This window comes from Monodelphis domestica, chromosome 3 (assembly GCF_027887165.1).
Source record: "Monodelphis domestica isolate mMonDom1 chromosome 3, mMonDom1.pri, whole genome shotgun sequence".
NCBI classification, from domain to species: Eukaryota; Metazoa; Chordata; class Mammalia; order Didelphimorphia; family Didelphidae; genus Monodelphis; species Monodelphis domestica.
In genome coordinates, this window is record NC_077229.1 from 300896678 (window position 1) to 301026372 (window position 129695).

The 129695-nt window shown below is 37.3% G+C and overlaps 1 protein-coding gene across 2 annotated transcripts; it reads left to right on the forward strand.

The window, feature by feature from the left end:
* The first annotated feature begins 11097 nt into the window (after positions 1-11097).
* Positions 11098-116737, forward strand: RGS20 (regulator of G protein signaling 20). 2 transcript variants are annotated; one of them, XM_056823920.1, is made up of 5 exons: positions 11098-12210; positions 75017-75165; positions 91858-91944; positions 105384-105618; positions 115652-116737. In XM_056823920.1, exons 1-5 carry the CDS (start codon positions 12205-12207, stop codon positions 115838-115840), a joined length of 666 nt encoding a protein of 221 aa, XP_056679898.1. In that variant the 5' UTR covers positions 11098-12204; the 3' UTR covers positions 115841-116737. The 2 variants fall into 2 exon arrangements, with proteins under 2 accessions (XP_056679898.1, XP_007487187.1); XM_007487125.3 differs by lacking the exon at positions 11098-12210 and adding an exon at positions 13581-14195.
* The last annotated feature ends 12958 nt before the right edge of the window (positions 116738-129695 follow it).

Sequence of the window (129695 nt, forward strand, 5' to 3'; positions counted from 1 at the left end):
AGAGAAATTTATTAATCTAGGAGGTAATGTTGAGAATGGCCAGGAGAATAGCAAGGTGGAACAGCAAGATGGGGAGCAGTTCCTTGTGAGGACAGCATGATGAGGACAGCATGGATGGAAAAGCTGTCCCCCAGATGACATCAGTTCTGGAGATTTTATACTCTTTACAACAGATGCTATATCATGGTGTGGACGTGACCTAGAGTGCTAGTCACTCGGGCATTTGGTGGGGTGAGGTGGTCATCTGACTGGGGTCAGCCTGGAGGCATAAAGATTCCTTAACAAACAGATATCTTAAGATGTAGCCTGAGAGGATGCAGGTGTAGCCTGGAGGTGCATCTCTCAGTCCATAATAGTTTGCCTGAGTTTCTGGGGGTACAATGCCCATGTCATTGGAGAAAAATCAATGCTAATTCAAATTTCAAAAATAGGGGGGAAATACAAAATCTCAATAGGCCTAGGAGCTTTAAATAGATCCCCAGAGATACTGCAGAATAGATTATTAAATACAAGCCTCGTGAGGGCTTAAAAAGGGAAGGAGTAATCACTACAGATCATAGCACAATAATTAACCTCATTTCCTTTTTTGATAGGCTTATGAAACTTACATTATTGTTCATCCATTTCAGTCACGTCCAACTATTTGTGACCCTATTTGGGTTTATTGGCAGAGATACTGGAATGGCTTGCCATTTCCTTCATCAGCTCATTTTATAGATGAGGAAACCATGGCAAGAATGGTTGAGACTTGCTTAGGGTTTTATAACTAGTAATTGTCTGAGGTCAAATTTGAACTCAGGTCTGACACCAAATCTGGTACTCTGTCTACTGTACCACCTAGCTGCCTAAGAAAAAATGCCATAGAACAGAATCTCTGGATTTCAACAAAGTATATATCCACTTACCATATCCTTGGGGATAAAATAGAGAGATGTGGATTGAGTTATTGTATGTTTAAGTGCATTTGGAACTTGCCCAAACACTAAATCATAAGAATGTTCATCAAGAGCAGTCAATAAGCATTTAAGTGACTACTGGCCATCAAGCATTGTATTAAGCACCAGGAATAAAAAAAGAAAGGCAAAAAACACTTCTTGTCCTTGAGTTTGCAATCTAATGGAACAAATGTTGGAGGGTCTCTAGTGGGGTAGAAGGAGTAGTATAGAATAGTGATTAAAAAATTGTGTTGTAAACCCCCAGGATAATTTAGAATACAACTCATAATATCCTTTAATTATGCATTGCTTAAGTATAAGTCAGTGAAGTTTTTTCCCTCCTGTATATAATTTTTTTGATTTTGTGATGTGATTATATGAACACACATGTTCATCAAATGATATATCATGGTTACTGTGTACAAAGTTCTTCTGGTTCTGCTCACTTTGCTTGCATCAGTTGACATAAGTCTTCCCAAGTTTTTCTAAATATATCCTACTCATCATTTCATATAGCACAATAGTATTCCATTCCAATCATATTGTAATGTTCAGTCTTTTCAGCCATTTCCCAATTAATGACATCTCTCAATTTCCAATTCTTTGCCACCATAAAAAGAGCTGCTATAAATATTTTTGTACAAATATATCCTTTCCCCTCTTTTTATCTCTTTTGGATAAAAACCTAGTGGTGGTATTACTCTATCAAAAGGTATATGGTTTTAAAATTCTTTGGACATAGTTTCAAATTACTCTCCAGAATAGTTGGATCAAATCACAATTCCACTAACAGTGAATTAGTGACTTAATTTTCTTTCACATCTCCATTTATCATTTTGCTTTTCTGTTTTATTGGACAATGAGAGGTATGAGGTGGCACCTCAAAGTTATTTTAATGTGCATTTCTTTAATCAAGAGTAATTTAGAATATGTTTTCACATGACTATAAATGATTTTGATTTCTTCACCTGAGAACTGCTTGTTCCTATCCCTTGATTATAAATTGGAGAATGACTTATTATTTACACTTGAGAAATGAGACTTTTATCAGAGATACTTGCTATAAAAATTTTTCCCTGCCTTTCTGCTTTCCTTCTAATCTTAGTTGCATTGGTGTGTTTGTACAAAACCTTTTATAATCAAAATTATACATTTTACATATTATAATGCACTCTCTCTTTTGGGGGCATAAATTCTTCCCTTATCCATAGATCTGACAAATAAACTATTCCATGGTCCCCTAATTCATTTATGGAATCACCTTTATGTCTAAATCATGTACCTATATGGACTTTGTCTTGATATATAGAGTGAGATTTTGGTCTGTATCTAGACTCTGCCATATCATTTTCCAGTTTTCCCAGCAGTTTTTGTCAGTGTTTCTTGTTCCAAAAACTTGGATCTTTTAATTTATCAAACACTAAATTACTAAGGTCATTTATTACTAGGTAATGTATACCTAGTCTATTACACTGATCCACCACTCTATTTCTTAGTGAGTACCAAATTGTTTTGATGACTTTATAATACAGTTTGAGATTTGCACAGCTAGGCCACCACCTTCCTCAGTGATGAATTTTTAACATGAACCTCTAAGAAGTTCCACGAAATGGGAACCACTGCCATAGAACTTTGTTCAATTTAACATTCTTAACAAGAAGTTAAATTGAAGCATAAATAGAATACTAATAGACTAAACCAGCAGTTCTCACACTTTGGAGTTTCAGGTCCCCTTTATACTCTTAAAAAGGACTCCAAAGAACTTTTAAGTTGGCTATATCTACCAATATTTGCCTTATTAAATAATATAAAAATAAAACATGCATTTTAAGACATATTTATTTAGTCATTTAATATGATAATAAACCCATTATACATTAATATAAATAACAGTCTTATGACAAAACTACATTTTCCAAAACAAAAAAAAGTCATTGAGGAGAATGGCATTGTTTTACATAGTTTTGCAAATCTTTTTAAGTCTGGGTGGATTCTCATATCTGCTTCTTCATTCAATCTGTTGGAATACATTGTTTTGATAGAAGTATATTAAGAAAATCTAGCCTAATGCAGGTAAGTCAGATTATTCTTGAAGTCATGAAACTGTAAAGGCAACAAATTGAAGTAAAATGAAGCATTTAGTTGATGATTTTCACTTTCTCAATGTTCACAAGGGGGTAATCACAGCTACTATGACAAAGGCACTCAAAAGAAAAGTTAGGGAAAGTGGCTACATTTAATTAAAATGTACAGAAGAAATTGCAATGTAGTGTCATTGGTAGTGACACAATTTTAAAGGGATTCTGGAGACAATTTATAAAATATATCAAAGATGGGAAGGATGAAAAAAAATGCTATGTGAAAGATCACAACACTTTCCTTTCAACCTTCTATGAAGATAATAGCAACTATTTACTTAATTCATGGTACTTGTCAACTGTATAAATCTTTATGTTCTCTTCTCTACATATTAAGAATATGAATAAATAATATTTGAGTGAAGGAATCTATATAGTACCACCTGTACACTTTCACAGTATATGGATAGACTGCCTAAAGGCACTACTATACAGTTGGTGGAGCAATGAATTGATCCAACCATTCTGAAAAGTAATTTGCAGAAAAGTGATTAAAATGTGCATACCCTTTGACCCAGAGATCCCACTACTAAGCATATACCCCACAGAGGTTAAAGATCCAAAGAAAATTTCCATATGTGCTAAAATATTCATAGCAGCACTTTTTTTTGGTAGGAAAGAATGGGAAATAAAGTGTCCATCAATTTGGGAATGGATATGCAAATTGTGATACATGATAATATTATTGCATTGTAAGAAAAAATGAATAGGAAGAATTCAGAGAATCTTGGGAAGATTCATATGAACTGATACAAAATAAAGTAAAGGGAACCAGGAAACCAATATGCACAATTATATAACAATATAAATAGAAAGAGTAACCAAAAAATCCTCTAAATTATGTGTAATTATATGACCAATCTCAGAGAGAAGTTGCTAAGATGTACGTCCTTTTCTGTAATGCAGAGATAAAGAGACCATAGCTGTTAAATATTACCTATCATATCAGACATGGCTGATAATGTTGATTAGTTTTTCTGAACTGATCTTTTTTTACCTCGTTACTTATAAAATCTTTGTCATAAGAGATGAATACTTTCTATATATTTCCAACACAGCTCAGCAGCAAGAACTAGAAAGAGAAATCCCATTCAAAATCACCTTAGACAAAATAAAATGCTTAGGAATCTATCTCCCGAGACAAACACAGGAACTATATGAACACAACTACAAAACACTCTCCACACAACTAAAACTAGACTTGAGCAATTGGAAAAACATTAACTGCTCATGGGTAGGATGAGCCAATATAATAAAAATGACCATCCTACCCAAACTTATTTATCTATTTAGTGCCATACCCATTGAAATTCCAAAAAATTTTTTTACTGATTTAGAAAAAAACATAACAAAGTTCACTTGGAAGAACAAAGGATCAAGGATATCCAGGGAAATAATTTTTAAAAAAATACAAAGGAAGGGGGCCTTGCAGTCCCAGATCTCAAATTATATTATAAAGCAACGGTCATCAAAACAATTTGGTACTGGCTAAGAGACAGAAAGGAGGATCAGTGGAGTAGACTTGGGGCAAGTGACCTCAGCAAGACAGTATATGATAAACCCAAAGATCCCAGCTTTTGGGACAAAAATCCACTATTTGATAAAAACTGCTGGGAAAATTGGAAGACGGTGTGGGAAAGATTAGGTTTGGATCAACACCTCACACCCTACATCAAGATAAATTCAAAATGGGTGAATGATTTGAACATAAAGAAGGAAACTATAAGTAAATTAGGCAAACACAGAATAGTATACATGTCAGACCTTTGGGAAGGGAAAGATTTTAAAACCAAGCAAGACTTAGAAAGAGTCACAAAATGTAAAATCAATAATTTTGACTACATCAAATTAAAAAGTTTTTGTACAAACAAAATCAATGTAACTAAAATCAGAAGGGAAGCAACAAATTGGGAAACAATCTTCATAAAAACCTCTGACAAAGGTTTAATTACTCAAATTTACAAAGAGCTAAATCAATTGTACAAAAAATCAAGCCATTCTCCAATTGATAAATGGGCAAGGGACATGAATAGGCAATTTTCAGATAAAAAAATCAAAACTATTAATAAGCACATGAAAAAGTGTTCTAAATCTCTTATAATAAGAGAGATGCAAATCAAAACAACTCTGAGGTATCACCTCACACCTAGCAGATTGGCTAACATGACAGCAAAGGAAAGTAATGAATGTTGGAGGGGATGTGGCAAAGTAGGGACACTAATTCATTGCTGGTGGAGTTGTGAATTGATCCAACCATTCTGGAGGGCAATTTGGAACTATGCCCAAAGGGTGATAAAAGACTGTCTGCCCTTTGATCCAGCCATAGCACTGCTGGGTTTGTACCCCAAAGAGATAATAGGGAAAAAGACTTGTATAAGAATATTCATAGCTGCGCTCTTTGTGGTGGCCAAAAATTGGAAAATGAGGGGATGTCCTTCAATTGGGGAATGGTTGAACAAATTATGATATATGTTGGTGATGGAATACTATTGTGCTCAAAGGAATAATAAAGTGGAGGAATTCCATGGAGACTGGAACAACCTCCAGGAAGTGATGCAGAGCGAAAGGAGCAGAACCAGGAAAACATTGTACACAGAGACTGATACACTGTGGTACAATCGAACGTAATGGTACAATCCATTAGTGTCAAAGCAATGTCCCTAAACAAACTGCAGGGATCTAGGAGAAAAAAAGACTATCCACAAGCAGAGGATAAACTGTGGGAGTAAAAACACCAAAGAAAAGCAACTGCTTGACTACAGGAGGAAATGACTGAGGAGAGATTCTAAATGAACCCTCTAATGCAAATACCAACAACATGGAAATGGATTCGAATCAAGAATACATGTGATATCCAGTGGAATCATGCCTCTGCTATGGGAGAGGTGGGGGGGGGGGGGGGGAGGAAATGAAAATGATCTTTGTCTCCAGTGAATAATGTTTGGAAATGACCAAATAAAATAATGTTTAAAAATGTTTTAAAAAAAGATGAATCCTTGATTAAAAGAAGAGGAAAGTATTTATTCTAAAGTTAAAAGTGGTGTAAAACAAAGGGCATAAATAAAAGTAAGTTTTTTTAAAAAGAAAAAAATTTTGCACATTTACTGAGATGATTGAGAAAATAAAATAACTTTAATGAACACATTTGATTAATTGTTTGGCATCAAAATAACACTGACCAGCCACTAATTTTAGAGTTGAAATTAGGTATGTGCTCTGTTTAGTTTATTTATTATCATTTTCTAGTCTATCTTAAGACAGCAAAGGTGAAGGTCTGATCAGAGACTATATCCTGAGCTATACAAAATCCCTCATTGAATTTAATCACCATTTCCCCCACCCCAAAGATATCAAGAAGTGATTCTCAGGCAGAAACCTGAGAAGAATAAGAAACACCATAACTAGATCTCACACAGCTCTTGTGACAACCTGGGTCTGAACATTGGCTCTGCTGTGACAAAGACCAGGGGTCACAAACCTGAATCTCTCAAAGGCCAGGCTGTCAAGCCTGAGTCTCTCAACTTTGGAGGGAGGGAGAGGGAGGGAGATTTTAGAAAGACAGGGACTTCCTTTCCCCTCTTCCCTCTAGATCCTAACCTTCAGACGTCTTCCTGTTTATCCCTGACCATTATTGTTAGAATAAAGCTTTTTCATTTATCCTAAATTGATTTCTTTGTGACAGAAGGGAATAGTTACAGTGGAAGAGGGAGAGAGCAAATTTCTCTTTCCCCAAGGGAAGAGGTTCCTCCGTTATACCAGTTATTAGAGGGAGTAAAGGCAGGGTTAGTGAGGAGACATATTTGAAGAAGACTGAAGGAGGGAATAATCCATCTCACCCTCCTTCTTCCTTCTGGCATATATCATCAACTCTTTCCTCTTAATACCCAAACCAACCCTCTAATACATGACATGATTTGTAACCAATATATATATAACAATTTACATTAAGAGGCTTCCCTTCAAAATGGCAGGCAATGATAAAAGACAGAAATGGTAAGTAATAAAAGGGTGGTAGAAAAATGGGCACATTATTGCAATATTAATAGTTCAGTGAATCGATGCAACCATTCTGGAAAAAATTAAATTAGAATTGTGACAGAAAAGTGACTTAATTATCCATACTCTGACCCAGTGGCCTCTATGTAGGGCATATACTTAAAATAAACAGGAAGGATGGTCCCAGACATACAGAAATATTCACAGCTACATTTTTTCTAGCAGGAAATAACTGGAAATAAAATGTGTGCCTATTGATTGGTGGGTGGCTGAAAAAAAAATATATATACATACATATATATAAATTCAATGGAATATTTATTATGCCACAAGAAATTATGAGTATGAAGAATTCAGAGAAAGATGAAAAGATATGTGTGAATGTATAAAGAATGAAGACAGTTGAAATGGGAGAATACACACAGTGATTGCAGTGATGTAAATGAAGAGTTATAATTAAGAATTCTGGCTCCCAGAAAAAACTTCATCAGACTCAGGAGTTCATGCAAACAGTATGATCTAGACTCTGAAGTCTCAATGTTTTACTATCAATTCTATTAGAAGTAGAAAGGGAACTTAGGAAATTATCCCTTAGGGAGAAGATAAAGCTGAGATACCTTGAGGCTATAATAAAGGGAAGCTACTTCTAGTGGAAGTGAATAGAGAATAGGGTACAGCCATGGTGGAATGGAGGTATAAATCACCTATATACATTGATGGGGAGAGCAGGTAAAAGCCCACCATCTGGTAATTTTCTATTTTAATTGCTAACTAGGTGCTAAGCTCAGTTATTTCTTGGCTGCTAAAAGACTATATTGTACCCTTTAAATTTAAATGATCTGGCAAAAAGTCCCCACATCCCAACCTAGTTACAGACCTGTGTAGTTGAAACAATAAAAGGCAGCTGGACTCCAATTAAAAGCAATGACCAATATTGGTTCCAGAGGAACAAACATAGCTAGGGAATGGGAGGAGACTATGAATACAATGTTACAGACTCATCAGACCTCAAGAGGCAATGACTAGTATTGGTTTGGCTTTGCTCAACTGTTTTTCTTTGTTACCAGGGAAAGTTCTGTGAGAGGAAAGTGTTTTAGAAAATATCAGTGACATAAGAAACAAAGGGTATCAATAAAGCTTAAAAATAAATAAAACAAAAGGAATAAAAATTATTTGCTTTACAAGGGGCCATTGTTATCTAGATTCTTCCATTTCAGAAAATAAATTCAGAATTATGGTTCAAAATACAAATGATGGGATGGAGAAATTTAAATGAATGAAATGGCTATAATGGTGAGGACTTAAAATGTCTCCTAATGTTTATTAAGTTTGTTGTTAAAGAAAATAAGAGGCTATTTTCTCAAATGAAAGTGAATTTTAAGTCCTTTTCTACCTTTAAGCATGTGTTAAAAATGACATTTCTAAAAGTACCCAGAAATATTTGGCAAATGGATACCTTGATTCAGCTATAATTCTTTATGTCTGAGTAATGTTTAATACCTAAATCTATTTTGATATTTGCTTTTTAGAAGGGGGTAATTTTGAAGCTACTGGCTTTTCAGCATTTGTATAAATAAGGGATGTTAAAAAAAAAAGGCTAGCTTACATAAAGGGATGGAGTGTGCCATTGTAAAAACCAATGTATTTCATTAGGGTAATGGCTATTTAGATAAGAGCAAAATGATTGACCCTTTTTCTAATTTCTTGAGGGGTTAGTGTCATCAGAAATCTGTTGTGGCTACATTATGTAGTTTATGTTATTGAAAGTCCCTTATCAAAACCAATATTCAAAAAACTGGGGCCCTGAAGTGGTCACAGCCAGACCCAGTTGAAAGTCTTTACCCAGATAGCTTTTTGCAGATCAGATATGGTGGCACTTGAAGATATTAAGTGAAGCTGCCTTTGCAAGAAAGAGGGAAGAAAATTCATCCATTTCAGAAGCTCCAACTTATCACACCACTAAAGCATGTAGCCAAGCCCAGACAAAACCAAGCATCTCTTGACTGTAGGCTAGAACAAAGCAGGTCACAGCCAGAAATAGGTACTGACTGATCTGAGAACAATTTTAACCTGAATTTGGGGTAGGGAAGTTCGCTTTGTATAAGAATATCAGAGAAGTGGCATCTGGGAGGGAAGGTGAAGGCAAGATCTTTTTCAAAATTCCCTTGGGATTGTTGTTGCAGTTATCACTTTTTAAAAATTCCTGAAAATATAGTTAAACTCTCCCTCTTAACTTTTTTCTATCACTTCTCCCACAAGAGACTGTTGGTGAGCATGAGACGGAAGCAAAAGGCTTAATGAGGCGTGAAGGTGGATGGAGAGAGAGCTGGAGAGGAAAAGGGGATGGAAGTGTGAGGGCAGGGCGGAGTTGGGGGAGGCGGGTTAGCTCGTCAGACTCACACTCACAAACCTGCTAATGTATTGGAAAGTGTATTGTAGTAGCTTTTCCAATATCGATAAAAATCTTTTTCTTCTGATTGACTTTTAGGGAGAGTCAGACGCATGTAAAAGTTTCTCGTGTTAAGGCCCATTAAGAAGGAAATAAACGAGTTGTTAAGCTTCTGCTTTTATCTAAACTGCTGAGGTTGCCTGGGGACTGTTCCAGTCTTTTTCTCTACTTCCTTTGCTTAAGAATACTCCAGACTCCTCACACACCCAGCTTGAAAAGAGCCCTTCACATCAAGGCTAAATCCGGTTTCGTCAATTCTGGTCTGATTAGAGTTTTCTCAGCCCTTTCCCATCGCCCAAACTGAGAGGGAAAAAGCTTTGCTGCTAAGCAACCGCACGACTCCTGGGAGCTCGAGGAATAGAGGCTTACCCTATGGCTCACAGATCTGACACTCAAACATTCAGATCTACTCTATAATTAGCCCTTGATAGGGCCAAGTCCACCTGCTCAGAGGTATCAGTAACTCGCTACTGTAAACGACTTCAGGAACACCTGATGTCTCCAAAACGCAATTCTTCTTCCTCTTCTTCAAAATAACTGCGGGGGGTGGGGGGGATATTTTATTTATTTATTTATTTATTTGGCTTTCCTATTTGGAGCCACTGCTACATGTATAGTCTAAAAAAAAGAAAAGGAAAAAAGGATACTATCAATTTCAGGTCTCCTCTAGTGGACTGCGAGCATCTAGCTAGTTTGGTATCATTAAACTCACACACACACACACACACACACACACACACACACACACACACACACACACACACACCCCACCTCAATTCCAAACAGAAAAACAAAACAGAGTATGGGAGGAAAGTGGTGAGAAAAGGGGGGGGGGGGCGGAGAATAGGAAGTAAGAAGACGAAAATATTAGAAAACACCAACTTTCCTCTAGGAAAAACTGAGAAAGAGAAGTTAAACAGTAGTGAACTTTCTCATTACTAAAACTGATCCTCTGCTGGTGGTTCACTTAGCGCTGCTTCGGCATACAAACTAAGTCAGACTAATTCACAAACAGTAAGTGCTCCGCGGGTTCCCAGAAAAGGGTCTCATGAATGAGAAGCGGTTGCTAGGTTTCCTTCCTCCCTTCAGCGTTTTCTGCTCCTCCCCACCTCCCCTAAAGATCAAAACCAAAACCAAAAGAAATAGTCCAAAGACCTCTAGTTTTGCCTTGTTTGCAGACAAGAATATACATACTCAGTCCTAGAGAGATCCCGAGCACTGTCGAAGGTTTCAGAACCGTGGAGAGCGTCAATGGCTCCTTAACGTTTAACCTATGTAGTTCCAGGGCGCTTGGCACACCGAGCTATCTTACAGTTAAAGGATTAGCCATGCGGCACAGGAACCATTCTTTCCTTTCTACTCCATATCCCCTCTATTTCATGTTTGTTTACCAATGCCTTGGACTCAGATGACCTTAGTTTAATTTGTGGTTCCTTCATTTCGTTTTTAAATGTAATCGGTGGTCCTTTTTAGCTCTCCTTTCACTCTTCTCCTTCCTTTTGTTTGACAGTCAGACTGAGCTGGATCTTTGGGCCAAGAAGCTACATTTTCATCAACAATTTCCACTACAGTTTGTTAGCCATAGGAAAACAGAATCGGGGTGGGGAGGTTCTGTTTATATGTGTGCATGGGTTGTTTTGAGTTTCTATAGAAATGGGTTGGAAGCCTTCCTCTCAGGAGTCTTCTAAATAAATATTTCCCCACATCAAGGTCCTACATCCCCTAAGCAAGCAGCTAACAGGCCAGAAAGGCCAATGATTCAAATATGTTCAGAGCAAGCCATGGTGAGGGGAGACCTATTTTATATGTGCAGGAGTTTTAGTGATAGACCCAGCTGTAAGAAGAGTTCAGACTGATCGGTTTTCTTTCTGTATACTATCACAAAAGCAGAGCCAGGAAATATTTTGGTTGCCAAGACTAGTCTGAGATTAGCCTCTATTAATCCTAACGAGGCTGTTATCATGGAAGTATTTCCTAGATATCTATTCCTATGGAGCCAACAGATCATTACCAAAGTACCCTAAAAGGTCCTACATTCAACTTAGGGGAGAGATTGAATAAAAAACTATATGTTCTCTGATCTTCAAGAACTGAGTTGTGAACATGCTTATGGAAACACCAGGAGACTAAAAGAGAATAGAAAGTATTTTTTTAAAAAATCACATTGTTGACTTTGCCCCTTTTCCCCTTCAGAAGGAAGAACTACAGTACTATAGGGAAAGGAAATCTCTGGCTGAAAGCTGACTTGTCTGTGGCTGAAACCCATAGTAATTGTGTTTGTTTTGTTGTTTTCTTCTCTCAATCCCACCCCTCTCCATATTGCCCCCGCCTTCGAAAGCCAACTCCAGACCCCTCTGCTGCCCCCAAAGCTGCCAGACTCCTCTTTAGCCTGCTCTCTGGCTTCCCTCGGTTCTTTCATCTTCAGCAACCCCCACTTCAGGCTCCGAGGCATCGTCCTGACTTTCCCCCTCTGCTTCCTGCTCTGCCAGCTGCTGCCCTCACTCGCTGCTGCCCAGTTTCTGCAGGGCTTCTTCTCCCCTGGGGGGAGGCCACAGCGCCAGGTCGTTTCAGAGTCTTACTCTGGACAGCCCTGGCTCTGCCCATCCGCAAATCTTGGGAGAATCCACCAAACCCTACATGGAAAGACGCCAGGCTTCTGGAAGAGGATGGGACTACTTGGCAAACTATGCCCGTGAGTACTGCTTTCCTCAACCACGTTCCTTTAATATTTCCAGGTGATTTTAGCCTAATCTCATTCCCAGAAGTCACTGACTCTAATCACAATTGTTCAATTCAACCTCAATTTTCCAAAAACTTTAGTACCTCCCACTTCCATCCTAAGAAGAGGTGATCAATAGAAGAATCAGTGAGCATATTTGAGGAAATTGGGACTAACCCTGACCCCTTCCTTAATAATAGTCATTGGTAGATGCCTCCAACATCTCTATTCTTCCAGGATCAGATTCGAGGCTATTTTTCCTGGTGTATTTCTTATCTTTATTTCCGATCAAAAGCTGCCAGTCACCATTGCTATTCCCATGACATAGTTTTAAAGTTTCACCTCTACTTTTTCCTCCTCCTCCTCCTACTTCCTCATCTTTTCTGTTCCTTTCTCTCTCCCTCTTCCCCCTACTCCTACTTTCCCTATCTGTCTTTCTATTAAAGAGCTCTAGAGAAATAGGAGAAAATGATGTGGTGTTATTCATATGTCAGGTCAGTTTACAGCTCTGAAAAAATATTACTTAGCTTTCATAGGTTAAGCACCACGCCCCCAATTGTAAGCAGCTACTGATTTTCAAGGGTAAAATTTCGTCAATTGGAAGATACCTAATTTCCTTTCCAGTTCCTTTACTTTTTCCAATCCACTCCAGGACCAGTACTGGTTCTGCAGGTGCAGATTGGGGAAAGAATTTCCTATACAACATCAGGACAACAAGGTTTCTCCCAAACGGAACTCTGGCTCTTCTCTAATGTGTCTCATCAGGAGATGAGAGAAGCCTTTTCTCAATGGGGTCTTCCAGGGATTTGGTTTCTAGGGCAGGTAAGTGTTAGCCTTTCTTCCTGACCCTGGGTTGAGTTCAGAAGAAGAACCGGCTCCGCTTGATTCTATGAAAAAAGATGGTAGTGGGAGGAGTGGGGGTGGCAAGACCCAGGATCACGTACCTGAACTGAGGGTTAGGGTTGGGATGTAGTCCTTCAGTCATAAGTACGTCCTGGAAAACTTAAAAGTGGATAGATAGATAGATAGATAGATAGATAGATAGATAGATAGATAGTTCTAAACACGCAGAACCTTCTCCTCAACTCCCCTCCTACCTACTCTCCACACCTCAGCAGTTCAATCATCACATTTACAATACATAAGCACCCATGCTGTCCTACAAACTCTTGCATATGCGCACACACACACATAAACTGCTTTGTCCACCAATCCATCCCATTCCTCCCTCACAGATGTGTCTCTAGAACTCCAGTTGCACATCGCCTATCATTCGTGTAAACACTTCCAGTATTTCATATTCCAAAGAGCTTTGGATGAAGTAAGAGCGGGGGAGGAGAGAAAGAACAACATAAGACAACGCTAAGCACCTCCGCTCCTTTTCCTTTGGCTTGTCAAATTACAGCTGTGCTCAGCTTCCGCGGGGGAAATGGTACTGCTGTCCAGGGACTGGGTGAGGAAGAGAGCTGTTGTTACCCGCTACCTTTTCTGAAGGGATACTTTTATTCAGTCTCCCCGGTGTTCACGGTTCACTTCTTATTTACTCCTCCCTGTTTTATGCAGCCGCGGGTTGCCGCTGCCTCTGTGTTTGCCTCTGGCTCCCCACCCCAGCGGCAGCAACCCCAGCAGCAGCAGCAGCAGCAGCTGGAAACAGATCCTGGAAAGCCCAGATAACTGGCCAGGAGTAGGATTAACTGCAGCGAGGACCTTGATTTATTTTATCGGAAAGGGAGGAAGTGGAGAGTAGGAGTAAGGAGATGGAGCGGGAGGAGGCAATGAAGTGAGTGGGATAGCCACTGTAGTAAAAAATAATTACCAATATAATAAAAAATAATAGAAAAGCTGGGGGACGCATGCGCATGGCTGGCGAGCCGCCGTCCCTGGGTGAGGAGCCCGCAGCTAACCGTTGTGATCCAGGCAAAGATTTCCATCTGTCTTCCGGTACTGATGGTGAAATTGTAAGTACCGATCGCCTCTCACCTCCCCCCCCCCCCCCCCCCACTCCTTTGCTCAGTCACCACAGAGCCCCCTACCTTCCTTCGCCTCCCCTCTCTAAAGTTGCTGAACAAAGTAGACTACCTCCTGGGTGGGGAAGTTCCCAGAGCTAAGACTGGGCGGAAGCGGGGGTCTTCGTTGGGGACAAGAGTCGAGAATCTTCTTGCTGCTTTCTTTGTAAGATGTATCCCCTTTTTCCACCGTGAAGACATTTTCTCCCTCCAAAAGAAGCTTGCAGCGTCTAGGGGGTCATTTTTTGCGCCCTTTACCCTCCTCCATTCATTTTCAAGTCCTCGGGTTTGAGTTTGTTTTTTGTTTTTTAATGAGTTGAGTGTCTGTGGGACCAGGGGGGGAAGGGGGTAATTAGATCGACTATCTGTGTGGGTCTAATTGGAGATTGCAGAATTAAACTGAGTAGCCTAAGTGGATGGATAAGAAGGAGGTGGGATGGTGAGAGAAGTCAAATAGCTTTACATTTAAACTGCAAAATGCGTTTTAACAAACGAAAGGACATTCCAGGAGCCCAGTAGGGGAGGAAACGATTCTTGAACATGGCAGTAAATGGGGATGAGAGAGTCTGGATGTACCTGTTAGTAAGGAACAGAAACAACAACCAGAGGAATAAATTGAGTGTCTTCTGGAGAAGACACTGCCCTAGAGTGTGGAGGTGGGAGAGGGAGTGGGAGAAAGCAGGTTGGAAAAGTGGTGAAATTAGTTAGATGTCTCTGATTTCAGGTATTCTGAGGAGGGCAGAATTCAGATGTTGCATTTTCATGGAACTGTACTTCAGGTCTCGAAGGAGTAACAATCTAAAACATTTAATAAGCTGAACCCTCCCAGACATGTGGGATTGGGGAGTTCCGGTAACCCCTCCTTGAACAAACGAGGATTAAAAAACGTGGATTTTTATCCTTCCACGCCCCTCAGCCGGAAGATCCGGCAGCAGAGCTAGAGCTCTGAGCCGAACTGGGGGGAAATTTGTAACTGTAAAGTGAAGAAGCTGCGGAGAGATTGCAGCTACTGGCAGGAGGGATACGTAAACAGGGCTCCCACCTCCAAGATTAGCTAGGGGCAGAGATAGATGGAGGCCTGTTGCCCCCTTCTCCCCTGGGTAAAACAGTGACCCCCACAAGAACTGTGTGAAACCGACAAGGAAGTCCTAAAGATACCAACCCCCAGGCTCTAGGGTTGAGGTTGGGAGGAGGGGGTGACTGACAGTGGGTGGGTTTCTAGAATTCAGAAGAAAAAGGAAACTGACTCATTAAAGAGGCCGAGTCCAGTAGGAAAGAATCCTCCACGAGGAAACCAGAGACAAAGGTGAAAGAGAGGGGGCGGGCAGATTTCTAAAGTGAACCCTTTAGCTGAAAGATAGCAGCGGGGAAGATTATGGGAGGGGGTGGCGGGGGACGGTTGTTGAAGAGAAAGATCTCTGAGCAAGAGAGATTTAGCTAGATGTGAGGCAACTAGTGGTGCCATGGGAGTGGAAGAGATGGAGAAGTTGTTACAGGAATAGCTTTCCCTCCGGAAGAGTCAATGGGAAAACCCTTCCTCATTGCCTTCCCTACTCTGCAAAGGGCAGAGTCCAATATTCATTCTCCCTGCGGCTTCCCCTCTAGAGGTCACTGCGTGGTACTTACTAATTGCAATTGCCTTCCCTGCCTGCTTTCAGGCAGCCTCAATTATTGTGCATCATGAGGATTTCTTCGGAGCTCATCTACGTATACTCATTCTCACCAGTCACAGATCAATGGTCAAAAATGATTTATATTAACAGTTATAGAGGCTCTTTTAAAAATTACTTTAGCATCCTTAGTACTTGAAATATCAAAGGTAGAGAGTTTCTTCCAGGGTTCATAACAGTACTTCAAGGGGCTTTGTGTTCTATTTCCATGCTGTTAACAGTTAGCTATTTGAGTTAAAGACTGAAGATTTCATTGGATCATAGACTTTCGAACTGGAAGGGAGGGCCTGGAGCAGCTTTGGCAAACCTTTTAGAAATCTTGTACCCAAATTGCACTTTTAAGATGCTTATGAGGCCCACCCCCATTACCCCAGATAGTTGAGGGTCAGGGCATGCAGAAAATGTCCTGAGGCTTAGTGGATACAGAGAGCGGGGAGTGGAGCAGCCCCCTCCAACATGCCAGGGCTGAGGTACCACATCTTCCCCAACATGTGCATGGAGTCCAGAAGACCAAGTTAAAAATGGGCCTCAGATGCTAGCTGTGTGACCCTGGGCAAGTTACATACCTATGTTCACCTCAGTTTTCTCATCTGTAAAATGAGTTGGAGAAGGAAATGGCAAACCATTCCAGTATCTTTGCTAAGAAAATCCCAAATAGAGTGGCAAAGAATCTTACATGACTGAAAGGACTGAACAACATCCTTGCATTATAGATGAAGCCCAGAGAGGTTAAGTGACTTGACCAAGGATACACAACTATCAATTATCTGAGACATTATTCAAACCCAGATCTCTCTTACACCAAAACCAGAACTTTACTCATTATACCATGCATTTCCTGTCTGCTATCCTTTTAAAACTTAGCAGTGCTGGTTATGATGACATATCTAATGGTTGTGACTATCAACTGAAAAGTACCAGAGTGATGAGTGGTGACATATTTTTTATTAAAGTTTTAGTTTTTGCTCACATCCTAATTAAATCGCTAAATTTCTGCTAATTTGCTGGCTAGCACAGTCAGTTTGAAATCATGCTCCTGAAACAAACCAATATCATGAAAATGCTTTTCTCTGAAATAGAAAAAGAAGAGTTCTGCAATTTCTTCCATGTAGGTGCATTCAAATGGTCACACAGAAAGTATGCAGAACAACCTGAAGCCAGGTGTTCCTGATTCCAGCCCCAATTCCAATGCTTCTTTATCCAATGCCTACAGTGAGAGAGGAAGGGAGGGAGTAAATGAAGCAGACAGATACAGTCAACATACTCCTGGAATGTATTTTTTAATGTTTCTTAACTTATAGGCATTGTACTCTTACATAGTATTTAATCTTTTTTCTCCAAATTTACTCCTTATTTTGTAATTCAAGTAAAATAACTTGAATGGAGGTGAAGCTCATATCTTTTTAAAAGATTTATCTGTACATTTTTATGTCTTCTTCCCACTGCCTCATTGAACAATTTTTTAAATGACAAATAAAACCCTCAGAGTAAATTGAATAGTCCAGGAAGACAAATTCCATGTCCAAAAATGTATTTCTAATGTTCATTTGAAGTCTATAACCTCTCTGGTAGGAGATTGGCACCTATTTCTCTGGACTCATGGTTTATCATTATATTGGTTAGAGTTCTAAAGCCTTTCAAAGCTGTTTTTCTCTATAATTTTATCATCATTGTATAAAAATTGTTCTAATTCTGCTCACTTCACTCTGCATTAATTCATAGTGCTCTTCCCAGTTTCCTCTGAAATTGTCCATTCCTCAATTTTTTTATGTTTATATACCATAATTTGTATATCCATTTCCCAATAAGAGTGCACTCCCTTCATTTCCAGTTTGCAGCTACTACAAAAAGTTGTTATAAACATATTGTTACATAAAGGCCATCCCCCCCCTTTTTTTTTGAGACATGGTCTTATTAGTGGTATAGACAGTCAACTAGTAAATTTATTGACACCTGTTAGTATTTACCAGGCACTGTGTTATGTCATGGTGATACTAAAAGGAAAACCTCTCAAGAAGTTCATAAAAAGGGGGAAGACTGCATGCAAACAACTACGACAGATAGATAGATAGATAGATAGATAGATAGATAGATAGATAGATAGATAGATGATAAATTTAAGATAGTCTCAGAGAAAAGGCATTAATCTTAAGGAAGACTGGAAAAGGCTTTTTGCAGAAAGTGGTACTTTAGCTGAAGTTTGAAGGGAATGTAAAAGTAGAAAACGAGGAATGAGAATATTTTAAACACTAGAGACAACCAGAGAAAATTCTTAGAGCTGGTAAATGCAATGTCATGTTTGAGGAATGGTGAAGAAAGGCAGTGTTATTGCATTGCAGACTACATGGGGTGTAAGGTGTATGAAGACTGGAAAGGGAGGAAGAGGCCAGATAATGAAGGACTTTGAGGATTTTGTATTTGATCCTAAAGGCAATAGGAGGCCTTGGGTGGGGTGTGATAAGAGTCAAACATGTGTTTTAGAAAGATCAATTTGAAAGCTTAGTAGAGGATGAATTAGAAGGAGAAGAGACTGGAGGGTGGCTATTATAATAGCCTGGTGTGAAATGATGAGGACCTGCAAAAAGGTGGTGCTCCTCCTAATCAAAGGAGACTAATGGACATATAGATGAAAGCTGTTTCAAAGATATGAATGACAGACCTTGACAACAGATTGGATATGGGGGGAGGACTGATAATGAGAAATTGAGGATGGTATGTAGGCTGTGAGCCTGATGCCTGGAAAATTGTGGTTTCTTCAATAGAAGAAGGGAAGTTAGGAAGGAAGTTGGGGTGTGGGGAAGATAATTCCATTTTTGACACTAAGTTTAAGATATCTAAAGGACATACAGTACAAAACATCTAATGAGTAGTTGGAGATGTGAGACTGGAAATCTAGAGCTGGGCCAAAGGGTTTACATAATTTAGAAGCTTTTGGGGGCAAGGTTCCAAATAGCTTTCCAGAATGGTTACATCAGTTTACAGCTCCACCAAATAGTGCACTAGTGTGCCTGTTTTCCCACAGCCCTTCCAACATTTGTCATTTGCCTCCTTTGTCATCTTTGCCATTCTGATGGAACTAAGGTACTTTATTTACATTTCTCTATTAGTAATATAGAGCATTTTTATGTGGCTAATAGCTTGGATTTCTTCCTTTGAAAACTGCCTGTTCATATCCTTTGACAATTTATCTGTTGTAGAATAGCTCTTAGTATTACAGATTTGAATCAGTTCTATTTAGAAAATGATTACATATTAAATCAAACATAGTATACATTTTTATATGTTTTTTTTCCAAAAGTAATCAACTTTTAATGAATATTTACACACATACACACAAGCTCTTTCTCCAGTAAGTCTCATCTTTCACTTGGGAACCTATGTAGTTCTTCAAACTTACAGTTTACACCCTGATTATTACACCCAATCATTGAATGGAAAGCACTTATTCAATAGAAAAGACCTTTTTCTCTCTGGTGAGCTCTTCTTTCCCTCAGATACTTTGCCAATCCTCAAAATCTAAAGTATTTCCCAAAGGTTTTATGTTCCCCACAAAGAGAATTTTGCATTTGCAATTACTAGAAAGTCAGTCCCATTTCCTATTAGACTTGTTTAGTCTGTACACATCAAATTGGACTAACTTTACTCCTTTTCCTTCTGGCTTCCTTTTTTTCTTCTCCAATTTGGGAGCCATAAGCTTACTTCCAAATAATACCCCCATGCTGACTAATTTCATCCCTCTTTACTCTCCTCTTCCCCCATTAGAATATAAGTGAGAAACTTTTGTCACTCCACCCCAGGCTGCTGTTGCTTAGAATGTTTGCTTCCCTCTTTTCAGGGGACATTTAATACTCCTCATCTTCTGTGGGGCTAAGTCCCTGCCATGTTTCTTTCTTCCTACAAAGGACTCAACCCTGCTCAGTGCACATCTTAGCTCATCTCATCTCTGACTTGGTTACTTAGTCTGTTTCTTCATCAAAACTGGTTGTTCCCTTTATAGGCCTGAGACCAAGGATGAAGATCAGATCTTCCATATCCTTGACTCGAATGTACTTATATGTGGTATTAATGGGCATGTGCACATATTCCACAGAGAGATTTCTTAAATGCAGAACAAAACACTCATCCTTTAACCCTGTCAAGTTGACCCATCAATGAAATGGAGTCTCCATCTCTCATACAAGTTGGTTTTTAGGCTAATGCTGCATTATCTGATTCTTTTAAAGAAACTTTAAAAGCTGTAAGCTAAAACATCTTAGTATCTCCAGAGCCTATCACAGTCCTAGAACATGGTGGTAGGTACTTAATGTTTTCTGATTGACTAATTAGTTGGTTAAATGGTTAATATCATTTTGGTCACAAATTAACAAAAATGCCCTTAGTGTCAAAATCACATCTTAGATCTAGAAAGTGATTCAGAAAGCTTCTATTCAAACTCACTTAACTAACACATTAGGAAACTGAGGTCAAGATAGGATAAATTACTACATGATATCAAATAGCATTAGAAGCAAAACCAAGTTTATAACTTTTGTCTCTTGTCACCCAAAACCAGAGATTTTCCTACTACATCACATTAAATATTTCTTATTTACAAGTCCTATAGCCTTTGAAGTAACTGGGAGAGCTAATGGTATTATGTAAAACAAAACACAATCACTTGGTTATTTTTAAAAAATAAAAAGGGAAACAGATGCTTTATTCTACCATAAAAAAACAACCATGCCTTCAATCAATTTGGCTTTCTGTGTCTCTTGGACTTAATAGCATACTAGTTAAAAGACAAGATTCATAAAGACTTGTCTATGGTTATAGAGCAAACTAGAGATGAAACAGAATTAGAATTTGAGGTTCATTCCCTACTGGTGACTATCCAATTTGTTGCTTATTTCATAGAATGATGGTGGTCATTAATTAATCCTTTGCAGCCTCAATATGATCTATTGACTTCAAATTGGATTACGTTTTGAAATACGGTTTTGTAGAAAGAAGGTTTGCAGCCACTTGGAGGGGAATGCCATTATCTTGAAGCTTTGTGGGCCAGAGGACATGACAGAGGAACAGAGTCCTATTAGAAACCAATAGTCTATTGATCTTACTCCCTGATATTTAATAAAATGAATGAAAAAGATAGTCTTATGCTGTGTTTACATAGGGAATACCAACCTCTATGGCAAGCTGGTCTAAAATGGACTTCAAGAAGCATCTCTTAATGTGATATTTTAGGAATAACATTGCAGAGATTTTCAAATGAGTGGTATTACAAAATTACTTATGGAAATGATGCCTTTCAGGGAAAATATTTTCAAAGAATTATGGCTGAGCCCTTCAGGAAGAAAAGCCAAGGTTATTTTCCCAATGGATGAAATGGTATTACCCTTAAGTTTGAATTTCAAGGACAGATACAACATTTCCTCAGTCAAATGAATGGACTACTATTAAAGAGCATGACTTTCTATTATAATTCTCAAATGCATTCCAATATATGAGGTTCTGAAGGCATTATGAAGAAAATCAGATCCCAGTATGATCAGTGTGAATCACTGTCCGAAGGAAAATGTTGTGAATTAGTACCCAGTGCACCACCAGGTGAGTCATGATGTGAGCTAGTATTCAAACAAGTGCAATGTTAGTCAGCTCCTAATACAGTTTCATATGAGTCAGAGCTTAGCATTCAGCACAATATGTGTGTGAGTCACTGACTAATCTGGCACCATGCAAGTCTGTACCCAGTATGCTACATTGTGCTATTAGAGAGTATAGACAACACTGTATATTGTGAGTCAGTTCATAGTACAATTGAATGGAATTTGGGGGGCCATTTACAATAAAGTGGGATGTTACTGAATACTAAATAAGATATAAATATGATTAGGAATGTGTAGAATAAATTAATTTACCTCTAATATACCTGGTCATTCTCTTAGCAGATTAACTTTAATTTAATTCATTGAATTAACAGAGATTAAATTCATAAATAGAATTAATGTGATCATTTATCCAAAAATACTTTTCCTGAACGTCCTCAATGATCACTAAAGACAATTGAACATCTTTCTGATCTGAGGGGCTTACTTTTTAAATTAATAATAATTTCACTTAGGATTGAAAATATGTTTTTAATATGTGTGGTAATCATATAGACCATGATATTTCTTTTTATTTTAATTTAATTTAATATACTTTTTTAGATTTTTCCATTATTATATGATTCATGTTCTTTCCCTCCCCCTTCCCAGAGCTGATAAGCAATTCCACTGGTTTATACATATCTTATTTCATAATTTCACAAAACCTATTTCCATATTATTCATATTTGTAATAGGGTAATCTTTTAAAAACCACAACCCAAATCACATACCCATATAACCATGTGATCAATCATATGTTTTTCTTCTGTGTCTCTACCCCCAGAGTTCTTTCTCTAGATGTGGATAGCATTCTTTTTCATAAGTTCCATGGGATTGTTCTTGGTCGTTGCACTATTAATAGCAGAGTCTATTACATTTGATCATCCCAAAATGTTAAATTAATGTTTACAGTGTTCTCCTGGTTCTGCTCATATTACTCTGCATCAGTTCATGGAAGTCTTTCCCGTTCATATAGAAAGCAAGCAGTTCATCATTCCTTATAGCAGAATAGTATTCTATCACCATCATATACCACAATTTATTCAGCCATTCCCCAATCAAGGGACACACCCTCATTTTCCAATTGTTTTGCCACCACAAAAAGTGCAGCTATAAATATTTAGACCATGATATTTCTTAATCTCTCTGTGTGATAGAGAGAGAAGGAGGGAGAGGAAAAGAGTCATAGAGACACAGACAGACAGACAGATGAACTACTTTAGCAATCTGTTAAAGCCTAGGGACCCCCAACTTAGAACAATAGTTTTAAATAATTGGAGGAAATGCTAAATTTCAGTTGGATGTTAGTGAAAATAAAGATGTATTTTTTTTCAATAATCATAGGGCTAGACAGAAGAAACTTGTGCAGAATTATAATGGGCTTGAGGAAAATCTAACTTAAGCATTATCTCAACTGTGAAGAAAAGAAGTGCCTCTTCTCACTGCTCCTCTTTTTGTTATTGACTATTTTATCTGGGATTGTGACTGAGTGAAATGAAAAACTGCTCTAACAACTCCTTGAAATTGCATTTTGACTTTTAAACAACCAGCAGTGTGTTTTATTTTCCTATTTTGAAGTTAGCGAAATCAAACATTTCTAAGCTAAAGCAGCATTGTTTACAAGAAGGTTCTGCCTTCATTACTTTTCTCACCCACTCATTCAAAGTGGTGTCAAACTTTAATAGACCCATATAGAACCAACCTATCCATTCATAGAACAGGAGGAGTAAGAGCTCATCTCCTTATTTATGAAAATCTATCTTGGAATACATTCAAGAAAATTCTTCCATAGCTTACCATTGCTGATATATCATTAGGGTGAGTAAAATTAGTAAATCAATAGTTTAGAAGCTTAAAGAATCAACAGGTTTCTTAGTAGATTGAAAGATACACAAGGTAACCCATAGAGTAAAGAAGTTATTACTCTGAGCACCTTACCTGGATTACTCTTAAGATACCTTTATATTATTCTCTTCTTTGTTCACTGAATATCAAGTCACAGAACTGTGGACACACATTTCATCACTAAAAGCAACTTTTTAAAAACCTAAGTCTCTTTATTCCATTATATGTGAAGAGACGAATGCTTCTTCATATTGAATGGATATTATTTTACACAAGAAATTATATTATCCTAAGATATAATGTAATTCTTAATTTAAAATTAGAAAAAATTTAAATTTAAAATGGAGATAATTTATATCATAGTGGATAGAGTTAATCTTGAAATCTAGAAGATCTAGGTTCAGGTGTTGCCTCTAACACAAAATGGCTGCATTACCATGGACAAATCACTGAACTTCATTCTGGTCTAGGGGCAATCTTATGAGACTTCAAGTTGCAGAGAAATTGTTAATATGAATCTATGGAGGGAGTTTCCTAAAATGGGAGTTCCCTGTTCTAATGAAACTACAGGTCCAGGTCCTGTTCTCATTCCCTTTAGAAATAGCATTTGTTCTTTTAGGTCTCTAGAGTTTTTAAAATTGTGGATTATAGAAGACTTAGATCAGAGGATTTTAGGTATAGTGCTGGAATTGCCTTCATCATCTAGTCCAATCTCCTCAAGTTAACTAAGATCCTGAGGAATTAAGTCAGTGAGTCAGGAAATAAACCCTTATTAAGCATCTACTATGTGCCAGGCTTTATGCTAAGTACTGGGGATTCAAAGAAAGTCAAAAGACAATCCCTGCTCTCAAGGAACTCAGTCTGATAGGGATGTTGTCATACATATAGCTACGTACAAACAGGATATATACATGGTAAATTGTAGATAATCAATGGGAGTAAAATAAAATTAAGGAAGATTGAAAAAGTCTTCCTGTAAGAGGTAGGATTTTAGATGGAATTTGAAAGAATCCAGGAAGTATAAATGAAGAGAAAGAGAGAACATTAGAGGCCAATAGAAATGCCAGAGACAGAATATGGTGTCTTGTAGAAGGAACAGCATGGAGGCCAAAATCACTGGACTACAGAGTACATAGATAGATCAGGGATATGGGGATATGAGGGAAGAGAAGATATAAAAAGATTGGACAGGTAGGGAACAGGCAAATTATGAAGAGGCTTGAACAAACATATTTTATATTTGATCCTAGAGGTGATAGGAAACCACTGGCATTTATTGAGTAGACCTGCATTTCAGGAAGATCACTTCCACAACCCAATATAAGATGGGAGTATTGGTTTAAATATATACAGATAAATATATAGATAAAATATATACATATAAAAATATATAGGTTTTTTTTTTAAGTTGCTTGTAGTGATAGAAAAATATGTGTCTTCCCTTCTAAGATGTGATGTCCAGTGGGCAAGGAAAAAAACAATATGTAGGTATGTTAAAAGTAGTCCATGTAGGATGCCCAGAGAAATAACTTTTTTACTGCATGCATTACTGTATATATTTATGTACCAACTGGGAGTCCCTCCAGTAGGGAGAGACTTTGTGACAGAAAGACCAATCAACAGATTATTGTGAAAGCCCAGGCATAAGATGATAAGATCCTGTACCCGGCTAATGGACATGTCAGGAGAAAGAAAGAAATGTTATGAAGGTAAAATAGGCAGGCCTTGTCAACAGATTAGATATAAGGGGTGAGAGTGAGTAGAGGAAGACATCTATAAAGTGAACCCAGATAACTGAGAAGATAGGGGTACCTTCAATAGTAATAGAGAAATTAGGAAGTCTCCCCATCCTCAGGCCCCAGGCAGTGCTAGGCAAATTGAAAAGCTGTAATTGATTCCTGAGATGTGTCAAGGAGAACTGATGGGTGGGGAAAACTGTATATAAGGGGGAACTTGAGAAAGATTCAGGCCTTCTTGGATTCATTCTTGGAAGCCTTTAGCCTAGGGAGCTTGAGCTCTGGTGGAATTTCTTTTGTGGTCTTTTGCCTCATGGGCATGAGCACTGGTGAGATTCTTTGCAGTCTTTTGGCTCCTGGATCAAGCTCTTGGATGGCTCAGAGTCTTGTGGCAGCTCAGCTTGATTAGGCATTCAATTCTGCCTTAGTGGATTGAGGAGTTCCACTTTGATAACTCTCTTGGGTTTAAGAGACTTTCACAGACTTCCACTTGGAGATTGGAACCTGGAGGCTGAAACTGTCCCACTCTTCTGGCTGGAGATCGGAACTTTGTTGGAGGAACAAGCTAGATTTCTTCAGAGCAGACTTAGAGTGGTGGGCTAGAAAATTCCTTATCTTCTTCCTACATTTCCCTCTCTTACTATCATTGTTTTGCTGTAATAAAGCTACTAACAGTCTCATTACTTAATATTTAATTATTATAAAGTGACCACAATTGTTAAAAAATTCTTATATTTGTCAAACCCATTTTAATTATTAAATTGGGAAAATAATAAGTTCCATTTTGGACATGTTGCATTTATGTTTCTCTGTTATATCCAGTTTGAATTATCCAAAAGACACCTGTAAATTTGAGATTAGGGGTCAGGAGAAAGGTTAGGACTAAATAAATAAATTTAAGGATCATCAGCATAAAGATGATAGTTGAACCCATGGGAGCTGTTGAATTTACCAAATGAAATAGTATAGAAAGACAAAAGATGAGGGCCCAAGAAAAATTCCTATGGGAGAGTCACAATTAGAAGGTGTGAACTGGATGGAAATCCAGCAAAGGAGATGGAGAAGAAACAGCCAGATAGGTAGGAGGAGAACCAGAAAAGAAAGGGGTCCTAAAAACCCAGAGAGAAGAAGAGTGCCAAGGGTGAGAAGATGATCAATGGTGACAAATCCTGCAGAGAGATCAAGAAAGATAAGGATTAAGAAAAGACATTACAGAGTGGGTGGAGCCAAGATGGTGGCTTAGTAGCAGTGAAAAGCTAAAACCTCTCTGACAATCCTTCCATACCAATCTTTAAAGAGCACCTCAAAATGATAGGAATCAAAAACCAACAGCAACACAGAGTAAGAGGGCTCTCCTGTTGAACACAACTTGAAAGATGGGGAGAGAAAGTAGATTTTCACAGGATAAAGGGTAACCAGAAGCAAAATTGCAAACAGAAGAATGCTGGCCAACCAACACCATCCCTCCTACTTGTTCCAGGTCTAAGCCTGGACATAGGCCAAATTTGGGATCCCAGGATTGTGATCTTTAAATTACTCCACCCTACGTAGATTAAGTTGTAATATACTGATTGAACAATGAAGGTACTTAGTTCTCACCTTATAGTGAAGCTAGAACTTTAAGCTAAGTCTATTTTAAGATCTTAATACAAAAAGGTGTTAAGTAACTATAGAGGTTACATTAATCACAAAAAGGTCAAGTAACTAACAAAAGGTGAACTTTACAAAGAAGTGTTAAGTAACTCAAAAGGTATAATCTAATCAAAGAAGATGAGAACTAAAAGTATGGGCAGTCCTGGAGAAAGCCTTTGATGTGATAGGTAGATGTGAAAATTTAGAGGAGGAGACACAAGGGTGAAAGGTCTATATATTTGGGATTTTTCATCTCTCAGCCAAAATTCTTTCCCTGATTGATGGTGGAGAGTTAGCTGAGAGCAGCATGCTGAGCTTTCGGCATCTTAGTGTGGCTACAAGCTATTGTCCATTTCAGTGGTGAGTTTCTGGCCAAGTTTCCTCTTTTACTTTCCAACTTTATCCTCTTAGAAGCCTTTAATCTTCTTCAGAGACCTAGAGGTGGGCATTTTAAACTCCCTCTGGCATAGGCCATGCAGGAGAAATCCTATATCCTCTTCCCTCCTTCCCCTTAATTTCTTCCCTCTATATTAATTAAATTACCATAAAATTCCAGACTGACTTGGGTATTTTATTTGGGATTTCCCCCGGTGACCAAATTTAAGTCACAACTCTAAAATCATCTTTACAGTCCCCTGACTACCCTACCACCAACAAAGCACCCCAGACCCCAGACCCACCCCTTGAAATTTCAGGCCATGGCATTAGCCCACAGTGAGGCCTGGAAGTCCATAACACTTACCACCCTTTCAAACCTGCTCTGTAGTGAAGTTTTTAGTCCCAGGGCAAAATAGCTCTGAGTGCTGTGGCCTGCAAGTCATCAGAGGATACAGAATCATAAGATTTCAAAATTCCCAGTACAAAGGCAAAAAAAAAACAACTGGGAAAATGAGCAAACAGCAAAATAAATACCTAACCCTAGGAAATTTCTATCAAGGCAAAGAACAAAGAACAGACACAATTGGGGAAGGTGAGACCCAAGGATTCATATGCAAAACTTCAAAGAAAAACTGGAGTTGGTCTCAGGCCCTGAAAGAAATAAAAAAGGAATTAAAAATCAAATAAAACAGGTCAAAGAAAAATGGGAAAAAGAAATGAAAGTAATATTTTAAAAAATAGCTTAAAAAACAAAATTGGTCAACTGAAAAAAGAAGCATAAAAATCCAATGAAGAAAAGAATTCCATGAAAAGTAGAATGAATCAGATGTAAAAGGAAAAGAAAAAGATTCAAGAAAGATATTAAAACTTCCCGGCCCGTGAGAAGTTTTAAGGTAGGAAAATAGAAACAGGATAGAAGTTTTGAATCCCGCGAAGGGCGTGAAAGAGCCAACCTTAGAGATATGAATAAATGAGTCAGTAATCAATTATTAATATTCAGGAGCCACAGCCCTGCTCCGACCACTGGACGTTACTATTAAGGCTATTCCCATCCAATGATCCCAATTTAACACTGCACTGGTCAGAGGATAATACTAGCTCAGTAGGAAAGGAGATTAGAAACTAAAGGAGTTAGATAATGCTAGGTATTAGCATTGGAAAAGAGAGAGAGACAGGAAGGCCTGACCGAAGGGCCAGGCCTCAGGGAAAAAGATAGAGAGGAGAGAGAAAGGGGAGAAGTTGCTCCTTGGCAAACCTGTCGATGTCCTCGAAGTGGGCGGAGCTGGCTGCGTCCCTTTCTTTTATTCTCTTTGATACACAAATGAGCTCAATACATATTGATAAGTTACATGATGCCTCAATACATATAGATGAGTTACATAGTGTATTGCCATTGGATAATTGCAAATTATGACAAGGTGAAGGTGGGGTTATTATCTTCAGGTGAGTGAGACAGGAGGAAGCAAGGTTTCACACCCTAACTTCAGCCACGCTGGGAATAGAGTTCATTGCCATGCACAGAATGGCCATGTGCTCACTCACAATCCTTGTCTCTCCATAATACCTATGGGCTGGACTGCTACAGATATTCATTCATTAAAAATTAGAATTGGGCAAATAGAACCTAATGATTTCATAAAATATCAAGAAATAAGAAAACAAAATCAGAAAAATGAAAAAATAGAAGAAAATATAAAATATCTCATTGAAAAAACAACTGACTGGGAAATAGATCCAGGAGAGACAAATTAAGAATTATTGGACTACCTGAAAATCATGATATTTTTTAAAAGCCTAGACATCATATTACAAGAATTAGCAGAGAAAACTGTCCTGATATTCTTTTTTTTGTTGTTGTTGTTTTATTTAGTCAATTTAGAACATTATTCCTTGGTTACAAGAATCATATTCTTTCCCTCCCTCCCCTTCCCTTATTTTTAGGTCCTTTTCCTATTGACAAATGATCAAAACCATAGTCATTAAAAAAACAAATATCCATGAGTGGGATAGTATATTTGGTTAGTGAATATCATTGCTGTTCTGAGAACCCCAGATTATTTGGTTCTTAGAGGGAGAAAATAATCCCACCAAATCCAAACAAAATGAATTTAAGAGGTATCTTGATGCATTATACCAAATTCCATTAAAATTGAACTCTAATATCCAAGGAGGCATTGTGGTGCAATGGAAAGATACTGGCATTGTAGCCAGAAAATCCAGGTCCAGATCCTTTCTGTCTCTTACAACGTATTTAACCTTTTCAATTAAATATATGTGTCCCAGTTTCTTCAGCTGTAAAAGAAGGGGACTGGATAAGACATTTAGAATCCCTCTAAATGTATGTTCCTATTCCTCAGCTTGGTGAGTTTTCCCACCATTTCTTTGGCTAACATGTCCATTTTCCACCACAGAATGACACCTTACTGAGTACCTAAAATTTTATACACAGTTCAAAATAAGGATCTCTACTTTTAGGTTCTCTGGTTCTCCATTTTTAGAACTGTGTGTTTGTTACATATAATTGTTTAATTACTACAGAAAAGGGGAATTTTAAAAAAAACATCCAAAAGGCCAGTGTTCAATCAAGTATCTTAACCATACTGGAGAAGACCAAAATCATGAAAGCCAAAGAGTCACAAAAACAATACAAACAAACAGCAAAAAAAAAAAAAAAAAAAAAAAAAAAAGGAACTGGCAGAAGAAAATATGAAATTAGGCAGACCTGTGAAGATCTACCCTGGGAACACTAATGGCACCTCAAGACATGATAGCACTCCGGGGTTTCCCATTAGCCTATTTTAATCAACAGCAGGCCTACTGGAAAAAGGACTCCAGAGACACTTGCTAATGAGAACAAGCAAATACCAGTATTTCCCTTATTGTGGTCAATACACATGTTAGCATGAAGATTGGAAAGACTGTACATAATTTGGTAATTGTCTATACTAAAAGTTGATTATTGTCTCTCAATGAGTAATTGCTGGGGAGAAGAGTTCTTAAGTATTATGTATCTGAAGAAGAAATGCATCCAAAAGCAGTGGAGAGAACGGAATCAGAAAAACCTGGGTTCAAATCTCACCTCTGAGACTTACTGGCTCAATAACCTCTGAGCCTATAGAAACTCTGACTTGCCAACTGATACTTATGACCTGTATCACCTAGGGCAAGTATTTTAGTATCTAAGGGCTTTAGTTCCTTGGCTAAATGAGGGGATCAGACTATTTTTTCCTATAGTTTCTTCTGGTTCTAAATTAATGAACTTAAGAATAAGGTAGATGGGCTATGTGGAAGAAAAGTTCCCACATCGATGAAGTCAGAGATCTTTGATTTCCTGTGGTGGTAACTTAACTGTCGATCTCCATCTACCTAAGTACTAAATTTCATTGGAAATCATTAAAGGCATCACAAAATACACGTCCATTTGAACTTTTTTTATCAGCAATGATTTTGTTTTAAGATGGCAGACTGAATTATACATTGAATTTAAGAGGTATCTTGATACCCTTTTGCATTGTACCATATTTCATTAAAATCAGTCAATTTCCCCTAAATATTACATAGAATACAAACAAGTGAATACAAAATGGTAAGCCAATTGAATTAAAACAGAAACTGTCTCAATGAAACAGAGAACAACTCCAAAGCTTTGCATAATTTAAGCGCATGTATGATAGTATGGTTCAGATTTTATGTCTATTTACTGAGAAAATTTGAAGTAAGAGATCAAAATTGGGGGGAAAGTATATTTTTTTTTGGTTCAAGTTTAGAAAAAGTTTCAGTAGGGGCATTGAGTCTTTTTTTGTGCCTTAAAGTACAAGATTTAGATCAACAGAGGAAAGGGAAGAGATTATTCTAGACCATCACTGGCAAAGGTTTTCAAGTTCTCATGCCCAAACTGCAACTTCAAGCTGTCTATGAGCCCCTCCCCCCATCATTATGCCAGAGAGTAGAGGGAGGAAGTGCTCACTTTGGGTGGCTGGGCAGAAGTGCAGGGCATGAAAAAAATGTTCTCGGGTGCTGGGAAGAGGGGGAATAGAGCAACTATCACACACACACACACTCACACACACACACACACACACACACACACACCCCTTGCTGTCTTGGCAGGCAAGCCAATACTTTGCCAATGGTGTTCTGCACTGAAGTAGTAGGAAGTGGTGAGAAAATTTAGAAGTAAAAAGCCCTAAATTCAAGGTTAGGTTTAACTTACATACATAAATAATCTTAGGAAAGTCATTTATAGCTTAATTTTGCTACCTAAAAAGTGAAAGATGGGGGGAGAAAAGGAGGGAATCCAAATTTATTAAGCATCAGCTATATGTCAGGCACTGCATTAAGTACTTTACAAATAAATGTCTCATTTGATCCTAATAATGTCCTATAAAATTCCTTCTATTCCTGTGATTCCATTTGTATGTGCTCAGAATGTTGGAGGGGTGAAAGGCATTAAATGCCAGGTTAAGTAATTTGAACTTTTTATGGTAGACAAGTAGAAGCTGCTATAAGAAAAGTTGTAAAATCAGTGGAATAATTGAGGTAATGGAGACAATAGAATAACAATAAGAATAAAGGGGAATGACAATAGAAGTAAAAAAGAAAAGAGAGATGGGAGAGATATGGCAGAACCAAACTCAACAGGACTTGATAACCTTAAAAGTAAAGAGGTCATGAGGAAAACTAGGTGACTAGATGAGTGGAGAACCAGCCATAGAGACAGAAGGTCCTGGGTTCAAATATGGATTCAGGCACTTGCTAGCTGTGTGATTTTGGGCAAATTGCTTAACCCCAATAGTCTAGCCCTTACTACTCTTCTGCCTTAGAACTTAGTATCAATTCTTAGCATTGATTTTAGGATAGAAGGTATGAAATTTAAAAGGAAAAGAGAAGAAAGTAAGAGTTTGTGGAGAGAGAAGTCATAGATAAAACATAGGTTTCAAACATGAGCGACTGAGAAACATGATATGATTGATACAAGTTGAAAGAAGGTTTGGAGTCAAAAGACCCAAGTTTGAAGCCAAAATATATTACTTACTCCCTAAATATAGGATTGTACAGTTTCCTTCTCTGGACCTGTCACTCTGTTTATCAGGAAGATGATTCCTTCTTTGGCCCTTCCTAGTTCTGAGATTTATAATCCTAATTTCCATATAGTGAAGTGAACAGAAATGGGAAATAATATTACCAATGACTACAAAGATATAAGTGAAAAAGAATAATAACAATAACAAGACAGAACACTGGGCAATTACAATAGCCATGCTTATGCTTATTCCTGTAAAAGAGTGGAGATAATGAATCTCCTCTTCTTTTTTGAAGAAAGGGACCATGAGTTTGAAATATAGAAATATTTTCAGAAATGAAGATAGAGTAAAAAACAAAACTAAATATTTTTACGTTCATAAAACTTATGATCCTAACTGGATTCTAATTAGGGAAGTCAGAAAGATGAGTAAATTTTGGGATTAGCTAATGATGTTAAGGGTGGTGATTGTATAAACTGAAAAACAAAAAAGCATGTGATCATAGGAGCTAATTCTGGAGAAACTTTGGGGAGGGAGGTGAGTAATTAAGTGTCAAATGCAGCAGAGAGAGAATGGAGGGTGATGACTGGGAAAATCCCATTGGATCTGGATGGAAGGATGTTGGAGATTTAAGAATAAGGAGTTGCAATAGAATAGTAGAGAACCAAAGCTAGGTTTTCATTGGTTTAGGAAGGTATTCATGGTAAGGAAAAAGAGACAACAGATTTTAAGGGATTATCTAGAATAAATGTAAAGGTCATATGAATTTTTTTTTTTTAAGATGAGAAATATTGGAAGAATAGCGAAAGGTAGAAAGTAAGGAGCTGATGAAGAGACTCAAGAGGGAGATGGTGATGGAAATACACCATCTCTGTAGGTAAGACAGGACAGGATCAAAAGCATAATAGATGTTATGCATTCCTATAGAGAAATAAAGTATGTGCTAATGATGCTACTGGTTGGATCTTGATCAGAAAACTTAAATAAGAAAAGGGATAAATAGTCATCAACCATAGCTGAGATGTTTGGGAGTCACCATGATTATGCTCACCAGGAAGCCAGGCTGAATAACAGGGTTTAGGAAAGAACTAAAGCATCAGAATCAGGAGAAGAGTCCCTGGCAGAGGAAAGCAAATGAGCCCTGAGTCAAGTAAGACAGACAAAAAAGGTAAGTCAGATCGGAATGACCCTGAATCAAATGAAAAGATGCTACATAGTAGACTATTCAGTCAGGTCCCTGTGAGAACAAGCTAACAAGCAACAAAGTAGTGCTGTTCCCACATTCCTTTTGAGAGGCATCTAGATGTTGTAGTGACTAGAGTTTGGTTATGGAGTTAGGAAGACCTAAATTCAAATCTGGATTCAGACTCTTACTAGCTACATGTGTGACCCTGAGTCTCTTCACTTCTGTTTGCCTCAGTTTCCTCAGTTATAAAATGGAAACAACAATTGTACTTGCCACCCAGGGTTTGTTTTGAGAACCAGATGATAAAAGTAAAGTATTTAGCTTGAAACCCGGCTGGCATGCAATAGGGGTCTAAAGATTCTTGTTTCCTTCCTTTTGTGTATATTCTTCTTTGTGTATATACTTCACTATTGTCTGAGGTGGGTTCCTCCTGTCTCACAGGCTTGTTGCAGGAAAAGCATGTTATAAACCATAAGATTCTACATAAATTATTACTTTATACTAAATCTGTGGATCATACTTTCATTCATTAATAGCTGAAAGAATTGCAAAGCATCATATAATTAATACATTTAATAGTTTCATAATAAAAATAATTTAATAAAAGATCGGTTATAAGTGTTCTATAGTAGCGAGGGAAAGGCATAGAAGACAAAAATTGCCCAGGAATGTGGTACTCATCTTCCAGTCATTGGGCTTCAATCATAGCAATTTTCCTTTTCCCCATATTTGTTTCCTGCAATGAGATTGGGATAAGAGAACAAGTAGAAAATGTTTGTATAAAGAATAATCATGACGACATCACAACATAATGAATAGAAGAATCTGGCTTTGTGGTAAGGAAGACCTCTGTTCAAATCCCATATTGATACCTAATAGTTGTGCAACTATAGACAAGTCACTTAACCTCTCATTGCCCAAGGCAAATCTTTAAGTCACAGAAAGGGTGCTAATTTTATTGGTGAAGGGATTTCACTGGAAGTTCCCAATACATGTGAAGTCATAAGTTTGGATTTTTTTAGAGAAGGTGGTTAGATGTTTGATGTATGTAAGAGTATATATTCAATGATAGTCCTACCAAAACATTAACAGAAACATTTTACTTAGATACTTTTACATTGTAGTTTACTAAAATTATTGAAAAGTTCATAATAAAATTATAATTATATAACAAATAATAAAATTACAATTATAAAATTATAGAAAATTCCTTAGAATAATCAACAAAATAAATCTTCACTAAAGCTGATATATCTCAGTTAACTGTAAATATTTTTATGGGGAGAAGTCAGAGATTTATCAATTATATATACAATGTAAATAAAAAAGAAGGATTTATTAGGTCTTGGTAAGAAGGTTTATGGGAAATAAATAGTTACTATATGAAGTTTAACTGATAATAATCTTTACAAAAGAAGTCCTTGCTGGGATGGTTGGAGCATACTAGTATAATCAAAAAGGAATAAATACAAAAACATGGTTAAAGACACTATGAGAAAATTTTCTTGAAGGAAAATCAAATAACCTCATTTAAAACTCTTTTTACATTCCCAACTTCTACTGTTATCAAAGGGATGAGGAATTATTTCAATTGGAGCCTGTGAACTCGGATCAGCAAGAACTAATGAATAGAAAGGATCATGAAAGAACTTTTATTTGCACAAAAGTCTAAACTGCAGTAAAAATTAGAGGCTAGATCAGTTCAGACACTCCATATGACAAGAATATAAAATAGGATGAGGAAAAAAATCCCTTTGTCTTTACGTCCTATAACAAGGTCATTACCAACAGATTTCACCACAAAGTGGGAGATTCTCAATAAGAAAGAAATGACAGGGTGTGGGAAATGTATATTATTACCCAACAATAGGATAAGAATTTTTAGTGGGAAAAAATAAAGATGGATTTACTCTCATTATAGACATAATTAAAAGAAAGGCAGTTAATTTTTTGCACATTTATGCATACAAAGTGTTACTATCTAACAATTGAGAGAAATATAGTCAGTGGAGGCTTGAGGTGATGAGACACTTCCAGATTCCTCAGGATACATTAAAACCCTAAGGTGAAAAACCTCTGACAAAGGTTTAATTACTCAAATTTACAAAGAGCTAAATCAATTGTACAAAAAATCAAGCCATTCTCAAATTGATAAATAGGCAAGGGACATGAACAGGCAGTTCTCAGCCAAAGAAATCAAAACTATTAATAAGCACATGAAAGAGTGCTCTACATCTCTTATAATCAGAGAGATGCAAATCAAAACAACTCTGAGGTATCACCTCACACCTAGCAGATTGGCTAACATGACAGCTATGGAAAGTAATGAATGCTGGAGGGGATGTGGCAAAGTAGGGACACTAATTCATTGCTGGTGGGGTTGTGAATTGATCCAACCATTCTGGAGGGCAATTTGGAACTATGGGCAAAGGGCGATAAAAGAGTCTGCCCTTTGATCCAGCCATAGCACTGCTGGGTTTGTACCCCAAAGAGATAATAAGGAAAAAAACTTGTACAAGAATATTCATAGCTGCGCTCTTTGTGGTGGCCAAAAACTGGAAAATGGAGGGATGCCCTTCAATTGGGGGATGGCTGAACAAATTGTGGTATGTGTTGATGATGGAATACTATTGTGCTCAAAGGAATAATAAAGTGGAGGAATTCCATGGAGATTGGAACAACCTCCAGGAAGTGATGCAGAGCGAAAGGAGAAGAACCAGGAAATCATTATACACAGAGACTGATGCATTGTGGTACAATGGAAGGTGATGGACTTCTCCATTAGGGACAATGCAATGTCCCTGAACAATCTGCAGGGATCTAAAAAACACTATCCACAAGCAGAGGATAAACTGGGGGAGTAAAAACACCAAAGAAAAGCAACTGCTTGACTACAGGGGTGGAGGGGATATGACTGAGGAGAGACTCTAAATGAATACTCTAATGCAAATACCAACAACGCGGAAATGGGTTCGAGTAAAGAACACATGTGACACCCAGTGGGAGAGGTGGTGGGAGGGGGAGGAGGGAGGAAAAGAAAATGATCTTTGTTTCCAATGAATAATGTTTGGAAATGACCCAATAAAATAATGTTAAAAAAAAAACCTAAGGTGAGGTTGTAGGCTGCCTGGACCTGGCATAACATATGTAAATAAATTAACAAAGAGATTATACTTTATCCATATAACTCTAAGCTGAGACCATGTCTGCTGAAAAGAGCAATGAATCAGGCATTTTTCATATGATATGAAACATTTTTCATATGATAAATGAAATTAGAATGAGTTGACTTGTGGTGCAGTGGAGAGAACAGTAAATTCAGTCAGAGAACTCAGGTTCAAATTCATCCCATTTCTGCCATTTACTATTTGTATGACACTATGTGAGACCAGTTTCTCTCTTTTTTTCCCAGTTTTCTTAAGTACAGCGTGAGGAATAGATAGTCTCTAGGGATCTTTGAGGTCTAAATCTTTGATCCTATAAGTAAAGTGGGTTAAAAATAAAAGGGGGGGGGGGAGAAGAGAGGAAGGAAAGGAGGGAGGGTGAGAGAAAGAGAGGGAGAGAATTTAGGTTGGGAAAGAAAAGAAATGTATATGGGCTTTTTGTGGCAAGTGATTTACACTGGCTAAACTTCTGTACAAAATTATAATTGATGTCAATGTCATTTATATTGTCCATTCCCCATTTTTCATTACCAATTCCTTGCTTAAATAATTAAAGGTCAGATTTTAAAACTTATGTCATATTTTTCTCATTATTATTCCTTTAGCTTTTTATGAATTGTGATTCTCTGCTCTGATAAGTCAGTAGTCTGACCACATGGAAAGGTAATCAATGCATCATTCTCATATCAATAAAAATCTTTTCCTGTAAGTTAAAATATAATCAATTTTGTTTTCTGTGACATTATTTGGTGTTCTCCAGATAACATCTGCCAGTTCTTTTCTCATGATAGAAAGGAATGAGATTTCTGTCTATTCTACATGTTTTTTAGTATCTCTCACCCTTTCTTCTTGAACTATGCTTTCCTCCCACACAGCATTTTCTTCCTTTTTAATAAGCTCCCAGAGTACTTACTCCCCCTAGCCCTAGCATCACCAGCTCCCATTCACGCTTACTCTGAAATGGATCTGGAATATATGACCTACTACTGCTACTTACTGCCAGCTGTGGGGTTGACTTCCTTAGATCAAAGTAACATAGTCTGCCATGGCAGCAACTTGGGACTATGCCAAAACCTCCAGGAGATAGACATGGAGGAGACCTGGAATCTTTTATTCACCTACCTTTATCAGCAGGCCTCTCCACATCCATGAATACTTTATTTGGACTAATTTCCCAAAGGTTCACATACTCCCACCTCACCATACTTTCTCCATCCCAGTGATGCTGCAATTCTTCCCCAATCTCAGTTGTCCAACCCCTAATTCCCATTTATTTCAACCCTATCTGCCCACCTACAATATTCCTCTCCAGATCTATCTTACCCTTCCATTGTGCCTTCTGAAACTACCACTCAAAAACTAACAAATTTCCTTTCATTTTAGACTCTTACTTTCCTTCTCCTTCCATCTCCGGGCACTCAGTAAGGCCTGATACCTATAGCATGACACTGAATCCTAAGCCATTCTTTCTAGCACTTGTACTTTTTCTTTTAGCTCCTAATCACTGGTCTCTTCAATTCACTGGTCTTTGTGTAGAAGTCAGGATATTCTTTACTCCCATTGCTACTCTCTTTACTTATATTTCTTAGAAACTTGTCCTTTGAGATTCACACTAACCAATTTATCACCCAATCAAGATTGTGATCTACTAGTTCCCCAAATACATATTCCTTCCTTTCTCAGTAAGTTCAGTACCTGGTTCAATTTCCCTCTCAAACCCAACTTCTGCCTTCATGCAAAGGACTTCAATGAATATGTTCATATTTCTTCCAATGTCATAACTTCTTGATTTCTCAATGTAATCAATTCATATGACCTATTCCTTTATTCCACCTCAGCTATCCATATAGTCATGCTCTTGATATTAACATTACCAATAAGGGTTCATTCTCCTTCAATATTCAGGAACTCTTATATTCCTTTACCCAGTCATAATCTTATATCACAGCAACTCTACCTGTTCCTTCCTCCTCTTAATCCTATACTTCTTCCTCATTCTTCTATCCTTTAACATTTTCTCAAGCCATTATTTCTGCTCTGAGTACATCCCCTTCCTTCTCAATTGCATCTCCAGCTCAGCTCTACACTATACTCTTCTCCTGAATCCCTTTCTCCCCAGTCCTATCTCTAATCATATCTTGACAAACTCCCTAGATAACTCCCAACATCTGCCTCTTTAACTTCTACTCATATCCTGCTGAATGAACCCAGAGAAAGTAATTAAACTGTGCTGACTAGTTCCAGTACAAATTTGTTATCTAAAATCCACTAAATTCTCATTGCACAATGGTGATTATTCTCCTTCTCCCTGACTCTCTGGCCCATTTCCCATAATGGCTAATCCAAACATTTTCTTCTCTTCTCAAGATTGCTGGAACAACTTTTCCCCCTTCTTTTTTATCTGAATACTAGGAACATCTCTCTTGCCCCTCCAGCCCAAATCTCCCATTGCTAAGTTCCTACCAAGCTCTTCATTTTGGAAAGGAGCAAAGTTCACCCATCGTTCATTTTCCTCTTTACTCTGGTTCTGATTCTCCAGACTTTATCAACATATTCCTTTTCTCTACCCCCACTTTTCATCTCTCTTTTATATATTGTACTTCACTATTAGATTGTACACTCTTTATGGGCAGGTATTATCTCTATTTTTGCTTCTATTTATATATCTAGTGTTTAGCTCAGTGCTTACCACATAGTAAGTGCTTAATAAATGTTTATTGACTGCCTGCTTATTTTCCTGAACATCTTGTCTCATACTTCTCTCAAAAAATTGAAACCATTCACTGAGTTCCCTCTTTCCCCCTTATCTTATTTCTCCATCTCTCCCACATCGTCCCTCATTATCTTCTCCTTCAGAAGAAAAAGATCACTCTGTTATCAGATGAAGAGTAACCCTATCTGTCTCAAAGCCAGTCTATCTACTTTTACCCTTTCTTCATAGAAGATTTTTCCCATGACTATCCACCCCTTCCCTGTCTTATAGCTTTTATGCTTGCTGGCTCCTCCACTGCTTCCTTTAAACAGCCATATATCTCTCATCCTTAAAAAAAGGGGGGGGGGGTGACTATGTCCATCCATCCTTGCTCTCATACTTTATCTTGACTCCCTTTTCAGTTAAATTCTTTGAAAAAGTCATTCATATGTACTGCTTCTACTTCCTCTCCTCTCATCCTCTTACAATCTATAATCCTCTACAATCTAGTTTCCAATCTCATTATTGAAACTGAAATGATCTCCCCTCAAGTTGTTAATGTTCTCTATTTAAAAATCCTTACCTTCTTCTTAGAATCAATACTATGTATTGGATGCAATGCAGAAGAGTGGTAAGAACTAGGCAAATGGGATTAAGAGACTTGCTCAGGATCACAAAACTAGGAAGTGTTTAAGACTAGATATGAACCCTGGACCTCCCAAATCTGGGCCTGGCTCTGAGTCCACTGACCACCTAGCTGCCCTAATGTTCTCTTAATTACCAAACCTCATGGCTTTTTCTCAGTCCTTATATTTCTATACCTCTGTAGCATTTGACACCATTGATCACCTTCTCATTCTGGAAACTTTTTTCTGTGCTTTTGTGACCCTATTTTCTATTCATTCTCCCCCTACCTATCTGATTCTCAGTCTCACAGACAGGATCTTCATCTAGGTCATGCCATTAACTGTAGTTTTACCTCAAGGTATTTTTCAAGATCTACTCTTTCCTCTCTACACTCTGCCACCATGAGCTCAATGATCTCTTTGCAGAAGATAACTAAATCTATCCAGCTTTAGTCTTTCTCTTTAGCTCCAGTAGCATATCTCCAACTGCTTATTGTTCATTTCAAATTCAATAAACATTTATTAAGCACTTCCTATGCTTCAAGGCACTGTGCATTGAAAACTGAATGGTCCATTGATATCTCAAACTCAATAGAATGTCCCATTTTCTTTGCCATCCCCAAACCTGCCTATCTTCCAAGCTTCCTTATTACTCCCAATACCACCATCCTAGTTGAAGATCTTGGTGTCATCCTCAGATCTTGACTCTTACTCTACATATTCAACGAGTTGTCAAATCTTATATTTTCTTTCTTTATAGCATCTCTCAGATATGCCCCCTTCTGAAGTATCTGAGGACAGATTTGAATCCAGGACCTCCTATCTCTAGGTTTGACTCTCAATCTACTGGGCCACCTAGCTGCCCCAAAATGTGTCTTTTTTTTTTTTAAATAAACCCTTACCTTCCTTCTTGGAGTCAATACTGTGTATTGGCTCCAAGGCAGAAGAGTGGTAAGGGCTAGGCAATGGGGGTTAAGTGACTTGCCCAGGGTCACACAGCTGGGAAGTGTCTGAGGCCAGATTTGAACCCAGGACCTCCCATCTCTAGGCCTGGCTCTCAATCCACTGAGCTACCCAGCTGCCCCCAAAATGTGTCCTTTTTAAAAGTCTTCTTCACTCTAGATTTCACAGATGTATTTTTTTTCCTGATAAGCATTTCTCTAAGAAGTCATATGACAAAAATCTCAGAATATTGTAGAGATTGGTTGGAACTACAAAGAAGCAAAAGGAATATAAAAAAAAAATTCTTCTAACATGTCCCACAGTGTCTTAGTAATACTATCTCAGATTATGCGAACTAGGTAAAGAAGAATAGAAAAACAAAGTAGGCTTAAATCATCTCGCCAGGTTATCACTGAAAATTGCATGTTAATTTCAGTCTTCAATTTTATAATGGTATATTTCTATACCCCTGGGAATATTCAAGCTGAAATTTTTTTAAAATATCTATATAAGTAAATGTGACACATGTTGAGGTCTATATTATTATTCTTATGGACAGTAAAGAGAAGGTAGTTATAAATATCAGAATCTGCTAAGGGTTGCTTTATACTTAATATATTATGCGGTTGAAGAAGGGACAACTCTAGGCAAGATAACTGTCTCTTTTGCTACCAGATCTTGGCTTTATTCTTTGCCCATCATTATTCAAGAATCTCCAGAGAATACTCTAATTTTCTCTGATTAATGACATCATTGGGAGGCTATACAGTCATTCTAAAGATTCTATCATTATTAAAAGCAAAAACTCTGTCCAAGATTACTGAAGAACTGCTTATTTTTATAGATAGCTTCTGAGAAATTTATTAATGATTTGGTCTTATTTCTTCCCACATCTTGTATGATCAAGATACATACTTACGACCATGTCCATGGGCCCTGGCTACCTCTGATTTTTCTCTCTTCTTTAAAAAAAAATCATTTATTTGTTATACTTAAATGCCCATATAACTCCTTTTCTTTCTCCCTTCCCCCATTAGAGAAGGCATCATTTGACAAAAAGATATCTATACATATAAAACTGTCTTATCTATTTCTATTTATCACTTCTTTCTCTGGAGGTAGACAATAAAAAGTCATTCTTCATACATTATTTCTGTTGCGATTTATAATATTCTCTTGTTTCTTCTCATTTCACTCAATTCCATTTAGATCTTTCCATGTTTTCCCAAAATTAACCTATTCAATATTTCTACCAAAAATTATTTTTCTCTTCTTTTGCAGTGTGCTTTCATCCCATCCTATCCACCACAAATCATATGGGGAAAGTGAACATTATTCACTAAACTTTATTACCCTGTGAGGTCATTCCATGGAAACAAACTAATATGGGAGAGGTGAATCAGTACTGCATTCTTCTTATAGTGTTCAGCTTGATTTAAGATATTAAATAAGGCTCTCCAAGTGCTCCCAGCAGTCTCTCCTCTTTTAATTCTCTGGTCCTGACCTAAGAAAATGAGGTCCCTCTGGATGATCCTCTCATTTGGATATCCATCCTCTCGTCTAAGAACAAGCTACTTAATTCTGCCCCTTAAGTCTCCGAAGGCATGAAGTACTTTCTTGTTTGGTTTTCCTGGAACACACCTTTGGGGTTTCAAGCCTAACCCACTGTCCCAAAAGGAACCATCCTCACCAACTGCGCTGCTTTCTTTCTGTCTCTTTGGTTTCTGTTGCCAGCTCCTCTATTGCTCTCTCTACCCCCTACCTTTTGTTATGCGTCATGGTTTATTGATTTGGCCACTTTCTTCAGCAAATATTTATTCAGTGCCCTGCCTACTATGTATGGAGCACTGTGCAAAACACATGCAGGATAAACAAAGATAAATAAACCAAGCTCTCTTCCATCATTCCACGACAACACTGCTCTAAGGCTTAGAGCTCTAATCAAGGGGCAGCTAGGTGGCTCAGTGGGTGAGGGTGCCAGAGACCTGAGTTCAAATCTAAACTCAGATATTTCCTACCTGTGTGACATGGGCAAGTCACTTGACCACCAATTGCCTAGCCCTTACCACTTTCTTTCTTGGAACTGATACTTGGTTTCAATTCTAAGACAGTAGGTAAGAGTTAAAACAAACAAAAAAAAAACCTCTAAATACACCAAAATTCTGGTATCTTTCTCCCTCACTACTAGTCTGATTATGGCATGAACAAATGTATTTGTTTGTGGCCAGCTCTTTGCTGTCCCCTTGTGGCTGCTATAGTAGTGCCCTTGACTATGTCACAGAGACAGAAATTGGGGGGTGGGGGGTGAGGAGGAGATAGCAGAGAGAAAGAGACAGACAGACAGACAGACAGACAGACAGACAGACAGACAGACAGAGACAGAGAAAGAGGGAGGGAGGGAGGGAGAGAGAGAGAGAGAGAGAGAGAGAGAGAGAGAGAGAGAGAGAGAGAGAGAGAGAGAGAGAGAGAGAGAGAGAGAGAGAGAGCACAGTTTGATAGCACAGTGGATAGAGTGCCTGGCCTGGAGTCAGGAAGACTAATCTTTCTGAGTTGAAATCTGGCCTTAGACATTCATTCACTAGTTGTGTGAAAGTCACTTCACCTTGTTTGTCTCAGTTTCTTTGTCTGAAAAATAATCTGGAAAAGGAAATTGCAAACCACTCCAGTATCTTTGCCAAGAAAACCCCAACTGGGGTTATGAAGAGTCACACACAATTAAAAACAACAACTACTTAACAAAAATAGACATTTTTAAGTAAAAACTTTGAAGAGTGGAACAGATGCTTAATAAATCCATGCTGAATAAATGAACATATGCTTGGAGAGAAAAATCAATTATTTTTAAAAAGAAAGATTTAAAGAAATAAAGCAACTCTAAAATTAATGCCTTCTTTAATAAACCTTTACCATTATCAAACACATATTTGATTTCTCTATATTCAAGAGCTCATCCTTTCAGCAAATATTGATTTTAAGCCTTATAAATTAAAGCTATGATTTCTGACTGGGCCCACAGAATCAGTACTGTATTCTGCAATAATATTTATAATATTTAAGGACCCATATTACTCTCACAAGAGACATAAAACAGAGACATATTTTTGACAAAGGTATTTGTCACCATCATGGAATATTCCTGTGCAAAATTCAAATGAAAGAGGTATTTCCTATAGATATGCTCCTTTTTAGGGGTGACAATGTGCTGATTGCATGAAGACCCAGAATACTAGGTAGCCTCCTTAATGAGATCATTTCCACTACTCAGAAGAGATTACTATAACAATCCACATAGTTTTAAAAAAAACAGAAGGATAAAGTATGAATATTGCCCAGATTATGAACAGACAATTGAACATGTATGTGTGTGTATATATATATACATATATATATATATATATATATATATATATATATATATATATATGAGAAATAGAGTTGGACAATGAACTATGCCCCAAACTGAATAGGAAAAAGAAGGATAAATTAAATTAATGAAATCATACATTACACATTAATGAAAATGTACAACCCTAAGGTGTTTCCTAACACAAAAACTCATATTTAAAAATATATATTCTTCAGATGATGCTACATTGTTATGATTCATGGAATACCATGATTTCTGAAGAATCATAATTATGGATAACTAAAAAATAATGGAGAAAAACATAGTGGGTAAAGATGAGCATAATGTATACCCAGAGTGAGTCACATTTCAGACATGGCATACAAGATATTATAAAGGAAATATTTGGATGAAAAAGGAAGTGGGACAGTCACATACCCAGAGTCTAAAATAATAGTTCGGTATCCAAAGTGCTACCCTGGTATTCATGAAGTGTTCAAAGGCCTAGAGGAAGGTATTCAGAAGGCGTAATAAATTTTCTAGGAGGAAATGGACAGGAGTCACATAGGATGAAAAGATATGGATGCATTACACTATGCAGTGTTGGAGGGAGTATCTATGAAATCATAGATCCATCAAAGTAGCAGAGATTCCACATTTAGATTTTGATGTCAGTTCAAATTACCATCATTTTTTTGTTTGTCAAAGTATACTGTTTGCCTATAAAGTATTGTTGTGAGCATTTGCACAAAAAATGCTATCATGTATGCATCCAAGTGAGTTCTATTTCCATAAAAATAGTAGTCATCATGGGAGACTGTCATTTTTTCTTGTGAGAGTACCATTGCTCAAAATATTTTTGGAATCTTTTTCAAGATCTGGAGAAACTTTTTTGAATATCCTCAAAGGTGAACTTCATTTTTGGAAATAACAAAAAATAATTTAGAACCAAGAATGATGTCAAAGTCAGTAGGAGCAGAGCAACATGGCTTTAAAAAGGGGGGAATATTTTACTAAAAGACTCAAAACTGACTCTCAAAGCAATTGCAAAAGAGAATTCCAGGGGCAGCTGGGTGGCTCAGTAGATAGCCTAGAGACAGGAGGTCCTATGTTCAAATCTGACCTCAGACACTTCCTAGCTGTATGACCCTGGACAAGTCACTTAACCCCCATTGCCTAGCCCTTATTGCTCTTCTGCCTTGAAATTGATACATGGTATTGATTCTAAGATGGAAAGCGAGGGTTTATGAGAGAAAGAGAGAGAGAGGTAAAATTTCAGAAATGTTTTAAAAAGTGATCAGATCATTGGAATGAGTGAATATCTTCCCAACACTTACTAGGATAGAGTTGAGTTCACATGTTTGCTTATAACTCAGTCGCACTGCTGTATGATAATACCTTATACAGTGCCAAAGTTCATCTAAATGAAGGGACAGTGAAGGCTCAGAGAGTATTAAATTACTATCAGACACATTTGCTATCATTTCCCTAGTATTATTTTTAACTTTGGGAATGATTTCTCTTGAATCCAGTGGTATAATATTTGACAAAGATATGACATTAAAAACATTGTATTGGAACAAATGTAATAATGAAATATTCATTCACTTATTTTGACTGTATTTGTTAAGGCTAAAGAAAGTATATGCATGATTAAAGTCTTTCAGTGATTGTCATTTCCCTAAAAATCCCAGCACTTTATCTTTGATTGATCAATAGGGTATTACGTGTTTGTTTTTTGAAAGGACTCTTCCTACTATCCAATAATTCAATTTCTTAGGAATTACTATCATAGCATAATATAACCTTTCCAAGAAACATCTGCAAAAATCTGATGTCTCCATACAGGAAATAATAAGGTAAAAAAAAAGATTTCACAGGGAGGGCAACTTGGAAGGCAACAATTCTAAGAAGATAAAATCATAAAACAAATTGCACTACATTTTCAAGGCTATTCTGGGCTATATACTCACAGAAACATACCACTGGGAAGCAAAGAAATGAGTGCCTCCTGAGGCTACTGTAGCAAAAACATTCCTAGAATATTACCTTCCTTTTTCATGTAATGAAATATAGTACCAGAAAGTGCAGTCAAGTCAGTGGGAGCTCAGAGAATGAAAAAGGAAGAAACTAGGAAATTGTTTCATGAGAAAAGAAAGTAAAGAAGGATATAAAAGTAGGTAAGATTCCTGGTTTGTATCTGAATATTTTTAAAGGGCTAAAAGTAACTGGAAAAATTATATATGTATATGTACAGAATACATACACATATATAAACAGAACTAGACAAAATAAAATAATTATAGTGGCTAGGTATACTATCAGAAAAAATTAATTAAGGGGAGATTTTCTTCTCTTCTTTTAAAAAAGTCTTACTTTCTGTCTTAAAATCAATACTAAATATCAATTTCAAGGCAGAAGAGTGGTAAGGATTACGCAATTGGAGTTAAATGATTTGCCCAGGATCCCACAGCTACAAAGTGTCTGAGTTCCGGTTTGGACCCAGGACCTCCTGTCTCCAAGCCTGACTTGCTATCTACTGAGCCAACCTAGATGCCCCCTTTCCTTCTTTTCTAAACTTTCAGAAATATAGTTTTATCTAATCATTCAACTGAAATTGCTGTCTTGAAAATTACCAATGATTTCTTAATTGACAAACCTTTTCTCAGTCCTCCTTTTTGACTTCTCTGTAGCCTTTGACACTCTTGAGCACCATTTCCTCTTGGATATTTCCTGCTCTATAGTTTTGGGGTTTTTTGTTTGTTTTGTTTCTACTTTTTCCTCTTAATTCCCCTCCTACTTATCTGTCTACTCCTCAGTTTCTTTTGCTTATTTTTCATCTATGTCAAACCAAGAACTGTGGGTAGTCACCCAAAGCTCTGTCTTGGGTCCTCTTCCCTTTTCCCTCTACAGTCTCTTAGCAGTCTTATCAGCTTTCATATGTTCTTTTAGGTACGTGACTGCCAGGTTTATATATGCAGCCTCAGTGTTTCCTGAGCCCTTGCCTGTCAGAATCTTCTTGAAACCCAACTCCATCATGCTAACTTCAAGCCTATTCTCATAGAAATAGGAACTTGCCCTTCATGGCCTTTGCTAGACTCTAGAGATACTCCTGGAGCCCATGAGCTCATACTTCACCCTCTTAACATGTCTCATATAAAACAACAAAACATGCCATTAAATTTGCTCATGACCTAAATTTCTGATTTAACTATTAACTCTCCTTAGTCAATCTTCAGACTCTAAAGCATGTCACATAAGTATTATGAACAGGGACATATTCACTAAAAGTTTTTCATTCAATTCTTCATGTATTAGAGTGACTTGCTTCAATGCAATAAACCAGTAGGCAACTTGCCTGGGGCTAGAAGAAGCCCTAACACAGCATCTCTTGGTCTCTTTAGACAACTTCTCTTTCCTTCTCAATAAAATTTTTGTGTCTTCAGAATTTCATTCTTGAGAGTTTACCATTCTTTCCGAAGAATTCTATTTCATAGAATGCTGGCTGTTTGTTCCTTTTTGAAACTGCCCTTTCCCCTTTTGTTCCCTGTTGCCTTTGAAATCTCTTCTCTCAAAATCTATGGTGAATGTCAGACAATCAATCACTTAATCGACAAGACCTGCTATATGCTATCTACTAATTAAACTCACAAAAGCTGATGAGATCACCAAGTGAGAAAATAGAAGAACAGAAGAAAAGATGGTTCAAGATAGAGCTTTCGAGCATGGAATATTTAGGGTATGAAATGGATCATGGTCCAGGAGAGGAGACTAATAATCTAGGCTACCTGTAATCACTACTTCTTGCCACCATCATTTTAGCTACATCTCTATTAGGAAATAAGTATATCTACATGTATAAGAGGAAATTTTAATCAACAAATATTTATAGAGCAACTACTCTGTGCATAGCATTAAACAAGTCACTTCGAGGAATCCAAAGAAATACAGCACATGGTTCCCTTCTTTCCAGCAATTTACAATCTAGTTGGGGAGATAAAGCATACGCAAAAGGCCAGATTTCTTCATCCTTTCTGGAGACACCCAGCTCACCTCTGCTAGGCTGCCATTCCTCCACATCCTCTCCCTCCTAAGGAGACCAGTTGTTACTGCTACTGGTAGAGGAGGAGGAGCAGACCAGTCTGCTCCTTGTTCTTTCTGGCCACTGCCAGAATGAAAATACTTTATCTGTCACCTCTAGGGAAGATGCCAATGGCAATAACAAAAGCTTCCTTTTGAAGTGTCGCTATTGTTTCAAGCTCCATGCTGACAACAGAAAACAGAAAATGTTCTGCTAGAGATGGGCAGGTGGAGAGGGGTGGGGTGAACCCAGGTAAAATCCCATTACAGAATTCTTTTATAACAAAACATTTTGAATAATGAAGCAATTTCCAATATCTTAATCACTTTGTTGATTAGGATATAAATAATACCCCGTAACCAAAATATTCTGCAGAAAATGCTTTCTGTGATTCTTGTCCTATGACAGCTACTCTCTATAAGAAGAGAATCTAATGATTGCTGTTTGTACTGTAAGAGGGAAAGAAGACAGATTGGATCCTTTGCAGAAGTCTGATGCATGGCTTTGCAGAAGAAGGGCTGGCTCATGCATGGAACCAAACAGGAGAGATTCTACAGAGTGTGGGGGACATATAAAAGGAAACTCACAGAGGCAGTTGAGGGAAGGTGTTCCTGTCTCTCCAAGAGACTGGAGAGATCACTTCCTGCCACTAGAGACCTGACTTACTGTGGGAAGCCATTTGCCCTGTCATGTGAATCATTCACCCAACCATCATGTCTTTGAGAGAGAGATCATGTCTGCTCTGATTTCAACTGCTCCCATCAACTGAGTTCCTGTGTTCTGGTATCAAAAATAGATTGAAGATAAGATGAAGCCAACAAGAGCCTATTGATCTGTCTGTCTGGAAGTGAGGCCATAGCCGTATTGGACTCAGGTCCATTAGGGTGACTGTCATTTACCTCACCCTGTCAATTCCTAATGAACTATAAACTCAACCACCATCAAAGTTTTGCTTTGTTTTGTTTTGTTTTGTTTTTAATTTTGTATTTAATTTTATTTTTTTGGTTACAATATTTACTTTATTTCCCTCCCTCCCCTCTACCCACCCTTCCCGCAGCCAATGCGCAATTTCATTGGGTATTACTTGTGTCCTTGATCAGAACCCATTGTTGTTTGCACTAGGATGTTCATTTAGAGTCTACATCCCCAGCCATATCCCTTTGACCCATGTATTCAAGCAGTTGTTTTTCTTCCCACCATCAGTTTAGAGGGCCAGTAGGTCAGGAAGCTAGATAGGGGTTTGGGGTTTAAGACAGAGAGTGTAGGAAAGGGAGCAGGAAGATAAGAAGAGGATTTCATGAGAAATCCGTAGACTGGAGGTAGGATAATTGGAGAAATAGATTAGGGAAACCATTCCCTGGCCCTCCTTCCCTTCCCTGTGTTGAAAGTAGTTAATAAACCAATCTACTATTTACAAGATCAAGAAGCAGTCAGATTGTGTTAAACCCTTCAATATCTGCAGGTGTGGTCTACCACACCAGCCTACAGTCTGCTATCATCTAGACAGAGTACTGTACTGGACAAACATCTATCATCAGTACAGGTTCAAATATTTCCCTTATTTCAGATGGCGAGCCAGCTAGGAGTTTACTATCCTGTAGACAAACTTTTGCATTTGGGGAAGCTAGACGTACTTCATCCATGAAATGCACAAGCTTGTTCTCCTTAAATATTATTGTTTTAAAGTCTTAAAAAAAAAAAGAAGGGAGAATTACAGAAACAAGTTCCCCATCATTAAAAGTATTAAAGTAGATGTTCAGAGACCCCATGTCTAGGACACTATAGGAACAGATCAGGCTTCAGGTGGAGGTAAGACTAGACTAGAGCAGGGAGTTCTTGACCTTAATTATGTCATGGTCCCCTCTGGCAGTCTAGTGAAATTGATGGATTCCTTCTCAGATTAAGGTTTTTAAATACAGAAAATTAAATACACACACACAAAGCTAGAGGTAATGAATAATATTGAAATGCAGTTATCAAAATGTAAAAACAAGTTCACAGACCCCTGCAATATCTCCATTGACCCTCTGGGGATCTATATAACCCAGGTTAAGGATCCCTGGACTAGTAAACCCTCTCTCAGGCACACATCTTCTAGCTCTGTGATTCTGTGGGGGAAAAAAAAGAGATGAGCTTTTCAAAATACTTTGGTTTTATCAAGTAATAAATATATGCAAAAAATAGAGACAGGATTCTCTGCCTTCAAGACATATCTTTTCATTTACTGGAAAATTTAGGCCTAAGGCTGAGAACATGATCTCTAAGAAGATTAAAATGAACTTCAAAACAAAAATTTTTGCTGTCCCATTCATTTTAAAGAGATTTAAAATATAACCCTTCTAGGAAGACATAATCTTCAAATACACAAATAATTTATGGTCCATATGCGAAAACTAATTTTTTGCAAATAGACCAGCTCATCTCTAATCTAGTAGATAGGATTTTCCCAAGAAAAAAGAAAAGTAAGATTCTGGACTGCTAAAAATATTTAAGAATAACAATAGGGCTCGCTTTCTGAAATAAAGTTGCAAAATTCTTTGCAGAATACCTTGTTCTCAATACCAGGATGGGAAAGAGAGTTCAAGTATGATTATCTCGATTTTCAGGGTGAAAAGTCAAGTTGGGAGAGCTGGAATAACTTGCCAGGATATTTGATCTTTTTGCAGTGAAATTGTCACATCAAGTTGACAAGCATCTATGTGTCACAATTATGTCATAATAACATCCCTATAAATAAGATTCCCATACTTACACCTAAACTTTATAATAAAATAAGCAATGGGGGGGGGGGACATGCCCTACATATAGAGAATCATGCATCTATTTCTTTATATCCCCATCTCTTTCCTTCTCACAGAGCTGTTAAGCATAGGTGCAGACCTCAAGCTAAGATCTCATCTGATGCACAAATGTCCTTTCTATTACAGCACACTGTTATGCTAAAGAAATATATATATATATATATATATATATATATATATATAATTTAAAAAAAAACTAGGCTTCAAAGAAATATTGAGTTCCTGATATAGAACTACTAGAATTAATTTTAAAACTTCCCTGGATTCAAAAAATTCAATGAGAACTTCTTTTTATTCATTATCTTAAACTCAATAAAACTTTATAAAAGATTTTTAACCTTTTACCCTTGAATCCATCGTAAAACTTTTCTCTACTTTTATGCTAATCCTATCCATTCATTTAACAATGAGGCACACAGGATCCCACTAAGAAGACCCCATACTGAAGGGATATGCCCTCTTGACACCACCAGTCTGTCTAACCTTTTCATATCTTTTTCCTTGATTTGATCAAACACCAGAAATGACAGTCTCTCTTACAGCAAACTGTTAGATGTTCACTGATCTTTTCAAAAACATTTCACTGGAAAATACAAAAAAGTAAAAGGAGGAAGTGAGGTAGCTGGGTAGCCTGAAGTCAGGAAGACTCATCTTCCTGAGTTCAAATCTGGCCTTAGACACTCGCTCCATGACCTTGGACGAGTTACTTGATCCCATTTGCCTCAGTTCATCATCTGTAAAATGAGCTAGAGAAGAAAAAGGCAAACCACTCTAATATTTTTGCCTAGAAAACCCCAAAGGGAGTAAAAAGAGTCAAGTATATCTGAACAGCAACCAAAAGGGAAGGAAGAAAGAGTTTAAAACTAACTATTCTTAACTTTATCATTATGAATTCTCTTTAGAAAGAAAAAGCAGGTTAATCCATGGCAAAGCTATATTAGAAGCCTTGTTTTACTTCCAAATAGGCTGTTATCTAATTAGTCACTGACAGAAAAAACTTTTTTATGATCTTTTACTCTGATTTCTAGAACCTCTAAAATCTTTTTCTCTATTATCCTATCCTCATCTAAGAATAATGTTTAAAAAGAAAACAAAATATAAAGCATTGCTGAAAAAAGCAATTATATTGAAATAAATATTTAATTTTCCCCTTCCAGAAAATAAATAAAAATAAATATGGGGCACATAAGAAACCTAATATATTCCTGAAAAGGTGCAGTTTATATATGCATATTTAGAGCATTGAAAGGCACCTTGGGTAGTGGGTAGAGGAACATAATAGATAGGGTGCTGGATTTGAAGAAGTCATAAAGACCTGGGTTCAAGTCCTGCCTCTGACCCTTACTAGTTGGGTGAATCTGGGCAAATCGCTTAACCTCTTATTTGCTCCAGTTTCCTCAACTTTAAAAGGAAAGGATTGGGCATGATGACCATTAAAGTATGTTGTAATGATCCAATGAATGAATATGAATAAACAATTCAGCAAGACTTGTTCCAGCCTAACCTATAGCAAACACTGGCTGTTTTGACCCCGGGTGAGTCATTTAATCTCTCAGAGCGTCCCAGGAAATTCTCTAAGTCCCTAAAGTGACAAATAGGTTTAGATCTAGAATGAAGAAGGGAACTTCTCACCAGAAACTCCCCTAAGCCAGTGAAATCACAGGCTCAGTTAAAAAAAAGGGGGGGGGGGAGGCAGGTAGGGGAGGGTCTGTTAATATGCATGAATGTTGTACTGGTCTCCCAAAGGATCAGAGGGGAGAATATATCGATTTAGAATTTTGAACCCTAGAGACTACATTTCCCACAATCCCCTTTTCCTGTTTGTGTGGCTCCTTATGTGGATGGAGTTTTGAGTTTCCATTTCTGCCCATGTGCTCTCTGGCTCATATGAGCGAAAGACGGGAGTCTTTTGGGTGCTTGCTAGAGTTTTTTTTTTTTAATTCCTCTTTGCTCTAAGTCGATTTTAATAAATAGTATTAAAATAATACTTGGAGTATTGAATATTAATTTTAATCTTTACATTTTATAAAATAAGGCAATGTGGTAGAATGAAAAAAGCAGTTGACTAAATTAAGTAACCTAAATTAGAGTCCCAGATTTGTCCCTATGTGACCTTGGGCATATTGGGGGACACTGGGTAGAAGTTACAAAGAAGCAAATTAATCTTTCGATATTCATTGTAAGACAGAAAGAGGCAAGATCTAGGCAATTGGGGATAAGTGACTTGCCCAGAGTCATACATCTAGGAAGTAGCTGAGGTCATATTTGAACCTAGATCCTCTTGATTCTATCTATTGTGCCACCTAGCTGCTCTCCAACTTAGTCTTGGTATAAGAAAAAACTTCATAACCTATAGAACCATTCAAAAATGAAAGGGATCCATAAGGTAAAGAATTCCTCCTAAATAGAGGGCTTCAGTCAAAGGTTGGAGGTCATTTATCAGGTGCTCTAATGAGAATTCTTTTTTAGGTAGGAGTTAGACTAGCTGGTCACTGGCATCCCTTCCAACTTTGAAATTCTGTGATGTGTGATTTTAATTTCTATGGTTCTAAGTTGCTCATCTGTAAACTGAAAAGATTGGAACAAATGATCAAGAAGGTCTCTTCCAGCTCTAAAATTGTGTGGTTTTGTGTATACATTTAAATGGGAATAGTCATCCTTTAGAAACTGTGCATATTTTAGTGAATTCTTATGTTTACGTGCATGCCAGCTGTGGAAACCAAAGCTGAAATTCTGTGTTTCAAAGACAAGTTAAGAGATTTATCCCAGGAATAGAATAGATTGAAAAAAACTCTCTACCAAACTGAAAAGACAGGAATGATCGGTGAGTCATACTGGAGACTCAGCCTTGCTAACAAGGGAAGGGAGAAGAGGTTTCTGAAATATGAAGTAATAAAAAGGAAGAAATTGTCATGCTCTCAGAAGGAGAAGGAGTGGTAACTAAGATCCATCCTACTCACTAGCATCCCGCAATTGACTGATTGATGATTGAATAACTGCAGACTATATGTGACCACTCCCCTTTCCTAAGAATTCCTCTCCTTTTTTTAAACCCTTACCTTCCACCTTAGAACCAATTAGATGTATAAAACAGAAGACCTGAGCAATGGAGGTTTAAGTGACTTACCCAAAGTGTCCCACCCCCATTTCTGTGCTTCTTTTACATCATGCCACAACATTACTAGATCCTCCTCCTAGAAAGGAGTGAGACAACACTCTAACCCTGTTTTAGAGTGTCTCTGCTTCCACCCATGCAGACAGCTGAGAAGAGAGAGGGACGGGTCCCAAAATGACTTCCAGTATAAAATGGCAACCTTGGTCTTTCTATTCACAATTCACACACATCTGAAGAGCTCATGAAGATGCTAAGAGCTTTGAAAATATGTGAAAGACCTAACCCTGGAGGAAAAGATGGAGGAAAGCAGAGCTCCAAAACCATTGAGCTTCAGGATTGTTATGTAGTAAATCCCATCATCCTCACCCAGAATCAGGCCAGGTCAGGGCACAACATAAACAGGATACCAATTTCTGGCAGCTTTAGAACTAAGGCAAGGAACATACGGGATGTGAACACTCTTCAGTAGGGCATATTGAAGAGCCACAAATTAAACCAAAATGGACAATACTTGTCATATGTTCATGTTTTAAATTACTCCAAAGAATTTTAGAGCTGGAAGAGACCTAGAGAATTTATCTAGTCTAATATTTTCATTGTTTCTTCCTGACTTATTAGACATTCTTGTTGTTGGCTTACATTCAGGTCAAGAAAGTCTTTTCTATTCGAATGACAAGAATATATTCCCCAGTAAAAATTTAGAGAATTTCATGCTCAGGAACATAAATTACAGTGTATTAAATATTACTGAACTGGTGATTGTTGTCCTTCATACTCTAACAGCCCCCAATTACATCATTGGTACATAAATTGAATTTAAATGAGGCAGAGTTGCACAAAGTCATTGGCTTCACTCCTGCCAGTCATCAAAGTCCACTGGCAAGATAAAAATCAGGATGGCTGGGATGCAGTGGATGCCCTTGGCTTCTTCAGTGTCTGAGCCCTCCACAGTGCCTGTTTCAGTGTCTTTCATAGCCATTGGAACAAATTGTTCTCATGTGCCCATTCTGTCGGGGGAAGTCTTCCCATGCCTGGGGTGGACAGCCCCATAACTTACCAATGGGTTTGAGACCCGTCAGTTATCAACCTGGTTTGGCCCATCTGCTGAGATGGTTTACTGGCATTCAGCCAGGGCACATGCTACAGCTTGGAGCCACAGGTGAGAGCTGGGTGGAAGGTAGAGCCCAAAGGTGGGCAAGCAGTCCTAAAATGGGTTCAGCAAGCCCTCACAGCAGAGGTATTAACCTCTCCTGAACACCTAGATCTACAAGCTAGCAACTAGGTGGTGCATTGGATAGGGCACCAAACCTGGAGTAAGGTAGACTCATCTTCCTGAGTTCAAATCTGGCCTCAAACATTTACTAGCTATGTGACTCTGGGCAAGTCATTTAACCCCATTAGCCTCAGTTTCCCCAACTGTAAAATGAGTTGCAGAAGGGAATGGCAAACCACTTGAGTGCCTTTGCCAAGAAAACCTCAAATGGGCTCATGAAGAATTGGACACAACTGAACAACAACAAGCTCAATTACAAAACCATTATGGCATCATTAAAGTCATGATTATAAGAAACAACATTCCAGGAAGGCTACTAAACAATTCAACATTATCAACTCACATGGAGAGTTTAATTCTACTTATAAAAGGAATGGTGGGGGGAAATTCAAGCTATAACTTGATCCTAAAATCTTAGGGTGTTAGAGTTAAGAAATACTTGGGAGATAATGCAAATATTAATAATATGGAAATAGATCTTGATCAATGACACATGTAACACCTAGTGGAATTGCATGTTGGCTATGGGAGGGAAGTGGAAGGGGGGAGAGAAAGAACATGAATCATGTAACCATGAAAAACTATCATTAATTAATTAATTAAATTTTTAAAAATTTAAGTTAAAAAAAAAAAGAAATACATAGGAGGGAGCAGATGGGTGGCTCAGTGGAATGAAAGTCAGGCCTAGAGATGGGAGGTACTGGCTTCGAATCTGGCCTTAGATACTTCCCAGCTGTGTGACCCTGGGCAAGTCACTTAACCCCTAGCCCTTACCACTCTTCTGCCTTGGAACCAATACATAATATTGATTATAAGGTCAGGGTTTAAAAAAAAAAAAAAGGAAATACCTAGGAGATCCTCTAGCCCAATCCCCATGTTATACAGATAAGGAAACCAAGTCCTAGAAAGGTTCAATAAAAACAAATGATACTCGTCATGATTTAAAGCTTATAAAGTGCATTATTCATAGATCACTTCATTTATATTAAAGGAAGCTGAGACTCAGAGAGGTTCAGTGACTTGTCCATGATTATTCAGATGGTAAGCATATGGGGCAGAATCCAAACCCAGGTCTTCCTTGTTCTGACCTTTGGCAGAGCACCTCCAAGCTTGTTATGACTAAACTTCAGGTGCTTCAACGGAACCCAGTGCAAAAATTGAGTGTCTGTGATATTAGGGGCAAGGAACCCTGTTCAGCCCTTTCCATTTTCAAATTTACTTATTTATGCATGAATGGACAATAAAAAAATATAAAGCACTAACATTTGTTATTCTGAAGCAGCTCTTTGATATTCATTTGCAGGCAGAGGGGAATATGAACAGTTGAAAATATAATAAAGAGGAATCTTTTTTCTTTCTTTTTTTAAAAAACCCTTACCTTCTGTTTTAGAATCATTACCATGTATTGGTTCCAAGGCAGAAGGGCAATAAGTGCTTGGCATTGGGGGTCAAGTGACTTGCCCAGGGTCACACAGCCAGGAAGTGTCTGAGGTCATATTTGAACCCAGGACCTCCCATCTCTGGGCCTGACTCTCCATCCACTGAGCCACCCAGCTGTCCCCAAAATGAATCTCTCAATAAATATTTTTGACATGGGTCAGTATAGCTAGTTAACATTTTAAATGAGAAAGACAAAGAAGCAGCTTAATTGGATAGACGCTGAATGTCTTGTCTGCTCCTATGAGGGAGGCCATCCGCTAAAGTTCTCAATGGAAAAGGAATTCCTTTGGTGTGGGGGCAGCAATTTCCTCCTGCCATCCTGGGCATACTGCAGAGCCTGCTTTATAAGATTCCTCAGTCACTCAAACGTTTAGATTCACAATGCACAGAGCAGGGAGAAGCGCACAAAGCCTGCCTTTTGTCCAGATGAAGACACGGCACTGGACAGGCCATTCATTGAGTCAGTCTAGCCATACGTCTATTTGGGCAGACAAATGGACAATGACAGGACCCAGAACCGATGGAGAGGAAGAAAGCCAGCTGGATTCTCTCAGAGAAACTGAATGACAGACAACAATTCTCAACCGTTCCCTGAAGTGCAAACCGATCATTAGAACACCAGCAGGCTTGCAGGAATGCTAGGCTCTATCTAAACACTAAAGAATAAAAATTCATCACCCAAAGGCAGTGGAGAGAGAGAGATGGTGGGTGTACATTTGCAATAGCAATTGGACCATGTGTTAAGAGCAAGAATTGACACAAAAGATATGAAGAGGGGCAGCTGGGTGGCTCCTTGGATTGAGAGTCAAGCCCAGAGATGGAAGATCTTGGGTTCAAATTTGGCCTCACACACTTCCTAGCTGTGTGACCCTGGGCAAGTCACTTAACCCCCATTGCCTAGCCCTTACCATTCTTCTGCCTTGGAGCCAATACATAGTATTGATTCTAAGATGGAAGGTAAAAAAAAAAGATACAAAGACAGCATGTTTTAGAGGAAATAGTCAAGAACACCTAGATTCATCTGACTTGAAAACCAACACTCTTTCTACAACTCCCCTTAATTATTTTAATCTCTTAATCATTTTTAAACTATTTTATTTCTTTCCTCTTTGTGAAGAAATAAATTTTAACTTTTTTTTAAGTTTGAGTCAAATTTTTATCCTTTCTCCCTTATCCCTCCCTTCCCTGAGATGGTTAGCAATCTGATATAGATTTTACATGTAGTAAAACATCTTTCCATATTAGTCATTTTGTGGAAGAGAAATCAAGGATACAAAAGAAAAGTTAAAAAATAAAGTGAAATATAGTATGTCTCAGTCTGTGTTCAGATTCCATCAGTTCTTTCTACAGAGAGAGATAATGTTTTTCATTGTGAGTTCTTGAGGATTTTCTTGGATCACTATATTGCTTTGAAGAGCTGTCTATTCTATCATATCTATCTATCATATCTGACATTTATCATATAATATTGCTGTTATAATGTTCTCCTGGTTCTGCTGACTTCACTTTGCATCAGTTTATGAAGGTCTTTCCAGGATTTTCTGAAAGTTATCCTTCTCATCATTTCTTATAGAACAATTTTATCTACATCAATTATAATCATAGACCACAACCTGATCAGCCATTCCCCAATTAATGGGCATCCCCCTCAGTTTCCAATTCTTTGCCACCACAAAAAGAGCTGCTATAAATATTTTTGTACAAACAAGTCCTTTTTATCTTTTTTAAAAATTTCTCTGGGCGAACTTCCGGTTAAGATGGTGGCTTAGAGAAAGCTAAAGCTCAGATCTCCTGAAAACCCTTCCCGACCGATCTCAAACGATAAGCTCCTAAGGCGCCGAAATTCAAAACGATCAACAGCACAGACCCTGGGAACCCTCCTCCTGGACCTGGACCCGGATCAAAAGGTACGGCTCCCCTTAAAAGCCAGAACCCAAGATCCCTCGGACCTCAGGGGTAGGAGCGCAGAGTCCAAGGCTCCCGGAAGCCGCAGCCCTGCCGGGCTCAGAGAGCAGAACCCTCAGGGCCTTCTACAGTCCCAGTGAAAGTTACTGCCTGGGGCTTCCGCTGCAGAGAGCTGGTCGAAACAACAGCAACCCTCAGGGCGGGCAAGACAGCCTCACGGGCTGGATCCTGCTATCCAAGTCTCAGTGAAAGTCCTCGCCCTCGGAGCTTGGGCTAGCTGCAGCCCATCCCCCCGCAGGCCGAGGAAACAGCCTCACGGCCAGCGATTCTGAAGGCAACTTCCGGAAAGCGAGCCGGGGGAGAGTGTGGCCTCGTGGTCCGACCCTTCCATTCCAGTTCCAGTGAGGCATATTCAGTTTAACCCAGGGAAAGCTCATAGAACCATCTGCCCAGGACTAAAGCCTCTGAACACCAGACAGAGACAAGAAAAACTAATCCTCCACATTCAGAAATGGCAAACTCCACAGAACCACAGAAGCCCCAAAATACCAAGAAAAATAAGAAGAAAGGGGCGACTTTGGACACATTCTATGGAGCCAAAATACAAAATACAGAGCAGACAGAAGATAATATAAAAGAAAATGCTCCAAAACCTTCCAAAGGAAATGGAAACTCTCCACAAACCTATGAAGAATTTGAATCAGAAATGACCAAAAAGATGGAAGCCTTCTGGGAGGAAAAGTTGGAAATAATGCAAAAGAAATTCACGCATCTACAAAACCAGTTTGACCAAACTGTAAAAGAAAACCAGGCTTTAAAGGCCAGAATCAGGCAGCTGGAAGACAACGATCGTGTAAAAGAGCAAGAATTAATAAAGCAAAGCCAAAATACCAAGAAATTAGAAGAGAACATAAAATATCTCACCGACAAGGTGATAGATCTGGAAAATAGGGGGAGAAGGGATAATTTAAGAATAATTGGACTCCCAGAAAAGCCAGAAATGAACACCAAACTGGACATGGTGATACAAGATATAATCAAAGAAAATTGCCCAGAGATTCTAGAACAAGGGGGCAATACAGCCACTGACAGAGCTCACAGAACACCTTCTACACTAAACCCCCAAAAGACAACTCCCAGGAATGTAATTGCCAAATTCCAAAGCTATCAAACAAAAGAAAAAATCCTACAGGAAGCCAGAAAAAGACAATTTAGATATAAAGGAATGCCAATCAGGGTCACCCAAGACCTTGCAAGTTCTACTCTGAATGATCGTAAGGCATGGAACATGATCTTCAGAAAGGCAAGAGAGCTGGGTCTCCAACCAAGAATCAGCTACCCAGCAAAACTGACTATATACTTCCAAGGGAAAGTATGGGCATTCAACAAAATAGAAGACTTCCAACTTTTTGCAAAGAAAAGACCAGAGCTCTGTGGAAAGTTTGATACCGAAAATCAAAGAGCAAGGAATACCTGAAAAGGTAAATATTAAGGAAAGGGGAAAATGTTATCTTCTTCTTTTACTCAAACTCTCTTCTATAAGGACTACATTTATATCAACCTATGTATACTAACATGTGGGGAAAATGTAATGTATAAATAGGGGGTAAAGAAAGACCAAATAGAATAATCATTCTCACACAAAGATTCACATGGGAAGGGGAGGGGAAGAAAACTCCTATAAGAAGGAGAGGAAGAGAGGGGGGGGGGGGTTACTTAAACCTCAATCTCAGGGAAATCAGCTCTGAGAGGGAAAAACATCCAGATCCATTGGGATCTTGAATTCTATCTTACCCAACAAGGGTAAGGAGAAGGGAAAACCAAGGGGGGGAGGGGGACAGGGAGAACAAAAAGGGAGGGAAAGAGAGGGGGGAGGGGGAGGGAACAAAAAGGGAGGGACTAAAAAGGGAAACATCAAGGGAGGGGACAAGGGGGACTGTTTCAAAGTAAATCACTGGACTAAAAGGTAGAGCCGAAGAAGAATAGGTTAGAATTAGGGAAGGCAATCAAAATGCCAGGGAGTCCACAAATGACAATCATAACTTTGAACGTGAATGGGATGAACTCACCCATAAAACGTAGATGAATAGCAGAATGGATTAGAATCCAAAACCCTACCATATGTTGTCTTCAAGAAACACACATGAGGCGGGTTGACACCCACAAGGTCAGAATTAAAGGATGGAGTAAGACCTTCTGGGCTTCAACTGATAGAAAGAAGGCAGGAGTGGTAATCATGATATCTGATAAAGCCAATGCAAAAATAGACCTGATCAAAAGGGATAGGGAAGGTAATTATATTTTGTTAAAAGGGACTATAGACAATGAGGAAATATCATTAATCAATATGTATGCACCAAATAATATAGCACCCAAATTTCTAATGGAGAAACTAGGAGAATTGAAGGAAGAAATAGACAATAAAACCATACTAGTGGGAGACTTAAACCAACCATTATCAAATTTAGATAAATCAAATCAAAAAATAAATAAGAAAGAGGTAAAAGAAGTGAATGAAATCTTAGAAAAATTAGAATTAATAGACATGTGGAGAAAAATAAATAGGGATAAAAAGGAATACACCTTCTTCTCAGCACCACATGGCACATTCACAAAAATTGACCATACATTAGGTCACAGAAACATAGCACACAAATGCAGAAAAGCAGAAATAATGAATGCAGCCTTCTCAGATCACAAGGCAATAAAAATAATGATTAGTAATGGTACATGGAAAACCAAATCTAAAACCAATTGGAAATTAAACAATATGATACTCCAAAACCATTTAGTTAAAGAAGAAATCATAGAAACAATTAATAATTTCATCGAGGAAAATGACAATGGCGAAACATCCTTTCAAACCTTTTGGGATGCAGCCAAAGCGGTAATCAGAGGTAAATTCATATCCCTGAATGCTTATATTAACAAACAAGGGAGAGCAGAGATCAATCAATTGGAAATGCAAATGAAAAAACTGGAAAGCGATCAAATTAAAAACCCCCAGCAGAAAACCAAATTAGAAATCCTAAAAATTAAGGGAGAAATTAATAAAATCGAAAGTGATAGAACTATTGATTTAATAAATAAGACAAGAAGCTGGTACTTTGAAAAAACAAACAAAATAGACAAGGTACTGGTCAATCTAGTTAAAAAAAGGAAGGAAGAAAAGCAAATTCACAGCATTAAAGATGAAAAGGGGGACAGCACCTCCAATGAGGAGGAAATTAAGGCAATCATTAGAAATTACTTTGCCCAATTATATGGCAATAAATACACCAATTTAGGAGAAATGGATGAATATATACAAAAATACAAACTGCCTAGACTAACAGAAGAGGAAATAGAATTCCTAAATAATCCCATATCAGAAATTGAAATCCAACAAGCCATCAAAGAACTTCCTAAGAAAAAGTCCCCAGGGCCTGATGGATTCACCTGTGAATTCTATCAAACATTCAGAGAACAGTTAATCCCAATACTATACAAACTATTTGACATAATAAGCAAAGAGGGAGTTCTACCAAACTCCTTTTACGACACAAACATGGTACTGATTCCAAAACCAGGCAGGTCAAAAACAGAGAAAGAAAACTATAGGCCAATCTCCCTAATGAATATAGATGCAAAAATCTTAAATAGGATACTAGCAAAAAGACTCCAGCAAGTGATCAGAAGGATCATTCACCATGATCAAGTAGGATTCATACCAGGGATGCAGGGCTGGTTCAACATTAGGAAAACCATCCACATAATTGACCACATCAACAAGCAAACTAGCAAGAATCACATGATTATTTCAATAGATGCAGAAAAAGCCTTTGATAAAATACAACACCCATTCCTATTAAAAACACTAGAAAGCATAGGAATAGAAGGGTCATTCCTAAAAATAATAAACAGTATATATCTAAAACCAACAGCTAATATCATCTGCAATGGGGATAAACTAGATGCATTCCCAATAAGATCAGGAGTGAAACAAGGATGCCCATTATCACCTCTACTATTTGACATTGTACTAGAAACACTAGCAGTAGCAATTAGAGAAGATAAAGGAATTGAAGGCATCAAAATAGGCAAGGAGGAGACCAAGTTATCACTCTTTGCGGATGACATGATGGTCTACTTAAAGAATCCTAGAGATTCAACCAAAAAGCTAATTGAAATAATCAACAACTTTAGCAAAGTTGCAGGATACAAAATAAACCCACATAAATCATCAGCTTTTCTATATATCTCCAACACAGCTCAGCAGCAAGAACTAGAAAGAGAAATCCCATTCAAAATCACCTTAGACAAAATAAAATACCTAGGAATCTACCTCCCAAGACAAACACAGGAACTATATGAACACAACTACAAAACACTCGCCACACAACTAAAACTAGACTTGAACAAATGGAAAAACATTAACTGCTCATGGATAGGACGAGCCAATATAATAAAAATGACCATCCTACCCAAACTTATTTATCTATTTAGTGCCATACCCATTGAACTACCAAAATACTTCTTCACTGATTTAGAAAAAACCATAACAAAGTTCATTTGGAAGAACAAAAGATCAAGGATATCCAGGGAAATAATGAAAAAAAACACATACGATGGGGGCCTTGCAGTCCCTGACCTAAAACTATATTACAAAGCAGCAGTCATCAAAACAATTTGGTACTGGCTAAGAAACAGAAAGGAAGATCAGTGGAATAGACTGGGGGAAAGCGACCTCAGCAAGACAGTATACGATAAACCCAAAGATCCCAGCTTTTGGGACAAAAATCCACTATTCGATAAAAACTGCTGGGAAAATTGGAAGACAGTGTGGGAGAGACTAGGAATAGATCAACACCTCACACCCTACACCAAGATAAATTCAAAATGGGTGAGTGACTTAAACATAAAGAAGGAAACCATAAGTAAATTGGGTAAACACAGAATAGTATACATGTCAGACCTTTGGGAGGGGAAAGGCTTTAAAACCAAGCAAGATATAGAAAGAATCACAAAATGTAAAATAAATAATTTTGACTACATCAAACTAAAAAGCTTTTGTACAAACAAAACCAATATAACTAAAATCAGAAGGGAAACAACAAATTGGGGAAAAATCTTCATAGAAACCTCTGACAAAGGTTTAATTACTCATATTTATAATGAGCTAAATCAATTGTACAAAAAATCAAGCCATTCTCCAATTGATAAATGGGCAAGGGAAATGGATAGGCAGTTCTCAGATAAAGAAATCAAAACTATTAACAAGCACATGAAGAAGTGTTCTACATCTCTTATAATCAGAGAGATGCAAATCAAAACAACTCTGAGGTATCACCTCACACCTAGCAGATTGGCTAACATAACAGCAAAGGAAAGTAATGAATGCTGGAGGGGATGTGGCAAAATAGGGACATTAATTCATTGCTGGTGGAGCTGTGAACTGATCCAACCATTCTGGAGGGCAATTTGGAACTATGCCCAAAGGGCGACAAAAGAATATCTACCCTTTGACCCAGCCATAGCACTGCTGGGTCTGTACCCCAAAGAGATAATGGACACAAAGACTTGTACAAAAATATTCATAGCTGCGCTCTTTGTGGTGGCCCAAAACTGGAAAATGAGGGGATGCCCATCAATTGGGGAATGGCTGAACAAACTGTGGTATATGTTGGTGATGGAGTACTATTGTGCTCAAAGGAATAATAAAGTGGAGAAGTTCCATGGAGACTGGAACAACCTCCAGGAAGTGATGCAGAGCGAGAGGAGCAGAACCAGGAGAACATTGTACACAGAGACTAATACACTGTGGTATAATCGAACGTAATAGACTTCTCCATTAGTGGCGGTGTAATGTCCCTGAACAACTTACAGGGATCCAGGAGAAAAAAACACCATTCATAAGCAAAGGATAAACTATGGGAGTGGAAACACCGAGAAAAAGCAACTGCCTGAATACAGAGGTTGAGGGGACATGACAGAGGATAGACTCTAAATGAACACTCTAATGCAAATACTATCAACAAAGCAATGGGTTCAAATCAAGAAAACATCTAATGCCCAGTGGACTTACGCGTCGGCTATGGGGGGTGGGGGGGAGGAAAAGAAAATGATCTATGTCTTTAACGAATAATGCTTGGAAATGATCAAATAAAATATATTAAATTTAAAAAAAAAAATTTCTCTGGACCACAGACCTAGTAGGGGTATTACTGGCTCAAAGGAAATGCATAGCTTTGTGGCGCTTTGTGCATAGTTCCAAATTGCTCTCCAGAATGGAGAGATCAGTTCACAATAGTAATGAACAAAAGTGCATTAATGTCCCAATTATCCCACATCTCCTTTAGCATTTATTATTTTCCTTTTCTGTCATATTAGCCAATCTTTTAGGTGTGAGGTGGTACCTCAGAGTTGTTTTGATTTGCATTTCTCTAATCAAGAGCAATTTAGAGCATTTTCCCATGTGATTATATATAGCCTTAACTTCTCCATCTGGAAACTACCTATTCATATCCTTTGAACATTTATCAATGGGTAAATTAGTTGTATTCTCATAAATTTGACTCAATTCTCTATATATCTGAAAAAAAGTCTTTATCACATGCTATGAAAAAAAATTTTCCCCAGCTTTCTCCTTTTCTTCTAAGCTTGGTTGCATTGGTTTTTTGTGGGTACAGACCCTTTTTAGTTTAATATAATCCAAGTTATACATTTGTATCCTATAATATTTATTATCTCTTATTTGGTTATACATTTTTCCTTTATCCACAAACAGCTAAACTACTCTATGCTTCTCTAATTTGCTAATGGCCATACCCTTTATGTCTAAATCATGTATCCATTTTGACTCTATTTTGGCATAGGGTGTGACATGTTGGTCTTTGCTACACCTTTTTCCAGCTTTTCCAACAGTTTTTGTCAAATTTTAATTTGTGCCATTTTAATTATTGATAACTTGAAAAAGAAAATAGTTTCATTTGAAGCTGAGGTCAGAAGCCAAATTGCAAAAGATTTGGAAGAAAATGAAAGGAGAGGAAGTGAAGGCACTGAGTACAGGAGTCTGTTTCAGAGTTTAGCTTAGAATGGAAAGAAAGACAGAGGACAATAATTGGCAAACCCAGTAGGATTAGTGAGGGAATTTTAAGGGTGGAGGAGATGGGTATGTTTGCAGGCAACAGGGAAGGAACCAGTAGTTAGGGAGATATTGAAGGGTAGAACTATTGAGAGGTTGATAGTGGGGCTGATCTGGTCAAAAAGAAGAGGCTGGAATTAAGGGTAAATGTCTTGATAAAAAGAGAGGCTTCAGTTTCCTTTTCCCTGAAATCATCCTCTGTAATCATGCATCCTTATGGTCCTAGGTTCAGGGCTCTGAGAGAGAAGTGCAACTGAACTTTATTATACACTAGTCCTTACTATTTAGATGTCAATAATCATAGTGTTCTTCTAAAGTGCATCATGTTTTGTTACATTCTTTCTTATTTTTTATTTATTTTTTTAACTCTGCCATCTTAGAATCTGTATTGTGTATTGGTTCTAAGGCAGAAGAGTGTGGTAAGGGCTAGGCAATGGAGGTTAAGATTTTGTTACTCTCAACTCTGAAACTTCTACATTTTAGGTAATACATGAGATTCCACATTTATATTTGAAGTCAGACAATTAATTCTAAGTGCCTCTTGGATCCAAACTTACAATCTGCTTTCTGGAGAGATAGCGTATTTGAAAAATAATGGGTATTTTGGGAGAAATGGTGGCAATTCGAACAAGCAATATTTCTGTGGATCTATCATTTATGTTAGTGTTTTGTAGAAATTAAAAAATTGTTTCTTTAAGCTACTTGAATTTAGATAAATAAATACATTGAGAAGCAGCCTGACATAGCAGGTATCAAATAGCCTTAGTGCAGACCAAAGGATGAGAAGACTGTTCCCAAAGAGTGACACCTCTACCCAAGGATGGCAGCCAGAGAAGGGAGATGGATACCAACAAGGAATAGCATAAGTGCCTCCCCCTTCATTGTTCCCAACCTCACAGGCAATCTAGTGGCTTGGACACGCAACAAGATGCACATTCTAATCTTGAACCTCGAAGCTACTCGGGACTCAAACTTAAAGAAAGTTTTAGATAAGGCTGACATGGCACTGCCAAGGCAATATGATAGTCTGGTCCAGTGAAACCAGAGAATTTTCTGAGCTTTCTTATAAGGAAGGAGGAATGAAGGACAATATAGCAAGCAAGTGGCTGGGGATTGGGGTCAATGCCTGGTTTGGAGAGTCGAATTTCAGTATGGCTGCATCAAAGGGTTGGGATCATACCAGTCAAATTAACTTTCATCAGCTAGTACGTAGGGTCAGGAAGACTTAGCTTCTGGCCCTACCCCTGACATAAATTAGATATGTGACCATAAGCAAGTCATTTAACCTCTCAATATAAATTGCATATGGGTTGGTCATCTGCATTAGTACAGGAAGTTTTCATGCCAGGAGTAGCCTAACCTAATGAAATTGCAAGGCTGGATGCCACTCCCCCACTAAAGGGTACATTATGAACTAATTCTATTTGTTTCTATATTTGATGATCCTGAATCACATTAAAATATTCTGTAAAATTAGTCATTTAAAAGTAAGGTTCCTAGGAACTCCAGAAGTGGAAGAAAATTCAGTGTTTTACTGGAATTCTCTCTTGGTAAAGAGTTGGTTTATGTTAATGAATCATGCCACTTCTCAGTTCCTCAGTCCACTTTGAAATGCCATAAATTATAGAACAAAGTACCTAAGATCATTGACATTGACTTTATATTCATTTATCTCTACCACTTCAGAATATTCACAAGTCTGGACAGTCTGTTACAAGGGGAATTACAATCATATACTTATTAAGCCTTCTATCATGCAGTGAAATAATTCATGGCACTCTGCCAGAGAATTACACATTTCACACACACACACACACACACACACACACACACACACACACTCACACACACACACACATGCACACACGAATAGTACTGTTAAAAATGCCAGTTTGGGGTTTTGAACTTGTTTCCCCCGACACTTGGGAAAACACAAACAAAAAGAAAACTATCCAGATTTTTCCTCTGGACACAAATGAACCCGAAAAATAGAAATTTATATTGATTGTATGTCAATAACTAAATAGAATAAAAATATTAGTATGTTTTACTCTCTTGCAAGAAGATTTTCTAAATGAAACCTGGACATACTAGCTTCCATAAATCACATTCCTTTGATTTATATAATTAGATTTTGCAGTTTGCTGTAACACATTAATGTTTCTCTACAAAATGAGTCTGTTAAATGTAGTTTTATGCCTAATTACCATACAAACATGCAGTAGTCTGTCATTACAGTGAATATTAGGACATGACCCTAAAATTACTACTGAAATTTCTGTCAATTATGATACATAAAAATAATGGAAAATTACTAAGCCATAAAAATGTGATAAATATGATGAGCAGAAATAAAATAGAAGAGTATATGTAATTATATATTAAAATATATAAAATGTTTTTAAAATAAATAAAAATATGATGACTATAGAGAAGCAAAGAAAAACATGAATTGATAAAATGAACTAAGCTGGACTAAAAAAAATACACACTGATTATAGCAATGTAAATGGGAAGACCAACAACCACAAAATTTAAAAAAAAATGAATGTTGCAAAATGAGAAAGACCAAGTTGTTTATCCTTTGTTTTTAAAGAGGTCCAATGACATCACAGGGTGATATCCTGACTTGCCCATGAATTGGATTCAATGAGGCCACATTGCTCACTCTTTCCAGAATCATCAAAGTCCATAATCATGTTCCCTTCTACATAAATCTATAAATCCACAAGAAAGCCTGTTAGATGTCACAAAGCACATACACTTTCCTTTGTAGGAAAGGTATAGAGCCATCCTTTGGCTCTCACCCAGAAAATTATGTATAAAATAAGTAAGAAAATTATTTATTTTACTCTTAAATCTAATTCTCTGATGGTGCTGGAGAGACACTACTACAGACTCTAAATAGAACTTGAGTGCTAGTCATGCCATTTTGTAGTATTTCATTTCCATTTTAAATTCAAATTCTCCAAACAATTAAATACTTACCAAATGTAAACATACCAGATTAGAGATAACAGAAACAAAGATAAGAAAGTTTCATCTTTTCATCTTTATCTGTCTTTATCTGCCAGAATTTGCAATCTATTAGAAAAGATGACACACTAGATCGTATAACAAGGAAGAAAGTAATAAGAGGAAGGAAATAAGCTTTTTTATTTTTTTAAAGAATCTACAATGTGTCAGGCACTCTGCTAAATGGTTTATAAATTTTTATCTCATTTAATCCCCACAACAACCCTAGAAAGTGGATGCTATTATTATTCCTATTCTTCAGTTGTGGAAACTGAGTTAGAAAGAAGTTAAGTGGCTTCCCTAGAGACACACGGCTAGTGCATAAGACCAGATTTGAACTTCGTCTTCCAAACTCCAGGTGCAAAATTCTAACCACCTAGCTGATGGGCACAAAAATAGAGTGGGCTAGGAAGAAGACAGGAGCAAGAGAAGACTTTCAATTGGGAGATCAGGGAAGGCTTTACTGAGAAAGTGACCCCTGAACTGAGCTACCAGCAAGTACACATCACATAATGACCTAGAGGTTGGCTAACAAGACACAAAGAACAGAACCTTTCAGTCACACGGTTGCAATAAGGGAAAAAATCAATGTAAAAAACTCTTGTAATAGATCCTGGGGCAAATAAGGAAGTGTCCAGAGGGTCACAGAAGGACAACCTTCCTGGAGGATCATGAGGGAACAGAAGTGACTTGGAGTTGGACAATAGGAATTCAAATGAAGGAAGTGGTTTGGATGCCTTAAAGCAGAGTCATCCAACAGCCTGCCTAAAGGCTACATGCTGCTCTCAACACTTCCATTACAGGTGGAACTAGATTAAAATGTAAATGGGAAATAGATAACAAAACAAACACAAATATAATAAAACAGATAACATTACATTTTAAAGTTAAGTCAATATGAAGAGCAGGGATCCTCCTCTACAGATTCTTGCACCACCCCTTTCTGTTTGAGTTTGACACTACTGCCTTAAAGTACCATAAAAGCAATGCCTAGAATATCCAAAAAGAAATTATTTAGCACCTCCTGTGTGTCAAGCACGCAGTCCAGCATTAGGAAAACAAAGTTTTGCTTAAGAATTGACCCCAAGGATCTTAGAGAGTCATAATCTGACACGATGGAGAAAATCCTGGACTTGGAGTGAATTCCCGGGTTCTAATTGTGCTTCGGAAACTTATTAGCTGTGTGAAAAATAAACCAGTCATTTAAAACTTCCAAGTGTCAGTATCTTTATCTTTAAAATGAGGCAATAACATATAGTACTTATCACAAAGGTTTTTATGGGGAGAAAGTGAGAATCTCAAAGCATTCATAAAAATCTGTATTATTTCAGTCTATTGGGGAAATTATAGCATAAATTTAATAAATGATATTGCATGCTTGATTACAGTGCTGCTAATAAAGTGTCATATCAGGCTTAAGGGGAAGTTAATTACCTACTACAGTGAAAATTAAGGAAGACTTTCTAAAGGTAGTGAGGTATAAGTTGGGCTTTTACAGATGAGACCAAGATATCCAATAAGAAACTACAGTAAAATATAATGTAAGTGGAAAAAGAAACTACCAGTATAGTTGATGCCAGTGAATCCTAGCTTCCAATGGAACTGAGATGGGACAGAGAAGTTTGTAGCCTTCAAGGTTTTCTGTCCAGAGGCATTAAATGTGGAGGACTGTGCCCCCTCCCCCCCAAAAAAGCCCGAGGATGGCCAGAAACTTTGGAAGTTCCAGGAAACAGCAGTATGGCAGGCAAAGACCTGTTATCAGGGCTCAGATCAATATACCCCAGACCCAGGGGCTCTCTGTTTCCTTACATTTTGTTCTGAGAAGCCAATGTTGGCCATGAAAATCTAGCACTCAGCCCCAAAGATCTGGAATGGAGTGGCAACCTCCAGGAGATGAAAGTCACTATCTGGCGCTCCATTCCAAAATGCAGCATAGGATAGACCCTACCAAGAGCCCCATTTGGGGAGTTATAGTATGAGAAATGAATGGATAAAAGAAAACACCAAAAAGTATCAAAAATTAGTATAAATCTAGAAATCCTTCCCCCCAAAAGAAGCAAGAAACTACTATAAGCAAAGACTTGAAACAGGAAAGAGATTCTCTACAAAAACTACATGAATACCTAGAAGAAATGTAGCAAAATATTTGTAGGAAAGAATTAGAAGGAGAATAAGTAGCTTGCAGCAGAAAGTTTTAAACTTTGCTGAAAAGATGGATTCTTGAAAACTAGAATATTACACAGAAACCAATGACTTCATGAAAGAGAGAAAAAATATTAAGAAAACTTTAAAATCCAAAAAAAAAGAAAGAAAAGAAAATGTAAGACATTAAAAACAACTGATCTATAAAACAGGAAAAGGAAAGAATTTAAAGATCATTGTATTCCCTGAAACCTATGATCAAAAAAAGTCCAAACACTACATTTTAGGAAATCAGAAATAAATGCTCAGATCTGCTAGAACTACAGGCCAGAAGAAAAGGCTCCCAAAAGGAAAATTCTCAGGAATATCAGAACCAAAATCTAGAGATCACATGGTAAAGGAAAACTTTCAGAGGTATCCAAGAAGAAGCTGATGCCAAAGCTTCCCCACCCACCCATAATTTTAGATATTTTTAATAAAGTTTTGGTAATGATTTTCCTGTATCATATGCATCAAGTCTGAGATTATTATCATCTCAACAACAAATTTCTGTTAAACTGAATTCAAGTGTTTCAGTTGAATATTCTAGGAACATCTCCTTATTGTCTCCTCTCATTGTTCATCCCATATCCACCTTTGAGCCTTGATTTCAACAATTTATTTCAACAAACATCCTGTGTCAAACAGGGCTACAAACAAAATATGGGGCCTTGTCTATAGTAAACATTCGATAAATATGTTGGTTGATCCCTCCCTTCAACCACAACCACCATTTCCATATGTCTGCTGAGCCACCTTTCTTCATTGTTTAAATAGCTCTTGAAATTTTATCCCTTTATGAAACCTGGACTTGTCATGAAGGACTATTCCTCCCACACCCACCTTCTCCAAAGTAGGGCCATTCAATCTTTTCTACAGTGAGGTGATATAAAATTATGGTGCCTTGCCCATAGTAAACTCAATAAATGTGTTATACGTGCCTGCTAAGACATCTCTCTTCTACTGTGTAAATCGTTTATGAATTTCTACCTGTTTTATAGAATCTTCCTGTTTTGGATACTGAAGAGTTGATTCTTTTCCTTTCATCTTTCTCAGTTTTGATACAGAATTCTCATGAATTAATCAACAATGAATTAGCAAGCAATTATGTAACAACTCCTATGTGTCAGACACTGTACCTGGGGACACAAATTCAAAAACAGAAACAATCTGTCCTCACAAGAAACTTACATTCTTATGGGAGACAGTACGAATAGCACTCTTTGCAGAACTCAGTTTTTAAATACAGATAAATATAAACTAGTTAAATAAAAGGTAGTTTGGGAGGGAGGGACTTAGCAGGTGAGGGAAGAGGAAATTTTGATGTAGAAGTTAATGCTAAAGCTGTGTCTTGAAGAGAAAAGGGTTTTTAGGAGGTGGAAGGAAGGAGAGAATGCTTTGCTGATTTAGAGTGTAGGAAAGCTGGAACACCAAGTGTGAAGAACAGAGAGAAAATCAATCTGTCTGTATCACAGAGTGGAGACAGAGAAGTGATACACAACCTGATTTAAAAGATAGTTTGGGGAGGGACGATTAGGTAACTGTGAATAGAGAAGTCAGGAGGTCCTGGGTATAAATATGGACTCAGACTCTAGGCAGGTCACTTAACCCCAACTGCCTAGCCTTGATGCTCGTTTCTCTTAGAACTGATTCTTGGTTATTGATTCTAAGACAGATGTTAAGGGTGTTAATAACAATAATTTTAAAAGGTAGTTTGGTGGCAGGCTATGGAGGACTTTAAATGCTAAGCAGAGGGAAAAAAAAAATATATATATATATATAGAGAGAGAGAGAGCAACAGAGAGAGACAGAGAGACAGAGGGACTTTTTTTTTTGGTACTAGAAGTAATAAGGAGCCAGTGGAAGTATCTAAGCAAAGGGGAAGTTGCCATGGTCAGGTCTGGGCTTAAGGAAAATCACTGGTGTAGCAGTATGGAGAATGAATTAAAATGGAGGGAGGCTTGATTTAGGGAGACCTATTTAAGAGATCACTGAAATAGTCCAGGTGAAAAATGATGAGGGTCTCAACAAAGATGATAGCAGTGTGAGTAGAGAAATGGGGATGGATAAGAAAGGTAACAACAGCAAGATTTACCAACTGATTGTATATATGGGGAATGAGAGGGAGGAGCTGAATATAATGTCAGGTTTATAAACTTGAGAAGAATGGTGGTTCCTTTGAGGGAAAAGAGGAAATTTGGAAAGGGAGCTGATTTGGGGGAAGAGATAATGAGTTCTGTTTTGGATGTGTTAAGTGTGAGATGTCTACAGGGCACCCAATTTGAAATGTCCAATAATGGAACATTTGAAGTTCCAGGGAGAGACTTGGCCAGATCTGTGAGTTACAAACATAGATGAGATAATTAAATCAAGGAGAGCTAAGGAAGTCACCAAGGGAGAGTGTAAAGACAGAAAAGGATCTAGGACTGAATTTTGGGGCATGTACCTTTTGGGGCTGTGATATGGATTACAAACCAGCAAAGATGACTGAGAAGGAGCAGTTTGACAGATGAACCAGGAGAAAGTACTGTTATGAAAACTCAGAGAAGAGGATCTAGGAACAGAGAGATACTTAATACTAGTGTCCCAGGTGGCAGATGGGTCAGATGAGAAATGCAAAAAGGCCATCAAATTTGACGACTAACAGATTGTTGGTCACTTTAGTGTCCCACAAACTCATAATCACCTTTTTGAGAAGACTGTATATTGGGGGGGGGGGGATGGAGATAGTCTGTGAAGAACTGGTTGTAATTCAAACAAGTGGTTTGAATTACATTTGTGTTAAATATTTATGTTAAATCATTTATGTTAAAGTATGAATCTTTCTTTAAACTAATTGCATCTAGGCTTATGGATACATTGAGAAACAGCATGACATAGGTGCTAGCAAGTTCGTCTCAGAGGTTCCTGGAAGACCTGGGTTCTAGCCCAACTTCTGAAACGTATTAACTGTGTGATCATAGGCAAGACACTTAATCTCATAGACAAATATTAATTACCAATGGGTTGTCAATCTGCATTTGTAACAAGGAATTTATGTTCCTTGTTATGTTCCAGAAGTTCCCCCCCACTAAGGAAATTTCCAAACTAGTAACCTCTCCTCCATTATTAACTAATTTCTATTTGTTAATATATTCGGCAAACCCAACATTATATGCAATATGAAGAGTTAAGCATTTATTTTCATTCACTGTAGTTCCTTCATTTTCTCTGTAGTCCCAAGATTCTTGTGGTGGTAAGAGGACCAGTCTGGGAGTTAGGAGACTTGGATTCTAGACTTGATAGGGCAGCTAACAGGCTATATGGCCTCAAGGAAGTTATTTAATCATTGAGTCTCAGTTTCTTTACTGTAACCTGGTTTTAGATTTTAGAATTTCTAAGCTCCCAGGGGGCTATTGGACATTTCAAACTGGGTGTCCTGTAGACATCTCATACTTAACACATCCAAAACAGAACTCATTATCTCTTCCCCCAAATTAACTCCTTTTCCAGATTTCCCCTTTTCCATTAAAGGCACCACCATTCTTCTCAGGTTTACAAAGTTTATATGGCTCAAGAAAGACCAACTTACATTTGGGACATAATATGTGAATTCTTCTGACACAAAGACAACTACAGAACAATTCCTGTAGGTCAGTTTCTATACTTGCTGGTATAGAAAGAGTTGGTGTTATAAGCTGTAATGGCTATCCTTGAAGATGCTTATTACCTATGGTACTATTCTCCCTTCCTCATTTTAGGATTTCAAGTGACCTCTAATTCTGAGAAAATAAAAATCCTGTCAATCTACTCTCTCCTCTTCCAACATCACTAAGTGGTCCACCAGTTAGCATAAGTCATCTCAAAATTGCTTAGGCTCTCTCAAGTCGTTGTATGATTTAACATAAATTAGCTTTGCAATGAGCAAAATTGGCTCATCCCTAGACTCCTGCTCCATATTAAACTTCCCATTTTCATTATCACTTTCACAGCCCATGGGATCAGAGCGGATGGAGATGCGTAAACGGCAGATGTCAGTGCCCCAGGAGACAACAGACTGTACTCCAGGCCAACACGAAGTGGGGAATAGAGGCTCTAATGCTTGTTGCTTCTGTTGGTGCTGTTGTTGTAGCTGCTCATGGTATGTTTTTCAGCTTCTAACCTCACACCACTACACTTGGAGCACCCCAGAATAGAACTAATTCGTAGGACTCAATTTAATTGAATAAGTCTTTATTAAACACTTACCTGGTAAATTCTTAACTGGGGCAAGGTAGGATGGGGTAGACAAAAGAAATAGATTGCAAGATTCTTATTATTAAGGGACTTCCATTCTATACTGACATATGTGAGGAGATAACAGTTGCATGTGTAAAACAACTGAAGAGCAATGTGAGATCGCAGACGCTCAAATGCAAAATATTGTTACAAACATGTTGTGCTAGGCAGGTGAGCAGAGGGAAGTGGAAAAACAGAGCAGTGTGACCTGGAATTGGCAAAGAAGGTTTCCTAGAGGAAAGAGAACTCCAAAGGCTATAGGTTTTTTTTTTTCCCCCTCTCATTAAAATGAATTCAGAAACAGTCTATTTGAAATGGGGAGAGAAAGAACACAAGATTTGTAATAGAGAGTCTTATGGGGGGCAGCTAAATGGCTCAATGGATTGAGAGCCAGGCCAAGAGATGGGAAGTCTTGGGTTCAAATATGGCCTCAGACACTTCTTAGATGTATGATCCCAGACAAGTCACTTAACTCCCATTGCCCAGCCCCTTACTGCTCTTCTGTCTTGGAACCAACACAGTATTGATTCCAAGATGTAAAGTAAGGATTTAAAAAGGAAAAATGATGGAGACTTAAGTTTTGGTTAGAATGTTGAGTAGTTGTGTAAAATCTTGTTGTTACTATTACAGGTCTGGAGGAATTATGGACCATATAACAAAATTCATTTGAATTGTGAAATCCTGACAATAAAAATTTTGCACGATTTTAGATATTAATTAAATGCAAAAGCCATATATAATTACTGACTGTTTCTTACCTTATTCAATTTAGTCAGGTCTAATTTATAGCACTATCCCATAGGATCTTAGAGATCACCTAGACTAACCCTCTCATTTTATAAATGAGGAAATTTAGACTGAAAACGATAATGACTTTTCTAAGGCTACACAGGTTTCAAGAATGGGGGACACTGTCAATATGTTCCCCCTGGGATTTGTTGTGATTGTTTTTATATAACAGTAGTGGCAAATTCAATCAATTTAATGCAAGTTTTGTATATTCAGCCAAAAAGTCAAATATACTGTTTGAAGTAAAATATATGTGTAGATGTATGAGTATATAGATAAAGGTGCATAGACACATATGCACACATGTAGACACACACACGCTTGTGTACATACTTGTACATGTATATATTGCATTATTATATATACATGTTTGTGTGTTTTGTCTGTGTATATGTGTGAAACCTCATCAAAATTATTCATAAATGTTCTGGTGGTGTATAACCTGAGACTGATTTTAAATAAGAATTAATCCAAAATTTAAAACTAGCAAGAGGATGTGATCCTCTTCAGTTAGTTCAGATACTTAACATCATAGCTGTAACTATATGATTTCCTCAAATATCACGTTTTTTAATATTGCATTCTCAGATCCCTTATAGTAACTCCAAAACTTCAGAGTACAGTTGAATGAATGTCAAACCAAAAGATAGACTGAGTAGAAGTAGAGAAATGAATTCATTTATAAATGAAATAAGCCTGACAGAGTGTTCTTCCAGAATAATAAGAATCTAAGAAATGTTATTCTATTGTGCTTTTCCTATGCACTACTTCATAACAAAATATTAATATTTATGATATGTCTAATGGAGAAAAGCTATTTTTCTTTAAAATGTCAGTAGCATATCAACATAATAGAAGATACTTCACTGTCTGGTTTCTTTCTTATAAAATGTTAGCACATATTTGAAAAGCAAACCAGGACAACTAGAAAGTGTTTTTTGACCAAAATATTGAGACTGAAAATTTTAGTAACTGAGTTAAAAGAATTAGTTAAGCTTCCTCTTTTGAAATAAAGTATTATTTAGTTCAGGATTAAAGTTGAGTGGATCCATATTAATTATTTTTGGTAGATCTAGAAAGAAATAAGTTGGAAGGGGTTTTATAATGGTGTAAAAGGATGCATTATTTTAAAATATGCTCTTGAACTCTTTAAACATACTCTTGGTTTTGTAAAAATTAAAATTAGATCTCAAATAATAAAATATTATATTTTAGGAGGTTTATTAATGATCATTAGAAATCAAGGAATAAAGAGGATACAAAATAAAGACCACATGCCCATTGCTGATTAGCCATTTCAAAATCCCCACTCACCACTGCCATGCTCCCTGACAGGGCCAAAAAGAGGGTGGGACCCTCCACATCCCTACCTAATATCCCCTGTGTACAGGAAGTACATAATGAAAGGAAGTCAGTGGGCTCCCAGGAAATGTAGTTCTTTTTTTAGGGGAACAGATTATCAATTATACATTCCCCCCCCCCGAGATCCAGTGGAAGACTGGTCTCTCCAATGGATCTTGTAAACACAACCAACTTTTAAATTACAATAATTTGGGGATTAAAGGGAAAAGAACCGGGGGCAGCTGGGTAGCTCAGTGGATTGAGAACCAGGCCTAGAGACGGGAGGTCCTAGGTTCAAATATGGCCTCAGCCACTTCCTAGCTGTGTGACCCTGGGCAAGTCACTTGACCCCCATTGCCTAGCCCTTACCACTCTTCTGCCTTGGAGGCAATACACAGTATTGACTCCAAGACGGAAGGTAAGGGTTTAAAAAAAAAAGGGAAAAGAGCAAAACCAATGATTTCTAGGCACATTGACAAAAAGCCAATTAGGGGGCAGTCCCCTTCAGCATGAGAGTATACACACAAAAACAAATGCATTCAACCCCATATAGTTCAAATCACCATATCCCAAAGTTCACTCTGGATCTTCTGGTGTGGTCTGTGGTCTGTGGAGGCATCTTCATGATGCCTTCTCCAAACAGTTCACTTTATGGATTCGGAGAGGTAGCATGTTTCTTAACTTAAAATTACTCTAAAAAAGAATGTAAACTTTGCATTTTAGAATAATAATACATTCCCCCCTGAAAAGGGTGTTGAAGAACACAGGGATCACTTAGGGATGAACGGCTGAGTTATGAGGTATATGAATCAATTGACAAGAGAAATTAAAAACATCAAAAAAAAATCCAAATAAAAGAGAAAAGATAACCTCTAGATGAAATATAGACTATCAAAGTCTTGTGCATAAAAATTCTAGGTAAAGGAAAATAAACCTATAACAGATCCTTGAATCAGGGCCAATTAAAGTGATTTCTGTCCCACAAGTCTGTAGGACAAAATGCAGTAATATTTCACTTACCCATTTGCAGCCAAGACTATAGGAAAGTGCCATACTATAAGAGAGAAAAAAGGACTAGATTTTTGTGTGATAGGGAAGTGTCATTCCCTGGTCTGATTTTACCTTCACTCTCAGGGATAGGGGGAACCAGTATGATACCCAAACTTTGGTACTTGTCTGTGAATATTTCACAAAGAGTGTAGTACAAGGTGTCCTACATCTTAACATATGTCAAGTGTTGCAATCTCGAGTCTCACACTAGGTTCAAGTCCTTTCATATTGGATTAGAAGTTCATCAATCCTACCTGGATTGGTTTGGTCCTTTTTGACCTTGTGCTCAATTGGCACTATGCAAATAGCTTTGTCTTTCTTTGGCACTGTGCAACAGCTCTTTTTGTATTCCCTTCTCCTGGAATCAGACAAAATTGTTAAGCAAAGTCCCATAATTTTTTAAAAATAATCAATGGCATCATTTTTATAGTCTAAAGCTTTTGGGGTATGCATTGACATTAGGGCAAATGTATTTTAAACTTATATTACTGCAAAATCAAAAAAATTAAAGAAAAATCTTCTCAATACTGTTGACATATGCTTCAAATACAAAAAGGAGAGAAAAAATACAACTCAGATGATATATAGCATATGAAAGGAAAAGCAATAATAAAAAGTTTTAAAAATAAAAAATATATAGCTTATTATCCGTGACATACTGTGTCAGTCAAGGAAAGGTAGAATACAAAGGTTTCTCACCAAAAATGAGATCCATTTCCTTTTCAAACTTGGCCATGATCCACTAACAGTTTTTTATAAAGAACAGTAGTACAGTATGTAATGCACATTTATGAAGTACCAAAATCCCCAAAGTTATAATAACCCATTTAATGACAATAGCAAACAAACCCATTATCATCAGGATTCACATGAATCTGCTATATGACATTTAAAGTTAATGGATACTTGTCACAAGTTTTTCAGATATAGCAATCTTACAACTTTTGCTGAGATATTTTTAAAAGTCTGTCACTGCCATCATTACAAAAATGTGGCAGAGGAATTTAGAAAAAACCAAACCGCTGTACTGTTGATATTGAGTCTAAAAGTGTCACCAAGAATCTAGATCATTCTGGTGGAAGGGTATAGTAAGCTGAAGAGTTATAAATGAGAGATGCTCCCTTTTGGGAGCCATTCAGGGGTACCATGCCCTGGGATCAACTTCCAAGCTCCTTTGGTATCAGACTGTTATTCCATTCACATTTTTACAAATTTGGGAGGTGGGTATTCTAATTGTACTCCACTTCAGCTACTAAAATTTAGGACCATTTACCTCTTGTTACAAATAACTCAGAGGTAGGCAAAATGATCAGAGATGTTGAAAAAAATCTAAAATTCATGTTTGAAGACCCCTTCAAATCAATTTGAGATATTTAGCTCATTAAATTTTTCAAAGGTTGTTAGCCAGGTTGAGTACATTCATCATCTATGTGACAATTAATAAATGCAAAATGGAAAGAAAAAGCTGTTTATGGGCTTTTACAATATATATATTGTTCAGTATAATTATAGGGGGAAAGTAACAGATTATATGTACTAGTTAAAACACAGTCAGTGTAACAGAAAAGCATTGAATACATTTACATATGAACTTGAAACAACAGAATTAAATCTTAAAGCAGACAATCAGCAAAATACAATAAAATACAGAGACTTTCATAAAACAATGGAGTCTGAAGAGGCTTAAAATTTTCACCTCCAGTCTCTTTAAAGTTCCTTTCTCTATCCGTTCAGATTCTTTTTATCAGAACTGTGGAATTTCCCATAGCGAGGGAGAACATGGGTTTTATGAATCTCAAACTGGATGAATCTTAGAGACTGGGCAGGCCCAAGTGGCAAGTAGGGAGATGAATTTCTCCCCTGAATCTCAGGTAAGATAAGTAAAAAGATCAATGCACTCATGAATGGTAGAAGCTGTTTAAAATAGGCAAGTTACTGCTCTTTCAAAGAGTACACCATGCTTGTAATTTACTTCCTGTTTGGAAGAGTAACTTCTTTCTTCCCTTTCCCCCTGAGGTAAAACACTAGTTTCCCCAGCCACGTGGAGAGGGAGTTAGGAGGTTAATCATTGCCTAAAGAAAATACATCCCAGTTTTTACCAGTTGCCTGCAGATCTGCTCTAAGTTTGTGAGTTCCAAAGACACATTGGCAGCTGCCAGCAGCCCAGCAGGACCAACAACAGCAGTCAGGGTTGGGGCTGGAGATCAGGAGGAGGATTCAGGAGTAGGAGTAGGAGCAGGAGCAGGAGCAGGCAGTATCAGCAGCACTAACACCAGAAGCAGCAACGAGGAACTGAGGAACATGGGCTCAAACAGGTGGGTGAGAAGCAGCTTATCTCCTCTTCACCAAGAGTCCCTGGCTAAAAATAGCCTGGCCAGTAGGGAGAGCAACTTGGAAAAAAGTTGGAAAATAAAAAGGCAGCAGCTCCAAATAAAGTTTGGAGTTCTCTCAGAGTTTGTGAAGGTGGGTGGGTGGGTGGGGTTGGGCAAAAAGCCTTGGCAAGAGAAATGTGGCTTAAAAATTTATCTAGGCTACCTTTTAAAAAAATTGAGAAGTTCTTCTCCAACTAATGGTTGCCATCAATGCAAAAGTTGAAATTAAATCTCAATAATAAAAATATTATAATTTAGGGATTTATTAATGATCATTAGAAATAAAGGAATAGAAGGGATACAAAATAAAGACCACATGCCCATGGCTGATTAGCCATTTCAAAATCCCCACTCATCACCACCATACTCCTTGAAAGGGCCAAAAAGAGGGCGGGACCCTCCACATCCCCTATCTACAGAAAATACATAACAACAGAAGTCAGTAGACTCCCAGAAAAATGTAGTTCTTTTTTTAGGGTAACAGATTTTCAATTATACAGTTTAAGGTGCCATGGTTCACACTGGACTGCATAATATGATGTGTTTATATTTTCAGACTATGGCAAAATGAATGGAGGGTCAGCCTCAGTAAGGACCACATAGGTTCACATCCCACCTGTGACTGGGCAAGTCACGTGTGTACTTTCAGACCTCTAGAAAATTCTCTAAGACTATAAGTTACAAATCCATTATTAATCTATGTTGATATAAAAGTGTTTCCTTAACTAGAAAATCCCTGCACTGATGAAATCACAAGTCCAAACAAACAAAAAATTCAAGTCTATTGCTATATTATTAGAATTATAAGCACAGATTCAGATTTTAAAGGGACCTTAGATATCATTGAGTCAGGCCTTAATAATTTGGTAATATGACATAAAATTTACATTTAATAGACTATTCTGGAACAGCTAAGTGATGTAGTAAATGGAGCACTGGGTATGGAGTCAGGAAGATTCATCTTCTTCTTGAGTTTAAATCCAGCTTCAGACACTTATTAGATGTGTGGCCTTGGGAAAGTCACTTAACTTGGTTTGCCCCAGTTGCTTCATCTTAAAAAAATGAACTGGAGAAGTAAATGACAAACCTATTTTTTATTTTTTTCAAGAAAACTTCAATTGAGGTCACAAGAGTTGGAAATAACTAAAAAAGACCTCAGCAACAGAACATTTTACTCAATCCTTCATGAAGACTAAACAACTAGCTTTTTAAAAATCTGTTTTTATTATATTAATCCTTCTTATTTTAAAACAAAATTTAAGTGACTCCAAGTGTCAAACATAATTAAGGATTCTTATTGCAGATTTACTGATCCAATAGTACTATATTTGGAAAATGGACTGAATACCTGTGGAGGCACACACTATGATATGACTCATTATTACAGATTCGGAATTTGGGGAGCAAATTCCCGTCTCCACTCTATCTAGCAAAACTTGATCTGACAGCTAGAAAATAGATACTAATTTGTTTCTCCACATTGCCATCCTTGTGAGATTCTAATGTATACAAGTGGGCTGAATACTCATAAAGCATTGATTCTCATATCATCTTTATGTAATCAACAGATATAGTAATTTAATCAACTACTGGATAGTTATTCACAATTATTTATTGATATTTATTAGATTACAAACATTTATAATATACTCTATTGGAAAACTGTAGATTATAAGCAGTATAACTTCATAAAACACAAAGCAATAGAATGAAAAAAAAACCTTAGAAAGTTTGACATGAGAGAAACAGAAAGATAGAGAGAACAGAGAGAGATGAAAAGACAAAGACAGAAAGTCCTGAGAAATGTACGAATGGAAAAGGCAGGCCAGCATGTGGTGAGTAGAAATGACAATAGCTGGAATGGCCCAAGTGCTACATTGGTACTTACAAAACTAAAAAAGATTTTGAGGAATACCTCCAAGGCATTCTTCTTCTCTGCTATGGAAAAGTCTAGACAATAACCACACCAATTGAGAAAGCAAAACTAGTTTTCAGTGGGCTCTGATGGAAGGCAATGTTGTGCTGATGAGGTCACAGATCCATTGATGTTTCAGGGCATGCTGAGTGGACTACCATCCTTACAAAGGGAGAATGAAGTGAATTTTTAATGACCACTACAGCCATGCAAACCAAAAGATGTTAGAGATTCAGTAAAAAGCTATTTAGGAGTATAAAATATTTAATTTTGGTATTTTATTCTTTGTAACACTCATAATGTGGAAGACCTTTTGGAGACCTTGTCTTATATATCTTCACATACTCTCAACCCAAGCCCCTGCCCCACTGCCTAGTACAATGCTCTGTATAGAAGCCATGAATAAATATTTGTTGAATTGAATAATTGAGTAATTTCCTCTTCCCTCTATCTCAAATGTAGCCTTCTTCTTTGTACATATACTCACTGTCTTTTAATGAGACTCAAGCCATCATTGTTCTCCTTTTGCCGCCTACATATATGTCACCCAGTTCTGTTTCTTTCTCAGCAATATTTCTCAAATCCACCTCTTCCACTTAATTCCTACAGACACCATCTAGTTGAAAACCTTTTAGCTGTCCTTATTGTCTCTAGCCTCTTTCCCATTACTCTACACAGACATTAAGCAGAAAGAAGAGAGTGGGTGATAAGGACAAGGGATCATGGAGATCAGGTTGCTTTTTGCAAGAAACTTAGTGGTGAAGAGAATAAGATAAGGCAATAGCTAGAGGGGAACAGAAGGATCAAGGGAAGTTTTGTTTTGTTTTTTTTTGTTTGTTTCTGTTTGGCTTTTTATAAAAGGATGAGGGAGACCTAAGCATATTTTATCCAGGCTGGTGCTTAAACACGCATAAGCAGGAATGACTGTTGGAGCCTGGAGAAGCCAGTAGGGATTTGGAACTAAAAGGGCAACTAATAGGGATACCTCTTCTGTAAAGAGAGGCAAAAATGAGCAATGATGCTGTGAAGTTTTGAGGAATAAGAGATGAAGGAGCTCTTGCTGAACAGTCTTAATTATCTCAATGACACAGTTCATCATTTACTTTAAATGTAAGGTGTAGGTGTATAGCTGGATATTTAAGAAGAAATGACAAGGTTGAGAAAGATTGATTTCTGTACATTCCCTTGCACCAGCTTGATTTCTTTCTTTATTTTTTAAATTCAAAGATATTTTATTTCCCCAATTATATGTAATAACAATTTTTAACATATGTTTTCCAAAATTACAAGATCCAAGCCCTCTCTCTCTCTCTCTCTCTCTCTCTTCCCTTCCCCTGCTCAGAGATAGTAGGCAATTTGATCTGGGCCAAAAATATATTATGCAAAACACACTTCCATACTGGTCATTGTTGTAAGAGCACACTCCTAAATAACCAAAACCCCCAAATAAAACCATAAATAAACTGATGTGAAAGATAGTATACTTTCATCTGCATCCTGCTCCAACAGTTCTTTCTCTGGATAGCATCCCCCCCATCATAAATCCTTCAGGATTGCCCCAGATCTTCACATTGCTGAGAATAACCAGGTCTTTCACAATTGATCATCATACAATATTGACTGGCATGATTTCTTGACCATAGCCTTGATTCTTTTCTTTCATTACTTGCCACTGCCCAGCAAAGTTACAGAGAAAATAGAATTGCTAAGAAGCAGCATATACATCTTCACGATATGACAAATATATTGGGAACACAAGACAGACATTATTTCTGTTTATTTGACCAATTCTATTGCTGAGCAATCAAAAATCTGATGACAGTCTCATTCCTCAGGAATAAAAACTAAGTTGTCACTGTAAGTCAATAAAAACTCCATTGTTTAGAATCACAGTATCTCACAGTTGGAAATGGAGATTCTAACTAGGTTATAATGAACTGAAGTCATATACCTAGAAAAGCATTCGCTCTATAACATACTTCCCAAGCATTTCTTTGAAGATCTCCACTGAGGGGAGCCCTTACTTCCCAAAATAGCTTTAATTTTAGACAATTTGGAAACTTTTCCTTATATCAAGCTAGATTTGCCTCTTTGTAATTTCTCCCTCATTTCTCCTAGTTCTAAACTCTGTGGTCAAGCAGAATGCATTGAATTTTTCATCCCCCCGTTGTTGGTGATCAGTCATTTCAGTTATGTCCAAATCTTCATGATCCCATTTGGGGTTTTCTTGGCAAGTGAAATGATTTGTCATTTCCTTCTCCAGCTCATTTTATAGATGAAAAAACGGAGGTGAAGAGGATTAAATGACTTCATCAAGGGTCACACAGCTGAGGCCAGATTTGAACTAAGGAAGATAAATCTTCCTGACTCCAGGGTAGTCACTCTATCCACTGTGCTCACAACCTAGCCACCCTCTTCACCATGACAGCCCTTCAAATACTTGAAAACAGTTATAATGTTACCCTTATGCTTTTGCTTCTCTAGGTCAAACATCCCCATTTTCTTCAACTGATCCTCAGACAAAATAGACTCTAAAGAGTCTAAATAAACAACAACCATTTTACCAGCTATTCAGCTCAATTCAATCATTCATGTGCAGGTAGATATTGAAAACAATAAACTGTTTAGTTTTAATCACTTGAATTTCAGAATAACTCAGACTTTATGAAAGTTAAAAATCTGGTTTGATTTAACACTAATTCCATATCTATACCAATTTTACGGTCTGAGAATTCAGCCCAGGATCTAGAAAAGGATCACTCTTTATTTTTCAAATTAATCCGTTTTCTAAACAACTATCTTTGGATAGCATAAAATACAAAACAAAATAAAATAACTGAAATTAAATTTGCTATCATGGCCTTCATTTATGGAGGAAACTTCTTTTAAAAATAACAAAGTTCTTGGCAAGTAAATAATTATGAACAGAAATGGGTTTCCAACTGAGATATATGATCCAAAATTTTAACATAAAATGAGAAATATAATGAAGCCCATTTTTAAAAGTCCTGTATTTTATTATGCATTTACCAGGTGGTGAGTGGTGCCACCCATAGAGCATCCCACTGCTATATGGTTCACTGCCAGAAAAGAAGCAAAGTCCTCCTTTAGAGTAGGAGTGTCCATGTCAGAGGATCTGGCTGCCAGGAAAGACTATTTTTGCTATGGGAAATTCTAAACTACTAAGATCTTCTCCCTTAACCAAAGGCAGTCACAAGTTTGAGGTACTGTTGTTCTCTACAATCAACATTGCCAAAAATTCCACCAATATGTCAGTATTTAACACAAATCCTTACACTCAATAGGGAATTTAATAAATGTTTCTTGCACTGGAAGGCCTACCTAGTGGATGATTATTAAGCCTACCATTTTGTTTTCTGGGGTGGACCCATTCTTAGCTCATCTTTGTTACCTAATTCATAGCAAGAATTGGTGTTATATTTACTTACATTCTAGTAAATGAAAATTTCATTCACCATAACTCAGGAATCTCCTGAGATAATTTCTCCTTAAGCCTCAGAGAAATAGATGATAATTTACCCATGTACATATATTACCATTGCTTGTAAAAACCCTAAGGCCCCAACAGCCACTGATGCTCCTGTATGTGTAAACATATACCCAAGAGTGCATATACAGGGGAGTGCACACACACACACACACACACACACACACACACACACACCAATAAATGATTTTTCTAGCAACTCTGTACTAATCTCATATAATCCTTCTCCCCATAATCCAAGTCTAGCCATCCCCTGGGCCAAGTCTTTTCTGAAGACCAAGCCAATAATTTTAAAACAGTAAAAGTATGATAACAAATTTAACTCTACCCCAAAATAAAGAATAGTTAATATAGTTACATATAGAAGTATCTTAAGAGTGAAAGTCATGGTTCATCAAGATATTCTTTTGGATGCTGCCATGAAAAAATATTGTCTTAGTAACAACGGAACAACTTTGCAAGGAAAATTATTGTTCTGATATAATGGAAACTTAAACATCTTGTACCATTGAAAACTTTCTCACTTATTGGGTATTTCTGTTTCCAAAAGTTATTCTCTAAAGGAATTTAATCATCCTTGGAAGGAAAATAGTGATTCGAGTAGGAGGAGATGGTTAGAAGAAGGGGAATCTGTGGGCCTGAACCTGGCAACATTTGGGATAGTGGAAGGAAGAAGGAAAAAGGAAGGCAAAGAAGTGTGAGCATATGCCACCATCATGAGTCTGAGACTTCTTGAGGCTATAATAATTTCAAATTTAATCCTAGATATCATTCCTAATACCTCTTTTTTTTCTTCTTTTCCCTTACTTTACTAATCTTCAACCCCTCAGATATCAACCAGGAAAATATTGTTTGTTGAAAATCTAGGACTTAACATTCACTGAAGCAAAATGTGTCATGCTGAAGAATGTGTCACTAGACCTAGTCTGAAACCATATGCTCATGTAATTGTATTTTGGCTTCCTACTCTCCATTTTCTTTTTCCTGTATAAACAGTGAATAGATATCCACGTAAAGATTGAGAACAAAATGCAATCTCTGTTTCCTCCTGCAGACATGCTGCAGTAAGTGAACCTTACTAAAAATAAAGTACTCTAATAAATGACTGCATGGACAGATAATTCCAAAGCTTAAGTGTTAGATTTATTACAGGTTACTACATAGTTGCAATTCAACCCTTTGGGAATTCTGTATTGGTCCCCTCTGGTTTTCTCTCTACTTTTTCCCCCTGTTTTAACCCACTGAGCAGTTTTATATTCTACTGTGTAAAAGAAGAACTCATGAAATAATGATGCTAAAGGAAACCTAATACAATCAGTCAGGTGCCTTTATACCTTTCCTTTTATCCACCACCATCTCAGAAAACTTCCTTGCTCTGCTTGTATAAGAACAAAAAAATCAAAAGCTCTTGCATTTTAATAAGGACAGAACAGAAAATACTGCAGTATACACATAAATTAACTCTCCCCAAAGGACACTAAGAGCTTTTAGGTCAATTCTATAACAAGTGTACTTTTTATCAATTAAATATGGTGAAAATAGGCTGGAATAATTTTCTATGATCTATAAGATAAATTAATCTATATATAATACGCAGATATATATTAATCTATATAGTCTGTAATATAAACTAATATGGAAAGGTAAAAAGGAGAAATAAAAATATAATTAGATGGAAAGGTTCATTTCTGAACTACATATAAATAAGGAACAACACACTGACTTAATTGGAGACAATACTGTGAAGTGAATGGTATTCTGAACTTAAAATTAGGAAGACCTGAATTCAAGTCCTGCCTCTGCAATATACTAACTCTGTGACAATGGGCTGGTCACTCTATCCATGTGTTACAAGGAACTCCAAAGGACATATCTACAAAACCACAGACGCCATCTCCCTGGTATTCAGATTTTTTTCTAATGTATCAGGCTACCTCCTTAAAAGATGTTAAGAGGGGTCCATGTAAAAATGAAAATGTAATGCAGATATAAAAATACATTATGGATTTTAATATATTAGACATATAGCACCAAATAAGATTTTTATTATTTATTTAAATCATTACCTTCCATCTAAGAATCAGTACTGTGTATTGGTTCTAAGGCAGAAGAACAGTAAGGGCTAGGCAATGGGGGCTAAGTGACTTGCCCAGGGTCACACAGCGCAGAAGTGTCTGAGACCAGATTTGAACCCAGGACCTCCCATCTCTAAGCTTCGTTCTAATCCATTGAACCACCCAGCTGCCCCCTACTTTATTCTTTGGGATTTTTTCTCTCTTCCCTAGCTTAGATTAGAAATTCCTCAAGGACAAGGAATGTCTGCAGTTTTTTTAAACCTGGAACACAGTAGTAGGCATAAATCAAAAATGAATTCTTAGGGACAGCTAGGTAGTTCAGTGGATAAAACAGTCAAGAGGACTTGGTTTCAAACCTGGTCTAAGATGCTTCCTAGTTATGTGATCCTGGGCAAGTAGTTTAACCCCAAATGCCTAACCCTTGACCCTCTTCTGTCTTAGAATTGAATTCTAAGATAGAATATAAATATTTTAAAAATCCTAATTCTTATTGAATTAAACATTTTTTCAGAAAATCATCTATTAAAATGATGCTAAAGAAACTGGAAGCTAAGCTATGCTTGTGAAATTCACATATTGCTGCTTCTGCATTTAGGATGAAGAGTAAAAATTCACTGTGCTACTGATAATTCTTTAATTTTCACAACTTTCTGGCCAACATACTTTTAGTTAGTCAGTCAACATGCATATATTAAATACTTACATTATGCCAGGTACAATGCTAAGCAATTTTGTTTTTATGAAGGAAAAAAATTATGTGCCTCCTCTAATTTAAAGTTACCCAACTCTGAAGCCTCTCCTTATGCACAACAAATTGGCAAGATGACAATGTTGGAATGGTTATAGAAAGACGGGCCCATTAATGCACTTTTGGTGACATTTCAACCGTACTGGGAAGTAATTGGATTTATGTTAAGAAAGTAACTAAAAATTCTACAAAGAGGACAATGCAAAAAAGAGAGGTTTCATTCCCTCCAAAATATTTATAGCAGAAGTTTTTGTAGTAACTAAGAACTAGAAACAAAGTATAGGAGGACCCCAATACCCATTGATTTGGTATCTGCTGATTCAGTTACCCATAGTTAACCGTGTGAAAACAAATGGATTTAAGTGAGACAAAGCTCTATGAATTCACCAGTTCGCTCTCTCTTTCCTAGTCATCAAAGTCCACTGACAAGACGAAAGTCAAAATGACTGGTAATGGTCCAGGAACCAACAGATGGATGATATTGGCATCTTTGAGGTCTGACTAAGCTCTAGGCTTTCCATAGCACCTATTTCAGCCCCCCTTCATGGCTGTTGGAACAAATTGTTCTCATCTGCCCATTTCTTGGGAGAAGTCTTCACATGCTTAGGTAGACATCCCCCTAACTCACCCACAGGTTTGTGGACCATTAATTACTCTTAACCTGGTTTAGCCCATCTGCTGAGAAGGTTTACCAGGATGTGGTTGCTGCAATGCTACAGATTTGTGAAGCCACCGATAAGAGCTGGGTGAGAAGCCAACACGAAAGGTGGATACGCAGCTCTGAGAAGGGCTTGGCAAGCCCTCACACCAGAGGTCCTCATCCTCCTTGAACACCCATACACCCCAAGAAAGAGTATAGTACTGCAAAATAATGTACAAAGTATTTTATTACCACTATATTTAATGTTGGTAATGTCTTAGTATGTGCTAATCAATTAAACTTTATACTATGTATGTATGTTGTAAAGTAAGGAAGAGAGATGAGAAGCCAGGCTGATGGACAGATCAGCCTGAGGAGCAGCAGAGGAGGGGCAAGAGAATCCTGGGAGTTCTGAAAGCTAGAAAGAACTCTGAAGCCAGCAGTCAAGGACTTCCAGCCTGGGAAGGAGAGGGGAAGGAGCATTTTCCAGAGGCTGAGAAAGAGTTCCACTGGATTTCTCTACCAGTCAGGACCTGACTCCATTCAGAGACCCTCAATACATCCACTGAGATTCATCAACAGCTTTCTGAATTCTCAAGAGGGATTTTTGGTTGGACTCACTCTGGCCTGAGCCATCTAATTCATTCCCTTAGATCTCTCTCCCTTACCTGTCCTTTGAACTGAACATTAGAATATAGTGAGACCATTAAATGTAAGGACAAGAAACAATTGATGGAAAGGGAGGCCAGGGCCCCAAAGCCTTCTGCCTCCAGACTTGGAAAGCCAATCTGCAAGTGGGGTGGTCCATAGGGCTATCCTCACCCACTTACCCTTTTTTCCTCATTCCTCCACCATTACCTTTCCTATTGACATTAAATAAATTATATTAGAAATATTTAGACCTGGGTTTGGGTCTGTCTTTAGATTATAATACAAAGGGGTTAAGGTTTAACTTAGTTGAAGACAGGTGAAATCCTGTCTTTATCTGTGACAAACCCTGGGTTTGTCACACTCTCCACAGAGAAAGGGTTTGATTCTGAACCCCTGTAGCTCAGTATAGCTGGCTAAGGAAATCTGTCATCTTTCCTTACCAATTGAGGCCATACATTAAACTCAAAGGGATGTCAGTTAAAGTGTCTTTGGGAGGTGTGATTAAAAGGGGTCATCTTGCCACACGGAGGCAGACTTAGCCTCAGGGGTCCTGAACTCCACTGAGGGAGACATATTGCCACCTCAACTGAGTCAATCTATCAATACCCTGTCTCCTGTCCCCACTTCTCCCTTTCAACTTCTCATTGGAGTGACATCTTTCCAGTTGAGACAGTACCTGGGTTACCTCTCCCCATAAGCAATAGAGGAGAGAAATCCTCCATTTTTTCTCTCTCCATTTCCTTCCTCCATTACAATGTACCAGAAAATCATATTATATACAAGGTGAGCAGGTGTTCACTTCTATCCACAGTTTCAGCCATCCTACTTCAGGAGCCTACTCTAGATGTTCATTAACTGAGGGATAGCTAAAGAATTTGTTCTGTGAATGTAACGAAATATTCCCGTACTACAAGAAGTATTGGATATAACAAATACATAAAAGCATAGGAAGACAAATAGTATATGAACTTATACAAAGTGAAGTAAGCAGAACCAGGAACACTACTGTTTTATTGTTATAATTGTAATAGTAACCTTTTAAATAATACCTGCTATAGGCCAGGAACTGTGCAACAATTTTTTACAAATCCCTCATTTGATCCTCAGAACAGTGTATGAGGCCAGATCTGAAGTCAGGTCTTCCCCATTCCAGGTTTAGCATTCTACTCCTTAGCCACCTAGCTTCCTCTAAAAAAAAAACAGTATACACAATAACCACAACAATGTGAATGGAAAGTTACAATTACTCAATTGATCCTACAATGTTATTAAAGTTGTACACTTTGTTAATGCTAAGTCGCCATTTTAATCTAGTTGGCCTAGAGAAAGAAAAATTCAGGTCATTTTTTAAAGAAGGGTAGAAATTTTGTTTCAAGACCTGAAGTTCTTTTATAGATAGTACTAAAGACAATTGTATGGATACAAGTTTATCTGAATTTGACATGTGAACATGTTGTTCCTTACAGTCTTACTGTTAGGAATCAAGAAGATGAAAGAACAAGGAGGGCTTCCCATGAACTCAGAGCAGAAGGACTTCCAACCTGTGAAGAAAGGTAAACATCTAACATTTATATAGGCTGTACTAAAGTACTAGAAATACTCACAAGAGTCTAGTTATAGCATACAAAACTAGAAATTACATCATTCCTTTTTAACTTTTTAAATGTTTAAAATTCAATTTTAATTTTCTATTCCAAATTTTCTCCTTCCCATCCCTTCCTAACTCACTGAGAAAGCAAGAAAAATAAAACCTGTTATGAATATGTATAGTCATGCAAAACATATTCCTGAATTAACTACATTCCTCTCCTCATCCTCACTTCCCAAAAAGCTTCAGTCTACCTTCTGAGGCCATCACCCATCTATCTAGAGGTATTTGTTGCTTGTTGTTCAATTGTTTTAATTGTATCCAACTCTTCATGACTCCATTTGTGGTTTTCATGAAAAAGATACTGGAGTGGCTTCCCATTTTCTTCTCTAGTTTTTTACAAATGAGGAAACTGAGACAAAGTTAAGAGTCTTGTCCAGGGTCACACCACTAGTAAGTAACTGAGGCTAGATTTGAACTCAGGAAGATGAGTCTTCCTGACTTCAGCCCCAGTACTCTATCCCTTAAGCCACCTAACTGCACATTTTATCATGAGTCCCTTAGAACTGTGGTTGGTTCCATTGCATTGTTCAATATTCCTGTTCTTTGATTCTACAGTACAATTGATATTGTTCTCCTGGTTCTGTTCACTTAACCTTGCATTAGTTTATGCAAATCTCAGTTTTTTTCTGAAGCCCCTCATTTCATATTTTTTTTTACTGAATGGTATTATTCCATCACATACTTATATTATCACTTATTCAGCCATTTCCCAATTGATGGCCCTTTAGTATTCAATTCACCATAAAAAAGAGTTGCTATAAATATTTTTGTACATATAAATCCTTTTCATCTTTCTTTGAACTCTTTGATGAATAGACATAGTGTTGGTATTGCTGAGTCAAAGGGCTTATACAAAGTTGAATAGCTTTTGGGATATAGTTCAAATTGCTTTCCAGGATGGTTGGAGTAGTTCACAGTTCCAAGAATACTCTATTAATGTGTGTGTTATTTCATAGCTCCTTAAACATTTGCCATCTTCCTTTTTATCAATTTTGCCAATCTGAAGGGTGTGAGGTGGTACCTCAAAAGTAGTTTTAGTTTTAATTTCTTTCATTATTAGTGACTTAGAATATTTTTTTCATATAACAACTGATAGTGTGGATTTCATCCTCTAAAAACTGTCTCTTCAGATCCTTTGATCATTTAACAATTGAGGAATTAATTTTATTCTAATAAATTTGACTCAGTTCCTCGTTTATCTTAGAAATAAAATCTTTATCAGGGAAACTTTTTGCAAAGATTTCTCTACACACACCACCACCACCACCACCAATTTCCAATTTTTCTTCTAATTTTAGTTATATTGTTTTGTTTGTGTGAAAACATTTTAAGTTTATGCAATCAGATTTGTTCATTTTACTTTGATTGAGCATCTCTGTCATTTGATTGGTCATGAACTTTTCCCAAATCTATAGTTTTGACAGCTGATTTTTTCCATGGTGCTCCAATTGGTTTGTGATGTCATTCTTTATTCATTTGGAGTTTGTTTTGGTACATAACAAGAAATATTGATACCTAGCTTTTACTAAATTGCTTTCCAGTTTTCCCAAACATTTTCTTTAAAAAGTGAGATCTTACTCCAATAGCTGAACTTATCAAATATTAGACCACTGTTCTCATTTGCTTCAATATATTGTTCCACTGATAAGTTTCCTAATTTCTTATCCAGAACCAAATTATTTTAATGATTATGATTTTGTATTGTGGTTTTAAGTTCTAGTACTTCCAGACTCCATTCCTTCCTGCTTTGTATATTTTTTAAATTCTCTTAGTGGTCTTCAACTTTTGTCCTGCAAGATAAATTTTGTTATTATTTTTTCTAGCTCTATAAAGTAATGGTTGGGATGCCAGGTTGGTAAGCACTGCATAAACAAGTTAATTTAGGCAATATTATAATTTGTATTATATTGGTTCAGCTTTACGTGAGCAATTATATTCCTCCAATTATTTAGAACTATATGGATGTAAAGTTTTGTAAATGTGGATATATATATATTTTTTTAAATGGAATTTTACTTTCAATCTCTTGCTAGGTTTTTTTGTAATATCAGAAATGCTAGGGATTTTGTGGGTTTTATTTACATTCTGAAACTTTGATTAAAATTGTTTATTGTTTTGATTATATAGTTGACTCCAGTATATGCTAAATAAATCATTATATTATCTACAAAAATTAACAATTCTGGTTCCTCTTTGGCTATGCTTATTCCTTCACTTTTGTTTTCTTGTTATTGCTTTAGATAGCATTTCTAGCATTGTATTGAGGAGGAGGAGTGGCAATGGATGTCTATGCTTTACACATAGTGTTGATAGAAAGACCTCTAGCTTATCTCCATTATAGGTAAAGTTAGCTCTTGGTTTTGGATGGTGGTATTTAATAATTTAAAAGAATTTCCACTTATTCCCATGATTTTTAGAGTTTTGACAGGAATGGGTATTGTAGTTTGTTAAAAGTTTTTCTGTATGAATTGATATAATCATAATGATCTCTGTTGCTTTTCTTATTGATATAGACTATTTGTTTATAATTTTCCTGATGTTGAACCTGCAATGCAATACAAAAATGCTGATGATTTATGTGGACTTATTTATATCCTGCTACTTTGCTAAAATTATTGATAGTTTAAATTACTCTCTAGGGTTTTTTCTCTCTCTCTATCTCCATATATATATACATATATATATATATATATATATATATCATCTGCAAAAAGAGATAGATTCTTTTTTACCTCTTTGCCCATTATCATTCCTTCAATTTCTTCTTATTGCTATTCTTAGAATTTCAAGTACAATATTAAATAATACTGTTGACAATAGATGCCCATGTTTCACTTTTGATCTTATTGGAAAGGCTTCTAACATCTAACATATCTAACAGATAATGCTTGCTAATGGTTTTAAGTACATATTCCTTATACATCTAAGGAAAAATGCATTTATCCTATGAAGTGTTTTTAATAGGAATAAATGTGGTATTTTGTCAAAAGCTTTTTCTGCATCTATTGATATAATCATATGATTTTTGTTACTTTTTTGTTGATGTAATCAATTGTGTTGATAGTTTTCTTCACATTAAACCATCCCGGCATACCTGGTATAAATCTTGTTTGTTCACAGTATATCTTCATAATATCTTCAAACATGTCTTTGTGATACATTATTGCAATCTCCTGGTGAAGATTTTATTTAGAATTTTTGAATCTATATTCATTAATGAATTTGGCCTATAATTTTCTTTGTTTTTGCTCTTCTTGTTTTAGGTATTAGCAGCATATTTGTTTCATAAAGGGACTTTGGCAGAACTGCTTCTTTACCAATTGTTATAAATAATTTATTTAATATTAGAATTAGAGGATCTTCAAATGTTTGGTAAAATTCTCTTGTAGATCCATCTGGTCCTGATGCTTTTTCTTAGGAGATTCTTTTATAGCTTATTCAATTTCTTTTTTCTAAAACAGACTTATTTAAATATTCTAGTGTCTCCTGTAAATGCCAAAACTTTAAGGATAATTTTTAGTGTTTTGACTTAAAATCTAAAATAAGTGGTCACCATGGGAAATTCCCAAATATGAAAATACCCAAGTCAGTGGGGGATTATGGAGATTTTAATTAATAAAGACAGAAGGAATTAAGAGAAGGAGAGAGAGAGAGAGAATTAATTTAAACTGCTCTGGCTTAGGCTGAGCCAAGCAATAGAAAAAGGCCTAAGGGAGAGCGAGTCAGTCTTTATCACTCAGCACAAGACCACCTCCAAGCTGGGTTCTTCCACTCCGAACTGAAATTAGCCTGAACTGACTTTTTACCCTTCCTTTTAAAGAATATTTTCTCTTAAGTCACCTCCCCTAAATTTTCATATCTACCAATCACAGTAGATGTTTTTTTCCCAGGGCTGCCCATTCTTAGTTTTCACCACTCTTTAGTTCACACCTTCTCTGGTTAGATTATATCTTCTGAGTACTTCACACCTCTTTGTTAAGCTTGCCTTTTGTAAGTTACTTGACCTTTTTGTGATTAATTTAACTTTACAGGTACTTAACACCTTTTTGTGTTAGATCTAAAAATAGACCTAGCTTAAGGTTCTAACTTTACTATAAGGTATGAGTTGGGGACTTTCATTGTTCAATCAGGAGTTTACAACTTTATCTTCCCCTAAGGCACTCTCTGAGTAGGGTGGAGTAATTTTAAAAGTTCACACTCCTCTCTTAGTCTAGGCCATTTTTATTTTTATAAGCGTTCATCTATTTCACTTGTTATTACATTTGTGAGCATAATTGGGCAAAATAACTCCTAATGATTGTTTTGATTTAATCTTCATTAGTGGTAAATGCATTCTAGCTTCCCCTACTTTTTTTCTTTTTCAATGCTAGTGATTTGGCTTTCTTCTTTCTCTTTTTTTTAAGCATATCAACCAATGATTTATCTATTTTGTTGGCTTTTTTCATTAAATCAACTCAGTTTTATTTATTTATACTATGATTTCCTTACATTCAGTTTTGTTCATTTCACCTTTAATTTTTAGGATTTCCAATTTAGTATTTAATTGGGAATTTTAAATTTGTTCTTTTTGTAATTTTTAAAAATTGTATAGCCAATTCATTGAACTGTTCTTGATTTTATTGATGTAAACCTTTAGAAATACAAATATTACTCTTATTAGTGCTTTTGCTGTATTCCATGAGTTTTGGTACGTTGTCTCAATATTATCATTTTCTTTAATAAAATTATTTGTTGTTTCTATGATTTGTTCTTTAACCCACTTATTCTTTAAGATCAAGTTATTTAGTCTCCAATTAATGTTTACTTTGTGCTTATATGGACCCTTATTAAATATTATTTTTGTTGCATTTTGTTGTGCAAAAGATGCATTTAATATTTCTGCTTTTCTACATTTAACTAAAAAGTTTGTCTTATAGTCAATTTTAAAAAAAATTACTATGTGCTACTACAAAAAACATATTCTTACTCTCTCCATATATCTATCAAATCTAATTTATCTAAGATTTTATTTATCTCCTTAACTTTTTTATCTTTGGTTAGATCTATCTAGTTCTGAGAGGGGAAGGTTTAAATACCCCATTACTATAGTTTTGTTATCTGTTTCCACCTGTAACCCCTTTAGGGTTTTTTTTTTCTTTTAAAAGGTGTGTGCCATGGAATTTGGTATATTTGTGTTTAGTGTTGATAATGCTTCATTATTTATGGTACCTTCTAACATAATGTAGTGTCCCTATTTATCTCTTTAATTAGATATATTTTAGCTTTAATTTAGACATAGATTATATAAATTAGCTTTGTCTGAGATTGTTATTGTTACTCCTACCTTTTTTTGTCAGATGAAACATAATATATTTTACTCTATCTCACTATTTTTATTTTATGTGTATCTTTCATTTTAAAATGTGTTTCTTGTAAACAATATATTGTTTGGTTTGAGTTTTTAATCCTTTTTGCTATCCATTTCTGTTTTAGGGGTAAATTCATTCCATTTGCATTCAAATTTATAATTATCAGTTGTGCTATTTCCCTCTATTATATTTCTCTTCACGTTTCCCTTCTTTATCATTCTTTTAACCTATTCTTTCTCAGATATTTTCCTCTAACCACTACCTCCTTAATCCTCACTCCTTCAGTCTCACCCTGATTTTGACTGACCCCCCTTTCTAAGGTTCCCTTGCTTTTCTCCTTCCCTTAGCCTCCTAGTTGTTAATCTATTTACCCTTTGAGTCCTTCCTTTAACTCTCTCTTACCCTCTTATTTGTTAATATAAATTACTTCTATTATTCCCTCCCTTGATTTATCTCATTTCCCTTTTTTCTCATCTATATACCCTTCTCAGATTCCCTCCTTTAATCTTTAGTCCTCAACTCTCCTTAAAAGTTAAGAAAAGGGGGCAGCTGGGTAGCTCAGTGGATTGAGAGCCAGGCCTAGAGATGGGAGGTCCTAGGTTCAAATCCGGCCTCAGACACTTCCCAGCTATGTGACCCTGGGCAAGTCACTTGACCCCCATTGCCTAGCCCTTACCACTCTTCTGCCTTGGAGCCAATACACAGTATTGACTCCAAGACGGAAGGTAAGGGTTTAAAAAAAAAAGTTAAGAAAAATTTTACCCTTCTATATATCTTTATTATTTCCTCTTTTACCCAGATCCAGTGAGGATAAGGTAATAGCATTACCATCTCCTTATCTTCTTCACTTCTTCATTTTTTCATTAATGCTTCTTTTATATGGGATGATTATTCCAATTTATCCTTCTCCATCCAATTTTACTTAATTTTTAAACTCATCCTTTTATATCTAATTCAACACTGAAGCTTCTATCTCCTTCAAAAGCTCCTTCAAGCCATCCAAATAATTATATCATTCTTAAATTTTAAACATAGAATTTTGCCATATGACAAGTCAACATTTTGACTTTATAAAATCCTATAAATTGGTCTTTCATGTTATCTTCATATGTTTCTTCTGCATATAAAATTTTCTATTCTAATCTACTCTTCAAGAATATTTGAAAGTATCTTCTTCCTTAAACAACCACTACTTTTCTTGCATGGTGATTCTTCTTTGCTGGGTAAGTTATTCTTGGGTAAACCCAGATTCTTTGCTCTTCAAAATGTTGTATTGAAAATCTTTTGTTGTTTTAATATAGAAGCTGTTAAATCTTGTGTTATCCTTGTATTTCCACAGTATTTAAATTATTTCTTTTTAGTTCCTTGTGGTCATCTCTTTAATCTGTAAGTTAAAAAACTTAGGTATAATGTTCCTGTGAATTTTCCTCTAGGGATCTCGTAATAGGTGCTGATGGATGAATTCTTTCCAGTTCTACTTTAACTTCTAATTCCAAAGCTTCAAGGCAATTTTCTTTAATAATTTCTTGAAGGATAGTGTTTAAACCCTTTTAAAAAATCATAGCTTTCAGGTAGTTCAAGAATTCTTATATTGTCTCTTTTTAATTAGTTTTCCAGGTCAGTTGCTTTTATAATAAGATGTTTCCTATCTCCTTCAATTTTTAAAATTTAGTTTTTTTTATTTCTTCTTGTCTTGAGAAATTATCAGCTTCCTCTTGCCCAGTTCCAATTTTTAATGAACTATTTTCCTTGATGATTTTTAAAATTTCTTTTTCCAATTGGTTGAGCTTTCTTTAAAAAGTTTATATATTTTCTTGCATTGTTTTTACTTTTTTCTAATTTTTCCTCAACCTCTCTCATTTGGTTTTTTAAGTCCTTTGAAGCTCTTCCAACAACTCTTTTTGGACTTGTGTCCATATTACATTATTCTTTAAAGTTTTAGACATGGATGCTTTAATTTCACTATTTTCTGAATTTTAACTCTGATCCTTTTTATTTCCAAAGAAGCTGTGATTAGACTAATTTTTTTGTTCATTCACTTTTCATTGTTAGCATCCTATTTCTTAATTGATAATTTCATGCAAGTGTCAGGTTCTTCTCCCTGTGTGTGACAGATACCATCTCAAGCCTTAATTTTTTATTGTTGTTGTTATTTCCTGAGTTCTCTGAAGGCGCCTGATCTTTTGGTTCTTTTAATTTCTATGTTTCAGGGTCCCCAGCAATGCTATCACTTTCAACACTTTTACCCCCATACAGTTTCTTCAGAGACTCTAAGCATATTCTTACCCCTTTATCTGGGAGCCACAATCATGGGATAATGTCTCAAAGTTTAGTTCGTTGCTGTTGTGATTATTTCCTGAGTTCTCTGAAGATCCTTGATCTCTTGGTTCTTTTAATTTTATATTGCAGAGTCCCCAGTAATACCAATCACTTTCAACACCTGCTATGGTTTCTTTAGAATCTGTAAGATTCTTCTTACCCCTCTGTCCTGGAGCAGTAATCAGGAACTCCATTCTCTCAGGGCTCACTCACTTGTGTGTATTTGTTCCTCCTCCTCTGTAACCACAGTTTTATAGGGTAGGTAGTCAGTGTATACAGGCTCCACAGTCTTCCTCAGTCAGGTTCTGAAGATGAGGTTGTGTGGCCTACACAGCTGCCTCCAAGTCCTGTGGACTATTTATTTGGTCATTCATTTTTAATCTTTGCTTTTATTGGATTTGATTTATTTTTATATATGGATATTGACTATAATATTCTTCTCTTCTCCATTTATTTGTGAGACTTTTATGCCTGAATACATAGTTGATTTTTGTGAAGGTGCCATACACAGCTAAGAATAAGTACACTCCTTTCAATTCTCATTCAATATTCTCCAAAGATCTATTATATGTAACCATTCTAAAATTCTATCCTACCTCTTTTTTATTTTTATTTTTTATTAGACTTATCTTGGTCTGAGAGGAGTAGAGGTCCTCCATTATTATAGTTTTGCTCTCTATTTCCTCCTATAATCCATTTAACTTTTCCTTAAAGAATTTAAATGTTATCCTATTGGTATATATATATATATATATATATATATATGTATGTATATGTATATATGTTTAGTGTTGATATTAATTCATGTCTGTGATATCTTTTAGGAAAATGTGATTTCCTTGTTTATTGCTTTTAATTTGGGCCTATTTTTGCTTTTGCTTGGTCTAAGATAATGATTTCTATGCTTGCTTTTTAAAAATTCAGCTGAAACATAATAAATTCAGCCCCAGTCTCACGTTGTAATTCTGTATGTATCTGTCCATTTCAAGTGTATTTGTTTTTTAAATAAACAATGTATTGTTGGATTCTGGTTTCTAATCCTCTTCAGTTTTATGGATGAGTTCATCCCATTCACATTGACAGTTATAATTACTAACTTTTTGTTTCTCTCCATTTTATTCTCTTATACATTTTTGTTTTATCTTTCCTGACCCTCTTTAAGACATTGTTTTACTTCTGACTAATCCCAATCTTAATCTACCTTCCTTTTAATTCTCCCTTCTTCCTTTACTTCCTTTCCCTGTGAGTAAAATGTATTTCTTTTTACCAGCTCTGTATGTGTGTAAACTTGTGAAATTTCTTCCCTCCTGTTACCAATTCAGATGAGAATGATATTCAAGTGTTGCCTGTTCCTCTCCATTCCCTCTTCCTTGTTGTATAGACTGCTACTTGCTCACCTCATTTATGTGAGGTAATTTCCCCCATTCTTCCTTTCCTTTCCTCCCTCTTCCAGGATATTCCTATTCCCTACACTTTTCATTCTTCTTTTAAGATCATCAAAACATAACAGAATTATTCCCAGGGCTTTATTAGTTTAATTAGATTCCTTATATGACCTTTGATGCTGATAGAAGTCTAAGATCCTGCATATGTCATTTCCCCACATAAGAATGTAAATAGTTTAACCCTATCTAGTCTCTTATAATCACTCTCTGTGTTTTTCTTTTTTCCTATGTTTGTATGTCAAATTTTCTACTTAGCTCTGATTTTTCATCAGGAATTTTTAAAAGTTCTCTATCTCATTAAAGATCTACTCTTTTCCCCTGAGAGATATATTTAGTTTTGTAGAATAAATTATTTTTGGTTATAAGCCTAGCTCTTTTACTTTCTCCATTATTTTATTCCAACAGGAAAGCTAGGTAACTCAATGGACAGAGAGAGCCTGGCCTAGTGATGGGAGGTCCTGGGTTCAAATTTGACCTGAGATACTTCCTAGTTGTCTGAATTGGGCAAGTCACTCAACCCCAATGGCCTAGTCCTTAATGCTTTTCTGTCTTGAAATCAATATTTAATATTAATTCTAAAACAGAAGGTAAGGGTTTAAAAATTATACATATATGCATACATATATTTTTTTCCTCCCAAGATATCTGTTCCTTCAAATTGATGACTGCTAAATCTCATATCATCCTGCTTGCAGTATTTTTTATTTGACTTGAGAGCTCTATATTGTGACTATAATATTCCTGGGAGTTTTCATTTTGAGGGTTTCCTTCAGGAGGTAATTGATTGATCCATTCCATTTCTACTTTACCCTATGTTTCTAAGAGATCTGGGTAGTTTTCTGAATTTTTTGAAACATGTTGTCTAGGCTCTTTTTAAGTAATCCAATAATTTTTAAGTTATTTCTTCTTAATGATCTATTTTCCTAATCAGTAGTTTTTGCTATAAGATACCACATAGTTTCTTTTGTTTTTTTTGAGTCTTTTGACTCTATTTTTTTATTTCTTCGTGTTTCATGGAATCATTGGATTCCAGGTTGTTAATTCTAATTTTCAAGGAGTTAATTTCTTGGGGAAGGTTTTTGTACCTCTTGTTCTAAATTGTCAATACACTTTTCTTATATTTCTTCCATTACTCTCCTTTCTTTCCCCAATTTTTCCTATTCTCATTTGATTTTTAAAATCAGTTCTTTGTAAACCTTGAAATTTCTTAGACTTGTGAATGTTGGAAATTTCACCATTGGAAAGTTTCATACTTGGAAAAAATTTCCTACTGATAGTAAGAACTCTATTGGAATGTGAACCCCCTTGGCATGGGAGGATCCTTCTCCTCCCTACTTGGGACTGCTTTACGACAGAAACCTTTTGCTGAACAATGGAAAGGGCTTTGACCTATGCTTAAGCATAGAACAGGAAGTTCTTTGAGTCATGATTGATTTTAGAATTGATACAATAGAGATACTTGGAATGACAGAACCAGGTCTTGGAAAATACAATCTGCACCCTACTTAGAGTAACAGGATTTAGGAAGGACTGCAGCAAGATCAAGATTTAATTATTTGAGAATATGACCTACAACAGACATGTGCAAAGCCACAGACCTCTGGGTGGTCCTGGGTTAAACTAGAGCCACCATTGGCACAGGGGAGACATTGACAGGGATTGGTAGATGTGAAAACTGAGGGGAGGGAACTTAGATGGTTTCCTTAAATATAGCGGGGTCTGAGGACAGAGGGAGGAGGAGTTTTTTGCTCTGAGAGGTTTTGCTCTGAAGAGGTTTTGCTCTGAGTGAGGTGGCTCTTAAGGAGGACTGAGGAGGTTGCTCTCTGGGAGGACCAGGAGAGAAGGCTGACTCTGAAGGAGAATTCTCTGGAAACATTTCTTGAAAGGAGGCTCTCTTGAAGGTGGAGCCTGAGGTTGGCATGAGAAGCCTTACCTAGAGAGATCTTGGGTGAGTGATAAAACCAACTGACTGATTTATTCATTCTTATTCCTTTCTTACTTTCTCTCTTTTTCTATTGATTAATCAGTGTATTATAAATTAAATTTCTCTATAAAACCCAGTTGGCTTGGGCATATTCATAAATTGGGAATATATTCCCTGGCGACCATCTTATATTTATATAAAACCAAGACACAGTAGAAAACATATTTCAAGCGGTCATAATTGTTATATATTTCCCTTGCTCCCCAAACATTTTAATTATCACAGTTTATGGCTCCCACTCTCTTATCTACAACTATTTAACACTCAAAACTATTTTTAATCTAACATCTTTTTTTTGCTCTTACTTTCATTCTTCCAGGAATTCTTGTTAGATTTCTGTCCAAGCTACACTTTTTTTCAGGCTATTCTTCTAGATATTTTTGAGATATTCTCTTCATCTGGATTTGTTCTTGTGCATCTCTGTCATCACAATAGCTCTTTATGGCAGGATTCTTTATTTATTTCTTCTTTCAGCCTACTTCTTTAGTTTGAATTTTTGTTAATGCTGGTCTTTGTGCACTTCTATGGAATGGGGGTACTTTCACAACTCATGCTAAGAACCTACAAGTTTTCAGCACTCCTAAAGTGTTATGATCTACAATGGCATCTGTTCCCTGCCCTCCTAGTCTGAACTCAGCAAGTCTCTGAACCAGGTTTGGGTCTGTTGGCTTGTTCCTGGTTGGGAGTTTAAGTATACTGCTTTTAGGCTTAGCCATTATAAGCCTGCTGAGACGGGGTTCAGATCAACTGAACTCCAGACTCCCCTCCAGACTGGGACTTCTTTTTTAGAAATTCCACTATCTGTTTATACCTGGTCTATAGTGTAAAGACAATTCTTCACTCTACTATTGGGATCAGAGCCACACAGCTACTGTTTGCTTTTAGAATTTATTCCTTATTCAGTATATAACCAGAGACTTACTAGCAACCACTCCTCTGGGACCGTTCCCATCCTTTCTGCCCTGGATCTGTGACCCAGATCTGGGGAATGAGCCACAGAATTGTCAGATGGCACTTGTTCATGTACCATGCATTAATTGAGATCTTTTCTCTTCTTGTGATCTCTTCTCTACCCTGGTGTCCAGTCTCACTCTCTTCTAGCCCCTGGATTCTGAATATTCTACAAAGTTTATTCTTGACTAGATTTTATTCTCAGCATCTGCAAACCTATTGAGTGGAAAAAAATATCTGGCTTTCAAAATAATTGACATTTCTGTCCTATGATGCAAAAGTGATTTTTTTCCTTAGCAGCAAATTATAAGATTAAAGTTAATATCCAAATAACTCCAAGTGCTATATTTTATAAGATTTACTAATAATCACTTGAAGTAGAGTTCCCAACCATGTTGGTGAGAGAAGAGAGAGGGACGGGGTTATAGAAACTTTATCTCCAAAATGTAAAGATGTAACATAAGGAAAAAGTGGGGTTCTGGGAAACAGAGTCCTGGAGTACAAAATTCTAATTACACTAAATTTATACTGACATCAAATGTAATAGCTAATTTATTTCATGTTTCATATTGATCTTCACAAACAACCTTAGGAAGTGAGCTTTTACAGATGAGCAAAGTGAGGCTAGGAGAAGTTATGGGTAATCAAGGACTACATGGCTACTAAGTGTCTGAGGCAGGATTCAAAATCATTGCTTCTTGATGGCAAATCCAATATTCTATCCATGGCACTTCTTAGGTGCCAAATTCCAATTATAGCAGTCTCAAATGTAGGGATAGTGGGGGGGGGGGAACATTTCAAGAGAGCCAATAGAACGTTTGTTAAAAATTATAGTTTCATATATAAAGGTAAAGTTTGTTTCAGATATGAGACTAAGATACTATTTGCTTTTGTGTTCACAAATATATGAGAAGTAGAATGAATGAGAAAAAGTAAAAGTAACTAGAAATGTATGATATATAAAACTACCAGATTCATTTCCCTTTTTTTTAAGGTTGTACTTAATGCTCAAAACATCCATTTCTGAACAATAATCCAGCAACTTCGGATTGTAGACCTTTTAGCCATACCTAAATTCAGCTAATTCAGATGCTAAGGAAACAACATATTAAGGCACACTGATTGCCCAAGGATGAGAGAATTTCCTGTTAATAGATTTTTTCCTTCTTATGCACAAATATTTTCTTTCTGTTAGAAGGAAGAAAGGGGTGGAGACTGTTTTTAACAGTAGAATTAAGATTGACAATTACTAATTTCTCCTCCTCTCTCCTTTTTTGGGGGGGTCTCTCCTAAGCCCTACTCCTACTCTGGAAGAAGTGAATGCCTGGGCTCAGTCCTTTGACAAGTTAATGATCACTCCAGCAGGAAGAAATATTTTTCGTGAATTTCTCCGAACAGAATTCAGTGAAGAAAATATGCTCTTTTGGATGGCCTGTGAGGAACTGAAACAGGAGGCCAACAAAGGCGTTATAGAAGAGAAAGCAAGATTGATATATGAAGATTATATTTCCATTCTTTCTCCTAAAGAGGTAGGAAACAATTCCCTAGACTATTTCCATTAGTTTAACTCAAAGGTATCAATTTGATAACATCATTCCCTTCAGTTGTTTAGGCACAAACACTTCTAATATTCTGGCTTTAGAAGTCCAATCCTACACCTCAGTCCAGTATTTTGGAGTATATTTACAATTTCTGTCTTTAAGTCTGAGTAAATTCATTCTAACCTTCTTTCTTCCTTTCTTCTCTTCTTTCTCTCCTTCCTTCTTTCCCTTTCTTTCTTCTATCTCCCTTCCTCCTTCTCTCTTTCTCCCTTTTCTCTTCCCTCCTTTCCTCCCTCTCTCTCCTTATCTCTCTGTCTCTGTCTCTGTGTCTGTCCCCCTCCCCCCACCCCATTAGATATAATGGCCACTCAAGAGTCCAATCTCATTGGAATTAGCATAGAAATTTCTGACCTAGGATGATTCACTTTCTCTTATGCAGTCTGGTGGTTCTCTTGTCCCTGAGGCTTCATACTGTTGGCAGACTTAGTGTGAACATCCAGTCTTAGTGCACTTGCCTTACTACTAGAACAAAGAACTACTAAGCCCCAAATTCTCTCTTTCCTACTGATATGGCACTAAAAAAAATGTTTTCTTTTATTCCAAAGGTCATTTTCACTTTGGCATTGTATGTAGAAACTTTAATCCTGAAAATTACATTTTCTATGGAAAGACCATAATTCCATAAAGATTTTCCTGAAGAATTATTGACAATTTGTAATGTTATCACAATTATGAGAATATTGCTATAATATTTTTGTTAGAGATTTTTAATATGAGAGCCATTATAGAATTGCACTATTATGTTTTACAATTTACACATGATTTTATCTTCAATATGTTACTGCCACATCATTTTTCCATTGAGAAGTAGCATAGCCTAGTGAGAAAGGACCATACTGAAGAATTAGACATTCCAAATTCTAATTCTAGTTTGAAGACTCACTACCTGTGAAACCTAGGGCCAGTCATTTTAAATTTGTTTCAGCCTTCTCATTTGTAAAGTGATAGTTATGATACTTGCGCTACCTTCCACATAGGAGGGAATTTTATAAACTTTGAAGCACAATATAAATGTAAGATTTTTTGAGTGTGCATTTTCTGATTGTCAAAAATGGTTACCATTTGCTGTTTCCTGTTTGGAGATGGTGGTTGTTTTTTAAAAAACAGGTTTATAATACTGGAGTCATTTCTTGGCATTAGACTGCCAAGAACATGATTACAAATATTTGATTTTATCATTATTTATTAATAAATTAATTGCTTCATTATTTATTATGAATAAAATTTTATCTTTCCAAATATAAACATCTTTTCTCAAAGATACAAGCTTGAAAAGTATTTCATCATTTTTGGTGGAAAGAACAAAGGACTGAGTTGGAATTCTGCCTACTTAATAGCTATGTGACTCTAGGCGAGTCAATTTAATTTCTCTAAGCCTCAATTTCTTCATGTGTAAAATGGATAGTAATAGCACCTACCCTATAGGCTTATGGTGAAGATCAAATGGGAAAGTGATTGTAAAGCATTTTAGAAAACTGAAATCATTATGTAAAAGATTATGTAAGTAACTTAAGCCAGTTACTTGATTTCTCTGGGGTTCAGTTGAAGGTAAAAAGAGGGGAACGGACTAGATAACTAAGTTCCTTTCCAGCTCTAAATCTATGATCCTAAATGCTTCAGATGGGCTCCTGCCTACCCCACTGCCTTCTCTACATACTCTGATGAATGCCTCCTCTCTCCATGGCTCCCTTTTCCTTTTAAAGTTCCTCAAACATTGCTATAAAATCTATGTGTAACCCATGACCCAGAACAAAAGCTTGGTGACTTCTCCCAGGTCCATAGCTTAAATACATATATACCACTAGGAGTCGTGGGAACATAAGAATTTGGCTCATATCTAGGCCTCAGCTTTCATATGTAATAGTTAAAGGAATTGTGGAGAATTGAAGAAGTACAGGGGATAAGGAAGGTTTTGTAACAGGGAATGAAGGAGTTGAAGGGATAGAGGGGATATGGCTGCTAGTGAGGTCAAAGGAGAGAGATACCCCCTGCTGAGAGACTCTTTGAAAAAATGGGGTTCCTGAGAAATGGGCCCTATGATAGCCTAAGGGAATGTCTTCTCTATTGATTGATGTTGAAGATACCCCAGAGCAGGACCCTCCTGAGGGACAAGCCTCCCCCTGGACCAAGGTCACCCAGCAGGGTTCCAATAAGGACTGTTTATTGTTGAACAGCTGTCCTTAGGTTCTGCTCCCTCTATGTCCCCCTGAAATGATAGTCCTCTTATCTAACTGCAGGTTATTTAACTCAAGATGAAATTAATATCAAGTTCAAACTGGAAAGGTATCAGGGTAGAGGGAAGAGGGATTTCCTTATACTTTTCCCCAGATTAGGTTTGAGGGTCTCTCAGCTTTTGAGCTAAGACCAGGCCTCACAGGCTGGTAGAAGGTTTCTTTTATTGCTATCTATGCTATATCTGTGCTAGCTTTCTTAAGTTCAAGGTCTTTAGCAGTAGACAGCAAGAGGAAGAAAAGGTCCTGATCTTTAGAGCTGGTTGGGCCTTTCTCTTAGGGCTAACACCCCTAAAGACTGGCCTTACAGTTCAAACCACTCCCCTTAAATCTTTTTGTTCGATGACATGATCCACAGGAATCCAGGTAGAAGACACTGGGAAAAATCCGGAAATAAAGGTACTTCTATCCAGATATAGGGAGAGAGCGCTTCTTCCAGTCCAAGGGCCAGGAAAGAGAGTCCCCACTCGAGAGCAACTGTCATTCTCCAAGTCACCCCTCCCCCCACCAACTGTCATTGCTGCCCATCAATCTTCACTCTAACATTCCAACTGCTATTTGTTCCACCTCAGTGGCAGAAAGGCCAAAGCTTGATTCAGTTTTCCTTTACACACATAAAAGCAATCAGGCTAACTATACATGAAATATAATATAAAGCAGGCTTTATTTTAGCCAAAAGAAAAATAAAAAACACAAAAGACTCAACCAAACAAGATAACTCTCTTTCCCTGTTCAACAGTTCATCACATTTATGGTGCTACCCTGAGGTTGGGAGAAAGATCTGGGCTTTTTGCTAAAGAGAGACAAAACAAAATTCCTATCTCCTAGTGGACCCCACCCCCCCTCAGGGATCCATATCCTCTTCCATATTTATAGTATGAGCCTAGGGATGAGAACTATCCCGAAAGGGAAAAGCACTTGAATTCCTTCTAGTCAATCTCTTTCTACCATAAGAGCACAGTCCACAGAGAATAACAGCACCAGAGTGGTTGTGTCCCTTATGGGTCATCAGCCATTGCTCCGATTTCATCAATGAAGGAGCATTGTCCAAGAATTCTTTCTCTGTGTCTAGGGTTCTAATGTAGATGTAGAATTTCTTCACCTCGTCAAAAACTCTAGAAAGGTAACACACCACAGAACACAATAATTCCAAATGGAGAAACATGGGAAAAGAATTAGACTTCTGCTTCAAGCCAGAGAGCAGAACCGGGAGCAAGAGAAAGAAGTTCAAAATCAACAAATTTAGGCTCCATGTAAGGAAAAAATTCCCAACCATGAGAATACTCCAGACGTTAAATAAGCTACATTGCGAAGGAGGGGGTTTTCCTTTTGCTCTTCAAAGGCCAGATAAATATCAGATGTGTTTTAAAAGAAATTCCTGTTAATGTATGGGTTGGGCTAGATGGACACAGGACCACAGAATCAGAGTTTGGAGGGGTCTTAGAGGTTATCAAGTCCAATCCCTCATCCCCATTTTTCAGATGAGAAATCTGAGGCAACAGCCACAAGCCCTTATTAAGTGCTTACTACATGTGAGGTGCCATGTTTCATCCTGGGAATACATGTGTTGGCCATTTCAGTTGTGTCTGACTCTTCATGACCCAATCTGGGCTTTTCTTGGCAGAGATACTGCAATTGTTGGCCATTTCCTTCTCCAGATCATTTTATAGTTGAGGAAACTGAGGCAAACAGGGTTTAGGGACTTGCTCAAGGTCACACAGCTAATAAGTGTCTGAGGATGGATTTGAACTCAGGAAAATGAGTCTTCCTGACCCTAGGCCCCTGACCTGGCTGCCCACCCTGGGAATACAAAAACAAGCAAAAAAGAGAGAGATTTTATGCTCTTAAGGAGCTTATATTCTACTGGGGCAGGACAATACATAAAAGGGATAGGGGAATGGTAAAGACTAGAGGGTCAGGAGCAGAGCTGGAAAAGAAATGAAGGAGGGAGTGACTGTCTGAGGTCTTCCATTATATCACACCATCTCCACAGTTAATACTGTATAATACTTTAAAGTATGTAAAACACTTTATAATTTTTTCTTCATTTGATCTTCACAACAACCCTAGGAAGTAAGTACTATTATTATTCCCATTTTACAGCTGAGGAAACTGAGGGAAACAGGTAAAGGAACTTGCCCAGGGTCAGACAGTTAGGCAGTGTCTGAAGCAGGATTCAATCTCAGACCATCGGAGGTAGAGCCAGAGGGGACCAGGGAAGCCATTCTGGACAATCCCTTTACTTTACAGAGGAGAAAGCTCAAGCCTACAGAGGTTAGATGACTCGCCTCAAGATCACCCAGTTAGTGGCAGAGCCAAGAGCTGGGCCCGAGTTTTCTGAGCCTAGTGACATGCTTTCCCAGCATTCCACACTGTCTCTCTTAGCAAGTCTAGCCATCTATCTACTAAGCTGAAGAACAGCTCGAGCTGGAATACTGAGTTTCCCTGAACTTCAGAGAGGCAATGATCTGCTCCTGCCCCAGGTTGCAGAACCATCCAACGCCTTCTCCCGAGCCCAAGAACCTGGAGGGATGGCAGGCTTTCTTTGGTTCCTTTGCTTTAGCTCTGTTTCTCTCAGTGCCAGCTTTGCCTTTCTAAGGCCTGATTTAACTTCATAGCTCAGGGGCAGGATTCGCCTCGGAGACTCACTATCCTTACTGTGATGTCAATGGGCCAACTCGCATCTGGAGCCATGAGGGCAACCCTACAGCCTGCGTGCCAAAGACGGCACACAGAAACCTCTCTGTGGGCACGTGTGGCATCCCTGTGGAGTTAGTCACCAGAAAGGCAGAGGGACTCTGATAGAGCTGCTTTACTCTCCCTTCTCCCCATCTCCCTCCCACTGTACTTACTCCCCACCCCCAGCACAACAAGGCATGTTGTCTCTAAAAGGTTCTAAAAGATTTGCCATCACTGGTCTAGGGCAAAGCCTTTTCATTCCCTATTAAGATTATTTCACCAAAGCTAGAACAAGGGTCTCTTCCTCATTCCTTTTTTGTAAACCCTTACCTTCCATCTCAGAATCAGTATTGTATATCGATTCCAAGGCATAAGAGCAGCAAGGGACTTGCCCAGCGTCACACAGCTAGGAAGTGTCTGAGGCCAGATTTGCACTCAAGACCTCCAGTCTAGAGGCCTGGCTCTCCATGTACTGAGCCACCCAGCTGCCCCGTCCTCCCCACTAATTTTATGAATGAGGAAGTCAACTTGTCAAGGAGATCTGACACCCAGGATATATATATATATATATATATATATATATATGTATATATATATGTATATATATATATTTTTCACTTTATTATAATAATGATAATTCTTATGTACATTGGAGTTGGGTTTTATAAAGCACCTTTCTTACATACCTATGTATTATGAAAATCATCTTCATTTTTACAAATAAGGAAACTGAAGCTCAGAGAGATTGCCTGATTTGCTCATGGTCACAATACTAGTAAGTGTGTAAACCAGGATTAAAATCTGTGTTTCATAAGGACATATGCTCACTGTATTATAGCCTCATAATATCATTTTTTAATTTTTAATTTTATTTTTCTAAATTACACATAAAATAATTTTTAACTTTTTAAAAATTTTAGAGTTCCAAATGCTCTCTTTTTCTGTCTCCCTCTGTCTCTCTCTTTTGCCCTGTCTATCTCTCTCCATCTCTCTATCTCTATCTGTCTCTTCTTCCCTTTCTCCATCTCTCTGTGTTACCTTAGCTGCATTTTTTTCACCTTTCTCTAGAGGTGATTTCAGTTGGATTCATTTCTTTCCTGTTAAAGTGCTGTCTGTAGCAAGAAAATTACTGTGGCTGTTAACCCATGGTCTGTCATGACAATGATCCTTCCCTGTTGAGTTTCTTCAGATCTTCCTTGCCTTCCAACTGGCTCTTCTTTTCCCTACTCCAAAATTTGGTATTTGGCTGCTCAGCCTGAATTTCCAGTTTCCACCCTTCCTCCTTTTCTCATAGGCTTCCCCTTGAATTCTTTGTGCCTCACAATTAAAGTATTGGTTGCCTGAAAACTTTTTTTAAAAAAAGGCACTTTCTGTTTCTGTCTCTCTCCATGCATCATAAGTAAATCTACAGATTTGGAAGAGACCTCAGAGGCCATTTAATATGATGGAGAATGGAAATGAGACTCTCCTTTGCACATCCTAGATAAATGGGAAAGGCTCTGCTGAAGATTTCTCATGAAGAATTCTCTCTTAACACCCTTGCCACCCTCCAGCAGGTCTGTTATAATCTTCCAGACACTGACCAATGTATGATTGAAAATCTGTTACCCTAAAAAAGAACTGCATATCCCAAGAGCCCACTGACTTCCTGTCATTACGTACTTCCTGTAGACAGAGGATAAAGGGCGTGGGCTTTGGAGGCTCCCTCTCTCTGATGTAGAATCAGCATTGATGGTGGTGAGTGGGGTTGACTAAAAAATGGCTAAATCAATCATACACCTCCCCCACAACATGGCTCTGGTGTCTCTAGGCTAATGACACAGGACTGGCTTGTTCCTAGGACATGTCCACTGAGCCACCCAGCTGCCCCCCCCCCCCCCAATCTGTCTTTGAAAGGCAGGAGATGATCTCTTATGCCTCTGCTTCCCAAAGGGACATTAATTATCAGCCCTCTCAGGGGCTTAGAAGTGGTCAGCTGCCAAGGAAAGATGTCAGTTTCCTGGTCAAATAATCTTGCATCACTGGAGATGGAAGTCAGCCCTCTCTTGGTGAGAGGTGTGACTCTCCCAAATCTTTGATCCCCTTAGCTATGTTATTTAGAGACAGGCCCAAACCCAAAATCCTAAATGTCAAATAATTGACTGAGGTTAAAGTAGGAAGGGGATGGCAAGAATATGAGGCAGGAAAGTGGGTAAAAGGGAAGCCCTACATATTTTCTCCTCTTACAGGTGCCCCCCCCCCCAGAGTCTAGAGGTCACAGGCTTCTCAGCCCTGACCTCTCCCTTTTTGCCAACTGCTTTCTTGCCCCTATTCTCAAACTAGCTAGACCTTGAAAAAGTATGAGTCCAGGGACAAGTAATGAAGTGGGGGATGGGGGGGCCAAGGAGACAGACAGACAGACAGAGACAGAGAGAGATCTCAGGAAAGGGTCTGGACGACCCTGTTCAAGTCTAAATCCACAATCCCTCTTGAGGATTTTTTTTTTTACAGTTTAAACTGCTGTAGCTGAGAGTCTGAGTGGAGGTGTTCCAAGGTTTCAGAAGAGATAGTAAATCTTCAAAGAAATGGGCTTCTTCTCAGCTTCAGGGAATATGCCTTTCTCCTCTGACTCCCAGATGGCAGTGAGCTGTCAGTTGGATTTCAAGCTTCTGATCCTTCCTTAGAATTCTCAGTTTTTTCTTTGCCCCTCCTCCATTCTCACTTCAGCTGGTCCCTCTAAGAAACTGGTCTCTCTCCTAAATGCAGAATCTCTCTTCTCTTACACTTGTCTCCCGTGCCTGGAATGCTCTCTCTCCTTACCTCTTCCTCCTCTTGAAATCCTTATTTCCTTTGAAGGTTCACCTGACATGCTACCTACTTCAAGAAGCTTTTCCTAATTTCTCTTGAATTGAGTGTCCCTCTCAAATCATTATATACACACATAAATATAACACACATATAAATATATTTGTTTATTTAAATGTTATGTATATCATATATGTATATTTGTCAGTGTAGTATACATATTATAGTATTTCTTTAATAATTCTGTACCCTTCTAGTAAAATGTAATTCAGGAAGGGACTAGTTTAGGATGATATCTCTAGCATCTAGCATATTTTGTTGTTGTTCAGTTGTTTCAGTTGAGTCCAAATTTTTGTGACCCTGTTTGGGGTTTTCTTGGCAAATATTCCAGAATGGTTTGCCATTTCCTTCTCCAGATTAATTTACACATGAAAAACTGAGATGAAAAGGGTTGAAGTGACTTGCCCAGGGTCACACAGCTAGGAAGTGTCTGAGGATTGCTGTGAATTCAGGGAGATGAATCAAAGCTGGCACTCAATCCACCCAGTTGCCCATAACAAGCACTTAATAAATGCTTGCTGACTGATTTTACCAAAATCTCCTTCCCTATCATTTTTAGCCACCAGCATTAACTCTTTGAGGCCACATCGAGCCAATATAATCCCTTGCTTTATACATGCCTTCAAACCCTCCTCTCTACCAAACACATTTTTCTTGCACTAGCCAAACATCCCCAGTTCCTCCAGGCAATTTTATGGCATACTTTCAAGTCCCTTGAGCTTTCTGGCTGCATTGGGGTCTCTTCATGCCCCACTGAAATGCCAACATCCAGATGTCTCCTGGGCATCCACTAATCAGAAGTATGGCAAGATGTGTTTTGCAGTGATTGTCTTTGAAACAGTTCTCCTTTAGGAATACGAAAATAATTGAATAGATAAAGAGCCTTGCTAGAGAGCCAGGCCTGGAGATGGAAAGCCCTGGGTTCAAATTTGATCCAACTTCCTAACTTTGGGACCCTGGGCAAGCCACTTGACCTCAGGAGCCTAGCCTTTACCACTCTTGTGCCTTGGAACTTATATTTAGTATCAATTCTAAGACAGAAAGTAAGGGTTAAAAAAAAGAATAATTTGAAATGTAAAGATAATTATAATTACACTGGCCCTTACTGCATATGAAATACAGTGTATGCATATAAAACTACTTTACAGATCACCACTTACTCTTGCAAATTTCTTCTGGTTTTGGAGCAGAGCACCACAGAAACTGGCAAAAGTGCACATTTTATCTTATTTTATTTTTTAACTTTTGGCTTACACTGGAAACTCTCATAGGCTTCTGTTAGTTTTGGCTTGTATTATGGAATATGGACCAGAGGATCAGAGATTTGGAACTAGATGGGACTTTACAGGCCAAGTCGAACTCTCTCGTTTTAGAGAGAAGAAACTGAAGCCAAGAGAAATTAAGTGAGTTGTCCAGGGTTATGGAACTAGTAAGTATCCCAAGTAGGATTTGAACCCAGGGCTTCCTGACTCGAAGCCTGGCATCCTATCTATGATGCAATGCTCCAGGCTGTCAGCTAAGTAGATGAGAACAGGGAAACCCAGAAGGCAATTCAGTCAGACTTGTCAAACCTACCAAATATTTCAGTCTCTGGCAGTAATATCCAGGGCTCTAGTACTTTGGTGTAACTATGCCTATGAGCTTTAGGGCAGGAATATTCAGTCTACTAGTTCAGAAAGCAGTTGCTCTGCCGCCACCTGGAGAGAGAGCAATCTAATAATGCTAGTGTTCCAAGGAAATTTTCAGGGCCCTCAAAAGAAGGAAAAGTTGGTCTTCTGCACAAATGCCAAGGATCTATGATTTCCTCTGTGTGGAAACTGCCTTTACCAACATATGGTAACCTGTTACTCAGAAGCATGTATTAAGAGATTCCAGAATCTGAGAGAGATCAAATAATATGGTTAACCCCATGGTCATAAAGTTGGTAAATGTCAAAGATCAACCTCTAAGTGGAATAGCTCCAAATGTAGCACTTTATGTACCGTGCTTTGCTCACTATACCTTTTTCCTTTTTTAAAATTAAAAATAATTTTTTAGAAAATAAAAATGTTTTCAGTTTTTTTCATTGCTGATATTGGGGAGGGATTCTTTATTTTTTTATGGAAATAGGACATGAGAATGGAAGAAAGTGGGTAGGATGGAGACAGGATAAGAAATGGAAAAATTGAACAGAGCATAATGCTGACATCTTTTGCTTCTATCCACAGGTCAGTCTGGATTCTCGAGTAAGAGAAGTTATTAACAGGAACATGCTAGAGCCATCACAACATACATTCGATGATGCACAACTTCAAATTTATACTTTAATGCACAGAGACTCATACCCACGATTTATGAACTCTGCTCTTTATAAGGACTTACTTCAGTCCTTATCTGAGAAATCCATTGAAGCCTAGGATTTTCAAATGTATTTATTATTAACATTAACAAAATCAACAACAACAATAAACTCGTGGGCCACATCTAAGGACAAAAAGTTTAGAGATGATAGTATCTTCATCTGACTTAATACTCAGGCATATTTTAATAATGGACATTGTTTCTTATTACAGAGGGCTTTAAAACCACAAGCCAAAAAGCAGTGACCAATCACTTTTAGGGTTCTTTCGAGAGATGATGGAAAATATGGCTTGTTCTTTTACAAAGATAATATTTTTATTCTTCTAATTATAGTAGCATGTTCTCAAAGGCAAAGGCTACCCTTGTAGAAGGCTTCTGATCTAATTTACTTGATACAATCACTGAAAAAAAAAAAAGAAAAGGCAACATTCGGACTTTTTGTGTGACTTACATCAATGGCTACTCTCCATCCTAAAAAGAAAAGCTGTTCCAGCAGCGACCTGCTAACTCCATTGGCACTCTCACTTTTGAATGCAGCATACATTTGTGCCATTACCACTTGGCACGTGATAGGTTCAAATTCACATTTTATAGCCATCTTTTAGTAGATGTGGATCCTAATTATAAAGGTATTTTCCTTCACGTTAGGATGTAGGTATGCATATACATATATGTATACACAATGTCTAAGCAGTATTCCCCTGATATAGATCAATCTCAGATGTGCGGGCAAAAACGACTGGGGACACATTGCTTAGAGAATTCTTTTGTTGAAAAGAGTTATTGTTATTTTAATATCAAAGTTTGGATAAAGAATGCATTAAGTTAATAGTGTATTTGTGTTTATAAAAATGGTATCAACTGAGGTTGCTTCCATTTTTATTTTGGAAAGTGGAAACAAAATATGAACATTTACACTCTAAAAAATAAAGCACAATGGTTTTGTCTCATTATTTCATTCTTTTTTCTTAAATACATAAGTATGCAGAAGGAAGAGAATTTGTCTGAATGAGTCTGAAATTAAATTAGGAGTCTGTTCAAGCCTCCTTGCTTCCAAGTCTAGCAATTTATGCTACAAATCAATAATGTTGACATAGTAAATGGTAATAATTATTTGTTGATTTGCATGGAAAATATTTATGCATCTAAAACACAATTGAAGAAAAACTTGCCTAATCTGCAGTGAATCTGAAAGACATTTGTAATATCTCTTCTTTTATACGGCATGCTATAGAAACAGAGTAGTATAGTGGGGGTGGGAGGATTAGTCAGGAAGGCTTGGGTCCTACCTCTGCCTCATATTAGCTGTGTGAACATAGGCAAGTCAAATAACATCTTAGTACCTCTAAATGACTCTCTAAGAATGTGAGTGACAGAAGAATGACAAATATGCATCAGTGAATAACTTTTGCACATAGACTTTTTAATACCGAAGGAAAAAAATAGGTCTAGACCAAAAAAAAGGATTTATCGTTTGGTATTATTAAATTAATTGGAGGGAGAATGATATTTCACACCAAAAAGAAACTCTTCCCAAGGCATGCTTTGCATCCCGGTACACCTTCATAATGAAGATGCCCCTTTGTTCTGATCACCCTTATGCCCATTCACTACTTGACTGTATTTGGGTCTTGTTACTGATTTTACCCACTTGTGCATAGTGTTCAAATCAGGTGCTTGAGCTCCCTGACAGCAAGCATTTTGGCAATTATTTACATTTTCTCCTCTGATAATTATTATTTCAATTATTATTATTATTAGTCTATTATATCCACCATTCCTATTTAATTGTCTAGAAAATTGCCCTCTGAACCTACATTCCCTAACAAAATGTCCAACATGATTACACAAGAAACACCTCTGAGGTCCAGATCTCCTTTCTCTTGACTTATATTGGTTGCTTGGTTGCACAGATCTTAAAGCTGCCACTACCTTAATTTCCTTTTTTTCACTATCTCTTGTTTTATTTTCTGCATCCCTCAATTTCTTTTTCAAATCCTCTATTACAGTATCTGTATCTTCATATTTATCATCATTGTTCATACACACATGTTGCCTTTCTCCTAAATTCTTTTGGTCCCATCTCTTCCCAATCAGGGCAATTATTTTTAAAAAATAATTTAATCTTAGGGCATGCATTTTTTACAAATATCTTCTTAATGTGTGCAATTGTGTCTTCTAATAAATCCAGGCCTAAGACTATTTCAGCCACTTCTGTGATTCTCTCAAGGAAATTTGTAAGTGTCTTGTTTACTTTCTGTTTAATATTCTCAAATCTAGACCAAGCATTAGGGCATTTAGTGTGTCTCTTCATCACATCCATAATTGACCTTCTGGCTTATTTCATCATTTCATAATCAAGCAATAAGTTCATATCCAAACCTTGAAAATCTCATGGCCATGGGGTCAATAATGGATCATTCTTTGTTTCTTCTATGAATTTGTCTTTCCCTTTTAGTTAATAACACCTTCATTAATAAATAAAAATCACCATAATCAGGGTCAAAGATATTGAAATTGCCCTTTGAAATTCTCTTACTACTTTATTAGGTTCTTCTGAATAGGACAGGGTCCTACATCTAATGGTTTCCAAATCTTCAGGTGTAAACAGTTTATGAGTTTTGCCCTTCTATATCTCATCTTGTGTCACAACAGGGATATCTCTTAAAGGGTGATGCTTGATTTTCATTGCATTCTGTCTCTTCCCGTTCTAATCTAGACAATTTCTTAATTTTCCCATCATTATTTTCCTTATTAATATCATTATCTTTTAAATCATTCACAACATCATTGGTTAAAATCACACTCTCTTTCATACATAACTCCATTGCCTCTATTTTTTCTTTCATTATCATAATCATCTATTTCATCTCAGAATCCTTTGTTATCCATAACAAAATAGCTCTCAATCTATAGTCAACACCAAAAAAAAAAAAAACAAATTTACATTTATACAATACAAATAAACATATACAAATCAATGGTACATAGGCTAACACAGATCTTATAGTTAAAACCATCTGTGACCGTGAAAATGTGGGTTTCAAGACTTTGAATTGCCAAAACTGTAAAGATAATTTTTAGTATCTTGAGTTAAATCAAAAATAAGTGGTTGCCATGGGAATAATTCCCAAATATGAAATACCCAAGTCAGCTGGGTTTTATGGAGATTTTTAATTAATACAAATGAAGGAATTAAGGGAAGGGAAATAGACAGAGTAAGAGGAAATAGTAGGAAAAGGCTAGGGCCTAGGCCTTTCTCTTTAAGAAAGAAACTAAGTCAGTCTTTAATCACTCACCACAAGATTTTGTCCCAAGAAAAACTCCAGTCCTTCATTATATCCTCAACTCCTGAACTGAGTTTCAGAGACCCAGCTCTGACTCCTGACCTCCAATTCAGCTTCCAAAGCTGAACTAATTACAGAGGCCTCAAGTTCCTTCCTTTTAAAGAAAATTTTTTCTAGTGTCACCTCTCCTAAATTTTCACATCTACCAATCACAGTAGACACTTTTCCTAGGACTGCCCATTCTTAGTTTTCACCACTCTTTAGTTCTCACCTTCTCTGGGTAGATTATATGTTCTGAGTACTTCACACCTCTTTGCTAAGCTTGCCTTTTGTAAGTTACTTGACCTTTTTGTGATTAATTTAACTTTACAGGTACTTAACACCTTTTTGTGTTAGATCTAAAAATAGACCTAGCTTAAGGTTCTAACTTTACTATAAGGTATGAGTTGGGGACTTTCATTATTTAATCAGGAGTTTACAACTTTATCTTCCCCTAAGGCACTGTCTGAGTAGGATGGAGTAATGTCAGAGTTCCCAATACATTCCTGACCAAGTACCTTCATTGTTTAAAATGGGGAATAGCCTTAACCAAATGTTCCAAGGTAGAGTCTGAGAAATTTTAAGATTCACACATCACAGGCTCCATCCACTAATATCCTAAAACCATATAGCAACACTGGGGAAATAGGTTAAAAATTCCATAAGCAATATATAGGAAATAATCCCATAGAAATAACAATACAACATTGGTCATGTCCCCAAAATGATATTAATAGTGTATATAAAGTTACTATATGACACAGAATACATTCTATTATTATCCACTTTGATTAATATTTATAAACACCAAAGAACAGAAAAACAACAAAAAATCAACAAAAAATGGCTTCCTAGCTCATGTGGTAGTGGCCTTTAAACTTTTAAACCCCCTCACTGTCCATCAAGAGTCAGAGTTCCATGCCAATCAGGGCAAGCACCTTGGAAGCAACCAAGTGCTGGAGGTCAATGGAATCTTCCCAGATAGCCCAACTGTCAACTTAGAAATCTCTTTGTTTTACCCTGGCCAAAGTCAAATTTTTGTAGGTTAGTACCTATTGACTCGCCAACCATTACCCCACCACAGATATTAAAACCCTATACTTTCTAAAGTTATCTTAACCTAACTAATTAAAGGAGTAATTAAAGTTAGAGAGGGATTGGTAGGGGCAAAGACAACAAGGCCCAAAGAAATCTCACAACCAAGAGTCCTTTGATCCAGACAGCAGTCTCAGGATGCAGCGTCCTCACAGGATTCAGGAGGGGATGAGGATTAACACACACACACCATCCACCAGTGTGAGGTAATCTCTCATTCAACCACTCCTTCAAGATGGTCCAATTTCCTGGCAGCTGCAAAGTCTTTTCCCTTCAGAGAGAAACATCTCCATTCCTTCTGTCTTCTTCCAGGAAGGCAACTTCCAGTTCCCAACTGTCGGTCCCCAACTGCCTCTCTGTCTCTCAGTGTTTAGAATGTTGACCCAGTCCTTGCTCTGTGGAATCTTGTTTGCAGCATCCCATGCTGTCAGCCTGCCTTGTTATGCCCTGCTAGAAATCCCTTACTACAGCCCTTTACAACAAAGGTACTTTGGCCAACATCAACTTCACTGACATGGGAAAACAATAAAGCTGGAATATCAGTAGTATCATTTTTATATATGAAAAGCATATTTATAGGAATCAATTGACATCTCTGGAGGGAATCAAATATGATCAATGAGGAGAAAGTTTTTTAGAAGTAGTTATAAAATAGTAAGTTAGAAAGTAATGGAAAAATGCAGAAGAGGAATAATCAATAATACAACATGTTATACGATAATATAAAAACATGCTAAATAAAACAATATTTAGAAGTAGTTTGTCTCATAGGAACATCATTAAATTATTATAATTAAATAATCGTATAGTGCCATTTCATGACTTTACATATATATTATTATTGTGTTATTACAACTTTGTGCTGGGCTTGTCTGCTTGATATCTGGAATTGGCTTATTTATCATATGCAACAACTCAATTACATGGGCAACAAAAGTTATTTTTAGATGTCTTTCAGGTTTGCTGCAGGTTAGGCAGTTAGGATTTTTGTAAGGATTCAGTAAGAGTCCTGCATCTTGTTTTAACATCATACTAGGGAAAATGTTCAACAAAAACACATATATTTATATGTACATACTACATATATTGTAATATTACTGATTGGCCATTAGGAATATACGAAAAACTTTTTTCTGCACTAGTGGTGATGCATTAGAGCCATCTGTAATCTTTTGCCTGCTAAGCCAAGTACCCTTTAGGGGAATCATGCGATCTTAAGTTAGATGACTCATGTGGCCAAAGAACATGATTTTCCTTTTGGTTATGCTAACTTACTTATAAGGGATTAAAGTCATATCTTTGATCTCATTAGCATCTTTTTCTAACCAACTGACTTAAGTGGCCGATGTATAGATATAAAGGAAAACTGAAGTTAGAGATCAGCATACAAGATTAGCTATAAGAAGTCTAAAAGTTAAACTTCTTTAGCTTTTTATATTTATCAAAACAGAAGATGTCTTAAAGAGGTACTTTGGCATTACAGATAGTGTTTTGATGTGGAATCAAGTAGACATGGGTTTGAATGCCACTTCTGACAGTTACTAGCTGTGTGACATAGACACAGACATAGACATAGACATAGACAAACTGCATAAGCTTGCTGAGCCTCAGTTTCTTCATCTGTAAAATAGCCACAATACAATCTCAGAAGAGTTTTGTAAGGCTCAAATGAAATAATCTATGCAAAAATATTTTGCAAATCCTTAAGTGCTTTGTAAATGTTCATTATTATCATCAATAAGATGAAAACAACTACGTGGTCACTATGGCCACAGAGGAAAATATAAGAACTGTTCACAAAATACATAAGAAAAGCACAAATCATTATGAATGTTAATCAGATCAGCAAAACATTTGAGTAGTTTCCTAAGGAGTAGTTCAAATAGTTACGAGATATTTTCAAAGTATGCATGCTTATTTAATCTCTTACTTCAGATTTTTAAAAATTATATCATCAAGAATTTCCACATACTGTGATATCATTCAATTGCCCTCTGCATTTACCAATAGTTTTTAAATTACCAAATCTAATGGCTTCCTTAGATCCTCATCCTTAATATCCCTGCAGAATTTGGCACTGTTGACTTTCTCCTCCTGGTTATGCTGTCTTCTGGGCTTTCATGAGATTGTCCTCTTACTTGATTCTCCTTCTATATTTTCTGCTTCTCCTCAGTCCTGTGGGGGAATCTTTATCCATGCCACACTCACTAATGGTGGGTGTTTCCCAAGTCTTTGACTTGGGTATTCTTTTCTCCTCCCTTTCTTCCTTGTCGATCTCTCATCAGCTCCCACGGATCAATTATCTCCTATGCAGATGACTTCCAACTTTTTTATCCAGCCATTGTCTCTCCTGAACCCAAGTCCTGTTTCAATAACTGCTTTTTGGACATTTCAGATGGACTTTCCAATAAGCATCTCAAACTCACTATATCCAAAACAGAAGTCATCATTTCCCTCCTCAAACCCAACCCTCTTCCAATTTTTACTGTTACTGGCAAGAGTACCACCATCCTGGCAGTTACCTAGATTCCAAACCTCAGCATCATCCTCAACAATTTATTTTATCAATTAAAATATCTTCTTTTTCTCCATAACATATCAAAGAGAATTATTATATTTCTTGAAATTTTCTACAAGTATTGTCCCTTTCTCCTCATTCACATAACTACTATCTTAGTTCAGGTCCTCATTACCTTTCATGCGGACTATTGTCATAAGCTCATTAATTTTTCTGCCTTAAGACTCTCTTCCTACTCCAATACATCCTCTTTTCAATCTCATTAGTAATTTTCCAAAAGCAAAGGTTATTCCCCTCCTCAATAAATTCCAATGGCTCCCTACTATCATTAGGATCAAATATAAAGTCACTTCCTTGGTATTCCAGTACTTCATAACCTGGTCTCTTCCCATCTTTCCAGTCTTCTTCCATGCTACTCCTTTCCATACACTTTATGGCCCATCCTTATTGACCTACTTACTGCTCCTCTCATGAAATGCTCTATTTCCTCCTCCAGATCTTTGCCTTGGCTGTCCTCCAGACCTGGAATACTTTCCCTCCTCATCTCTGCCCTTAGTTTCCCTGACTTTCTTCAAGAGGCTAAATGTAGGGTAGAATATCTTGAATATCAAAAAAACATTTAGGCAAACTATAATCCACTAGCATGCTGGTAATAAGTCAATTAATCCTCCAAAACATTTCTAAAGGTAGTGTTCATAATAAGCAGTAGACCATGCTAATGCAGAATTATAATTATAATAGATTGGACTTTTGGTAACAATATGTCATCTTTTTATTTTTCTTCCTAAAGAGTTCAGAAGAATTTAGACCTTGCTCACTAAGGGAGTATATTTAAGCTGTCTCACATATTATATATGAAATATGTGTTCCTATTTTTGTAGTTGATGCCATCAAGAAAAAAAATAAGCTCTCACTATTTGGTGTCAAGGGAGAGGATCTGGAACATGCTAAGTCATTTGTGGCAGTCACCTATACTTTAATTTTCCATCCACAAGAGCTATAAACAAGTTGAAGAGTAAGAGTACACAGATGGGTTCTCTAAATGATTTAATAAAAAATAATAAGTGTTGTATCCCTTTGCAACATTGGGAGAAATCTCCAGAGATCATCTAACTCATTACCCTGCTCTTTGTTAATCACAACCAACAGAAAAGTATCTTTTCTATGCTTCAGAATCTTCAGAGGAGGTTCTTTAACTTCTCTTCATAATTTGAATTATCTGTTTCAGCCTTCACTCTGAGAAGTTCACTTCCCATACAAATCAAAGAACCATGTGACAACAAATTACACAGCCTAAGCCACTTAATGTTCTTCCATCATTAAAAGAACTAGGAAGGAGAGAAGAGAACTCAGAGATTATTACAGTCAACATCATGTTACAACAAAGAAATAGAAGAAGTGTCTTCAGCCTTCACAATGCTTTAAGAATCTATAAATGGCAGCACTGAGACGCCCACACTCCCTAGTCCAGGAAGGCAGTTCCCAAGAGACCCACATCTTACCCACACAAATGAGGACTGCTGCCATGGAATATGAAGGGGCTGGTGCACATAAGGCTCCACCCTAATCTAGCCTTCTACATACGCTCCTAATTTATTGGCACTATACTTCAGACACTTTAGAGGATTTGTGATTTCATTCATGTGAGCAATCCCTATACCATTGTAAGTCACAATCTATATAATTCATGTTTAGGGTTTGTGAAGGGTTTATGAAGCGAAGATTCAAAAACCAAAATCTGTAGAATACATCAAAAATCTCCTTTTATATGTACTCTGTATTTTGGTCTCCCAAATCATACAGAACTCTCATGTACACAAATGAAACAGACGGCAGGCACACGAGCTCCTGACTATTCTCCTAAAGGTATAAAAGCAAAATCACATGAAAAATGTGGAAGAGTTCAAAGAAGAAAATTCTAAACCAATACACCCAAGATTCTGCCAGTTTTTTAAAATTTACTTATTTTTAAGTCTTTTTCCATGGTAACATGATTTGTGTTCTTTCCCTCCCCTCTTCCCTTCCCCCTCCTAGAGCTGATAAGCAATTCTACTGTGTAAACCTTAAAATCTCTTAGACTTGTGAATGTTGGAAATTTCACCATTGGAAGGTTTCATGCTTGGAGGGAATTTCCTACTGATAGTGGGAACTCTATTGGAATGTGAACCCCATTGGCATGGGAGGTTCCTTCTCCTCCCTACCTAAGACTACTTTAGGACAGAAACCTTTTGCTAAACAACTGACTTATGCTTAAGCATAGAACAGGAAGTTCTTTGAGTCATGATTGATTTTAGAATTGATACAATAGAGATACTTGGAATGACAGAACCAGGTCTTGGAACTTACAATCTCCACCCTACTCAGTCCTAACAGGATTTAGGAAGGGCTGCAGCATAGATCAAAATTTAATTATTTGAGAATATGACCTTCAACAGACATGTGCAAAGGGGCAGACCTCTGGGTGGTCCTGGGTTAAGCTAGAGCCACCATTGGCACAGGGAAGACATGGACAGTGATTGGTAGATGTGAGAACTGAGGGGAGGGAACTTAGATGGTTTCCTTAAAGATAGCGAGGTCTGAGGACTAGGGAGGTTGGAGAGGTTTTGCTCTGAGAGGTTGTGCTCTGAGAAGCTTGCTCTGAAGGAGGCTGGAGGTGGAGGCCCCTGAGACTGTTTCTCCATTTTGGTCACATGAGTGATAGGGACTGATCTCTTTTCTTTGCCTCAGCTATCTAAGGGCTTGGGCCTTTTGGCCCAGCCTAAACAGAGGGGGTATTTAAGCCCTATTCCCTTCTCTCTCTCTCTCTCTCTCTCTCTCTCTCTCTCTCTCTCTCTCTCTCTCTCTCTCTCTCTCTCTCTCTCTCTTTCTCTCTCTCTCTCTCATACCTTTCTTCCTCCTGTTTGTAATTAAACTCCATAAAAGGTTGACTGCTGACTTGAGTTTTCATTAAGGAATTACATAGCTGAATTCCTTGGCAACCTTAAATTAATATATATCAGTCTTTTAAAGTGATTTCCTTGTCACAACTGGGTTATAAATGTGTTATCATTCAATACCTAGTTCCATGTTATTCATTCTTGTATTAGAGTCATCTTTTAAAACCAAAACCCCATATCCTATACCCATATAAACAAGTGGTAAAGCATATATTTTTCTTCTGTGTTTCTATTCCCACAGTTCTTGCTTTGGATGTAGATAGTGATCTTTCTCATACGTACCTCAGAATTGTCCTGGATCATTGCATTGCTGCTGGTAGAGAAGTCCATTACAATTGATTGTACCACAGTGTATCAATATCTGTGTCCAATGTTCTCCTGGTTCTGCTCCTTTCACTCTGCATCACTTCCTGGAGGTTGTTCCAATCCCCATGGAATTCCTCCACTTTATTATTCCTTTGAGCAAAATAGTATTCCATCACCAACAGATACCACACTTTGTTCAGCCATTCCCCAATAGAGGGGCATCCCTTTGTTTTCTAATTTTTTGCCACCACAAAGAACACAGCTATAAATATATTTGTATAAATATTTTTTTAGCCCTTTGGGGTACAAACCTAGTGGTGGTATTGCTGGATCAAAGGGCAGGCAGTCTTTTAAAGCCCTTTGCCAGTCTACTTTTTAAAGGCTCATGGGCTATGCACTTCCCCACTCTCTCATGATGAATGAAAATTCTCAGTCTAGGCAGAATGGTCAGTCCTAAAGGAAGCACAGAGCTGGCCTAATAAAATACTTAAGACATCATGATAAAGTCTCTTATTCATCTCAGGGCACACTCAGCTCCGTTCTTCTTCCCTTTCACTCACTGATATCATTCATGTTGGGCACAAGGCCCCTAGCTAAGCTCATCTATCTCAAACTTGCAGTTAATACCCTTCAGTGCCAGGCTAGCTAAGGTCTCTCACATGTTTTTTGCCAATATTATCCTACCACTTAAGGCCTTTGACCTGCCTATTCCCCAAAGGAAGGCAGTCATGGCCTTTGGTGAAAGACCTTGACCAGATGCACAACATCCATCTTCTCCCATTCCTAGTCCTTGACACTCTCTTTTCTATGCTATCAGGAAATACCAATGGTTTGTCTGTTTCCCTTATTAACATGTTCTTCCTGTGACCCAGCATGAATTCAACTCTACAATTTAACCAAAACTTACTTATAATCTACTACTTTCAAGGTCCTATCGTAGGGACTTGAGATACAAAGACAAAAACAAAATCATCCCTACCCTCATGAAGCTTATATTCTATTGGGAGGACAGAGCAGAAAAGGTACATAATTATCGGGGAATGTTTGCATGTCATGGTGACAAATTCTGTGAAATTTAGATTAATCCATCCTGATTAAATCTTACTTTATGGTGAAGATAAAATTGTAATCTCCTAATTGAACAATGAAGGTACTTAGTTCTTACTTTATAGTGAAGTTAGAACTTTAAGCTAAGTCTATTTTTAGATCTTAGTACAAAAAGGTGTTAAGTAACTATAAAGGGTAAATTAATCACAAAAAGGTTAAGTAACTAACAAAAGGTGAACTTACCAAAGAAGTGTTAAGTAACTCAAAAGATATAATCTAATCAAAGAAGATGAGAACTAAAGAATGGGCAGTCCTGGAGAAAAGCCTCTGATATGAGTGGTAGAAGTGAAAATTTAGAGGAGGGGACACAAGAGTAAAAGGTCTATATATTTTGCGTCACTTCCTCTCTCCGGTACCTTTGGTGGCAGAGAGATGGCTGGTGGCAGTGTGCTGGGCCTTTTGGCATTTTGGCGTGGCTACAGCTATTGTCCGGTTCAGTGGTGAGTTTCTGGCTGAGTTTTTCCTCCTTTACTTTCCAAACTTTATCCTCTTAGAAGCCTCTAATCTCCTTCAGAGACCTAGAGGTGGAGATCTTGAACTGCCCCTGGCACAGGCCAGGCAAGAGAAATCCTATACCCTCTTCCCTCTTTCTCCTTAAAAACCTTCCCTCTATATTAATTAAAATTATCATAAATTTCCAGACTGATTTGGGTATTTTATTTGGGATGTTTTCCCCTGGTGACCAAGTAATTTAGATTTTAAGTCACAACCCTAAAATTATCTCCACAAATCTAGACATTAGGAAGATTTAAGGTTAGAAATGTTGAATAATGCTCAATTCTAAAAGACTGCTATTCTAAAAACATACTAAAAGAGTTGTCAAGCATAGGGTTGATTTCCCAAATCCTAGCTAATCCTATCTCATATGTTACTTTTATAGAAGGGGAACAAATTCCACTGGGGAATGAAAAAGGGCCCTAAAAGTCAGCCAGATTTAACTGACTCCTTGCTCCATCATCTCTTCTGCACTGGTTTCCCTAATATCAGGTCTGCTCTCTTAACTAGACAAAGGTTTGTTGGGTTACATGGAATCCTACCTGTAAGTACAATTTTCATGTTGTTAGAATACATAACTGCTACAAACTTGGAATATATTCTAAGCAGAACAAATTCCTTAATAGACAAGCGTGCAAGCGTGCCCAGTCCTGCATAGGTAGGCATACCGGCAGCATAGAAACTGGTGTTTAATTTTTTTCTTATTAATTAGTTTGTATCTGATATGGTCTGCAAGGGAAGGAGCGCTTCTTTCATCTGGTTCTTTTTTTTTTTAATCCTTACCTTCCATCTTGGAGTCAATACTGTGTATTGACTTTTAGCATGGTATCCCAATAAGCCCACGATTTTACTCCTAGCAGCATGAGGTCAACACTGTCTACTGATATATAACAACCTCACTTTGCAGCAGCCTTTCAAATATAGCTATAAAAATTCCTAATGAACAGGTAATTGTTGTCCTTTATCCCTCCATAAAGATAAAATCATCTAAATCCATGCTTGAGGATAATACATAGGCCATGGTATTCTTAATTCCTGTTACACAAATTAACTAGAATTTTTTAAAAACTGAAAATAGAAGATTGTCATTCATGATGCCTGAATAGGACATATCAAATTTTTATTGTCAGTCACTAGCCAATAAACATTTATTAAGCCCTATCTGCTATGTGCCAGACACTATGCTAAGTATTTTAAGTACAAAGAAAGGCAAAAGACAATCCCTGCCTACCCTCAAGGAGCTCACAATCTAATGGGGGAAGATAACACATAAGAAGAATCTAAAAAGCAAGCAGGGGAGAACAGGGGTACCTGGTAGATGATGAGGTTCCTGGACCCTTTCCTTAAACAGAAGATATGGGAGGAGCTCTCCAATGCTCACCAAAAAGGCAGGGGGTACTGTGGGGGTGGGGGGTGAGTTTCAGAGTTGATGTGATTTTGCAGGAACATGAGCTTTTGGAGACAAAAAGCCCATGCAAGAAGCCACATGGCTGTGAAAACCATCTGTGGACATCCACTAACCTCTCAATAAAGCCTTTGGGAGCCATCCAGCAGTCTTCCTGAGGGTGAGGGCTTGCTCCATCTATATGTGACGATCCAGTAGAGTAATGGAGATGAGAGACTGTGTGCTCAGGCCCACGTGCAAAGGCATCACACAGTGTTCTGCCATAGCATGGAGGTTCATTTATGATATAGGCTGGTGATTACATACTTCTTTGGCACACAATCAATTGTCTACATATGTGTTTCCATGGAACTTAACAACAAGACGCGTAGGCTAAGGAGATAGGCAAAGAAACATTGTTTAGATGAATGACATAAACAGAGTGATCTTGAGGTTAGTTCACCCTGACCTAAGGAGAATCATTGATACTTTGGGTCAGCTTCCACAATCAAAAAATTATTTAGGAGATGGTTAACAAAACATTTCATAGCTAGGTACAAGGTTAGAGGGCAATTTAATGACAGGCCAGATTTGGGGTTTTCCTCAATTTACAAGTTCTATTTTTCTTGTGTTACTTTAAAGACCTGGCAATGTTGCCTGGTTTCTGTCCATAAAGAGAATTCAGTGGCGTGTGTCTTGAAGGTAACTGATGTTCTTGGCTTGCCTGGCTTGTAATGGGAGTGA

What these genes read in the sequence shown, in the direction of transcription:
- RGS20 (XM_007487125.3), top strand. Translation starts at nt 14,091, where the DNA reads ATGCGCATGGCTGGCGAGCCGCCGTCCCTGGGTGAGGAGCCCGCAGCT. An exon ending in CCGGTACTGATGGTGAAATT is followed by an intron (nt 14,196 to 75,016) that starts GTAAGTACCGAT and finishes TCACTTTCACAG; the next exon opens with CCCATGGGATCAGAGCGGAT. An exon ending in CCATTCTTTCTCCTAAAGAG is followed by an intron (nt 105,619 to 115,651) that starts GTAGGAAACAAT and finishes TTCTATCCACAG; the next exon opens with GTCAGTCTGGATTCTCGAGT.